The 144179-nt window shown below is 38.7% G+C and overlaps 1 protein-coding gene across 9 annotated transcripts; it reads right to left on the reverse strand.

Annotated features, from left to right (window-relative positions):
- Positions 1-6082: 6082 nt before the first annotated feature.
- On the reverse strand, positions 6083-119705 carry adgrb3 (adhesion G protein-coupled receptor B3). 9 transcript variants are annotated; one of them, XM_072436232.1, is made up of 31 exons: positions 119649-119705; positions 117360-118128; positions 67533-67643; positions 65243-65404; positions 62079-62243; positions 60595-60759; positions 57433-57597; positions 56640-56741; positions 50926-51032; positions 49053-49247; positions 46232-46300; positions 43039-43147; positions 36599-36745; positions 34943-35018; positions 32549-32651; positions 32073-32116; positions 24777-24903; positions 23312-23415; positions 22963-23065; positions 16551-16701; positions 14689-14758; positions 14258-14324; positions 12873-12958; positions 12412-12510; positions 11761-11932; positions 10928-11023; positions 10295-10334; positions 8510-9183; positions 8386-8421; positions 7433-7534; positions 6083-6476 (listed from the first exon to the last, which is right to left on the reverse strand). In XM_072436232.1, the coding sequence occupies exons 2-31, from the start codon at positions 118111-118113 to the stop codon at positions 6288-6290; spliced, it is 4590 nt and encodes a 1529-aa protein (XP_072292333.1). In that variant the 5' UTR covers positions 118114-118128; positions 119649-119705; the 3' UTR covers positions 6083-6287. The 9 variants fall into 9 exon arrangements, with proteins under 9 accessions (XP_072292333.1, XP_072292326.1, XP_072292325.1 ...); XM_072436225.1 differs by lacking the exon at positions 7433-7534; XM_072436224.1 differs by lacking the exon at positions 7433-7534 and having other exon boundaries at positions 12855-12958.
- Between the last annotated feature and the right edge of the window lie 24474 nt (positions 119706-144179).

Raw genomic sequence — 144179 nt, forward strand, 5'->3', positions numbered from 1 at the left:
TATTACATTTGCGGGACAATCTGGTGCAATACGTGTCCCACAAATGTAATTCTGTAACTTCCAAATAGGTATAATTTTTACATTTGTTGGTTTGTAACTTGTATTACATTTGCAGCGATTGTTACATTTGTAGCTCAATTTATCCTGGCATGGGACTGGCATGAGTAAAGCCCAAGCTAGTGAATCAGAGTATATCCCATTGTATTTTATTAACTAAAACAGTCTTATTTAATTTACCTTATTTACATGCAAAATCATGTTTCAAAAGATTAGCCAGATTTTTTCCCCTCATCTCATTATCTTTAAATGATTAAATTATTGTAACTACATGAGAGACAAACCTCTCATATTATTCAGAGTCGAGTAGTTTACAGGAGTTTCACAGTAAAACATCTTGTGGAGCGTATGTATCAAATGAAGCCGACACTAAAGCGTGGATTAGCATGGAAGCTCTGACTGCTCGGTGTGGATGGATTTACATAAAACTCTGCGCTTGTCCAATTAAGAGCCTGTAGCGTGCATACCTTGTCATAACTATTCTGCAGACCTGTTCTGAGTTATGCCATTATGTGATATGCCACCCCCACAAGTACTAATAAACCAAATTAACTTAAGCCAGAGAGACGCACGTGGCAAGAGCTGGAGGCAGGATCGTGTTACATCACAGCAGTAAAGCTACAGTATGCGGCACATATACTAGACAGGTTCCAGTTGTGAACAAGCCAAATACATACATACAAATACAATCTTTCTTATGGTTTAGCATCTTTTTAGGCTGACGTGTAGCTTAAAATTCTGGGCCCATGCTAAACTACCGTGGCTGGCTGGCACTACATTTCCTTTACTCTATATGAAAATACACATTACAGACTTTGTGAAGGCGCCTCCCGATGCCCCTGGATTTAGGATTGGTTTAGTTCTAGTCCATAGACCTGGTTTTGCCCAGATAACATGCCCATAAATGTCTACCCTGTCAACTACATTCCGCTTTGTCCCTTTCTTCCTATATCAATGGATTATTGGTTCCTCTAACAAATACATTTTGAAACAAAGGAAGGATTATCCTGCATAAATGACTGTATTAGCACAATACAACACATTGTCTCATAGTGGATCCCCCCTGCATGACTCCTACAATCTTAGTTTAGTTCAATGGATCAGGGAAGACGTCCTCAAAGGAGACGTATGCTTTTGATGTAAAATAGCTTAGTAACAGAAATGGGTCCATTGACTTCCTGAATTAAATAAGCCCCGCCTCTTCATAATGACATTTCACCTTAAGAAGCAGCAGATTGTCATTTACATATTAAATTATCTTTGAAAAGTGGCAATGTGAGATTTTAGAACCATATGTGTCCCTCTGAGTCTTAACTAAGTACAGGGATGTGGGCGGGCATAAGGGGTAGGTGAAATGAATAAATAAAATAAAAAAGCCTCAAATGCAGAACAATACAGGATTACTCTAAATACAACGTTGAGTAAACTAATGATGAGGAAACACCTTTGTAACAAGGCTAAAAGTTCATTAAAATATAACATGTCCCCTTTAATACCCAACAGAATTATTGTGTTTGAATACTTGTGTATTAATATACAGTCATACATTTCCCTGTGGGTATTCCTGATATGGCTTTCATTAAAGCAGTCATGAAAAATAATGATTATTTCCACTTTCACAATAACAATGAGGTTACTTATAAGGAACTCCTCAAATATCTAAGTAAATGTTAGATAAGCAGTGATGGGAGTGATAGGAAGAATACTTTAAAAATGTATTTAGTTACAGAACTCTGAATACTTGCATTAACAAGTATTTTGTATTCTGAATACTTTCACATTGAGCTGCATTATACTATAGTGTGTTCTGTATTTCATTTCACTGTTTGCTATGCATATCTTTATAACAATCTCACTTTAAGAGCTGCATTTTCTATTTTTCTAACTAATTCAGTAAATTTGAAGCTTAAATTGCATGATTAAATAGCGTGATGCATGTATTCTGAATACCACCAAATGAAAGAGTAGCTACCAGAATACAATTACTCAAAATTAGCATGTGAATATGTGTTTTCGGTACTTGTACCATATTCAGTTACTTTCCAACACTGTATGTGGCCAGAACACAACATTGCATTTGTTCTTTGAGGCCTAACATTACACAAAGTGGTTGAAAGATTTATTAAAGGAACACTATTCCGTTGAAAATGAAAGAGCTGGAGCCTGAAGCTGTGATTGCGTGGCACACTGTGGTCACACCAGGTCTCCCACTGGTGCAGGCTTGTGGTGGTCTCTCTTCTGACTGAAGACTCCTGCTCCCCACCGAGGTAAGAAACAGCTGCCTGTTGGTCTCCTCTCAAGTCTTCTCTCTTTTCCAGAGCAGCAGCCCTTTAAAGTAGTGCAACACCTTCACTACTGGGGACTCTGCACCGACGGCTATAAATATCTCCGCATGTATTTGGACGCCTGGACTGTGGGTCTATTATTATGAGCAGCTTCATCTGTCCCCAACATTTTTCTTTTCTTTTTGTATTTTTCAAAAATTTTAAAACACTTGACAAATACAAGAACACACCACAGGACCAGAGAGAAAAAAGATCAAAGAAAAACATATCAAGACAACAAAATAGAAGTAAGGCACACCAACACATTGGTCCAGTCCTTGGTTGTCAGTTTGGCCTTCCTTCCTGCAGCCAGGAGTGTGCTCCATAGATCAATCCATATTCTGTAGCTGTTTGATGATTTCAGTCTAATACTTCAGAGCAACGGGACAGTCCCACAACATGTGATAGTGGTTTGCCTCCTGGTGCCACGTTTCCAACAGTTTGCATTTCCTTGTGAATAATGGGCAGTTTGGGGTTATGAAAAATGATGTGGCACTTTTCAGTGGTTCTCCACAGGGATGTACACCCCTACATTATTTTTCATTGTTTTTGTGAATTTCGGGTAGAGCCTCTCGCAGGCTTCACAACTCTTGACAGGAAGAAGTGTGATGGCAAGCGTTTTTGCCTTACTCCGTGGCGTGGCCTCAGGAGGGTAAAGTGATGAATGATCACTGGTATTATGTTGATTTTTGGAGTGGAGCCTTCAGCACGTTCACTTCTTTGCTCTTTATCTTAATTCTCGCAAAATAAAATATCTGTCCTGAATCAGATTTAGTCTAACAAATGTTGTGGGCATGGACGTTTGTGGTAATTGTGGCAACCTCGAAACAACTCGTATTTTATTATAAAGTAGAAGATGGGTGTATTATATTTGACAAACATGGCACTTAGTCTCTTGATAATAAAGGTTTCGAAACAACTACTTAATAATCCACTAAAACTATAGTATTTTTTCAGCCAATACTAATATTCAATATTTGTCTTGGCGTGGACAATAACTGTGTAAATATATCAATATTAAGATTTTTAAAAACAATTACGTTGTAACTATGAAATGCATTTATGTGAACTATAATATCATGTATTGATAGTGAACAGAGACAGCCACATAATTGCTCTTCTAAATACAGTTGATGTACAAACTGGGAATGACACATGAGACTACTGAGGCTGCAATTACATTTTTTAAATATAGGATATACCAATATATGAAAGAAATCCCCCAATATCAGTAATGGCTATTTATATACATATTGATACTTAGAAGTAAAACTAGACTGTAGGCTTAAATTATTTTCATAATTGATCTTTGTTGTATTTTTCAAGTTATCTATCTTATAGTACTAACGTAAGTTATTGTTTAGCTTAGTTATTGAAGGTACTGTCAAAATATACACTTTATTCCAACTTAAACTTTATTTAAGTCTCAAGGCCTTTTGGTTTTGTCTGTTTGTCATGCTCCATCAAAAGTGAGTCCCCAGACAGTGACTTCATTCAGACACAGCACTGTGATAATAACATAGGCTGAGAGGCTCATTTAAATACCGTAAGGTCGCATAGGTCAATGATGTCTGCTGCTGGAGGGATCTGTCTGTCTAAATCTCACTCCAAATACATTTAATATGCATGAAAAATAAAACAAGTCATGAATTTAATGAACCAGTTCTTTTTGGTTTAGAGAAATGTTCAAGGGCAATGTCAAGGATGACATCAAATATCATGTCAAACTTCCAGCACAAATGTCTATTAGTTTTGATGATATAATGTTCCATGAGCAAATAATAGTCATTTTGTTCACTTAGCATAAGAAGTGGTAATCATTTCTTCAAATGGCATTTCATGTTTTTGTCACAAACATCAGGATAACTCCAAAGAACCAAACATTTAAAAGCAGTCTTTGTGGGAGAGTGCTTAAAAATGGCAAAAACCCAGCGGTGTATTATTATTATTATAATGAAGTCTAATGCTAAATTAACATGGACACAATAAGAATATAATATCAATAGTAGGTCCATCCACAACCAAGGACTAAACCAGGTTTAAACTGGTCAGAATCAACCCTAAGCCAGGTCACATGACTGGATTAAAAAAATAAATATGGGACTAAAATTGGCCTAATATATTTCTTACCAAGAGGTCACAAATAGCACACTATGAGATCATTCACATCATCATATCATTCAGCACATTTTGCCTAATGGTTGTTTTTGACATGATGTCTCAATTTTGGTTGCATCTCATTTCTGTTTCCTTGCCTTCTTGTCTCCATCCCCTCTTCCTAGAGATCTCAGCTGCCATTCTCATTACTAGGAGCCAATTGGAAACAACCTGCCTTCTCAGCAGTGGATGGGAGACAACAGGGGAATCGACAAGTCAAGAAAACAGCAATGAGACGCAGCCCATGTCTTCATTCCTCCTTCTGTGTTGTCCTTCTCTCTTATTGTCACTCTTCACTGGTCTCAGTCACACAGTCTCCTCCTGAACACAGGGGACACAGTTGGGTGCTCTTGTAGCCCCAGTGCCAGCAGTACCACAGACAGGAAACACACAAACAGCAGCAGCAGCAGCAGCAGCAGCAGCATCACGTCTTAGATCTTCACTTAAAGCCTCTTCGTCTTCAAAAACTTGATTTGTAAATGTAAAGGACACACATCATAGAGATATAGCACTATTATGAAGCAGGAATCTTTAGAAAGCATATTGAAACAGACCTGAGATATTTATCATTCAGCATTAACTTTGAAAATGTTCAAATAAAAAACATAAATAATACTTCTTATACAAAACTGTGCAAAAGTGTCACTCAGAAGAACTACATAAATACAAAGAAGTAGTTTGGATTCAAGAGTTAATTTCTGACTCAGTTGAAACCTTATTTTGCATAGGGCTGTGTTTAATAAGTCTTAATAAGCTTCAAACATTTGGAATAAGGATTTAGCTTTTAACAGTAAAAAGCTCTTACATTGTCTATCAATATGCTTTCTTTATCAGATAAAAAAACATCTCCACCTCCTCCACCAGATTAACTGACACGACCTCTGGAGCTGTACGAACATATTTCCTCTTTTATTTACAATCCTTTTCAAACGTTAACATTTTCGCTATAACTTTTGATCAAGGTTGGCATTTTTTCATTAAAATAAATTGGCACAAGTAAAACATATGTAGACAAAAGTTTATTTACACCATACAACATTTTGTTTTTAAATATTTTATACAGAGCTGCAGATGAGAGAGCTTGCTGGGATCCTTCAAGCAGATTCTGCAGTATTAAACTTGTGAAATATATTATTTATATAAAAGTGAGTATTATCTTTATTGCATTTAAAGCAATGAAGAATGTAGCTTGACAAACATTCATTTTAATATGACAGAAAAATTATCTTTGCCTTCCATGTTTTCTATTATAAAGTAAAAAGTGTAGTAATGGCCAAACTGACTGTTATAAACGTTTTTAAAAACCTGCATAAATATGTACATTGTGCTGCGTGGGTCCAGTTTTCTCAAATCAAAACTAGGCCCGACGAAGCTGGGACCGCATGGCATGTCGTTTGCTTTGTGAGGTGTCTTCTGGAGATTTTGGGCCAATTCCTCCACGGATCATTTGAAACACAGGATGGTAGATATAGTACACCAGGCTGTCCACCAGTACACTAGTGAGAATACAAAGTAACACGGATGTTTTTTTTCCCTTTTTCTTCTCTCTTTCGCTCTCTTTCTCTCTCTCGTCAGTCAGTCCGTATATTGGATTGGCACATAATGTCCCTGTCATACGCATGATGTCATACGATATGTATGCCAAGGCTGTTTTTAAAAAAGTCTGTCGCTTTGTTCAGTGCAAAATACATCTGTTATCCAACTTTTCCACAACAATTGCATTTTCTATAGGCCTCTTTCCTCCTCTCCTCACACCTCGGTCTGGAAGTCACCCTCCTGGACATCCAAGGGTAAGTTGACACACTTTTCCCACTCGGCTGCCGTCATCTCCAGAGAGTCCTTGGTGTTAGGTTCTAGTACATTCATAGTGGCGTAATTCTGATACTCGCAGGCTGGATTGTAGCTCTCCCATGGATTCTTGTTTGGCATTCCCTTGTCCTGTGGATGTGTCCAACGGGAAGATGAGATTAGTAACCTTATCCACTGAGCTGTTTGCAACACGTTTAAGGGAGTATCATATACAGCTACGCTATGCTAAAATAATGAATACATGTTGTGGAAAGCATTAAATAACAAAAAATATGGTTTAAATATGGGCATGCTCATAGAAGGCCATTATCATGGAGTTGTTTAGGGCTATTCGTCTGACTGCACTCTGACTGATTATCCCAGAGAAACGAATGCAAATAAGCAGGAATCTGCTTTGTGTAATGTAGAATGAATACCAACATCTGCAGCAAATTCATTAGAGGGAAACGGGAAGAAAATATCTACAGTAGTTGTCATCTTTCTCTACAAAAACACTTTCAGTGGTAACTAAGCAACTGGCCCAATACTGTGTAGTCGAAGTGATTGAACTGTGAGCATTATATGCAGCCAGAGACTCCTGTGACAGTGACAGTCTCTGAGGCTACATTTGGTCACCAATGCCATTTCTCTTTTGGATTCAGAACTGGAAACAACGCTCTTGTAAGAGAGGTTGACTCATAAAACCAAAGGGATAGTCAGGTGTGCTTACAGAATGCAGAGCGTGTGATTCGAAGGTGTGCATCAATGGTGACAAAGTGCGCTCAAAGTCTAAACTTATTTTGATAGTTTAAATCATTTTGCCATGCATTAATGGAAAACAATGGGGTTGCTAAGTAGATAAATGCATGTAAAGAAAAGTGCATTTATGACCTTGCATTGAAATGGATGCACATAAGTCTTTATTTCCTCAGACTGGCCTTGTGCTTTTAAAGGGGCGGACCCCCTGCAGCTGCTACAGGAAGTCACATGAACTCTAGCTACGTAACTGCTCATTTGCACGATCACACATTATGTGTCCAGCACATATTTAAATAGAGTACTCTCTGACTGGCTCACAGACTCCCCCCTGGTTTCCTGTTACTCACCATGCCCATATTTGGTATGTCTCGAAATCGGTCCAGGGTTTGAAATTTCTGATTCAGTTCCTGGAACAGCTCCATGTGTCTTTTCCTGGTGTGCATGACTTTCTGCAATGGCAAGGGGTTTTCTTTGGTATTGACAGCCAATAATGGAAATGCATCTCCCTCTCCACCCCCGTCAACTCTGATCAATTTCTCAGTGTCATAGTAGTTTACATAAAGGCCAGATTTCAAACAAATTTGCATAACTCTGCATATATATTATTTAGCTTTCAGGATAAAGGAACTCTATTCATAATTTAGGTCAAAATTACAGACCTAAGAAAATCTAAGCCTAATCTACCCAAATTTCCATTAAATGGAATACTTGGAATAAACAGCTTACTAGCTCATTTAGTGCTTTGTTGACATATGGGAAATCCTTATAATTAGACTTTGGCAGAATTTCCCCATCTAAAGAGGTGGTGTGTGTCTAAGCTAAAACAAAACGCTCCCAATGCAGTGCCAAACTAGTCAAATGCCAAGCTCCTTCTTTGCCATTCCTTTACTTTGAAGGCCTGTACAATATATATGCAGTACATTCTGATATTGAAATGCAAAAGAAACACTGCTACATGTCAATAATACTGCAGTTGAGACCAGGTGATTAAATCAGATGTGAAATGCGCAATGACTTTAAAAGCATTCATTTTGATCATCAGCGTACAGCTAATGAATGTAGGAGATGAAGGAGGATAAAATGTTGATGAGTAGTGTTGCCCTGTTTGTCAGTTGACTGCCTCGCTTTTACCTTAACTACACAGCGTGTCAATAAATCTTCAGTCAAAGCTGTGTAACTCCAATAAGCTTAAGAGGCAAGTACTAATAAATCAAATGACAAACAAAACTACAAAAATGGCTTTCCTCTGCATAACAAAGCTAAGTGCATGTACTTAAAAGGAAACAAGTATGCGACGTACCTCAAAGTCTAGATCTGAATATCTTGATTTTCGTCTCTGTTAAAAAGAAATTATTACAAATATTAAACTATTTACTTACTGTTAATTATTGCATTGGTTCTCTACTGTGCTATACTGTAAATACCTCTAGTGAGCTCATAGATATTGTGGATCCTGTTTCACTGCGCGACAGCCCGGCAGACTCCTCCATCTCGGCGAGGAAGTTTTTCACTGCAGTGCGCGGTTCAAAGGGCAGGTTCTGCATCTGATCCGAAGCCCTGGGGTACTGCTGCTCCAGGTTCACATTCATGTGGTCCATTCCCTGCGAGCTGATGTTGAAGTCTGGGTTCATCTTGTAATGCATCAGCCTCTCGTGGGACATCTTATCCATGGGGATGTTCATCTTGGTGTCGTCTTTGACCAGAGTTGGCACGTTGGAGCCAGACATTCCTGCAGAGGCTGAGGCACGGGGCATGACGATGTAGTCGGTCTCCATCATCTGTCCCACGGCGTGTGCCTCGAGCTCATGAGACATGTCCTGCTCACTCTGCCGCAGGGCGTCATCGGTGCACAAGTAAACAGTGCGCCGCATGTCTGTGTTACTGTCGCCCATGCACTGCTCCTTCATATCTCCCATTCCCATTGACATGTGCAGCGCGGACGGCTGCTGGATTAACACTTTAGAGATGATGTTGCCAGGCAACGTGGAGTAGTTGAGGCCTTCGGGAGCCTTCTCATCCTCTTCATCATTGAGGGAGATGCGGGAGAGGGTGCCTGTGATTGTGGCTGCACGACAAGAGCCCATGTCTTTGTGGAGAGCTGTGGGGCAGAGATTTACAAGGATTAGCTGAGAATCTGAGTGACTAAAGTAGTGTTCCTGGTTGTGTCAGATTCCTCTGCAAAGGACCAAAAGAGACCGCTTATTCAAACCAACGAAGGCTATTCACTGAGGATCTACAGCAATGAGAAACTCTAATCTTAGGACAAATATGTGGAAATGTAGTGCTTCAGACAAAACACTGAAAAGAAAAGAGACATAAAGCTGCCACTGAATCTCAGGAGGATGTGGAATCGAATGACGAGTCTGCTTTCATTTATCCCACGGCAGAACATCGCACCCTGATCCAAACTTTATGATTGGTGATAACCTTGCAAACCCGTAAACCAGGCAGACTACAGGTAGCTTCTCGAAATACTCTCTGATTTAAGAACATATTGTGTCCTCCTGTCCGAGTGTTCTAATCTCATCATGAATCAAGTGGAATTACGTTGTCTGATTAGAAACTTTACAAATACATTTCAAGGACATCTCAAAACGTGATGTGCAGCAATGAGTTGTGTTTTTGTTTATGCAACCCATGATGTAACAGAAGAGGTTACAACCTCCCCGTCCATAATCCCTGTTTGTGACATGTGACTTCCTGAATGTAGGGAATAATCTGTAAAGTGCATGTTGTGTGACTGCTGCTCTCCTTCAGCTGAGATCATGATTTATGAATGACACCTGTCTCTGCCTCTTATCGAGGATGACCACTTTACAAGACAACACTGCCACTAACATGAGCTACAAGAGCTAGACTACAAGCTCTTATCAAGGAGTGCCTTGAATAATGACCGGACAAAAAACTGTAATGGTGACATGTAACCACAGCTGTGTGAGGAGGATATTACTAAACTACAATTATTTATCCAGACCGTTAGCTCTTGAATGTTCAACCATTTTAGGAAAACGAGCACCTCCAAATGTTGCACCCACACAGACATTTTTGATTGCATCATCACATTCATGAATTTCTTAGTGCAAATTGCCAGCTGTATTCTCCTCAAGTAAAATCCCTGTAAATGTCAGGATTGTTTTGCAACCTAAATTTAAATGTACTACATTTTTCTTGCATGTGTCGACAGAAACAAGAAAATTGTGGCTTCTTACCTGATCTGCAAGCAATGTCCACATCTTTCTCGAAGTCCGTCTGCAGATGAAAATATTTTGGTCAGTCTGACTTAAAATTGCTTGATATTAAACTCTTGTTGTTTGTAGGGTAAAATAATTGACTTTATCCTCACAGCATATCAATAAAACATATATGATACACTGGTAGGACTTCTGTAATGAACTATATAGAACCCAGACAGTGTTCTGCAAAAACATTTTGGTGAGAAGGATATTAGAATACTAATAGCAGTGATGTGCCACTGGCATTGCACTAGATGAATATACTGGTGTCCTTTTGAGAGGTCAGCCTCAGGTTACTCTCATCAATTCCCTACCAGAGGAAATGAGATGGATGCACAGCAAACATGGACTGTAAGTTCAATCAAACAGAACTAAAGGGATGCTGCCGAGGCCGCCAAGAAACCAAAGGGACCAACTGGCATTAATCACAGGCCACTACTGTGAACAACGTGTAATTGCAACTTTGCCCATTGCCTTGTTTTTCTGAATGGGGATATTAAAGAACAAATACCTCCACTGTGAACAGAAGTGGAATTAAGGGCAAAGGAGAGCGGAGTGGTGAATGTGCATAATAAATAACACCACACAGGCGAGGGCTGCTGTTCCTACCATTATCTGAGCGTGCCCATTAGGGAAGGTTCCTGTTGCATCCCCACTGATTGGATCTTGGCAGTTTCTCAACCGACATCTAAATGCATCTTGGACCTATGGGAACAAACAGGTTTGTTTCAACACTGTAACAACGTTTCATGTTTATATGCTGCATTCACATCACATAATTCTATAACTCCTACAGTTTAAAAATGAGCTGGAGGTCAAGTCAGAAATCTATGGTAGAATTTTGTGTTTGACCTAGTTTTTAGTTCATATCTCTGTAATTACTGACACTAGTCACATGAAACAAAAATGGCACGTTCAAAGTTCAACATCTTCTCTGTCAGTATAAATAAACAAAAGTAAAATCATTTGTTCAAAATAGCCTCAGAAAGTGTTTAGTAATTTAACTCCAACGTGAATAAGATTTATATTGCAAGTTTGTGGTGCATATCTCTAACTAATAATCATAAGGTTTAATTAGTGTATTTCTATTTTGGGTATCTCTTTCAAAAACAGTGAATCTTCCATAATCCTCTGTTTGCTTGATAACCTGTCCATAGATCAGGGTTCATCATGAAAAAAAAGAATTCATGTCTTTAAGTGGTGGTATATTAAGGAACATTGTCCCTGTAGCAAAATGTGTCCTCTACATTTAACCACAGTCAATGCCGCTGGGGCGACCTGTCCACCACAGAGGACCCATCCCCAGATCTTGAGCCTGGCTTGGTCAGGACTACATTAGCTGACAGATTTTACCTTACAATGAGAGAAACATATCAACTCTGCACAGAAAGCCCGGGCAATAAAGTCGATGTGGAAAAAACGCCTTAAGAAAACAAACGTACCTCTCTTCTCAGAATACAGTGCACCATGACGATGACAAAGCCCTGCAGCGAGTCAAAGACAGCGAAGAGGATCTGAAAGAGGATGGAGCGTTTGTCCGTCATAGCGAGCACAGCGGACATCCAGGTCAGTGCCAGCAGAGGCAGGACCACACAAGAGCTCCACAGAGACGCCCTGAGAGAGGAAATAAATGCATTACAGGAAGGACGCACCGCAAGGAGTGGAGGAGACATAACATTAAAAACTGTCAAAAAAAATATATAGTAGCAGGTAAGAAACAAGTGAGCTGCCATTCTCTTGTGGTATGTATTGTATTCTCAATAAATGGATTTCAGATGCAAATACAATAAGTAATATGTTTTTTTTACTCTAGAATAAGCAAACAAAACACAAGGTCAGGACAGCAGTAAATCTCCAAAGGGTAATTTCTTTTTTTTTTTTGTTCAAATGAATCTGAACCTGCAACATTAATATCACTAGAATTGTGTGGATATGCTGTGTATTGAGACTAAATGCACTGAAACGAACTAGTAGTAGCCTTATGCTGTAGTGGACCGCAGCCTGGACCAAAGCGATTGAGTGGACACGGCGTACATGCAGAGACTCCCTGTAGCATGGTTCTTATTGATTGCGAGACACTGACAGGCACTTACATTGCGTTGCTCGCTGTAGTTGCTGATAAAGCAGTTGTTGATACCACACCGCACTTGGCACACTTGAGAGTTAATCCTGTATGCGGCTCACTCATCTGTCTGCAGGACGTAAAAGAGACAAGAGGATGACAAAGACAGCCAACAGCCACTGCCCCGCCACCACCCAGACAAAAACCCCTCCGAGCATTTCAGAGAGAGCCAACGTGTGGGCAATTTAATGATTTTCAACGTGGACTGATTCTGCCAAAGAAGTATGAAGCAATGCGGCTCCCAGGAGAGATCTGACCCCTTTATGTTTATACATTTAATTTCAGTTCTACGGAAAAGGAGGTCTGAATCTCCATATGTAAAATACAAAATAAAAAAAAATCATGTACAAGTTTGCAAAGACAAGGACAATTACACAGAAGGAAATGTTGAGAAGAAAGTAAAGAGGTACTAACAAGGATGTGCTGTCATACCCTGCACGGTGCTTCAGCTTCTTGTCCAGAATGCCATCTCTGGACACAAGCTTGTTAAAAACCAGGATACCAATCACCATGTTTACCTTTGAACAGAAGCAGAGCAGAAAATGAGATTCGCGTTTGCCTTTGCTATACAACTGCAGCTGACTGATATCTTGGCCAAGTGAGGGTTTTATTTTTTTTTCCAAATGTCTGATGCTTTGACCTCAGGCGTCTGTATGACATGAGCCGATAGATGAGGCCAGCCCTGCACACTCAACACAACAGCCTGAAGGAAAGACTGGGACGACAAGGAACACTGGGCTACTCAAAGGCACCTTCTGCTATTAATAACACTCAAGGAGACTACGCTGTGCTGTACATATATACACTTGGATTAATTAAGTATTTATGGGCTATATATTTTCTGTATTTTACTTAACAAGGGAAGAGATAAAGTATCAATATGGCTTATGTAATGTGATGATAATCTTGATATATGCAAAAAGGTCTTTCCTGTTCCAACAAATTGTTTTGTACGTTGCCTAAGATCAGAACCACAAGGTCAGTGCAGAATCAAACCCAAAATGTCCTGTAACACTATTTATTTTTTCTCACATTCAAATGTTTAGTAAACTATGCATAATCAAATTATTGGTAATGCTATACCACAGACAGTAATGGGCAAAACAAGCATTAACCAAATCAGTCTGTATGTGTTGTCTTTGCATAATGAGGTAGTTTGTGAATTTGCTCACAATATAAAATTGAAGATGATTAACCAGCTCAGTTATTAGATTTTGAACACATCTAATGCATAAATACTTAATAAGCTGCTAACCACATGGTGCCTCCCATTACAGTGAATGAAAAGGCTCCAGCAGCAGCAGCAGCCCGATGGGACTGAAACTGTGATTTTTATTCATAGTGAGTGTAGAAATGCATTGTCTAAATGGCTGGATTCTCAATTCTCTTCCCAATCTACTGTTTAAAACACATTTTTATGCAGTATAAAAGATTAATGTTGTGTTGGGTCTGCCTGCACATTCCAAGATCTCTTACTATTTTTCAGTTGTATAATCGACCCAGTGTTTTCATGATACATAATTTAAAGTCAACATAAAGCATCTATAATATATAGTGTTTTGGAAAAACAACATTATTTGACACAATTCGTTCACAAACAATAGTAAAATACACAGCAGTGCTGGAATGTATTGGAAATATATGCATGAATATCAATAAACAGTATCATAATTACACATTTTAATACTCTATCGAGGTGCAATAGTGGGGAGATATTGAAAAGAAAATATTTGATAACGTTTTTAAGTTAAATGGTGTTGATAGTTACATAAGTGAAGATTTAAAGTTTAAACAGTACATTTGAAATTGATACGCACCAAAACAACAGCAGCTGCGGGACCAACAAAGGCATACAAGAGGCCACCCTCCAAAGACAACCAACAGCTGTGAGGAGAAAAACACACTTTACTCCCGTGAAGACATTAACGGTGCAGTTAACAGTGCACTCCAGCATACAATAGTGCTCTGCCTAACTGTCAGGGGACATGCCATATGCTCTAAGTCTATTTCCAAAGTTTCATAGGGCAATAAAATGCTAAAGAGGTTTTAAGCAGTGTTTATGCATTTGGGATCCTGCAGGGATACAACTCAAGAGAAATTGGCCTCTTGCTGTGCTATTCTGAAATTTGATTGGGTTCTTGGGACAGTGTTTATAGCATTGTTTGGATTTAGTAAGTCAACCAAATTGAATTACTTAAGCACTATTCGTTCAGTGTTAAAATGAACCCGTGTAAAAGCAGAAACTTACTATAATGGTGTCCCGTAGCCCTTTGTTTTAGTGAACCCCATGGAGACTGCAACCACTAAAGCTGGCAATCCTTCAAAAGAGAAAACGATCGATAGTTAGTCAGGCCGCTCGGATTCGGGCCACTTCAATACAGTCAGAAAGTCAGCGCCTCTGCCTCCCAGTCATTAGACAGAGTGCTGCACTTTATTAACACTCTTTTTTATTAAGAGATACTACCAACAACATTCACAAATGCAATATGTAGCTTTCAATCAACTAGAATATAGCAAAAGAAACTACAGTATAGGCACACTGACCACATTTGTCAACTCCTATGTTATTTCAAGTTACTTGAGTCTGTACACTCTCCAACTACCTTTCCACACCATTTTCTTTTTCAATCCATATCTGTAGCCTACTTTATATATTAGGTTTATTCTTTGTATACCTTATAATTATGAGCGGAAGAAAAAAGGTATGTCAACAGTTCCTAAAGACATATTATTGATGTCATGGCAATTTCTGAATAGATAACTCTTGCAAGTACATACAGTACTTAATAAAACGGCCAGTGGGTTTTTCATTAATAACATCTTGTTTGTTGTTGATTGAAATAATAGATTCTAGCCTTTCTAGTGTGTGCCTAGAATACTGATCTTTTTCTCTTCTCGGTAGCACTGAAGGCAGATACTATTCATGTAATCCCTTTCTGGGAGGCACAAGGCAAGACTCTACAGTCCTGCTGTAGAGGTTAGTGTACATACAGGATGGCCATAAATCATATTGTGACCAACACAGTGCCAAAATAAGGTGCCAGAAGACCATGGACAATTTATCTTCAAAATGCACCCTTTTGATTGACAGAGCGTATGTTCTAATGGGGCCCAGACCAGGAAATGTTCTTCTATGGCATTTACCTCCACATGCATATGATTGTAGCTATGATTGTAGCAGTGGCTTTGTCCATTTCTTTAGCAGCCTGCAGTGTACTGCAATGACTAAGAGAGACTTGTTTGTTGCTAGGTAACAGGAAGAATGAGTGTGGGCTCTTTCATAATCAAATTGATTTTAAAAGATAGATTTCTGGCCATCTGAGAGATAAAAAAGACGAGATGGTCAGGGTTTAGTCTATTATTTATCAAGCAAAATCTAATTTCATTCTAATTGTTGGTTTCTGAGTACAGACATAATTTTTGGTGGGTATATGTTTCCACCTGCTGCATGTCAAGTTTTCGGGTGCTATTCAAATGTAGCTTGTGAAATAAAATGTGTGCTAAAAGTTTAGACATATGCCTATTAAAAAGTGCCACAGCAGGAATATCTGCATTGTTTTTGTGTTGGTAGATTTAGTTTACACCGGCTGTATGAGTGGGAGGGTAGAAAAACTTAACAGAGTCACAGGCCTATTAAAATGTGTTACAACAGCAGGTGAGAAAACATGTTTTGTCTCTCCATTCTACTTGACAGAATTCACCATTATCTATTCCCCCCTGTTTTTTCCCAAACCCAACATGGACTTCTCAAATAAAAAAATATGAATATCACATGACCCAGTACATGTAGCTTCAAAGCCTAACGCACTTCACACAAAACATGGGGTCACGCTACCTTCTAAAAAGACTCTCTGTCCGTCTCGTCTTTGCTCACTGCATTTAAAAGGCTGCACCAAGAGCCAGACAGGATCACAAAAGGCTTGAGTGAAAGGGTAGAAAGGATGAAGATCTCGCAGCACCAGCGAATGAAGCGAATGAGAAGAACAGACTGAATAGACTACTTGGAAAGATACCTTTGGCCTGAAATCTACAGAGGTGAGAAAGAAAATGGCTGCTTCTAAGGCATAGTGGTAGTTAATGGAGAAGTTTTTGGGTGAAGGAGCCACTTACCCCAGCCAAGACACAGAAAGCGTTTGCGGATCAACCTTGTTCGAACCTTCCCAGTCACTGCCATGTACGACTGCCAGGCCTCTGTGAGCACCCAGCAGAAAGAGGCCAGGAAGAAAAAGTGCAGGAGAGCTGTTGTCATGATGCAAACACCCTGTAGAATACAAACAAGAGACACAAAGAACAGTACTATTATTACAACGAATGGAATGAAGAATTATTTATACAGGAACAAAAAAACATAAGACATTTTGATTTGGATAAGAACCAGTGGCTTATTGTGAGCAGGAGTGTACACATTTTAGCATGGGAGAGCTCTTATTTAAAGTTGCATTATGTACGCTTTTTATTGGAGGATCTGTCACCTGCTTGTCTCATAAAATGTTATTGCTTTGCCTGGAATAAAGTTACTGTATCTTATAGATTTGTCCATCTCTCATTCATTCAATTAAACAGACAGTCCACCTAAAAGCGTACAAAATGCTCCTTTAATTATAAACAAGGCATTAGGTAGAATTGCAAAACCAAAGCCAAACTCGATTGTACAAGCAGTGATTTCTGTAGACAGAGATCTCCTGCAGATGCACATCCATTTTATTGACATTTCTTTTATTTGCTTGAACTAGTCTTGCGGCACCAATCGCATACGCCCGTCTAGCCTGCCCACTGAAGCAGCCACTGAAACAGAGCATTGGAGTTTGAAGTGCAGCTAAGACGGTGGCGTTAGCTGTTCAGATCAGAGGAAGCGCTGGATGCCTCACAAATCCATGGAGTAGCGTTCCTCTGCACTAGAACTGATTAGTATGCTGGGGATCCTACCTCAAGACAGAGAACCAAGGTCAATGACTTTACACAGACAGGAAGAGCTACAATTAAAACGGAAAACACCTCTCAGTTTTGTTAGCCTGTCCATATTCAGTAGGCATCAATGGTTAAATTGAGGATTAGTCATCATTTTTAAACAACAAAAATGTTTTGTTGCAAGTGTAAAGTGGGGGATGAAGTACTGCATTTTGCAAGTAAAAGTGCACATACAAGAGCAGATACACAATAAAAAAGTCTATTTACCAGTAAGTTGAAGTATTGAAATGCTTTAAAATGTACTTTAAAAGTGATTATTGTTTGATTATGAGAACTATTAAAGCATCACATTGTAATCTTGCTTTTTGGTCATTATAGGCAACGTTCCAACTAAAGCCTACTTTTGTTTGCTCAAAGGGAACTCTAAAAATGCAGGCAAGGTCTCCAACAACGTGCCAACAATAAAACACTAATTTCAGTAGTATTGAAGTAAAATTGAATCTACTTTAAAACATACTTAAGTAAACAATAGATATCTAAATACAGTTCTTTCACTTTTGTACTTTGTTACTTTGTTCTACTGCAAGTGTGCAAAACCTCCATAGAGATACATCAGCCAAAACAATGAGAACAAAAGGACACAAAAGAGCTCAATAAACTGCAGGGTCACAACTGGTAAAATATATGCATCACTGTAGAACTCAGAACACTTTGAATGAACACCAATGATGTGTTTAGCATCTTAAACTCTCCACTGATGGGTTATTGCAATACTGCTCTAGGGTGGTTCATTATGATGATTGTGAGGTAAGGCTTTGTGGCTTAGTCAGATTAATTCGGTCCAGAAATGACGCTCTCGATTGCTAGCGGATTCAGTCCAAAAAATGAATGTGTAGGTTTATGAGGTTCAGGTTTTCTTATTGTTTGCCGGGCGAAGTGCTTGTAATCTCGGTGGCACAAAGCCTGGTGAGGTGCAGATACTGGAGTGCATCATCTTGTCCCAGGGCATCCACGGCACACTGTGAAATCTCCCATACACTTGAACCTCCCCACAGAGAGTATGACAGAAAACCCATCCATCTCCTGGAGCGCCGCCGGGGTTCACAGTAGACAGTAATCCTGCAGCACCTCACCTCAACTCACCACTGACACGGAGAATATTCACAAAGAAAGGAGAATAAAGGTGTGGATTGTGGAAGCTATTGTCGTTTATACTCACAGAGCCAGACTTGTGTTGTTCATTTAGGTCAAATTATACATGTTTTGATGCAACTATATTCACACTGGGAATTTGCCGGACATCTAATGGTTGGTTTAAAAAGAAACACAAAAAAAACACAAATAGGCGAACTACATTAATAAGGCCTGTCCTGATAACTCATTTCAAAGTGCGATATATTGCTACAGAAAGATATCACGATAAATGATATTATTGAAACAACATTATGCCACTGACACTGGAAATAAAGCAGGATTAATATCAGCTGCAGTAAATAAATAGTAGAATGAAACACTTTAGTACTTTAGTACTTGATAATGAGGCATAGATAGTATAGTTATTTAATTGATCCTAGATATTTAATTGATCCTCTACAACCCAAATTTAAAATGTATATCTATATACAAGTGCAAATAAAATGTACACAAGATACAGATTAGGTCGCTTTAGTATTTATTGTGCCTAACATTAATTTAATTTTTGAGTGTATGTTATAAAATGTATGCTATGTTCTATATGGTGGCAATTGTTAGTAGCTGTACAGTTGCTGTCCATTGTGCTGAAAATAGAAACAGGTCGGTTTCAACCGTTATAGCTCACAGAAGAGAGGCCGTTACTAAACCTGCAGCCTCATTCGCAGAATGAAGAAAGGTGTGCATTGCAAAGCAGGACAAGTACACAGTCATGGCACGAGTTGGACTCAGAGCGCTCGGAAAAACAGGGGTGAAACCTGGAGTTTATGCTGCCCTTTAAAAGGCAAATGCCGGTGATGTCGTGCGTTCTATGTCCGTCTCCATGGAAACAGGAGCCAAGGCAGGGAGCACATTAAAACAAAGCCGAGCTAATAGACATGAAGGTACATGGCGCTGATACTTGAAGCCAGTTCATAATGAAAGTTAAGGACAGCACATCACATTTTAGAGTTTTCTGTCATGAGCTGAGCTTTGACTAAAATGTCTGGAGCAGCCCCAGAGCTTTCTCAAAGCTTAAATGCAAGAGGCAGAAATATGTAACGCACATGTGCTCCTTGTTGCAATGATGGACAAGACAAGTGGAGTGACACTGACATCAAATGAAACCCCAAAAACGCCTGGCTTATTATAAATCTCTTCTTCTCAAGGATTACTAATTGAATTAAAATCATGTTACAGCCAATCTTCTCACAAGGATTTCCCAAGATTACACATTTGCCAATCAGTGCTTATGTTTCCCGTTTTTATACTTACAGCTTGTGTGAATAATAACTTTCACTTGTATTACAGTTTGAGGACCTGGGGGAAGGAGGCTGATTGTCTTTGTTTTATTGACTTTACATGGATAGAAAACAGAAGTCCTTGTAATTTTATATTGTAATGTTTGTTCTGCTTTAGATCTTGTTGCTGTGATACAAGCTCCATCTAAAACATCTACAGCGACACAATAAACACAAGAGGAATTTATGAACTTTTCCTACAGTAAAGATGATCAAATAATATGTTTGCAATCAGTCATATCTATCAGTCTGATACCCATTCTAAAACTTGATTGAATACTTTTTTTGTTATCTGCTCTCGATATGAATGTTTTTATCCAGCCTGCTCGAAAGCATTTTCTATATTGTTAAAAAATATAGAATTCAACAAAGTGAATAGTAAAGGTTTAGCAGCACTTAAAGCTATTACATTTTTTCATACTTTACTATCGACAACATACACAATATTATAATCTTACATAGCTTCAAAGCAACTATTTCTATGTTATAACCTCTATATTTTTTTTATAGATTTTTTGTGTTCTGTCAAGAGTGGATCCAGACCTCTGCTTCCCATATGTTAAAATATTCAAACTCAAATCTCAGTTTGTGCATTTGTTTTTCTTTGTCATCTCTCCTGCATTATAGCAACAAACACTGACAACAAGGACACAGGAAGCACACGGACATCCTGCTCCCTAAGGACCTCACAGCAAAGAGATGATTTCTATTACTCTATGAGCAATTTCACACGAAAGCCAATTACATGCTTTCTATTTTTTTTTTCTTCTTCTGCTTCTTGGTTTTATGGCTCTAAAAATGGAAGGGGGACACGTGTGAAGCAATGTCAGAGACTGGCAATTAAACCTACACAAACTATATTTTCTCCCGGTGTTGTCCTGGCACGATCAAACGCTGCTTTCTACGGCAAGTCGGATCAAACAAGAAGAATATTCTTATCACAACAGGAAAGACGGAGCACAAGAAAATACCAATATATATCTCATCAATTGTGGAAATGATATCAAAGCCATGCAAATGGTTTACTAACATTGTTCTGTATTTTTTTTGTTGATTTGTTAGTTAGCAGGATAAAATATAAGAAAAAGAACAATTGGATGTATAAATGATAACAAAAGGAACAATTAGATATATAATAATCATAGATAGATATATTGAGTTGAATTTTGAGTGCAATATCATTAGCTCAGAAAATCAGCATTAATTCAAGTATATTGAAGCATATATACAACTGTTTAATCATCATTTCCACCAGTAAAGATCTTGTATCATAGTTTTCATTAAGATTATTTCAGTAGTCTTTCGGTTTTCATTCTGGAATAAATAATAAATGAAAAGAAGAGGAATTTTGATTCAAACTGAAAATAATGGTTGTTCACAAAGCAAAATGGATTTTGTGACTGAAGCCTTGATCAAATCTGACACATTTAAACTAAGTTCAAAATGCCCTTGGTGCATACACTATATTTAATATGCTACAACTATGAGCCATCACAGAGGCCAAACACATCAACCAATCAACTTTAGTGTGTTCTGATATTTACTGGATTAGCAATGTACATAACGTAATCACAATGTTTTCTTTGTTATGCTTTGGAGGACTGGAGAGAAGACTAGATTCGTGCATTCATTATTTATGATCTAATTTTCATTGAACGCAAGGAAATTAATAGGCAGAAGCATTTTGATTTATGAGCATAGTCCGGTTAAATGTAAGCTCTCTCGCTGCTGCTGAAGCCATCTGCTCCCAGAGTAAGTCATACCTATAAACACAGAGTACTAGCCATGCAGCCTCTCATCAGTAAGTGCAGAAGACACACATAATTCCTGGTAATGTGTGGTAGATTTTTGGCTTGGTATCACATTTCCTTTTACATACAGGACTATTAAAATTGAACATTCAAGTAACATGGCCAAATGCTAACGCGCTAGGGTAATGGGCCAACCAGCCAGAGAGGATTTAAAGTGTTCATGTAATGACTCTAAGCTGTGTGTTGTTGTGAAAAAGGTAAAGGTGTAATGAGAATAGGGTTATATAATGTCTGTGCAATTGGACAATGTGTCATGCTGTAGTGCTGCCAAATTACTGAAAGGGCATCTGTGTGGGCAGCCTGTAAATCCTAACTATGGTTTGCCAAACAATCTTTTACATTAGCAACTTGTTTACTGGACAGCTACAAAAGCCAAGAATGGGGAAGAGGATACATTAAGCAGGCATAATATATTGCAAAGATATATATTATGGTCAATATAGCACACAGTTTAGCAAGAACCCTAACCCTGGCCATTTTAGTAAGCGCCGCACATTCAATCATGAGACATTTTAACATTCAAACAACTTTTTAGAGCTTCTAACAACATTAGTGTTCTTTCAGTATGTAGTGCATCTTGGTGATTTCATTATGGCCTGATTGACCTGTGCATCCTGTCTCCTGCCGTGCATCAAGCCTGCCTTTATACTCCTACTCTTGCATTTGTCAAGCCTTCTTAATTGCTAAGTCGTTCTGACAAGGCAACTAGAAAACACAGCTTTGAAACTGCAGCTCAAAGTAAGGGTATTCCTTTTGGAGGTTTGCTTTATGCTCCCGTTTCATTGAAAATGAAAGTTGTCAATGTCCCAGCTCAATACATTATAATGTTCTTTAAAATACACTAAATGGAATTTAAAATTAAGTTTTTGTGAAATATGTATAGCATTTATTGATTTTCAATTAATGATTTACTTCAAGCAGTTCCTGCATTTTCACAAACTGCTTAGAAAGGAGACCCTTATCTAACCCTGGTATTAAGACACAAAGACACACTACTTGCACAGCCCATCACATTCAGCATATATTCTGGAGTGTATTCCAAAAGTACCTTATTGAACAAGAAGAGTGCAAACCAGCATGCCTGTGTACACTCCAAAGTTTTACTTTTCCAACAGACAAAGGCATTTTACTTGTTGGTAAATCTCAAAAGCTCAAAGATCAATGCAAAACCATCTTGAGTGAGAGTGAAATACATCCAAGGCCAAAATAGATTTTTTTCCCTTATGTTTTTCAGCACAAATTTCTTTGCAGTTGAAACTGAAGTGTAATACTCTTGCCCAGTACATACAGCAGTGTAAATGGTCACATTTTTATATAGTGTATGACACTTACCACATTATGTGTCTGAGTTTGTCCAATCAGGATCAGTATGTTGGAGCAAACTATAGAGAGGCAGAAGTTAAGCAGGATGATAGATCGCTCTGAACGAATGTATCTGTGAAAGAAAAGTGAAAGTTTTCATTACCACATGACACAACACATTTGTATTTTGTTTATTAGTAATTACATGAGCACAACAAAAATAGTTTATGTCACTTCTAAACCCACTGCTAATGCCAATTAGTGGTCCTGATATCTGAAGCTATCATTTCCTCATTTCCAATATCAAACATTAACCTTGAGTAAAAGCATTAGATGCTTTCCACTTTAGCTAATATAATGCTGTATTTTGGACTATTACCTCCATAGCACAGCATAGATTACTGCCAAGGTGATCAAGGCGAGACAGGACAGACCGCAGCCAACTATCAATGTCACAGATGGGACCCCTGAGTACTCCATGGTCTGTGAAGGAAGAGCAGAGACAGACCAGTCAGTGGGAGGCTGCTCACCCAGGACAGTAAATCTTTATTGGAGTCCAGAGAGAGAGAGGGAGAAAGATAAAGCACCAATAACAACAAGTGCATGCATCTCAATAGCCCACAGTGGCTCCTTTAATGCGGTAAGAGGTTTGAAGTGCATGCGTGGGCTTGAAAGTTGTTTAGATTCACGCTTAAACTTTCCACCCATGCAATACAAATGCACAGGGTTCACAGAGAATGAGATGTTTAAATAACAGTCCAGGGATGTATACCTAATGCTATATACAGAGTCTGATCTGTGATATAATGACACTGCATCACCTGTTTAATATCACAAACATTAAAGGATGCATGCACTTAGCATAACATAGAGATGACTTAAGTATTGATAGAAGAGCACCATGAGCCAAAACATAAACATTTGCTTTATAGATACAATGTACATCTAAACATATGTACACTAAACAAATTACCAGTAAATGGGGATGTATATTTGGATTTAAGAAACAATAAGGAGGTTAATGCTAGCTGTTCTGACCTTTCACAGGTTAAATTAGTTATGGATAACATTTACAGGATTAAGGCTATGATATTAGACTTTGTGCAATGGAATGACAGGTGTTTTACTGCAAAAACAACAAAACCACACACAAGGAGATCAATTGCAATGAATCAATACAAAAAAATCCAATGCACAACTTTTGGCCTTTCCTGTCAAACTTTAACAGACCGACATGTGCAGGACAATACTGTTAATGTTCAGGTTGAAATATCTATTCTGCATGTTATGCTTTCATTTCATTGTGGCTCCAAGATGGTTCCAGTAGCATGACAGTTGCAACCTGTAGCCCTTTTCCATGAGGTTTGTCAATTAAACTCCATGCACAGGCCCCAATGTGATGCTAACAATAACAGCAGCTGTCAATTACAAAACTAACTATATTTGACCAATGCTGCAGTTTGGCCTTTATAAACCACAGCCTAAACTCCATCAGAAACACAAATGCCACGCGTGATGACAATCTCCTGTCTGAGCATAATGTGACTGATGTGGAGCCACTAATGAAAGAGCGCGCACACGCCCTGCCTCACGCACACGCGCACGCACGCACACGCAACGAGTCCGATCTTAATCTTTGAGCAAACTCGAATATATCCCCCCAATTTCTCGTTGCAGGCGAATTACAATCTAACTGGATTAGCGCTGCAAAGATTCAATTTCCATCCTCGCACCGTCTTCCACACACTTGTCACACGCGCGCGCACCATACGGCGTCCTCGCGCTTACATTGGCCAATAAAGCCCACACACAGAATAACAAATCAATAGAGAGCGCCTACTTACTATTTCTCTTGGTTGCTGAGCCAAAATGGCGAAGGTAGATACGCGATCACATAAGCATTTTGTATGGGATGCATCTGTGAGCACGGTTTTACATCCTTTAGAGGACCAGGCGCCCCAAGAGTCGTTCCTGCAGAAAAGGGAGAGAAGATCGAGAGGTATTTTAAAATCCGGGCTGCGATTGAGACACCACTCCTCCGGACTTTTCGACAACGCTTTCATTTGATCATTTATCTGTATCGAGAGCGGCTGTAGCTGTAGCGCGCTGCGTAAACCAGGGGAAAATGCACGGCAAAGGCGAATTGACAGATCGGCGCGGCTGTGGATGGAGCGGAGAGAGACACGGAGGAGGGGAGAAGCCATACGAACCCCACATATCACAACACCATGGCTCCCACATGATGATTATAGTTCGCGTTTACCTGCGCGTCTTCCAGCGTCCCCGCTCCACGCACGACAGTATCCTTTCCCCCCTGCGCTCTGTAAGACCTTTTCTATCCTCAGTCGCGTGTTTATCCGTTTTAATTAGTCGCGTTAGATCGCTTCCTTAAGGGTATTTTCAGCCTGAAAACGGTGGACAGCATCAGATTGATACTGTTCCTTTCTGCTGGCGTGAGAGAGGAGGAGGAGGGAAGGGGAAGGGAGGGGTGGCTGATACGATGGAGGAATAAAACGCAGCCCCGGCGCAGGACGTGTTTATCAGCCGCACAGACTAAGCTGGCGGCGGTGGGACATGTTGCATGGGATTTGACACACACGCGCGCGTTTGGCATGTTCCTCTTTCACCAAAGTCCTGCCAGAGCAGAGCCACCCCTCAGAAGGAGCACGAATGGTTGCAGCCAGCTTCACATCACTAGGTGAAATCAAACAGGCGCTTCTTATTCTGAACTTGCATCTTCAACATTAGACATCCAATTTAACAAGCGTTAATTATGCAAATGGACTCATCTGATTCACTTTGATGGAAAAGACCACTTTAATATCTGTGTCACAACTGATTATGCCAAACACCTGTTGTTCTGAGGCATCCTCCCCGCAAAGCTTCTTTATCCTGTAGCTCGGTTACAGCATCATCTAAGCTAGTAAAGATTCATACCTGATTAACGGGAATACAGGGCATACTAGAGTCTGATTTGTGTGCCAAGCTGTGTCTGCTGCGTGAGCCAATCCTGCTTTGTCATTTGATCAATATGGCAGCAATATTTATGATTCCTGGAAGGGACTGTGGAGCCTTGCAAATTCACCCTTGGAGCTTACTGTAGTGCAACAATATAAGCTTCCGCCTTCAATGTCTTAAGTCTTAGTCTACTTAAATCTTCTCCAAGACACAGAATGAATAAATGACAACATGATTTTACTCGTTCATGACCTGTACTCATTTCAACTCACAAAAAAGGTCTCACTTCATAAAATGATTCAAAATCGAATGATCTAAAATATGAATTTCTCTTATCTTATCTCTGACACATACATTTCAGCCATGCATGCGGACAATTCATCTGGTTTTAGTGTTGTTCTTTGTGCTGGTTTCAAGCCTGACCAATTTAAAATAAATACTGTGTTTAAAAACGTATTTAAAAAGTGCACATGCAGAATCCGCAGGCAAAAGCTATAGCCCAATAGCACGATCCAAGTTATCACATTTTCATAAACAATCCCAAAATAAATAGCAGTGTAAAAAAAAAAAAAAAAGATTGACACTATATTCAAATGTGGCCCCTGACTACTCTGAGTACTCCAAATAGTTTCCCCACTGAGCTGCAAGCTTTCTTCTCTAAGCCCATTTTGATGTATTCCTCTGTTCGGGGCTATTCCTACAGGACCCAGAAACCATCTATGATAAGCTATAGCCGCACGCTTCACAATCTCCATACTTGCCACCTGAGATTACTACGACTCCCAACATGTCTGTAAATGGAAATGTACACTGTAATATTCAAAGTTTGGTGATGGATAGATAGCGTGCTTGTGAGGGCATTTGCAGAGAACGTCAGACACTTGCAGCGCTTGAGTTTTTTAACGTGGAATGGTATTGGACGGGGCGAAGCTGACGGGAGAACTTTTTCAATGCCAGGGATTTCGGGACACCTTTGATGCATTGCCTGACTTCATCTGAGCCTGGTGAATCATGGTGCAATATCAGATGTTCCCAAGAAAGTGTCACTGTTATCATTAACCAGACCAGCACACGTATTGCACTGCCAAGCGTTTGGGCCGCAAAATTGGCAAAACTTGACAAAGTTAGAAAGACGCAAACCTATTCGCTCTAAAAACGTTGTCCAGCTAACAGAGTCTCACCTTCTTTTATGGAACCTACCTGGAATATGGAAAATGGCCAAAACTAATCTCGAACAATAGCAATTCTGAGGGAGAAATCTTTTTGCCAATCCATGAATTATATAGACATCAAACGACTTATTCATCAAATATGACTAATAGGATTCTGCTCGAGGATTCAATCTCTCTGGGTCTAGTCTGCCTGACCTCACAGATTTGAGATTTTATGGAGGGACATGTGTTAAGATCATTTGTGATGCCAAACCAGTCCCGGTAGAAAACAACAGAATAGAACTGTTAAACTCAACTGCTCAGTGTGTCACAACCTGGGCCCGTAGCTCTGCAGACAAGACCACCTACCAAGAGACATGTCAACCTTTTAAATTGGCCATGTTAGCTTTCCCAGATATTATGGGCCAAATTATTATGGGCTTAGTTCCATGTCCTTTCCATGTCTAGGTTTCTTGTTTAGTTCTTTTGTTGTGATGTATAATCAGATTCCTTTCTTACAAAATGATCACCCTGTATATTAGTTTAGAGCAAATGTCATTCAGGTTTTTTCAATTTACAGTATTTTTCTCAATTGTCAAACTAATTTAGAAGGCATATCTATTCTTAAGTATCTTGAAGTACACTACACTACAGTAAATGTAAAGCCTAGACGAAAGAGACTACTAAAAATAAGCATGGCAGTGCGCACAACGTTATCAACTCTCCATCTGGTGGGTAGACACTTATTTAAACTTGCAAAGGGAACAACAGAAACCCTTCCCACGTGGCTCTGCTTTCAAAGGCTATATCTGATCAGAGCTAGTCGGCAGAAAGAAGCATGACCGAGAAATGTTTGACATGTCAGATACAAAAATGTCGAAGAAGACTTTGTCAAGAGAGACGGCACCGGGAAAGGCTTAAGTAAAACAAAAAGAAGCAAAAGCCAGAATAACTTTTACTGAAATATAGAAATGCATTTGCATCTTCTGAACATCTGCTTGTCTGCTCTGTCTTTTATGCCATTCTAGCTGGATTGATTACCCCATTTTATTACCACAGAGAATATGAAAGAGGTCTTTGTCTGACTTGTATACTAAGAAATCTTTCAACTTTGCAATATTTAGTTGCATTAGTTACAGCCTATTTGGCTCAGTGCCTAAATCTCCAGATGTTTGCGAAACCTGGCGCTATGAAAGCTGCTTTGAAAAGGCAATGTGTAAATCATTAATTAGATTTAACTCTTTCAGGAATTGCAGTGTTCCAAACACAGTCCAAGAACATCTCAAATCGATAGATGGTTTGCAAATCTTTCAGATACATGGTCGAGTTTCATGGTCAGAATTAATTAAAATAACTCATTGGAACCTATTGAGATGGACAGATTTTTCCCAGAAATGTCAGTTTTGCATGCTGGGTAAAATAAGCACCACTTGACTAGATTCTGCCCGCAGTGAAAACCTTTGGTTAAGAAGGTGAATATTGCAGTGCTTGTTCAAGGCCAAGTTTATTTAAACATGATATTTTCGGAGCGTCAGGTGCAGACATACTTGGATTAAAGATAAAAAAACATTAACATATCAAAAAGGCAATATGTATTGGCATCAGACCCGGTACTCCTGGTGCAGTGGAGCCACAGACTTGATGAGTAAATAAAACTATGAAAATATTGGGTCTAACTGGGGTTCCAAGACAGCAGGAGGGATTATCTACATAAAGATTGATAAACCAATCATGAAACTTTTTTTTAGCCCTGTAGAATTTATTGGGCAGGACAGTGTAGTGTGTAATGAGAGCCTGGTATTTGTGCCATCCACATGGCCATCGAGTGGCACAACATTTGAACATTTTAAAGTTGGAGTGCAAGTCTGGGGAAATTATTTTGAGGTGACCAATGCCTTGGCTTAATCAATTCACCAATTATTATTTTGCAATGTTGTGCTTCTTCACTGCATGTCAACACTATTTGAACATGGACAGGTGCATTACATCAAGTATATCAAGTATAGTTCATTGATACCTGTTTAAGAATGTCCTTGTCTTTAGTATGGACAAATCTAAAAATATGATGGACAGATATATTGGTCAGTGGCTGCCAGACTGTGTCTCATAGTGCTATAATAGCTTGATCTGTTTGTTACTCCATTTGGTGCTGTAAGTACATGTTGTATTGCCCAAACAGTTTCATCACATTAACTGCTAAACACTGTGAAAAAAGATCTTGTCACGCTGTTTCTCCTCCGTTTTAATTCATGCAGCCTCTGTCTCCCAGCACCACATTCTACACGCTATAAAGAATAAACACTGAAAATGAAAGTGGTATTTTTATGTACAAACAGAACATGCACAGAACAAATGGCTATTATAATATTAATCTACAGATTGGTGGCTGTGCATGATCTTATTTTAGCTCGAGTTGCTTACACACAGAGAAATCCTTCCTTTCGCGCCTTCTGTTAGCACGCGGGGATATTTGTGCCTCGGGTTCCCAGTCTCATGGTGGGAGCTGCACAGCACAGGCTCAGGTGTGGCATCTGTTCTGCCTCCCAGACTATTGTGCGCATTTCAAAAAGGCTTGGGATGCAGAGCGAAAATGAAAATGGAACAGAATGCAATGATCTGTGTAAGTGTGTGCGTCAGTGAGGGTACAGAGGTCCTGAGCTCAACATGAGTTTGCTCATTGTTGACTAAGAACCCATCATGCAGGGAAGTCTATGCAGTCTTAAAGGAACTAGGACGAATACGAAACAAAAACATGCATAAAACAAGATTACCCAGGATTACACTAAATGTGAATAGACCGCATTTTACCATTCATTGCTAAATTAATTACACTATATATTTATAGATTTGTTTTGCTTCAAAGTGATGGCCGCACCTTAAAATAGCTATGATGGAGCTGATAAACATCTTTATCATCACTAAAATCAAAAAAAACGTCTGACTATTGTATATTAGTGTTTCTCAAACTGTGTTACAAGTACCACTGGTGGTAAGTGAGCAGCTTAGGGTTGTATGCAATATATATCCTCAGACGTTATTTAGAGGTGTTCAAGACCTAGTTTGGAACTGGCATTAAAGCTGGTTTCAATCTGGTGGTACTCGGAGAGCAAAATTGTTTTCTACTACTTGGTTTAAAAGTTTAAGAACTACTTGCCATTAGTAGTAGTTATAAATGTATTGGATGTTTATGATTGGAAGGTCTTTAAGAAATTCTACATGCAAAACATATGTCATAGTCTTGTACAATAAGCACTCACTACTAAGAAGAAGAAATTATACTACTATAACACGGTGTCCCAGCTTTTTATTCTATTGGCCTTGAGTTTATATTCTGTTCCAAGGAATACGACTTGCAATCACAACCCTGTTCCTTCACTTTCTGATTCTGATTACATGACATGGGTGACAGATGTGGCTTTAAAGTGGATGCCATTGTCCCACACTCAAAATGGAAATCAGTACACCAAGTCAATCCATAGTCTATTGATTAAAAGAAAATGTTAAAATTGTTTGGTGTGTGAAAGTCAGGGGAAGAGAAGGGAGCACAGTTGTCCCAGTTGTATCTTCAAAAATAGTTGCCCTCAAATACCATGATAGAGGACATGCACAATTCACAAGTAAAAATAACATACATGCTGCAGTGATTTGCACACAGCTGCAGTTAAACCAACATAGCAAAGGGACAATATTTCCAAAGGCCATTGCTATATATGGTCCGTAACATTACATCTCAATTCAATTATCTCAATCACATAGAACGGCAGTCAGCCCCATCTTTAGGGCAGGGGGCCGCACTCATCAAATCAGCCAATGGTTTGATACAAATGAGATGAATCATACACTTTGTCTTTAACTGTCACTGGAAGCATTGAGCAACCGGTTTAAAGGAAGCTGTAAAAATAGATCTTGGTAAAATAGGAATGCAAATTTTGGCAAAATGAAAACCGTTTGCACAATTTCCTTTGTCAAAGACCATATTTCACTCAAGGTTTTTGGAGAGCAGGTATCAACACAATTTAAAAAAAGAAAGAAAATATAAAATCCCATTCATTCCTTGTTATGCACCGATTTATCACCACATGTTTGCCTCAAGTGGCTGGAAGGAACCCGTAAGAAAACATTAGGATTCTACTAAAGAAGCTAATTAGAAAATGTATTTACAGTACTCTTTTGTCAAGCTGACATAATTCAACCTTTTTTTGCTAAACTTAAACAAAAAACGCTAACCATTCACAGAGAACAATTTCAATTCAATAATTCCCTTGTACTTCTTTACCAACTTAAACTTAAACTTCATACAGTATATAATTTCCCCCCAATAATTATTCTTCTGAAACACTCCTATATTTTACCCCAGTACTCAGCAAGGATCATTATAGCAGCAATTCTGAGTGACTCACAAGTGACTCATTCAGGCTCCTCCAAAGGTTTGATAAAAAGCGGCTGGCATATGCTTAACATGCAGGCCACAATAACACTAAATGAAGAGTACTTAACATGCTGCCTTATTGTTAAGGAGCAGCTTCCTCTGGAGTGCAACTTGTCTCATTAAATCGCCCGAGGAAGTCTGAGGCTTTTATCGTTTGGTATAGGTGGAAAAACTTCACAAAAGGTCTTGGCTTCTTCAGCACTTACTATAACTGCATCTTATATTTCCTGTACATCAAGCGTCCATTTTCTTTCCATCACAGCTAATTACATCTTATGTGACTGATATCATGTAACAGATGCGTCATTCACATTTGTACATTGTTGATTGTCATCTTCTCTTATACTCTGCATATTCTCCAACTGACGTCTTGTCCTCTTTCACGACAGTCAAAATCTTGTTTGTTTTTACAACTGATATTCTCGCAAACCAGTCAAATTGATCTTTCCAAATGTATTTCCACATCTCTTATGATGTTGTTCTACCAAATCCTCCTAGCTCCTCTACCTCACGACCCAATTCATTCAAATTACACACACTCTTATTTTTCTTTTGCACAAAACAGCGAAGTGAGTCTGTGAGCCAAAAAAACAGTTGCTTACATGATGTTGCCGTCCCACAGCGCACAGTATGGGTTCATTGTTCCCTGCCAAGCAAAAGGACACAACAATTAGCAGGTACATTTTGATAACAAGAGATCAGCATCAGTGTCATCATCATTATAAATCAATGGCATATTTGCCCTTGGTTTGAATATAAATGGAAGCATGGGTCACAAGCTGAGAACTAAAAGTGGCTCATGTTTCCAGCAGGCAGACTTTATCTTTGAGCAGAATAAAAAGGCCTGGATCATGAAAACTGTTGCACTTGTAATTATCCGACTGCAGTGCGCTCTCCTGACACCAAGTGCTTGTAAATTAATTATCGAGCCAATTAAGAGCCATTGTGGGCAATCTGCTGCTGGTCATTGTGGAACACTCAGTCAACACAATACTTTTAACTCAAGATGACCATTTGAAAGTTTTTAGTTGTTTTCTTTAATTGAATATTAGAATAGGCATGTCAGACAGACACTTACGTTTGCCAAGTGAGCCAGTTCAATCTCCATATGGGACTCTGTAACTCTAGGCTCGGGGCGCACTGTCACAGCGATGACTTTGGAGTTCACAACAGTGTAGTTCCTGTGCAAAAAGCAAGAAAAGAACACAAGTTTTAGCAAAGGAGAAGTGTAACATTATTATCATATGTGACGCCAGACATTTTAGTCTTGTATTAGGGGATAAGAAGGAGCTCAGATGACATGTGCATACTCCACCCACTTCCATGTTTGCCTCATTGTTCCTGACTAGTTTAAATGTACTTAGCCCCCTGCCGTGAGTTAAAAACATTGATGCAGAATTACTTGTTTTATTGTAGCCTCATTGTGAATTGGATGTCCCCCCCAAGGGTTGTCAAAAGTATTGAAAATAAGATACTGATTAAAACTAGTATCAAAACTAGATACTCATGGAGTATGGTTACTAAAAAAGAAATTCACATTAACAGGACAAGCCACCAATCAGCCAGCGTGCCAAATAACTGTAATGACTCAAGTTAAACTCTTACTTACTAGAACTGAAATGCAGAGAATGTATGTGCTTCTTCTGCAATATTAAAGTAAAATCCCTAGCTGCATATGAAAACATCTAAAGGATTTCTTGAGAAAACCCAAATGGCCTGTATGTCATTATGCGCATGTGATACAAGTGATGAATGTCATGGTTTTCTGTGTTCAAAAGCATCAACCCTGCTTTGCTTTCAACCACCCAGTTCTTAAAGCTCATTAGACTATAAACATAAGGATTAGAATCAGTGGGAGTTTGGCTGAATCTTTAGGGAAGCCGGTATTAAACTTAATTTGGCCCCGGACTGACATTTCTGAGCTTATATTTTGTGGATTTGGAGCGTGCCGGTGTCTCTTGCGGCGTTATCTTAAATATGAAGTGCAAGTTAATTGAATATATTAAACCTTTCAGACTGAGGTTATCTTTTTCACTGGGGCTTCTTTTGAGTGCTCACCTCAGACAATCTCAAACATAAAAGAAGTAGAGAGGTAAAAGCTGCACATTAGGGCGCTATGTATGTTATGTTTGACAGACGCTGAAAACATATAAACAGTGTGATCAAAAGCATCTGTGGACGGAAGAAGGATTATAGAGACGTCTCCTGCTTTTGTATAGTTGACGAAATATTCTTTTTATTACAAGCTGAAGCACTTCCCACTAGGAGGAAAGCTGTCATGTTCACAAAAGGGGCGCAGAAGTGAGACTGCAGCAGCCCCAGTCCAACCAGCTCCACTCAGGCACTCTATATTTTCTTCTGAATCTCACATACTTTTCAAGGCCGCTCCCTTGTCTTAGTTGAAATTCAAGAATAAGAACATTGAGGTCTTCACAAAGGAAGGAAGGAAGTAAAGAAGGAAGGAAAAGTTACTTAATATTGTTTTATAAATCCCCACTGTACACATTCAACTGTTCAATTATTGGCACAATCATTTTAATGTTTTTTTTTTCTTTGAATAACAACTGTTTACACAAAATCCTTTCTATTCAACAATACATTTTAGATCCAGCATCCCCAATACAACGATTCCTGTTACAATGCTTGTGTAAATAACTTCAGCATTACAACTTTCTCTGCCTCTTCTGTTAATATTTATTCTATTCATAATAATAAAATACTAGCCTGTGTTGATTATGGTCATGAGTGTACTGCTGAGTCTCTGTTAACTATTTTTTGGGCAAAATATGTTGAACAAAATGATCATTTACATAGTGATTGTGATTTGTTTTAAGGGACATTTTCCTTTTTCAACTACCCACTTTTATGCATTCTATCAACCTCACCAGCCATACACAATCATTTTAAACTTTTGTGGCTAGATTTTTCCATTTCCCTCTATATAATGCCCCAGGTCACCCTTGAAAAAGAGGTCTCGATCTCAGTGGGTGTTTTACCTAGTTAAATAAAGGTGAATAAATCAAATAAATAATGTCCATTCTGCCCCAGTGGCCACATGTGCAGAGGCAGGACAGCTGGACAGGACGGTCCTGGGCTGACCGCTGTGTCCTTGGGGCGGAGGGTGCCAGGGACACGTGGACGGGGCAGTGACACCAGATGTTTGTGTGACTCATCCCACCGCTTCACCCCCGCAATTATGTCAACCTTAATTAGGCCCATTCTTCATGCTGCAAGAAGTACGTCCACTGACCAAATAATACGGTGCAGACTTGAAATGACCGTCCAAGTTTGACGGCGGGGATTTGATTTAATGTGAAAAATTTAGCCTGAAATGTTTTGGGTTGAGAATGTCAGACACAACCTGTTTTGGATACTGCAGTGAATAATATGCAAACATCTGCGTCTCCGAAGGATCAAATCTGTCTCATTTTTCCCTTTGCCAGCAGACAGACAAGAAATATGCTGCACTTACTGTGGTGACGGTAACATTAGTCCCAGCGTCTTGTAGAGGACTGTTCCCAGAATGAAGACAGGGGAGCCTTCCATATCTGCCAAGAGAAGAAGACAGTTAGTACAAAAAGTTCAAAGGTAGAAATCCACAAAAATGCCTATAAAAGTATGTTGACTATTGGATATATATATATATTGGATATATAATACTAGAACTTCTTTGCTGCTTTGACATGAACTATTCCTGTAAATCAAGTTTAAAATGTTTTACTATTACCACAAGTAAGAGCAAGAGTAAGAAATTGGATTTAATTATTCAAATGTGTGTTATGTATATTTTCTAGTGGAGGGTCGCCACCTGCTTATCTCCAGAAATATGTTATTGTTATTGTTAAATATGCTACACTATGGCATTAAACCCATCTAGCTTGCATTTATTCAATTACAGGTGTTTTTTTGCCCAAAAAATACCTATAAGAAATATTGTTTTGCCTTTTCAACTGAACGTCTTAATGAAGATAGGTAAAAAAAGGGATGAGCTAAGACAATATATTTTATGACTCAGATAGAGCAGTAATTACATAAACATTACAGTGGAAACATGCACATTTTGTGTTTTGTATGAAAACATACTCCACCAGGATGTGGTCAAGAGGCTTCACCTCAAATTGTTTAAAGATCTCATACTGACAGGCCTTTTGTGTTCCAAACAATTACTTGACGAATTGAAAGAATAATTGCCAGATGAATCAATTAACAAAATGCCCTAACAGAACATTCCAGGTAGAACAATAACATTACCCTAGTGACAAGTAGGTGGTTTATGCTCCACCAGGACAGTTACAAAGTGTACCTTTCTTTATACACACTGAAGACTAAATAACTGTAAGTGCTACTGGACTTATGTAAAACAGCGGAGCCCATTCCCTATGCAGACTTCACTCCTCATTAGAGTCAGCTCTTTGGTGTCTGTGTTCAGGCACGTGCCACAGATTTATAATCAATCCAGTGTTTTGTTTTCTGAGGTATATCCCACAAAAGACTGATTACACCAATTAGCCAGATTGTCTGTGTGTGTGGCCGTGGGCACACAGGAGAAGGGCTGCTGGAAGCTGCTGAGTCAGTCCAAACTGGGAGAGCACAGGCACTTGTGCAGTTCAAAGACTTGTGTGTTCATTTACTTTCAACACGCCAAATGTAGAGGAGAATATCAAAGCTACCTTTTCATATAAAGCACGTGTCGATGGTTAATATAGCTGATTTAGATTTGTGAATACAGTGTGTAGAGTTTCACATTGTTGTTTATTTAGGCAGACAAGCCTTGGATGAGAGTATTTCCCTAGTGCCATATTTAGTGCAAATTTTTCATGACAGGAAGGCTTTCCAGGGTTGAGACCTGCACAATCAGTACACTCGCTTGTGCCCTCTTGAGGCAGGATAAATTGAACTGAAATGTATTGACGTTTACACAATTTCTACTTTATTGATGTGCTCCTGATACATTCCACATTTTAATGCATCAATGGATCACTTCGGTTTTTGGTTTTTAGATAGATTAGCCCAGAATTATGAACCAAAACACTACTGTAGCTCATATTGTAATAGTGTTTTGAGAGCAGGAGAAGGATGTGTTTCTCCCACTGTTATACAGCACAGTGAGATATGTGCGCTGACAAACCTGCTGACTGTGAAACAAAGAGGCCCTTGGGGATGACCACTTTATCTTCGGAGTTCCTGGCCCAGTCGACCATGCCTTTACGACCCTTCATGGGGAAGTTGATGTCAGTCATCACCGATACGGCCGGCAGTCTCTGGATGCTGGCCACTGCGGGATAGGAACAAACGGAGCCGTGAAGAAATACTGATGATCAATAGACTTCAGACTTTAGAGCTGGCGGTTGGAGGATTCAGAGAGAGGGGAATTATGGGGAAGCGATTTGTGTGAGCAGACTAATAAAATATGATCAATTATGCAGATAGCAGGTTTGGGAATATGGGGGGGATGAGTGCAATGATGCTGCAGGGTGCAGAATACCAATAGGATTAGAGGTTTAACTGGAAGTACTGTAATGTTCTCAATCAGATTGAGAATGACTCTTGGATGAGACTCAAAGCATCTTGTTTTTCTAAAAATAGTTTACTGATGACCACAACTGAACACTTGTGGATGAATGAGGGATTACACCAACTGTAATGTTACTTTAGTAAAAATAAAGCAATCCAACATTATATAAACTTTATATTTTTGAGGTTACAAAAATAACAGCATTTATGGTTTTACTACTTAAGATAAGATAAGATAAGATATTCCTTTATTGTCCCACATGGGGAAATTTCATTGATGCAACGCAGGAAGATACAGAGGTAGATACAGAAGAAAATAACAGATCACTTATAGGAAGTTTGAAAAACACTCTCAGTAGAAGATCTATAAACAAAAACTCCCATAGACAAAACCTCCCATTTCCCAACAAGGCATGGAGGGTAAAAATAATAAAGACAAAAATAAATAAATACATTAATAAATAAATACCATTGCATGTGATCGCGACAGTAATAATTAACTACCACAACTTGTTTTTTGGAGCATTTAAGCAATAAATTGAGAAAAAAATAAGACTGCATACATTGCTCTAAATTTCCTTCTAAATGACAGCACCTCAACAGTCTACCCAAGATCTTAAAATATATAAAACACAATAGGAGTCTGTTCACCTCAAGTGCACCTGGAAATGATTCTGGCACTATAAAACCACAGTTGTAAACACAGTTCGATAAAACTTTAAGCAGCCGTCGCCACAGCAAAATGCCTCTTGGCTTATTTCTTACTCATTGTTACTGACTTAGTCCGTGCTCTGACAGGACTGCCACTCAGCAGCAGTTGGAAGCATCGAGTCGAGTATAGACTGGTGTTAGAGGGATGTCAGCAAAACCCCTCCAGGAGCTGTTAATGCATTCATTACACAGTGCCATAAAAGGACATCACAGGCACAACTGGCATCTGCCAAAGCGTGGACAGGTAATCTCCTTAATCACAGCTCCTGTGCTTGCTTCCCTTTTGGAGCTGAATGAAAGAGAGGCCAGTCTGAGAGTCACTGACAGGAACTGGAGAAGACCAGGACATGACTGGGCAAAGAAGAGCGAATACTATGTCTTACCTGCTATCAGAGTGAGGCTCAAATATAGATGAAACTCATGTGTGGACAAAATCAGGGTTGGTACACTTTATTGGTACTTATTTATTTCATTTTGGAGCGGCTGAAGTAAAATCCAGAGCTCATTTTAACATTTATAATATTGGCACATCTTATTACTCTATTATTAATAATGATTGAGGTTTTACCATTACTTATGTTAGTGCAACTGTTCATTAATATTTGAGTAAAAGACACACATAAAAATTAAGTACTCTATGAATAAAATATTTCATCTCCGTTTTGATTCAGGTTAAATCTTGCGGTGCTTGTGTGCTAGCCCAGTTTGAAAAGGCCTGTCCTCTCTTAGACAGCCCTGGTCAGGTTGTGGCTTGTTTTCACACTTAGAGAATTATCTGGTTAATCCAAGCAGTGATGTCAAAGCCTTATTGCCCCCCTGTTCTTTTGAATAATAATAATACAATTTAGAGCCGAGTGTGAAAATGGAGTGAAATGCGTTGTCTGTGGTTTGGGAATGGACTTTCACAAGCCCTGGCATTTGTGAAGACATTTTCCCGAGGAACAGATGCTCAGAGGAGTAGAGGTATAAATGTTTTTGTTTGTGGGTTTTAGTCAAAGGGAAGAGGAGATACACAACAGGGTGCTAGAGAAACTGTCGCTAAGAATTGTGGGTAATTCACTGAGTAAATGGGGCTTAGACAGGACAATAAAGTCTTCATTTAGCCTTGTGTTGTGCTTAAGTGTACTCCTTATGCCTGGGAAATTACAGCATTACTCATAGTGGAAGTATCAACAGAACAACAGAAAACTGCACCAAAAATGTGGGAATACTTGAATTAATGTGCAATTGCAGCAGTCATATATTTGGGTAACTGTATTTTGCGATAATTAGTATCGAAGCATCAACACGAACATAAAGTAAGGAGAGCCAGGACTAAAATGTCAAACGTGCATGATGAATTAACTGAGCAGACAGGATTCTTATTTTTAGAGTCCTGGGGTGGCTCTCCCAGTTTAGGTTTGTGTTAGCGTTTAAAGTCATACGGTATTTATTTATTTTCAGAGATTATTGGGCCAATAACAAATTACTATTATTGTTGAGTGGATGTTGTTATTTTTGCTAAACCAACTATTCACGCCACACATGCTAAAGTTTTAAAGTTCATATGTCAAGTAAGACTAAACATTTTGGTGAAATGTAGTAAACATGGTTATATTTAAGATTTTACTAACGATTTAGCATATTTTCCCCCAGTTTGACAATTTCATCATGTTTATAATGTTACTTCCTGGTTGGAAACAAGCAGCCAATGTGACATACATAGAGGTAATTCCACAACTGTTACCTAGCAACCCTACTGTAAACAAGGGCCAACATTCATATAAATTAGTAAACAGATATGATTTGACAAATAATAACCACCTTTATTTTAAAACATGCCATATGAATTTTAAGCAACACAGCAGTATTAGTTGTTAAAGGTGCATTATGTAACTTTGCTGGTGAAGGGTGCTACCTACTTGATTTTAATACTTTGCCTGACATGTATATATATTAAACTCATTTATTTGCATGTTCATAAGTTAACGGTCAGATCTGTGGTGAGGCCACATGCTCACAGTCAGGATGTATCTTTTTAGGAACTTTTAAAGCAATAACACACCTGTAGTTCAATACATAAACTCAATTAAATAAATAAAAAAACTGAGGTAAATTGGAAGCTTGGTTGAGCACTCCATGGTAATTGTGAGTGTAGCACTTGGTGTGAATGTTTTAATCTTGCATTATGTCCCAGCACTGTCCTCCAAGTGTTTGTGTGCGAGTAGGCAGAACACGTCCTGAGCATTTTGCAATCAAGGTTATTTGACTAAAAGTGGTAGGACACAGAACGATGCAGTGGTGACAGCCAATATTTATCTAGGTGTCAGGAGGCTGCCATAAATTAGTGACGAAATGATGCTGCAATATCTTACTCAGCCAGATGCTCTCCACTTGGCCACTACCTTTGTCTCCCACAAAACTTTCCATTCCTTTAATCAAAATGGCCGCTGGGCTATGAGTGCTGAAAGCTGGAGGATGATGCCAAGATAACGTAAAAAAAAGCAGTGAATTACCAATGGGCTTTTATGTAACGGAGCACTGCCACCATTACATGTGATTAAAATAAGGCTGCTTTTATACTATGCAACTATAATTTTAACACAACTCTTAAAGTGAATTAGCATCAACGCTAATTACTCTTGCAATATACTTTCATTTTTACTTGAGATGTACAATATGGGTCAGTAGCAAATATAAGAGTAAAGGGGTGTTAAATGTAATCCAACTAAAAGAAAATGGGGCTTCATGACCCCAAATGCAAGATGAAATAATGCTCGGATGTATAGAAAAAGTAATTTAACAAATCTTTCTGTTCACTAATTTATTTCATCTAAAGAGTTTCCTGATCATAGGGTTCACACAAATTGTTTTCAGTCTGAATGTATAATATAAGTAACAGCAGCATGTCTGGCTTACACTGTGTAAAAGGATTAGCTGTCAATTTGGAGCCAAAATGGTTTTCTTATTGTGCATAAAGTGCTGGTCATGTGTTAATGTTTTTTGGAGAATAAAGAAGAGGAGGCGGTGGCAATGAGATTGGATGACTTCCATTAAGCCAAATTGTAATCAGTATGGTTTCAAATAGGACAGCGTTACAGAAGTACTCTCACATCAATGAAAGAAGTCATTAATGCTCCGCTCATGAGAGGCATTCGACCTTATTTCCCAACATCCGTTACTTAATTACAACTTGCAAAGTGTTGTATAATGGGATTCTGATATTCATTGTGTTTGCTCTGCGGGGGTGATTCATCCTCCCTATGCATATATATTGTACAATGCTATGGACCAGTTCTAAATGTGTCCAATGTTAAGCTATAGAAAAGAATGGTAGAAATAAACCTCGCTTTACGTGCTCACATTCGCTCGCATGAATAAATCAAAAGCTCACTTCTATTATTCCATCCCAGTAAGATAGCATTTATGGCTGAGTAGGAAATGCAATCCCGCAGAGACCAGCCCGGAGCCTGCTCGTGTATGCGACAGAAGCTAAAAAAGCCAACAGGAGCATTGAGGACGAGAACTATCCCCTGCACCCCGAGATACTTTTTAAGCAAGTAAAGCCAAATTGAGACTCCATAATCACTGATGCATAGCAACAAAATGTCCCCAAACTCATTACTGTTCAAAAGAACAGGCTATACAGTTTACAAATGCTGAATAGGATTTAACTTAAGATGTTCCCTAGTCGCAAAAGGGATACCACCTGAAGTAGTGTGTTAGATTAATACAAACAAAAAGTACTGTGTGCATTCTGTTTATAGCTTGATCTCTGTTTAGATAAGATATTCAAGTTTACAGACAGTATCTTCATGGCCTACTTGCAGTTACTTAAATTTTTATAGGTCTCTGACTTTTATATTTGTAGGAGATCTATGCATTTGTAAAGGATTTTGTTTAAAATTAAAACATGTTTTTTACCGATCATAATTGGGTCTTTAAAGATCCTATATTATGCCCAGTCCATAGTCTACCCTAAGGTCATAGTTGAGCATAGTTGTGCAACACACATAACATAATAGTTATAAAATATCACCTATATCTTGGACCCCGCTCACAAACCCGGAAATGCAGACGGCTTAGTTTGAGATTTGCCCCCACCCTTGCGAAGAGCGATCTGCCTCCCCCGCCCAACCCGTGACGTAGTCTCAGCGTGAGCGTGCGTCCCCCGCCCACCCTGTGACGTAGTCTCAGCGTGAGCGTGCGTCCCCCGCCCACCCTGTGACGTAGTCTCAGAGTGAGCGTGCGTCCCCCGCCCAACCCGTGACGTGGTCTCAGCGTGAGCGTGCGTCCCCCGCCCACCCCGTGACGTAGCCTCGAGTGGAGATGGTGGTGCTTCCTGGAGGAGGGGCTGAAACAGGGAAGCATGTCGCATCATCCTGGTGAGTGCCCATGGCTCTGTGTGAGTGCCCTGTCATCCTGGTGAGTAGCCCCCGTCCGTCTGCTCATCCGAGGTGAAGGATAGAGACTGTTCTCTAGCTAAAGTTGCAGGAATCAATCTAAAAAACACTATGGGCACATAAACCAGGTTAAGGTTAAAATCTCTGAAAAGTCGATTTTGCATGATATAGGCCCTGTAATGAGACTGTACCAGATTTTTTCATGTAATAAAGTCAAATCTGTTTTGCCCCGTGATATATTGAAAAGCAGTCTGTATCTCCACGAAGCAGGAATGGCACCATTAACGTGCTAATGTTTGTTCGCTTTACCTTCTCAGGCTTCTGGAACGTATAAAAAGTGCTTATAAACTAATTGCGGTGAATAATTAAGATAAGTGAGAATTTAGAATTAACTAGTCCTGTTTTTCACATTTTTAAGTCAGTACAGCTACACCTAGTACAATTATCATTATTGCTTGTGCTACTTCTACTATTGCTAATCCCACTACTGCATAAGTGCTACTACATCTGTGAATACAACTATTACTACTTTTATTACTTACCATGAATACAAATAGTTCTGAAGCCACTATCATAAAGATACAAAAGTATATCAAAGATAATGGTCAAAAAACAAATCTGTAAAAATATCCCTGTAAAAAAGTATGTTTCAGAAAATCTACTCAGAAGGTGCTTATTTGTCAGATTGAATGACGTTTCTTGATTAAAGTTAATAGTAAGAAGTTAGACTCCACATTCATTTGAGCATTGATATTTAATTAACCTTATGAAGAGCCCATGTTACCCTTTTAAATTAACTTTATTGATTAGCTGTAATTCTACCCAATTTTTCCCACTACAACGCATTTATCTTTATCTAATGATAGACAGCAAATGAATATGGTGGATCAAATGTCCAGATTGTGCAGGAATGCATAGTCAAATGTTTTGTGCTGTTGAGGGCTGAAGAGAGGCTTCTTACCTAAGTTACCAGTCATGAGATAGGCATTGTGGAAATCCTTCATCCCCAGTCCAACGATGTGGATGAATTCTTCTATGACCTGCATGAGCTCTACTGCACCCGGGTAGATCTGTGACACACAAGAAAAAGACTGACTGAAAAGATGACACTTTAAATTTTGAACACTGCGGCAGGGATTTGAGAGGGTTGACAAGAACTGGAATGAAATGAAATTATAGATATGCTATACTTCAGTTGAGATATAAAGTTTTATGGTAAAAAGGTTACAAAAAAGTTGTATTACTTAAGAACGGGAAACAAAAATAAATGAATTAAAACAGATTGTCAATTGTTGTGAGATGTATTATTCGTGATGTTAACTGCCTCTGTTCCTAAACAAAAAGCTTTTTATGATTTTTGTTTTGTGAAATCTAATGTGTCACGATAAACAAAAGTTGAAAAACCCATTGTAATGTTGCATTTTACTGTATTTCTGCAGTTATACAATAGTTTCTTGAAATTTGCAGGCTTTGAGGTCAGGATTCATTGTGAGATTCCTGTGCAGCCATTGTAGTCTGCAGTGTGTGAGGATTTCAGCACCATGGACAGTGCAGCTGGCTGAACAATAGCAGCACAGCTCAGGTCAGCGCGCCTCTGCGTCTCAGAGTCAATAAATCAAAGTCCGCCTCATTCAATAAGTGATCCGGCACAAATTGCGGCGTTATCCTTGCTGCTCATTTCGACGTGATGGGTCAGATCTAATAAGAGGTTTTGATTCACCTGACTTTTTTGACTCCAATAATCCTGATTGTTTGATTATGTTCTGTGTTTAAAAAATAAAGGACAACCCTGTAAAGAAATCAAACAAGTGGTTATATCACACATGACATTATTGGACATCATGTGACCGTGCCTGGATGATGTCAGGCAGATAAAAAAGTCCTTGAGTGCGGCCACAGTGTTGTGAGTTCAAATCCCGACAATTTACTGCATGTCCTCCCTTCTCTCTCATCCCCCATTTCACTCTGTCCTTTCCTGTCTAATAAAGCCTACAGGCAACAATATCTTTGGTTGTCTGCAGTTTCAAATTACAGAGCAAAACAGATTATTTCACAATTTTTGCTTGAAAGTAGAGATAAAAATAATATCTCAATATTTTTTGGAGTATGTTTTGGATAACGATATTCAGACGAAATGTGTTGAAACTTGTCTTTAATTAGTTGAGGTTTAATTATCAGAGAAATGTGAATTGTCCGTAAAATGAATCACAAACGTGCAGAAATATCACCTTATTTAAATATTTGATATTTTAAACATACATTGTTTTTAATAAGCTCTTTTTGTTGCATTTTTTACTACTGAAGGTATAGACAATAATTAAACTTCACATACCCTCAAAATAACAGTCACAATATTTTCAAAGCAAAAGGCGTATGGAAAATGTTATGTTATCTTACATAAATCACATTATTGTATAGGAATGAAAGAGCATGTGATTCTTCAGCATTGAAGTCAGATGAATGATAAATGCCTTTGAATGACATTTAGCAATTAGCGCCTCCCTGAATGCTGAATGCTGCGCTCCCCCACAGGCAGGTATTTCCCCCCCAGTGAGTAGCATTGTTTACCACATGCCTTGACATGTGCTAAACCTATCGAGCATCACTAAAGCAGAAGTTGAGAGTCCGTGACATAGCAGAGTGAAAGCACATCACTTCTCCCCTTCCGGCATGTCTGACGCACAGTGCAGTCATGCTCGTTCGCTCGGCTCGTCTCCATGGCAACGGCGGGATGTGAAAATGGTTGCGGTGTATTCGGCGTAGTGCAGGCTGCTTCTGTAGACAGAGCCTCTTCCTCTCCTCGCCATGGTAACAGTGACAGGAGGTGAATATATAGTGATCTGTGCGCGGCGAGTAAAAAGCTCATAGTGAGGCGTTTCATGTGAGCGTTTTCAATGTTCACACAGCTCTCGCAGTGTGTGGGGCTGCTACGGAGGCTCGGCTCAGGACACTCATTAATTCAAGGGAAAAAGAAGAAGTGAGAGAAATGTATTAGTGTGAATTTCAGGCGTCATCTGTCCAAACCACACGACAGTCCTAAGCCCGTGTCCACAAGTGGAAGAATGGAAAATTAATAATGGCAGAAATAATTAACCCCTCACAGAACTCCTCTTGGTGCTCAGTCACAGAGGTTTTTTTTTGGTCTCCTGTTCTTGTCTGTGAAATGTCTGCGCTCCGATGCCTTCCTGAAGACACAAGTGCTTACTTGAGGGGTCTGCTGAGCGACACCCTCTGTTTGGACCTGCCAAACTAAAGCTGTAGTGAGTAAACACCTAATTACTGCCTGTAGAGACAGCCAGGACTGGCACAGTTGGCACACTTTGAACTGCTTGACATCCCACCAGCTTTACCCTAAGATACAGGGACAAAATGTGTGGAATATGGGAGATTTAAGGACATCCCCTCGGTCCTGTGTCAAAACAGGCGAGACTTAATTTAAGTCAATTTAGGAGCGAAGGTGACAAGCGAGCAGCTGCCCTCCGCAGACTCCATCATCACAGATGCTCTCCCTGTCAGTGCCGGGTGTGTGTGATTCAGGGTTCAGGGAGCGCAGACACCAGTGGCAGTTTGGAAAACAAGAGTTGCCACCTCTCGAGCTGAGAGATGTGTCCAACAGAGGACGTAGCCAGGAGCCAATCTCTGTGGATAAACAGGCTGTCAGAAATCTGTTCCCCTGTAAATTACTGCAGAGCTGCCACAACATTTGCCCTGATAATGAAATCATGTTCTTTATATTTGTTATATAAGGGATTACAACTAAAATGCATAGTTTTATTTTATGATAATAGAAAAACAATTTATACTTGTAATTGAAACAGAATCATTTGTTTTAAAATTACCAATATGTATTTGTATTCTAACGTTCAAGCCGTGCTTGCGCCTAAGGAATAGATCCTGCAGTGTTAATGGCTGTTTGTGGCTGTGCTGCTGCCCCCAAGTGGTAGTATGGAGTAGTGTCAGTCTAAATGAGGCCAGATGTCGCACCTGCATAATGACCACTACCAACAGTTCAGGGGAGTGTGACACACATCTCATCACCTCATTACACACTATTTACCTCAGTCTGCGTCACTGTGGACCTGTTATAGGCTATGACATGATAACACTGTGTATGCACATTAAATTATTTACCAAGCTTATAAGAACATGCTTACCTTTTGTGCATCTTCCCATTTGTCCTTATTTTCCTCCTCTAAAAGGTTGCTGATGATTTGAAAGAAGTTCTGTGGAGGGAATAAAAGAGCAAATCTTTATCCTTTATCACGTCCTCCCACACACAAGGATTACAGCTACTGCAGCAAGACCCGTTTGAATTATGACACATAAACACTATGTAGTTAAGGGCTGTTATAGATAATGCTCTGACTGCAGGGAATCAGAAATTTCTATAAGAGAATAATGAAGAGCCCTGTGGTGCAGCACAGTACCAGGAAATATGCCATAGAAACTATGATGACACCGATCAGGAGAAAAGATGGGGCGGTGAGAATCAGGGCTGACAAAAACACACCTCACACCCCCCGCAACGAGCAGCCGACACTTTGTGCTTTAAGAGAAACACTCCAGCTGTAATCAGGGACGAGCTGAAAGGGAATGTTTGAGGACACGTGGATTGTCTTTGGTGGAAGCGAATAAGGGGCTGCTTGGGGTGCAAGCCTCCAGTGGTAATAGGACCCCTGTCTGATCTTTAGCCTTGTTATTTTGTCTGGTCTACAGTGTGCCTAAGGGAGTGGCTCTCTCTCTTGACACAGGCTATCTTGTTTTCTACTTGAATGCTTATGCTCCCTCTGGTGGTAATGTGCCCACTTTAACACTGCATTAGTGCAGAGACACACAGAGGGGGTGGGCTGGATCAGTACTCTCCTGTCTGCCCACACACACCATATCGAGCTCATAATAACCCCAGACAGGATGCTGCTGTGCTCATATCTCTGATTTTGTATAGCGACAAAATGGCTGAACGACTCTGTGGTGTTTTATTTTAAGCTGCTGCAAAATACCTTGCTACTCACATCCTATGGGGATATATATGATTGTCTATAGTGTACATAGCAAGCTGCAAGGAAAATCCTTCGTAACAGTTTGTGGTCCAAATACAACTGCACAATGACAGCCCATAATTAACTGAGGTGGATGTTGTGGCTGTTTAATTACGTACGTCTTAAAGTGAAGAGCAAGCAGCGTGCCAATTTCTTCCATGTACATACAACAACTCATAGACAGCAAAGTTGCTCATCGACCCAAGTGGTGAGGCAAAGTATGTCCTTGAGATTTCCTTAAATATATCTTTGCAAAGACTAAGACGGTAAGTTGTAAATACGGGCACAAGTGGCTTAAACACAATGGTCGCTCTATAATTAGACGGTTGTTGGTTTGAATTCTGCTGTGGCTGGTTTGTATTGTAAATGCCTGTGTGAATTTAAACGTTTAAGCTAGTCATTGGTGCTGGTTAGAGGCGTCAATAAAGGTGGTTGTGGTTCCATCATTCTACCACCTCTGGGTGTGCTGAGAGATTGAAAAATGACAACAGACTTTTGCAGCGTTTTGAGAGGCTTGTCAAGCTTGTCGAGCACAATAAAGTAAGGCATTCTTTTATTTTTTAGCACTTTGTCTCTTTTTTTTTATAAGGATTTTTTGGCCCGTAGACTTTATTAGGCAAGACACTTCCAGCGTGAAATGGGGATTAAAGAGGGGAGGATATGCAGCAAATTGTCAGAATTGCCTTAACCACACAACCACCAGGAATAACTCTTTTAGAACTTTGTTAAACTACCATAAAAAGTCTATTCAAACATTCAGGTTATGTAGAACTATATTTTTTATTTTTCAGAACAAGACACAGAAAGTGATGATGCAAAAAAGAAAAAGAGTCTGGTATTTGTCCTCTTTTGTATCTGTCCATTTTATACATATCTGATTCATGAAATATAACTCGTCAGCATCACAGAAAACATTTTCGTTTTTATATCAAAACCCCTATTATGAAGCGAGCACATTCGCCATGTCTCTTTTACTATTCAAGCTGTTTGGTCATGTAGAAACTGGCTGATAGTCTGGTCTCATATTGTTCTAATTTTATAGCTCTGTCATAAAGCCCCATTCCAGTTTATTTCACTCTAAAATCAGCATGTACCAAACACATGCCCAGACTAACTCGCTCAGAGCACCATAACGACAGAAGGGCAAATGGCGGCACAAAGAATCAGAGACACTAAAGGGATATTTGGAAAGCCCATGAATTATCGTATTGGAGACGGAGGTGGGGCTTTGGCTTCATAATCTCTATCATCCTATTGACACAAAGAGGATCAAGAACTCGATGAGAGATGACTCGGTCTCAGACGGGGAGGATATCCATCGACAAAGCAGATATTGGCCTTAGTGCCAGTTCAAATGATATGATTTTAAGCTAGACAATGAGATATTACTACTGCTGTCCAGGGTGCTGATAAAATGAGAGCTGGAAAGCAGTATAAACCACTCTGCTGACCAACAACAGTGTGGCTACTGCAGTGCACTCTCGCCTCATGGCAAAGAGGTTTGATTTGCATACCATGAGGGGAGTTCTTCCTGTGTCTAGCTGGGTTATGCTCAAAATACTTATAGTTTATTATCAACCTAAAGTATATACAGTAAGGTAATCTTACAGGTAAAACTGGCAATGATCCTCAAATGATGAATTGAGGATGAATCAGATGCAGAGGACAAATATTAACACATCAACCATGTCACTTCAGCAGCTGTTATTTTATTATTATTATTATTTATTTATATTTTTTATATACAAAAATGTTTTATACTGGAGTACCAAATCTAGAGTACCAAGAAAACCTTCAGCTTAGGTAAATAAAGGTAAATAAACTTCTCCTACATAAGACATCCAGAGTATCAAACTCTCTGGCTACTTGAATTAATTCCGACCTACAATATTTATATACAGTAGTTCTATTCAAACCTTTATATAGTATCATTTACCTGTACATCATCAGAAGAAGGCTCATAGCTGGCTCTCTTGAATGTTTCTGTCACATTGCGAAGAATCTCCACAGACGACAGCAGATCTCCAGCATAAAAGTTTCTCCTTTGGGTGAGGTCAAGCAGATTTTTGGTCACTTGTGACATCCCATCTCCCGCCAGCATCCTTTGCCCCTTCGCAAGGTGGCCCTGAACCTCCAAAAACAGGAGAAAACAAACAACTTGGGGCATTGGTGTCCTCTAAACATTTAGTTATAGACACACAGCACACAACACTGGAACACACAATGGAACCAATGGGGTGAGAAAATGAGGAAGAAAGCATCTAGTCTCTGTGGCCATTTAGGTGACACTTATGTCTAAGCCAGGCCCGACCGCATTGTGCCTCGCGGATGTTTTTGAAATGAGCCAATATGAATAAAAGAGGTAACTGGAGCAGAAGACATGCATTTAGGCCCAAATTGCACAGTAGAATGACATTTCACATCACTGCGCAGAGGTTTATAAGTCCATAAATACACGTTCACACATGCAGGACTCAATGTGCTATCTCAGCTTTTTGGAATTATTTTATTTCTAACTATGGAAAGAGAACCAAAAATCACCTGCCTATCAGGCTACGATGTGTTTTGGGACTACGTGCTACAATTATGTGATTTAATTCAATCTTTTTACCAGTATTTTGTAAGTATCATTTTTAAAGCGTTATTGGTGAAAGATTTGTATTGAAAGGGATATTTTAAGAGGCTAAATGCACTTTTTTTAAGAAGAAGTTAATGTGGTCAGATAACATTTTGACTACATATTGTGCACATTCTGTATGTAAGTTTGTAACTAAATAACATTGGTTATTTACTCTTTCAACAGTTGAGTCTATATCCGGTCTGTTGGATTGGACTACACTAGGGATGTCACAATATCAAATTTTATTGTTACAACTGTTGTGAGAAAAAACATCACAATTTAACAATTAGTCACAATTACAGTGACTGTGATCAAATAGTGAAATCTTACATTTTCTTTCAATACCATTGGTATTGTCACGCTATTGTTCCTCAAATGTGTGACTTTCTGAATGACAAAATAAAGTAATTTAGGTCTACTTTTTGGACTATATATTGAAATACAGTACAACATACTAATCTTGACATCGCTAGAGCACACAAACCTGTCTCCTCTCACCACAAGTGATCACTATTTATAATTTTTGATGGATGGAGACGCTAACCACTGCAAGCTGGAAGCGCCAATCAAGAGCAGCAGTTTTGGAGCTCATGGAGTCATCTCCTCATAACAATTTGCAAATTTAAATCTTTCCATTTTTCAAAATGATGAGAACACAATTTTCACTTGCTGGTCAGCCACTTGAAAGTGCCATGAAGAGTTAATTTGTGTCGCCATAATTTAAAACCAGACTGGTGTAAATCATCCCATATTCCTCTACATTCTAGCTGCAGTAGAAGCAAAGTTACCGGACATTGAAGTAAGAATGGTACATGACAATAGCACATGTTGTATGGCTCTGTATGTCAACAGTATTGTTCATAAATAATTGTGTTTCTCAATTGTTTGTTTTATCTTCTTAATGTGTTTTATCTCCCTTTAACATCATGGCCAGAGTTTAGCTTTTGTACAGATGTTCATATTCATGTGTCTTATGAAATTGACATTGTCCCCTTTCGAATAAACAAATCTACAGTAATGTAATCTGACCTGAAGTAGAAATTAGTGTTTTCATTAACTCGCCTATTGAAAGTGGTTAATCTTTGGCTACAGTGCGGTGATAATGGGGGGAACGGGGAAACACACGGGGGAGGTAATTTATGATGCATTGGAAACAGAGGCGGTGGAAGGGAGCTGACTTTGCACCTACTGATTGCTGCAAGTATCTGAATTCATTTGTTATGCATCGAGCATAGCTGGGCTGCTCCCAGAAGGCCATACCGCGGTGATCCAAAGAGCAGCGGCGACTAGTGGTGCCTGCAGAGGGGACAGAGAAAGGAGAGAGGAGAAGAAAGAGGAGAGGGAAGACGAGAGGAGAGACGAGAGAGGGAGGAACGGGATTAGGCCACAGTGTTGAAAAGGGAAGGACATATGGTTGTGGTTTGGGAGTTAAATATAGGCATAGCAGAAGGGACACAAACGAGGATACAGCAAGAAAAATATACATGTGCATATTGTACGTTTTCGGTATTTCAGTCATATCTTTCTCAAAAAAATGCTTGCGCGCACATAGTGGACATAATATAATTTGTATATATAGATTTTATGTAATGGAAGAATGCAAATTGATGACAACAAAAGGACATCTTTTAAAATGTTTTTTTTTTCTTGTTTTAAAGGTGCACTGTGTTCCTTTTTGTTCTTGTTCCTCTCTATAGAGATGTTATCCCTTTGTGTTTCTATCTCCATAGAGACGAGCAGATAATGGCAACAGGCCAAGTTAAGATTTGTGGTATATTGTTTAAGGATTTTCTGCGACAAAATAGGATATTTATAGACAAGTTTAATGCCATACTGTAGAACATTCCATGCAATGCAATAACATCTCCATAGAGACAAGCATACACAGTGCACCTTTAAATTTGAACATGAAACAGTTTGTTCTCTCATGGTTTGCCTGTTTGTGAACGCTCCTTTCTGGCACGTGCATCTTGTAATCCCCATTGTACAGACTATATAGAAACTTAGGTTCTGTAAATCACAGACCAAGAAAACGATGAAATGCAGAGAGATTGTTTCGCACCCCTTTGAGTCTCTGTGTTACCATACAGCGCCCTACATACTGAGCCCTGCACTAGCTGGGGCTGTGATAGCTGTCAGGCATTTAAGCAACGCTCCAAATATAGTCCAAACCACCCAACCAACAACATCTTCCACCCACGGCCCACACACACACACAAACATACATCCACGCTAACATTGTGCCCTGCCAGCTGTCCACCTGCATACAAGGTACATCACACACGAGGGCTCCAAGAAAAACCTGTACTATACAAAACATTTCTCTGTAGCATCTCATGTAGAGAAATGTGTATGGAATATTGTCACTCCAAAAAAGTATGAACGAAATGAAAATAGTAAAAGATTAAAAAAACCAAAAACAAACAAACATGTGACTAGATATATAGAAGATAAAAATGAGGATTGGATAAAATAACTGTATTTTATTCTGTTATTCAAGTAAAAAACATAACTTACTACTGCCTATGCATTGCCCTGCTATTTATCTTCACACATTTATACAAAGCCCATGACTTTTGTTTCCAAACGCACCTCTCAATGGCCACTTTCTCAGAACCTTTTGACCCATCAAAGGCATAAAATCTCCCTCTGCCATCACCCAAAAAAAAAGGGAGACATTCCCAGAGGCGGGAGGAGGCTGTGCTTCACACAAGACTGAGCATCCGTCTGCCTCCAAAGCCTCTCCGCCTGGTCGCTTTTATTTACCTCCATAATCCAACAGCCATATTGCACTCAAAAGAATATGTGTAAAGATTCCAACTCAAAAACTGAAAAAAGCTGCAGAGATCTTGACGTTATGAATAAATAGCAAGCAATATTCTAGCCCTGTCATTCCTAAAGGTTACTAAACTTTGAGAAATTGCAGTGAGGAGAAAAAACAAGGCAATAAACAATTATTCAATTTGAATTGTCATGAAGTTTAAGAAATGCTCGATTGTAGATTTGATGCAGAACCACATCTTTTCATATATCTGTGATTTGTTTGAGACCCATAGGGCTAATTTCATTTTATGACTGTGTGCATTCAGCAGAACAGAGCCGCATCGAAGATGTAAAACGCCCAAGGCCAATTGCACAAAATTGACATGATCTAGGTTTGATTCTTTTTTTGTTTATTAAGCTGTTTTCTGGATTCTAAAAACCTCAGCTATTCACACTAAAGACAGTACTAAAAAAGAAGTGGTAAACGAGACCTGTAAAAAGTATATCTCTTTTTTGATCACTTTGTTTTGCAACTTCAGAAAAATCCACTGATATTACAGCCGATATATGTCAGATCTAAGGTGTACAGAGCTCTCAATTAATCTATGTTCAATCAATCTCAATACATGTTTCAAGCAATTAGTAGAAAATTAGATATAACAATTGCTTTTAAAGTTAAATGTGCACTACATGTGCCTGTCTCCATGGAGTCACTGCTTGTTTTGTATACTAAAAATATGCATTCTCACAGTGAGCGGGTTTGTCTACAGTGTAGACTCTACACAGATCTGACCTGTGACCTTCTTTTACAGATCTGGGGTCTCATTTATAAAGCATGCTCCACACAAAGATTTATAAATGAGCCTGGCCTTGTGGTGTCATTTGCTTGTCTCAAAGGAAATAGATATGTTTAACGCTATATTATGGAACATTCTAGGCAAACAGATAACCTCGGAGACAAGCGTACTTTCCACCAGAACAGTTGCATAGCGCACCTTTAACTTAAGTCTGTTATTTTGAACATCTACACAACTGTACGAACATAGATGCTTTAAAATGTGCCCCGATGTGCATCTTTGATCTCATCTTCTCGGTTGCTCTGTGTGAAGGTTAAGGTCACGAGGGGATAGAGTTGTCAAAATCCCCCTTCAAACGTGATTCTACACCAATCTGTCGGCTGTCCTTACACCACCAGTCATCAGCGCACAGTACTCTCCAATATAGGTCAGGAAAAGTGACTGAGATTATGTAAAAACACTGTTGCCGGACATTTTTACAGCAGCCTCCGAGGAACATGGAGAGGAGTTTTCATTCAGACTGGACAAAGCATGACACAAGGACACTGGTGCTCCTAAATACATACGATGCAAAGATGTGTCTAGCTGCTTTCAAAATCAGCTACAATGAGTCATAAAGTCATTCTACTCTTTTGTGACAGCTCCAAGGCTGGATAAACAGAGGATCTCGCATAAAACATAATGTGTCGAATGAGTATTTGTTTATCTGTTTAGTCTCTACAGCAGAACATAACTTTTAAGTTCAATCATAACGCGTAATGGCAAAACAAAAATGAATTACTGTAGTTGGATTGCATCAAACATTTAACATAAACAATGATTTATTTAACTTTATTTTAAAAACATCATGAGTTTTTATCAGCAGACTTTTATTTTGCGGAGGCACATTCCAGTGAGAAATGGCTCTTTAGAAATGATTTTTCTTCTTTAGTATATGTTTTATAGTATTGCATGATAGTTGGATGTATTTCAGTCATTAATAAAAGTTTAAATCAAAGAAAAAAGTATGAAAGCAAAAGTGTATTAAAGCAAAAGTATAGCAAAGTAATAATGTTAATAATTAATGCAATGATTAAAGCGCTTTCCGGTTCTTATTTCCAGTTCATTACATTCATTATGTAATTCAGTTTGCATTGGTTTAATGCCAGATGCCCGTCCACACAACTTTATAAATCCGTGCTTGTAACTGCCATAAAAATGACACGTTAGCTCATTCCGTATTGTTTCTTACAAAGCACAAATCTTCTCATACCCAAATAACAGTAGCTTTCACCCAGGGCTTTATTTACAGAGCTAAACCTCAAGTATAAATCCTTGCTCCTTCATCTGCTCTGACAATATGTTTCCCCTCTTCTGATATAAGCCTCAGAGTGTCCCTTATATTTTCCATGTGTCTGCTGGAGCCGCTGGTGCCACTCGTCATCTGCGTGACCATGGCGACACCCACCGCTCGACAATGACCTTGATGACGACTATGACTAAAGCTGAGCAAGCACCCGCAACCTAACGCGTTCCGACACTTCCCCTGAGCGCCTCTGCCATCTTGTCTTCATGCAAAACTAATCAATATTTCATCTGTTCTACTTGTGCTAATGGGCAAATAGTTGTGACTTATACTTTGCGACAATGTTCAATGAGATTTTTCAAAAGTAACCGGATTAGTGTAGAATTTGAAAATGTACGTCTCTTCTAATAAAAAAATACCAAGAGATGATTTAACATTTAATCATTTTGGAGAACGGCACACATGTGGAATCAGAAGGACCGGAGTTTGAACAATGCACTTCAGTAAACTTAACGTTGAATAGCTACTCTATGTTTGACCTTTTGTGTTTTTGTTAAGCGCTTCATAGAAACCTCATTTACATCAGTGCCTAGAAATAAGAGGGTAGAAACAAGCACCTACTCAATCATATTTGTGGTAACGTTTCTTCTTTACCGTGGTTGTACTTGAGCACAAATGCGGGATGCTTCTTGCCCCTCCCACAATAACAGGTCAAAGGTTATAGGTCGTCCGCACTGGGCGTAGTTTTATTCAGTGCAATCCCCACAGAGACTCGATCAATGATTAATGGCTTGACAAATAAACTTGAACTATTGTCCATCAGGGCCTTTTACCTGTGGTCATCTGACAGTGGGACAATGTTCTGTGCTTAAAATAAAACGCGTCTGGCATTCAGTATTGTACTTTTATCACACATGTTATCCACAACACTACATGTCAAAGTTCACCCATACAAAGCACTAAACTAAACTTGGATACAGGACAAACGGTTCTTAACCCAGCTGTTCTTTTGATGCCCAATTTAACAATGTTTATAGCCTTTTAATCTACACATGAAGCATTGCTCAGCTAACAGCACTAATAAGGTTAACTCTCTCTGTAAAGTGGCCAAGAATCTGACCTTTTGGTCTGACCTGAGCACAGAAATGTGCATTTCACTGTAAATTACGTGCTTAATGAGTAAAGGTGATAAATCGTCCTCGTCTTATGGAAAAGGATACAAAAGCCCTGTGTGCTTGGAGGAAATTACTTCATAATGCCAGACCATTATTAGCTATAAAAACTAATGTCACGCAAGTAAATCTGAAATCTGCCTCAGGTGAGCCATCTGTGGATGACAGCATGTGCAGTCACTTCTAGTTGAACTGTTATTTTATGTTTGGAAAGATATTCCCAAAAATCACATTTTTTTCGACAAAAGTTTAGTCCCGAGAGTCCTTTCTAACTCAGTTCATTATGAAACTGTGAATCATATTATTATGTTGCTGATGTCCACTTTAGTTCTCACAGTCTTTATAGATGGCTCTATAACCGCGATTTATTAGTTCAATGTCGAACCAGCTAATATGAGTGAGGCGCACAAGAGATTTTACTGCACAACAAAATTATGATTAAAATGCCCAGCAAATTATCACAGAGCCACACTGCAGGCACATATCGATAAATTAGAAAGTTATGAAAAGAGGAAATTCTATTCATATTCAACGACTGATATGGACTTATGCATGAATTACATATACAATTATGTAGACTCAGGAAACCACTCACGTCACAGCAGCAGTTATGGTTATTAGGACAATTTTCTGATGAAAGACAAAAATAATTAACTTAATGAAGTTTTATGCTATACATTTTGAATAATCTATTGAGTATACTTATTTTACTACAGCCTAATTTGTAATTTGCTTTGAATAAGATCTTAAAATGACTGGTCTTTGCCCTTGTAGTTTTGTTCCACATCTACGAGACAGTCTGGTTGAAGCCTCCTGACCAAAAGGCACAGATGTCATTGAAAAGTACAGATAAACCCTCGATGAGCAGCGTCGCCCGGGCTCTCACCTGTGGCGTTGGGAGGGCATCTGTTGAAGGCCAGCTCCCCTGAAGGAGTCCGTCTCCACACCATGGACACTGCATAGTCCTCGGGGCAGATCTCGTAAGGAGCTGAAAGCACATCAAAAGTCACAGCACTGCGCCATGGACATTTTCAAGCCTTTCTGACATGATGCAAACCTTTCTCCATGTTACACACGTATGGGAATATAAGAGATCAACTGCTTCCTCATTTTCTCATTGGCTGTTTTTTTTTTTTTTTTTTAATGAAGACAATGATCACAGAAGAAGTATAAATTGATTGGTTGAGTTTATAATTAATTACTTTAAAGTTTAGAATTTAGAGAAGTGTGAAATGTTGTGTTTGAATAATGCTGTACTTTTAAGGAAGTCAATGGACCGTCAAGACATTTCATTTTGTCTTCTATTTGTACTGCAACGTTGGTTCTTTTAAATAATAATCTTTAAAAAGAACCAAAGTTGATGTCAGTTGACAAAAAATTCTGGTTTACAATAAACAAAATGTAAAATATGATCTATGTATGTTATAGTTTAATGCTAAATACCTGAGAGTCTTTTTAAATGTTTAGCATGTGTTTTTTTGTTCCTTTCATCGTGACAATGAATCTTCTGCCTTAGATTACATTATATATTACATTATTTTAAAGTTGCATTTTGGTATAACTTAAAAAAGAATACAAATAGAACATATTTGATCTAAATATATCTGGAGTAGCACAATTAAAAGAGTCATTTTCACATCTGCTGGTGTATAACATAGACATTAGTAGCTGGTACAGACCGGGGCAGCGCTGGTCACTGCACTTGCGGACCTCCTCTCCGTTGCCGTCACACTGTTGCCCCGTTACCGCGGCGCCCTGACACACTCGGACACGCCTCTGCCAGCCGCCATCACACGACTTCGAACAACCGCTCCACGGCCCCCACGGGTTCCACTGGCCATTTGCTGGAAACACACAACATTCCCTTATGATACAAACTGTCAATATTTACAATAACTGCATAATACATTTAAATTTGGCAGTGATTAAGATATTTGCAGTTTGGGTGCATAATTTGGTTGCGCAGATTTGGTTCACAAGTACCAGCAGATTAAAGAGTTTAGTGAGGTGTGAAAATGATGTTATGTAAGAATCAACAAGAGTTTTTTTCAACACAAAATTGGACAAAATACAAATAACTGTTCCAACAGATTAATGGGTTATTTTCTGTCGCACCAAACTAAGGTTCATGCGGTTTGTAGCATAATAAACGGAACAACATTTAACTGTAGTTTGGGCTTTATATACTAAGGTAGTATCATTGCCTTAACAGAGGTCTACACTTGAATTTGAATATACGCAAATAAATGTGTCTTTTTGTAACTTTATAAACCTAAAAGTACTGTCAGCAGCTTATGGCTACTGCAACCACTAGAAGCTGCCCTTTCAGCTGTAATTATTCGCTAATATTTATAGAAATTATGCAAAAGTTTCCAAAATTAACAATGTGTTTTATGTCCTTGAAAAGAGCACTATTAAAATTTGCAATAGGAAAAAAAAAGGAAAGAAAAGGCCAACACAGATGCTTCCCTTCAGCGATGTAGTAAATCACGTGCCCTTGTCCGATTGGAAAGGTACAATAGCCTGTGAGCAGAAACACGCTGCTTCCTGGTTTTAACCTACACTTGCCCCTCCTTCACACAGACAGGGCTGCGCGGTGTCCTACAACTAACCTCTGTCAGCTGGGCCTTGGCGAGAACGAAACAAACCGAAAGAGCCGCGACCTGTTGGGCAGAAACTATCGGCGAGGCATTGATCAAATCCCAGTGGATATGAGAGAGGAGCATATGTCGGGTACAGCCTCATGTGTGTCACAAACAGGCTCACTGTGCAGCCGAGGCACGGGAAACTGCTGCAGCTGCTTTTGATATGCATGCTCATTTCATCTGGATATTTGATAGGCTCGTATTCCGTTTTAGTTCCAATAAGTGAAAGAAATCCGCTCTTGTACAATTGTCATCACAGAATTAATTTACTCTTGAAACATTATTTGGCCACAATTTATTATCCAGCTATGTTGATGGTGTATTAACATGAATAATCCAACTGAGAGAGAATACATTACATTTTGCTGTTAAAAATACCTCATTTTGACACTGTGTGTTGATGCATTTTCAAAATCAACAAACCGAATCAGGTACATATTTTTGTCTACTTTTAATTTTGTTTTCAGCATGATGGACCATTTTGAGCTCTATCTTTGAGTTGTTATTTATTGGCACAAACCAAAATTGAGCGTCTGGGTTGCACTGTAAAAAATGCATCAGGAGATTATGGTCCTGTTGGTGATCAAACAATTCAAATCCTGATGCAGACATCTTAGCCTCTCGTACGCCGTGCTGTTGACAGACGCTTTAGACAGCTAACCCCGAATTATGTGAAAAGCATGGTGTTTTTCTAACCGGATTTCACAAATCCTCCTCATCGTCTATGGCCTTAAATATCAATCTTGAATCTTGTGTCTATGACATCTCTTGGTTGGATGCATAAACATCTTATGCATCCAAAATCTTACGAGACAAAAGCAAAGTCTACTTGAAAGGAGTTGTGGTGGACTCTGTATTATTTTAAATGTATTTATTGTGAGGGTACTGAGGCAGGATGTGGACATTGATGTTATGTTAACTGGAGTTGTGGATTAATTGCGGTTGGAAGTTGATCAAAGCGGAGACGGAAGCTCTCATCTCATCGCTTTTTCTTCTTTACTTCCACAGTATATTAAATTTGTGTAATATTGTTGATATTATTTAATTGTATGATGGCAATAGGCCTGAATTAATATCTTGTAAATGATGGTTAGGTTTAGGTTTTTCTGTGTTTAATTTGTTATTATATTTTTGATTATCTTCATTAGTCTCCATAAGAGCAAAGTCTTCCTGGGGTTCATTCTAAACATGATATTAATATTCATAATGACTTTTATTTTTCTACTGTAGTTTCCAAGTTGATAACAGAAAAGACATTCACTATTTAAGCCAGGGGTGGGGAAACTACGGCCCGTGGGCCACATCCGGCCCGCAGGGCCTTTCAATCCGGCCCGCCAAGCTTGTCCAAATGATACTAAAAAAAAATATATATATATATATATATATATATATATATATATATATTATTATTTCATTTATTTTTTTCCTTTTTTGCCCTCAAGCATCTGTCTGCACTTGTATCCTTAATAAATATGAATTTATATGAAATGAATTTATATGAAATGAATTAAATAATAGATTCAATGGCCTACATTTGACAGAAAAGTGATATTTTATTTGATATTTAATTTTTGGGCTTTTTTTTTTTCACACCAATGATCGCGGGCCGGCCCTCCACTACCTGCATGGATTCGAATATGGCCCTCGGAGGAAAATAATTGCCCACCCCTGATTTAAGTTAATAGTGGTATTAATGCTCCTATACAGTGTGTGCAATAGTGCAATTAGTTACATATCATGTCAACAACACCTTTTTGCGCTGCCAGTTTTGCACTGTTGTTCTGATCTTGCTGTATATATTTTGTTTATTTAGCATGCCCTTATTTTAGTATAGCCTATATTTGTTACTATTATTATTATTATTCAATGTTTTATGTGGCACCTTACCGCTGAAGCAAATTCCTTGTTTGTGACTTTTGTTCACTGACAATGGACATAAAACTTTTCAGATTCTGATTCTGATATTTTATATTGGACTCTAGAAGTGATTTCAGTCATAGCATAAAACACTGACCTTAAATTATACTGTAATTACGCTGTACTGTAACTGAGTAATCTTGTTGAAGCTTTCCTCACTTTTTTAAGTATTTATCCTAATTTCAAAAGGTAAAAACACTATGGGAATGCATTATCTTCCCTCCAAATGTAGCTGTTGAATTGAATATTAAATCCGTGCCCGAGTGAGGCAGATGTTACCTGTGCAGTCTGGATTATGGCACTCCCTGCTCTCAGCCCAGTGGCCTCGACACTCTGATCCACCGTGGGCCGCTGCCGAGCACTGCCTGGTCCTCTGCTGGGTCCCGTTGGCACAGGTGACTGAACAATCGCTCCATGCGCTCCATTCCTGCCACTGCCCATCCACTGAAGCGCCAGAACGTACCGGCACACATGTCCCAAGTGAAGGGGAGAGAGAGGGCACAGAAGGGCATATGTTCAGGTGACTAGCTCACAACGAAGAAGACATGAGACTAAATCTCAACACAAGAGTGTGTTATGTTACATTTATTCATATTTGAGAGAACTTCAAAAAATATATGGAAACTCTTGTTTTATTAAGCACTTTGTAATTCCACTTGACTTGTCTGTAAATAAAACATGTTTTATCCATTTTCTATTGGACATTTGAGGCACATGTTTTGAAATATTTACTTTTTTATTAACGTCTTATGGTAACACATAATCCGTTAAAAAAAAGTTGCTATGCTTTTCATTGGCGTATCAGGGTCAAGGAAAGCCTCTGGGGCCGAGTGAAGCTTTCATTTAGAGAGGAGAAACTCATCATCACTAATCTGCTTAGTATTCACAGGCAATTGCAATCACCAAGTCATTTATTCATTAGCATATGTACTAATAAGATTAACTGAGTGGCATGTTTATATTTAGAAACTATTTACCTGTGTTACATGTCAGTGATTCCCAAATTTTTAACACAAGAACCATCCATCCATCCATTTTCTACCGCTTGATCCCTTTTGGGGTCGCGGGTGACTGGAGCCTATCCCAGTGACTTCGGGCCTTAGGCGGGGTACACCCTGGACAGTGGCCAACTTGTCGCAGGGCTAACACAAGAACCATACAAAGCTAAATCAATGCTAAATAGGGACAGTCAACTAATTAGTCAACTAATCAATTGTTAGTTGACTATTAGTAGTCAACTAATCAATGATTATTTTTTCAATTAGTAGATTGATACTATTTATATATACTATTAATCAGATTGATTGAAATATGGTGAATGAAGGCTTCTAGATTGAGAATATTATATTATGCTATTGATGAACATCAACATTTTTTAACATTTTGATGTAATAGTGCACCGTGTTTTAGATTGTGTATAGTCCATATAATGATAAGGATTATCCATCTTTTTTTTGTTGCCATTTTCAATACTCGACTAGTCACAATTAGTCGATTAATCGTTGCAGCCCTAACCTAACATAACCTAAAAAAGAACAAGATTTGAAAAAGTATCGAGGACAATGTAAATCCTCCGGCAAAGGCACCCTTGACCAAGGTCCTGGGTCCTGGCCGAGACCCCAGTACTCATAACAGATTAAGGCTGTAGAAGTCGGGTCAAATGCAGATCACTAATGGCACTTGCACCAACATTTGAGAACCACTGACCTAAGTCTTACATGGTGTATTTCCTGCTGTGATATAAATATGTGTTAATAAAGTACCTGGACAAAGAGCTATGTTGCAAAGCTTAGTCTGAGTCTCGGGTCCGTCACAGGCCCGGCCCCCATGCTGCGGAGGGGCACACATCCTAGTCCTAGTGCGGTGACCTCGGCCACACGTGAACGAGCACAGACTCCACGGCGACCACTCCTCCCACACACCGTGCACTGCAGACACACGCACAGTTACAATCACAGGGGTCCCTAAGTGGATCTATGGCACAAATGAACTGCTCAGAGCCAGAAATGGAATGAAATTAAACCAATGGGCATAATTAGGCAACAGAACTAATGCAAATGAAACACTGAGCACACAGACAGCTTTTCTGACACAAGCTTGAGTCCATCATTTGGGGTTGTTACGATGTAGTATTAGGAAAGGTTCCATGTTTGAAGGTTGTAGAAGAACTCAGCATAAGGACTGGTATGCAAAAGAGCAATGATCTGCTCAACTAGCTTCAAATACTGCCTTTACTGAATTAACATCACCAAAAGCTTCTTAAACAATGTGTTCCCAATTCACACAAATAAATGCCAGCTGAAATACTCTATCGTCTATAAGAAATTTTCAACCCTATCCCATGTGGCACCGATTGTTATTACTTTTCCTCTTTCTATTTTCCATCACAGCAGATTAAATTTCCTGTCTATTTGTCACTGTAGTATAACACTATTGATAACCACTCCAAAGTGCAGTGAGCCTTCAGTACTCCTGCACCACAATATAACAGGTTTTGGGCTGTAGAATTACTGTATTTTTGTAAAAAGTGCAGAAAGTTTTTGATACCCGACCTGAGCTTTAACTATTGAAATGCAAATGTCAATAAAAAAGTCACCTCCAGCCTTGTCTTTGTGCTCAATGTATTTCTTAACAGTGCAAAGTAGAGAGGTCTTTGTCATACGCCTGCATTTTGAGATAGACTGAAAACTCCCACACCTAAATCATACTTTTTAAGGTGACGACTTTGCCTTATTCAATATGCACACGACATAGCACTGTTAAGAGCGAGCTTCATAAAATGGAGCATGGCATAATCTTTCACACATTAACCACCACCTTTTCTATTCTTTAAGTGGTCCCACTCAGGATCAGAGTCATTCTATTAAGGCAACTTTTGAAAATCTGTTCAATAGATACATGTGAAAATAATAGTTCCTATTTGAAATTGAAGCTAGTTGGTTCACGTTGCCTCTCTTAGTAAAATATCTGAGTTTGGAAGAAGGTGGAGGAGATCCAGTTGCTGCTCTGCCATAAGGGGTGACAGTGTCTGCCCCATCCCCTGCCTCTCGGCTCCACTTTGATGCTCTTAAGTGTCCCATGGTAGTGGTAGCATTTACTTTGACATTTTTAAGTTCAAAGCAGGCCCAGTATGGCTGGCGGAACAGAATTCAACTTTTTTCAGGTTGTTTGTCTCTTAACCAAGAACTCACAACCATAAGTAGCCCCACTCTGGAAAACGCTGGCCAAATGTGTTGTCACTAATTGTTAGTGAAGTGGGTTGGACACTGTCTCATACAGCATCACTCTGCTTTAGCCAGTCTCTGAACAGTGATTTGCCGGAGACAGAAATCCATACTTTGCCAGGAGCTATTGCTGTAAAGTCTCTAAAATAACGTTGGTGTTACAATGGTATGTCATTCCCCGTCTGCTGCTGCCGGAGGCATCAAACTCGGAAGATTTATTAAATTACAGAATAATAAGTCTTCAGGCGCTGACGGTATCTTGATTGTCCAGACCATACGAGTCTTTTACCTAAATTAAAGCTCCTTCTTCAGTGTACTATATTAATCACAACATGCACCATTTCTCATCTTAAAATAGGCTCTGAGACTTTTCCAAAGGTATTGTTAGAGCCAAAGACCAGAGCTGATAAATGCACACTTATCCAATGCCTTGGGCCATTGAGCTGTTGTTCACATTCAATAGAATAAATAAGAATCATGCTGCACCTCGCAATCACAGACGAGAAAAAGTCCATGCCCTTCTCAGAGCGTTTGTTACAGATTTTCGTTTTGTGTGGGGCGCAGTTGGGATGTTTTATCCCTATGTGCCACAGAACTGTAACTAAGTAAGCTTAGTGACAGCCCGCTGCGTGCATTTTCAAACACGTTTTGGAAAAAGCAAACAGCACCACGGTTGTGGAGTTACGTTTTATACACAGAGTCCTTTGTTTTTGTCAGAGATTACAGGGAAAGAAATAAGAAATTTCATTTGAACTCACCTGACCATGGAGAATTACGCTGTGGAAAATAAGCAGTATTTCCTGTTTTGGTTAAGCATTTTAATCTTATATTCTGACATAAGGAGTCTGACATCCAGGAGTTATGATTATTATTTTTTCTATTTTTTTCAGTGGTAACGTTTGGGATTTTTTAACTAAATTTGTTAGGTTCAATTTTAATACCAAATAACATGCATTTTGAAAGAAGCCCATCTGTGTCAGTGTAACTACCAGACTTTGTGTTTTCATGGTTTATGAAGACAGCTTCAGGCCTAATTTAAGTTGGCATTTAGGTGACTGTGCTTAGAAGTGACTCATGTCTCTAGTCTCTACATACACATACAAAGATCCTTCTACAATGCACCCTCAATCACTACTACTGAGTAATACGATAGTTTTGACCGAACATGCACTTCACACCTGTAGGAATGTTTCAAGGCAACTTAAACTGGCATATAGCAAAAAGAATTCCTCCCCCACCAGTGCCTCCCACTCTCAGAGCACCCTAATCACAACCATGGTCTAGTCAGAGCACCCTGTGATCCTGATACCTGCCTGTGACTCATCTGCTGTGCCATCATGGGTTGAGGAAGAAATGCCTCACAGCGTCTTTGAAGAAACGCTGCCAAGCTATTTTAAAATGCACGGCTGACCTTCAAGGAAATGAATTGGACGACTACATCCCTACAGGCTGCTCCCTGGGCTCTTTGTACAGAGACATATCTGTAAAGCCTCTCAATGCTGATGGATTGCTTTGTAGTTATGTGGGATGGAGAACAGAAAGATGATTATGAAATACAAATATTCACAAAAGAACATCAGATGCAAGCGACAAATAATAATTATGGCTCCGAGATAAATACAGTCATTGCACATCATCAAACATTTCCATTAACAATCAAATAGCATCAACATGAATATTCAAGAATCTGCGGCTAACACTACCTGGACAAGGGGCAGTGTTATTGCAAACCCTTGATTCTCTTAAAGGGCCACCGCAGTGCGATCCATATGGTGACGCGCATGTTCTTGTTCGCACCTGCGACCCTTGACCGCAAGTTACAGAGCATGAGCTCCACTGGGACCACTCCTCTGCACTTGATTCACCTGTGTGGGAGAAGTGACACTAGTTAAATGCAGCAATATGCTCCAGAAGGGGCGGGGCTAAAGAGGGCAAGGTTCACAGGACAAGTGGGCCAGATTTGGGAAGGTCAAGGTTACAAAGTAAGGACCAGATGGACTGCTGTGATTGGCTGTTAAAAACAAGGGTTGTTTGGGTGCCAGAATTAAAAAAATAAAATACAATTTAAAATAAGTAAGTACTTCTTTATCTTTAGCATTCACTTGAATATCATTATCCAAACAGATCAGTTAAGTTAGCTCCTCCCTCTTAATTGAAACAACCAATCACTGCTGAACGTCTCTCCGGTCCATATATATCTAGCGTCAATATTTTGGGGAATCATTTTGTGGTGAGTATAGGACTGGAACACTGCTTCAGACTCTTAATTGTCCTCTCTATGATCTTTCATAAAATCAGTATTAGAAATGTTTAGCTGTAGATACTAAATTATTTAGAACTACACAGAAAATTCAAGGCAATAATCACAGTTTTACAAAGATAAATCAACAATGTCCTCTCAAAAAATTAAAGACTCAATTATGCAAAGATCATAGAGAAAACATTAATAATAAAGGACCACTCTGGGTTATCTAACTGTTTTGTTAAAAATCATGCATTTTTAGAGAGCCCAACAAAAGGGAATTACCATAAGCAAACAAGAGGAAATGAAGACATGCAGAAAGAATGTGGCTTTTAATGGGTATTAGTAGAAAAGTGGGAACGGGATGGATTCAAATGCACCGCATGTGGTTGCCTTGACAACTGCACAGTATATTTATGTGTTTTTTTTTCTTTTTCTAAAAAATTCCAGAACCATTCTAACCCTGAGAGGGAAATGGGAGTTACTTGATATTAATCATTAGTTTGCAGCCATTTTGCGTGACTCTAAGCTGCTGTTTTTAATGGTTAGTTTTTTTAAAAAGAAAAGAAGAAAAAATACACTAGACCTTAGTGAAGAATAACTGTCTTTACTGATCTGCAAATGCTAAATATAAAAAAGCCATGAAATGTCAAATTAGGTGAGTTATAAGCAGAAGCAGTCGATGATTTTCAATACTGAATGAAAAAACATAATTTTGATGAAAGATATTTCCAAATTTCCACATGAATACATAGCTGTTTGATTTTGCCAAGTGTTCTGTGGTTTTTGAACATAGAGTGGTAATTTCACATCATAGTAATGGTAAGTATAATTTATACTGCAGCTCTGAATACATTTGAAATCATCTGATTATATTCAAATGGAGTGCCGTGTCGTTTATATGGACGGACACATACTGTTCTGTATCTTCCGGCCAAATGGGGATCTAAGCCCTGCTCTTTTAATTCTGCACATCATAAACTAGACCAAACGGTGGATCAATTTGTTAAATGAGGCAGCACAAGAGAGGGTAAATCGTGTGAGAATGAAGGGGGGGAGCATTGCGACTCGGATGAGGGGAAAAACATAGAGAAATTGCATCAAAATGGAGTGATGGTGTTAGTAATAGTAGTGTATGGCATGTATTGCAATTAAAATGACAACGGATGGAGCTTTCAAACAATTAATTATTTGGCACACATGAAATGATTCCCAAAAGCAAAAAAAAAAAACAAAAAAAACAAAAAAAAACACACACATTCACACATTATCTTAATCCCAGAAATAATAAGGCAAAAGATAATACATTTAGTTTAATTTACTGGATTTGACACTTACTTAAGCCACACTTCCATGACTATTATTCCTTAAGGGAAGCAGCTATCAATCTGACATTTGCTATCAAGTGCATATTCTGTATTTGGCTAGAGGGGATGAGGTTTTTCATCATATTTAATTTATCACGCCTTGGAGCGAATAATTAAATACATCTGGACCTAAGTTTGAAGCTAGCCTTGTTAATTAATGCTTTATGGATGTATAAAATAGTGTCCACTTGCCAAATCTCTAAGCAAGAGTAAAACAAACACCAAAAATACAATAGTCAGAAAGGGAAATTTATCTTGTCGTAGGTGGCAGAAGAGTGCAAAACATTTCCACTTAAAAAGGTGCAAGTACAAGAAGAGAGAGCATGCATGGTGAAGAAAATTAAGTTTAGATAACATAATAAAGAAAGATAACTATAGTATTACCAGTTTGTGCCATAAATTTAGCAGAATCAGCCTTCTCCTGCAGTGCCTTTGTGTCATGTACTGATCTTGGTCGCTGACTTTTTACTGTATGCTCTCCGATCATTCCATATTCTACGGGACAAAATACAGGATATAAATGCTAAGACTTAAACATAATCCAAAATTATTATTATTACATAGGAGGATTTTGCTTGGTATTTGAGGCAATGGCTACTGAAACAAAGAACACACATTTACTGTCTAATAGAACAATGCAACGGGTTTATAAAGGGTGAGCTGGAAGTATTATTCGTCCTTTGAAATCACATTGTAGAAAACACATTAGCAAAAACATGCAGGTAGAAACTATTTTTGTTTTTTTATGTATAGTTGCTGGAACAGAGTAGCAGCACCGCCCCTCCCCTCCCACCTGCATGCCCGAGGGAAAAAAATAGAAATAAAATAAAAGTAAAATGTGTGTAAGCCATCAGAAAGCCACAGAGGAAGGGGTCATGGACAGAACATGCTATTGATCCACAAAACCTGCCGTCCTTCTGAGGTTTTTGAATAGTTGTATCTTCAAAGTTGGCCAGACCAGACAAATGTATTCTGAGCTGTATTTGTTTATTTATTTATTTGTTTTATTGCACAGTGCATGCCCTCTTTGCTTCCCAAACAGGGTCAAAGAGACAATGATGTTCTGATGCCACACTGGAGAAAGTGATGCAAGCAGAGGTTTTTTGAATTTCTTTGCGTATCAAGTATTTATTTGGTGTAAAGTCACTAATGCTGAACTGGTTTGCAATAGTATAGCAAGCATTACTTTTGGCAGTGTGGTCCAAATGAGGTGGTTTTTGTTCAAATAGGCAATGTGGGTGATGCACCAACAGAGTCACACAAAGCTTATGTTAGTACATAGGACAATACATCAGCCATTGACAAGGAGTTCTTTCATGAGGATTAGAGCCTGTAGTCTGTATGCAAAACCTCAAATTTACTGTTTGTACACTGTATTTGTGTAAACATCTACAACACTACAGCTAAAAAAATAAAGGAAGAAAAATAAAATGGCTTGAAATTGCTTTAAAACAACAACAATAATGTTACGATTTATGTATGTATGTATTTATTGTGTTGTGATTAAAGTTATGCACTTGATTAACGCCTATAGATACAGTCATTGCATAACCATTCAAGAACATAAAACTAGGGAAGGGTTTACAGGACTAAACTAAGACCAAACCAGAACTAAACGTGGACTAAATCAGACAAAAATCCTACAGGTCAAAATCCGTTAAAGAAGAATCACGGCTTTCAGATGGATGGTACCGTTCACGATATTGCAACGTTTAAATGTGACCTTGTTTTGTTTTTTTCCAGAGTTGTAAACAATGTAATATAAAAAAATATCGAAATAAATACAAATCCTGTCAAGGCTAATTAAAAGAGAAACATGTCACGGCCACTGATGTACAAAGGGCAGCAGGTAAGAACAAAGTCTTGTCCATCTGACGCCTGTTGGGATGATCAGAGTCACAACTAACAAGCCTGTGCTACACGAGGAAAGGTCACATGTTACATCAGTTTTGTTCACTTAAAGAGAAAGGGGCGTGGGGGTCCGCTGATGGCCCCAGACACACAGCAGGAGTCTTTTCTCACATCCAGTCATGAAAAGGCTAACTACATCTGCAGCTCTCACCTTCCGTTTTCTGACAATATATCATGTACGTCATAAGGCGCTGGTACAGCTGGCAGCCCGGTGTAAACGCTCTCTCTTCTTTCTCACACTTATTGTGCTTTATCTCCTATATTTTGTAAATATAGTTAGTATATTTTTCTATTTTACTGTACGATAGGGACACGCGCTGGAATAGTTTTTTAATTCAACTGTTTTTGACTTTTTTCGGCTGGATTTGAGCGTATTTCGTTGCGTTCGTTGTGTTGTTGTGACGTGAGCTAGCTCCGAGCGAGCCCACCAGCCCCCCCCCCCCCCCCCCCCCCCCCGCGCCCTCCGGCCGCGCTAAAGTACGGCGTGTCGTCGGTACACGTTTATATACACGTTTATATGAAAGAGGAACTTCATGAACGATCGGGACACGCACTGGAATCGCTTTAAATTAACTTGTTTTGACTTTATTCGGCTGGATTGAGTGTTTTCGTCGTGTCGTGGCTATGTGTCTTGGCTCTGAGTCCCCCGGCTCCGGCCCCGCCCCCCGGCTCCGGCCCCGCCCCCCGGCCGGCGCCGTACCGCGTTTACACCAAGGAGAAACTCATGAAACTGCGGAGAACAGTCGTCTTACCCGGAGATCGTCACGTTATCCCGTCTGACCTAACCTAATACTGATGTGCAATTCTGTCGTATGTGCAATTGCTGTTGGAATTCATGTGCAATTCATGTGCAATTACTATGAAATTCATGTGCAATCTATGTGCTGTCGTGACACATATTCATGTGCAATTACTGTCGGGATCACATGCAATGGTATTTATTTATTTATTTGTCTATGGGAGTTTTTATTTATTTATAGGAGATCTTCTACTGAAAGTGTTTTTCAGACTTCCTATAAGTGATCTGTTCTGTTCTTCTGTATCTACCTCTGTATCTACCTGCGTTGCACCAATGAAATTTCCCCATGTGGGACAATAAAGGAATATCTTATGTACACTCGCATGTGGTGTATTTAAAAGAACAAAGAACCCATGGTGGGAGAGATGAAATGGTTGATCTGACAAATTATACAATAGTATTTTACAGTCAGAGATATGTAAGATAACTTGATGAACTGAGCACCAAATATCAATGACCTAGTATTAGTATGTAATGTGAAAAGCTGTAGAACTGAATGATGTTGACGTATGGGTTTAGAATAAATGGTACAAAAAAGTGTTCAAAATCAAAAATCAACTACTTTCCATGACATAACAAGTACCTTCAGAAAGGGCTGTGCAATTAATACAATTTTAATCGTTAATTGTTAGCCTTGGTCTTTTGAAAATGAGACGTCTATAGCCCATCTTTGTAATAGTAATTATTAAAAAGTCTGTCATGTTTACGTTCAGGAAATCTATTAATATTATTTATTTCTTAAGACCAAATACAATTGAAAATCGTGATCGATCAACATGAGGGAAATAAAAAATCGCCCAGCCTAACCTTACTCTACATGTTCTAATAGTCCTCCTTTCTTCAACGTGTGCTTTAGGAATTGGTATTTTACCTTCTCAGATCAAACTGTGATTTCGCATTTCCCGTAAAGTTAGAAGACTAGAACATACGGTATGCCCATTAGATCCCCCTCAAAATGATCTTTGAAATGTCTAGTCAGCCTCTTCTGTTGTGATCTCAGCCCTGCAGTCAGCCACACATGATCATGCGTCAGCCACAGAAGTGTTTTAATCATGCCGTATTCATCAGACTCGCAATGCCGTCGGAGGAGGAAATAGCTCTGGAGCAGATCTCAAGCAAACACATGGCAGCCTAAAGGTAGATAGTGCAAACGAGATGCCCTGACAACAAGCCTGACTCTTTAACTACTTGGATGCTATTCAAGCCTTTGGCCACAGTATATCACAGTAAACATGAGAGACAAAGCAGAGTTTCAATAACTGAGGCGGGCGGTGAGAGTAATTTGTTAGCAGCAGCCCAAAACAATGTGTCTTCACTGTATTACATGGCAGGAAGCAGAAAGGAAGCTTGTTGCTTGTCATCATTTAAAACCATTTGAGTTTTGTTGGATTTTCTGGCCAAGTTTGTGTGTTTCTGTTCAAAAAGGTGTCTTTTCTTTTTTCCCAGTTGGCTGCGTTTATGTACTGGTTCTATTCTCTCTAACCAACCTCTAATCAGCTAATGTCGTCAAAAAGCCATATATAGAACAGAATTATTTGATAAAAGTACTAAACATGTAATAGTCCATCAGAGAAAATACTGCAGCTTATTTTGCAATAGAATCTGATGACACATATTGTTGTTTTGTTGCTTATTGAGCTGCATGTGATGTTGTACCTTGTAGGGATGTAGCGATGCATCTAAACACATTGATAAATCGATGTAAAGCTCTGTGATATATCAACATCACCGTAAAATATTGTGATGTGTTGCATTTGTCTATTCTTAAAGCGGTTTGTCAGTGAAGTCTCTCTGGGGAAGCGTGTGTGATGAAATATAAGCAGTGCTGTGGTTAGGAAGCTATGCACCAACATCATTTCCTGTGTTTTTTCAGATTGAAAGTTGTTAAATCAGCTGATATTGTTTGATATTGATTGCAAACCTCTGTATTGTGCTGCATATGTTCTAATATCTGCTACATCTGTTCAAATGTATCATGGAAAAAGCTGTGATTTATAACACTAATAGCCTACCTTTAGGGTCGTCAAAAAATCAAACCCAGACATAACTCAATAGTAAAACTAGAATCAAAACTACCTTTTGTGCATGTGACAATCCTGAAAAACTAACATAAACGGGAAAAATTAGACCTTTCCTTGTAAGTCCTTGTAAGAAGGGTCTTGGTCCTTAATATACTGTATATTACTAAAGAAACTACATTACTTAAGAAACCATTAATTGTGTTGAAAATGACATTATATGGTACTGTGGTATCAAAATTGGTACAATTTATTTTCCTTATTATTGAAACCGACTTTGAAGTATTAAAAAAAAAAAAACGTTTTTAAAAACAACAAATGGTTGTGGTTATAATTAGGGCTGCAACTAATAATTATTTTTTGTAACAATTAATATACCAAATAGTTTTTCAATTAATCGACTGTTGTTTACTGTTGCTCCTGTGTGGATTTGAGATTTTGTACTAAATTTGACCTGGATTAAGCTAAAGTGAATCTGCTTGAGGCCATTCTGATCACCAAAACAGATTTTTCATCAAAAACACAAAATTTACATGTTTCCTGTGTCATTTTGATGTTTTTTTTTTACTGCTCTTTCTGCGTCATAAAAGCTCTTTTCTCAGCACATGGCATGTTTTGAATCTGTGCATGACTGCTAAATTCGTTGATTACTTGTGATTAATCCATTGACTTGTTTCAGCCCTGGTCACAAAGCACTGGCTGATCTGTATGTCCCCTGTCCTTCCTCACATGATACCATTCGCTGGCTCGTTAGTTATATCACCGCTCTGTGCTTTGTCTTTTCCTTCCTTTCCTTCTTTCAACCATGAAAAACAAGCCTGTGAAAGAAATAGTAATTCAACAGACTTTCATGCACCAGTTCTAACCTTCACGTGCATATTTAAAGCAACATGTATCGGCAATATAGGATCTTAATAATACAGGGAACACAGGGAGTAGCAAGTCTGGTTGAAAAGTTTACCTATTTGCAACATTTAATGGCTATACATGTAGAAGTCCATGTATTACATTAACTGAGTATTCATTATTCATTTATGGAGGAACATAGGTCATAAAAAATGTAGATAGAGGAGTATCTTTCTGCCAGTCCATGCAGAACTTACAGGGTCACTATATGCTGTATAAATTATGTTTTACTGGCTGCCTAGAATAGCCTTAAATTCTCAAAAATACATGCAAAAAGTGAGTTTATAGGGTAAGGTGTAAAGTAAAAACAAATGCAAAAGATAAAATTAGTATGCAAAAGGACCACTGATTTGGCAGAAGTCTACACTGTTCTTCTTGTTTTCTGTCTTTGATTCATCTTCGAAGTGTTGTTCATTGTAAGTTTTCTTTGTTCACCAGTTTTCAGAAAGTTGTGAAATTATGTGTGAGAATGACTGAGCATGGTGACATTTTCAGTTCTAATTTACAGCATTTGGTTTAGACAAGAATTACCTGACCAACATGTCCCTGTATGACTCACACTACCGTTCTCCTCCATTTTAGACCTAATCCTGTGGACATTGTAGATTGGAGGGGATAATTCACTTGTTTCAATCAGCTCTCAAAAGTGGATCTGGGGACAGGCTGGGTGGCTGCTGTGAGGTAAGGTAATATTTGGCCAACAAAATGTGGGCTCTCATAACAGGGCTGTGGGCTGTGACCTGCAGGTGACAATCAATGAGAGTTGGACAGAGAAGCTGATTGTCCCAGACACACAGTCAGCAGTGTCAGAGCTAAGCTAACACGGAGTGCCACTGCTCACCACCAAGCAGTTCACAGAAAGTCTATCAAAAACATTTATCGTGCATTTATAAATACTGAAAAAAGGTCAGGATGGGGTCAAGGAAAACATTTTGAAGCATTGTTGAAGATGAATATTACAGTTTATATTCCGAAGATTTTGATGATTTCTGAGGATATTGAGTTCAAAATGCAACCATGACCCCTGAGCTCCAAGATTGCTGAAGAATAGAAAATATCTGCACAAGTAAGAAAAGACCGGTGCATTGGCAGAGGCTAAAATAAATTCTATAGTTGTTTGATTCATTCATTGCTTGGTACTACACTGGTGGATAGCTGAGGCCACAGCTGCCCTGGAGCAGAGTGAGATCTGACAAACACCTCTCAAATATCTGTGCCACTGACAGTTGCACTCAATCTTCCAGTTAGTGGGCAATCTCTCTACCCTGTGAGATTGTGACTTCCCTCCAGACTCAAAGCTTTTCTGAGCCATCACTGCTCGGCGAGCTTAATTAGAGGCCACATTTACAAAGAGATCCTTGGATTAATTACTGTCCCACATCTGACTCGTGCAGTACACTCGGCACACAAATATAGACAGTGTGCACAATCAAAGTCTGCCGAAGTTCCCTGGGTGCGTGACCTTTGTCGTCAGGCCCCTTTGATCCATGCATGCAGGGAATTTAAAAGCTTAAGCACTGGCGTCGATCACAGCTGTGGAAAGCCCACTGGAAGACATTTCATTTCCAGGTCTATCCGTAGCCACACCGACACGTTCCATGTGTAATTTTATTGAAAGGTAGTAAAAGCCGGCCCCATGTCCAATGACTGATGTGTCTAACCTTGCATGAAATGAGCCTTTACTGGGAGGCCCCAGTGAGCCCCTCCTATCAGGGGTGCAGAGCTGTGCTCGCTGGCTTCCTCCTGCTCCTGCTCCTGCCTGACTGTCACAAATGTAGCCCTTAACGAGAGGCACTTCATTATTACTGCACTTTGAAGAAGAGAGCAAGTTCCCAAAATAGAGACAGCTTATAGTTCACGCCAGCCATAGGCCGAGGGATATACTTCACACTGGAGGTTGATCAATTTCTTCACAGTTCAGCTCCTGAGACAAAACCAGAGGCAGAGGGATTTTAATGGTCAAGCTACACTGGAATACGAGGTTCAGTAAAGCTTTAAAATAAGGTTCCTTAATAAACCATATATAAGAGATAATAAGTACTAATTGTCACTTATTATCTCTTATACAATATTTTTTGTCACTTGGTTAATTAAAAAAAGATGTATAAACAGCTTATTAAGGTTTTGTAGTTTGGTTTATTAACGGGGTTCATAATTGGCGTCATAACATTTATAAGGTATTATCAGCCATCTATAAATGCTATAAATGCTTTATAATGTATAAACAACAGCACATATGCATACCTTATAAAGATTTTACGAAGGAACGTCATTAAAAAGCCTTACCAAAGGTCAAAGAAATTAAAGGTGTTTCAGTTTTTTTCAGGGTTAATAATTAATTTTTCCTAGGCTCACTGTTCTTCACCTGACCTTTTCCAAAACTCTAATTTAAAGAAATCATCACTTCCTTTAGAAAAACAGTAAAGACAATGTAGATTAACCATGTAGCCATAAAAAAAAGTTGTTGAATATAAGAAAAATATTAAATAATAAAAACCTTTAAACACAAATTCAGTTTTTTCAAACTGAAATAAGTGGTGCAATGTAATGTAGTAAAAGCACATTAACATAGAAGTGATACTAAACATTGACAAAAAAGAATGTATTGCAATGATTGTGCACAGTAACATTACATTTATTTTCAAACCCTATGTGTATCTCCTTACAAACATTAGACAAACCCTTGACTATTAGTGGGACCATATGCCCGTCCAGTCAAAAAAACTCAATTAGAGCTTCATTAGGAAAATGAGGGGGTCGCACTGAATCAGATACGAATTATGAATTTTCCTCAGAGACGCACAATTATCCGTCACATTCCCGCCGCCATCTGCTTACTTCCTGTTCACTTTTCCTAATGAATCTGAGTCCGTCCACATTAGGATTCTGTGCATCCACCATTAGCGCACCTCACGGAGAATCCAGTCAAGTCCTATCTACAGTTTAAAAATAGAAACTGGACCTTTGAGAGTGTTTTGTAACAAGTGATGAGTGGGAAGGGGGTAGAGAGTTCCTTTTGCATTGATAATTTACAGTGCCAATGCCAAATCACACAGGGCCATCTATCGAGCAGTACCTCCCAAAGCAACCTAGATGGAGCTGTGATGTTATCAAAGGACTGCATAGAAGGGCACTGTTGCTATGTGTGCTGCAAGCTGATCCTCTCCTTTTTCCCTCCTCTCTTTGCTCGCCCGCTCACATCAGGGAATATGATTGCTTTTGACTGATTACAGTATGAATCTGATCTATATTCTCTCATAAGGGAAATACCCAATGCATTTCTGTTCAAAACGTAGGTCATAACATTGATAAATAAAGGTGAATTAATTTCTAAAAAATACAAAGAACTAGCTCAGGAATGAAAAATGACATTGAAACTGTGTGTACGTTTGCTATTAATAGTAAATCAACCAGCATAAATAAGTAGTTCTTTGTTATCTCGCATCGCCATGTGAATGCTGCATGATGCTATCAGAAAATGAATCTCCCCCCGGGCCAAAAAAAAAAACTAAAGCAATGCCAGCAATGCAGCTTTAAAACTCACAAAAATCACCCAGCTTTTTATGAGAGGGGAAGATGTGGCAGTCCGAGGCACCCGTGACTAAAAGTGTGCTGGAGGAGTGAAAAGGGCTACTGTGCGCCGTCAGAAACACGGCTGGGGCTGGATTACTAATGAAAGCAATTCACACGGCTAGGCTAAGTCTGCTTACATCCCATAGAAAGACTCCAAAAAACCTTCAAAAAATCTGGGGCACAACTATTATTCTTAATGTTTGATATGAAATATTCTCTTTTAAGTCGTAGCCAATAACCTCAAAACACCCCCCTCCCAGAAGGATCCTAATCTTGATTTACAACAGCGGCTTTGGGCTTATTATGCTTAGAGCTGTGCTTTCAGTAACATAGCCAACATACCGAAAACATTTTTTTTCTGAAATCTGAGACTACATTTTCTATCAATCTAATATCATACATATTTGTGTAATGTATTACGTTTTTGAAATGTGTGGAAGCTGTTGCTGCGTGCAGGAATTTAAAGATATTTTATGTTGCTGAATTGCATCAATAAAAATTGCAATTAAATTATATGTTATACTTAGTGATTAATATAGTATTATTAATTTATTAAGTTACACATTTAAAATGTTATTTGGTTAACTGTAAGCTTGTGACAAATTAGCAAATCTCATGGTACAATATTGATTGCAAAATTGTGTAAATAGACTTTTTTATGCCTTTTGGTGCAAATACCAATATGGTATGCTATGCTATAGTTTGGATGACCCAAAGGCGTAGGTAGAACACCTCCCACCTCCATCCAGAACACAACTTTTTATTTTTATTTTGTGTGTGTTTGTTTGTTTGCTTGTTTTATGTGTGTTTGTGTTGTTTTATGTGTAAAAAATAAATAGTAAAAGAAAAAAAGAAAAAAATTCACCCGCGTACTATCTTTGAGGGTAGCAGTGCTTAATAATTATGTAAATTATGTTTTAATTTCATTTGTACTGAAATGGGGAAAATTATTTGTTTTTTTAGCTGTTCATCCATTCATCAAAAGAATGTATTTCAGCTAGAGAACTTGTGATTCCATATAAAGTGACAGCCCACGATTATCAATAAGATATCACAATATTTTGATTATTGCTTCATCTGTGTTGCAGAAATATCTATTTATGCATTTATTACTGAGAACTGTGTCTTATTACTCTTAAGATCTGCCGTGCTATAGAATACCTTTAGCAGAGGGATATTGGGGAACTACAGAGGCAGCTCCTGGCAGAGCTACACACACACAGAAGCCCGGTAGATGACCTGGCAGTCACGCACACAGCCTCCATGCCAACCAATGCATCTGTCAAGTGAGAAACATGACACATTTTTCAGCACCTTTGCATGCGTCCACGGCCAATTTTCAAAGAGCATACCTTGTCCTTTTTCAGGAGCCATTTTGCTTGGCATACCAACGCAGTGACCTTCGATTTAATAGAGTCATGCTTTGACGTCCGCGGATATCCCTCACTAAAACTGAATATATTTTCATGACATTCTGAAAAGTGTGCCTCTGAAATGTGCAAAATATCACAGGAAACATATCACTAAAAATAATTAAAAACCATGTTTACATTTCCCGCCAATAACAAAAGTTGTGCCATCAGTGAAATATGGTTAAAAATATATATATATACATTTGCAGGGTTTAAAATTTTAAAAAGTTTCCTCAAAATATATGATTTGAAAGGACTAGAAAGTTAATGGTGCATTGCTCTGCATAAAGTATAATAAAGAAAAAAAGGTATAATTAGAAATTATTTTAGACATCCACAAGCATGCTTTAAAACTAAACAAAAATAAAGCGGTGTAAACACATTTTGTGCAGTGCACCATTTGCACTAAAGCTTTAAACGGTTAGTCAGCTCAAAGTAAATTTAAGGCCAATGGCCAGTACGCAAAAAAATAAAATAAGACAAGACAAAGAAATATGCACAACAAATACAAAACTGGCACTACATATTGCCCAATTCTTAAAAATACAGCTTGTACTCTGTAACTAAGACTTAAGATTTTGTGGAGATGGCCACGATTTGCACGCAGATAAATCATGGGCAGCAGCCCCTAATGAGACTTTCATAATTCATGTTGTCAGCTCTTGCACAGCACCAATCAGATATGATCCTGAGCAGAGCCGGGCCCCGCTGCCTCCGACTGCCACCCCGCATCTATCAGCACAGGGAATATAGTGTCACATGCAAGTTAGTCATGAGGAAGATGCCTGCAACATGCCCTGTCTTGGCTCATTGGCTAGGCTCATGTTAAAGCAAATATGCTCTCCAAAATAATTACAAGGACACGGTGACCATGATGAAATGTCCCCTGACAAGAGCAACAACAGCCGCAGCAGCAACGCGAGAGGCTTTTCATTTAATTCATTCTGATGCCAAGTTTGGGCCATTGCAGTGTGAGCTGAAGGAATATGGAATTATGTGTGGTGAAGTTTTGATGTTTTAGGTATAAAAAGCTAAAGTGGCCTGAAACTTTGAAATCAGTATTATTTTATGTTGTCTAGTTAAATCTTTTGAATGTAATAAGATGCAACTAAACGAAAAAAGAAACTCAAGAATAACATCTACCATGTGTACTAATCATGGTGTTCTATCTCATACTGACAAATGAACACTAACACTATTATTGAATTGGTCACTGTGGCCTTTACTATATAATTGCTAAATCTTGGGATACTGAGACTTTAAAAACGAAAATTATTAGCCTACATCTACCACTTAGACAATGATACTAAAAAAGGTTTCTAAAGAATATCAGGGTATTGTGTCCAGCTGTGGGTGGGTGACGTGTTTTCTTACTTAAAGTTGCTGTCCTGTGCTTGTCAAAAAGAGCGCGTTAGAGTATTCATGCATTATCATTTATTATTTATAGCCCAGTTATTTGCAATGCTGAAGGCTAACGATACATTACTCATTACTGCAAAAAAGCACATTGAGTACTCTAACGGCTTATCAACCAACGCGTTACTCCTGGTGTTCAGCTTTTAGTATTAAACTATAACATACATGGATCATTATTTTACTTTTTGTCCATTGTAAACTGCATAAAAGATCTAAAGCTAGAAAAAGAACCATTGACTTTCTGTTCAAAACTGCAGTGGCATTGCAACGTGACAAACAGCATATCTTTAATGTTTAAAAATCACTATATCCGATTTTTATATAATATAACTCTGAGACTGGATTTTATGAATAATTGTTAGTAAGTACAGAGCAGTGGGCAGAAATAGGGGGTGCATTTTCTGAGCATTCAAGCCTCAATTGTAGGACTATGATTACTCAAACATGCAGAATTCAATCAAAATACAATAGCTTAAGCTTATGATGAAAGAACACATTATGAACATAGTAAGTCGACTTTATACAGTATGTACTCTTTACTTGACTAAACTACTGGCAGTGCAATTCTGTTTTCAGTAGTGTCAATCGCATCAGTAGCACTTTGTCGCCATTAAAAACAAGATGCTGCATTTCATTTACTGTTCACCATTCACTTGAATGTGAACCGAACCATTGATTAGAAATGTTATATTTGGAATTTAATTTTTGTTTTCTATTTTTATTTTTTACAACTGTATCAAGGAATCAGGCAGCAAAAATACTATGCAATTTATATATGAATAGCCCATTCCCATACAAGCCAGAACACATTTCGAAAGAGTTTTTAGGAGCTTTCACATCACCAGGGGAAGGGAACAGCTCTGGAGAGCAGACTCAGTGGGAGTCTGGGGCTGTAGTCAAGAGGCTTGGGACTTAACCACTTCATGGTCCCTGAATACACTCGGAACAGCTCATTGTTGAGTACCACTGAAAATACATGTGGGCATGTTTGAACATGGCCTTCTTTCAAATGTCACCTGAACCCTTTCTCCAACTGAAAAGTAATATGATTCAGAAAATAAAGTAAAGGCCACAATACATTCATCAAAATTGAGAAGGTTTGAGATATTTCAAAAGATTAATTCATTTTTAACACATGGATCACACATGGGTGTTTTCCCATTTATATAGTAGTTTACTATATTCTCTGTGTTAATTCTGATTCATTAGTTCACCTCATTTGTGTAAGCCTCTGTGAGGATTCAAAGAACAATTTCACTTCTAAGGCAAAAACACATTTTCCTTTTTAATAGCAGTAATGGATAGGGCAAACTCAGGCTAACTAATTGTCTTAAATTATAATGATCCTATAGCTGTTATTAAGGCGCCATTATTACAGTTCACATCGACTTGAAAGAAAACAACTCCTGCGTTCTGCTTTCAATAACTCATTTTCGAGGGCGTTCGTGTCAACCAGATGCAAAATGGTGTGGTCTGTACAAACAGCTGTACAGAGTTGCTTGGCAGGAACAAAGCCACCAAAATAACACAGTTTTGAGTAAAAACGAGCATTCATTCATCATCAGAGAAAAGAAATCCCTCACGCTAATGACGCTGCTCCCATTTCCACTTCTGTGTGACACCCGCGAACATGGCTGCTGCAGTCGAGCACACATCTTTACTGATCTTGCTAGTTGTAAAGGAAACTGGGTTAATGACACAACTCCTTAAAGTGACTATGTACTTTGGAGTTGCATGGCATAGGAGGGAATAATATAGCTTACAGATAGAGAATATTCCAAATATAATAGTGAGCATATGGTAGTTGCAAATAATAGTATTAGAGGTACTTTGCTAGCCAACAATAAAATAAAATTGGAGATGGCAGCTGTATAATGCATCGCTCCAAGTAAGGTTAATTATATACATTGCACTGCCTCTGTCTCAAAAAAAAATAAAAAAAATACTTAAATTAATTCCCTATTAAAACTAAGCATTTCCAGCTACAACTTTGTTTAAGACAAGAGCAAGAGACACTTTTATCTGTCAGTCATGGAGTCAAGAGCTGCCACACACAAAAGATACAGTTGAATGCCTAAAAGATACAGTAAGAAAAGTAGCAGCACTCTGAAGATTTATTAGCATAACGCTTCAACCATGACCTTGTATTCTGCAGTGAGGCATCTTGTTATATTCAAAGGATGTATGCAAAGTTTGTCTATAAGTTTGCTGGATGAGATTATTTAAGTAGCATTAAATTACTTATCAATGATGACTCCTTGTTATACACAGCGGCCGACGCAGTCAAGTGTGACATTAGTATAGAAAATTAATTGGATTAAATGCGCATGTCTCCATTGTCTCGCGCCGCATAGCCATGCACCATTGCTGTGGTCAATTAGCCATTCAACATCTCACCGTTGGCTAATGTATGGAATTGATTAGCACACCACAAGCTCGCTCTGCAGGTCTAACATGTTCAGAATATCAAGTGATTAAAAACAAAAAGCTTCTACAAAGAAAATGTAATGGTTTAACTAAAAAGACTGCAGAATAATTTCTTCGTGCCTGCAGGTGTCGGCTTAATGCGCAACAAAACAGATAGAGATTGTCCTTGCATCGTACAAAGGCTTGGCTTATAACAACTGTAAAACAAGCACTCTAGTTAATAATATTAAAACCTCTTTTTAGCTGCCATATATGTGTGGAAATAAAGTGCTGTCAAGCTGGCTCCTTAGCCTTTTGGGCTGCGGTGGCATTAAGGATGATTGAAGTGCATTATCCGGGCACACAATGGCGGCCGTCCATTGAGCGCTGCTGCAGAGCTGAGCAGAGGAGCACTAAGAGCAGAGGAGCAGGCTGCTGTAAAGGCCCCTGACACAGCGGCCCCCCGGCCCATAGCTGCGCCTCAATGGGCCGTCTGACCTATTGTGGCCGGTTCAGTTATTGTCGATGTACCTGTCAGATACACACTAAGAGATCAGGCTGCCCTGCACAAGAGCTCAAGGGTTTTAACAAGAGAAAGAAGAAAGTTATTATTATGTGGGAGTGATGCATCTTCAGCTGTAAAAACAATGCATCTGAGCAGATTTATGGAATGTATTAAAATGCCAGTTGTACTAGCGAAAAACAATAACCACAGAATTACTATATACAAGAGTACAAAAAAACTGTACTATAAATTTCAAGAAAACTACTCTCATCGGTGCCATTGCTACGGAAAAAAAAACACGTATAAAATAAACACACACAAAAACGTTAATAACAAAATACCAACTGCTAAGAGACAAATAGACAGGTGTTTATGCTTTTTTCACAAAGATGATTAGTTATGAAGAAACCACAAGCTATATTTGAATCCTTTCATCTCCATGTGGCATTTAGGGTTAAAAATACACACTGTAGTAGTAGTTGCCACTGATTTTCAACTAGCTCTCAACCAGCATACAATGGTCACATAAATCAAGTATATTCAGCCAGTAATTGCACCTCCATGGACATATGATGACATAGAAATACAGGGTAATCAGAGTGCATAATGTACAAGCCGTATATTAACAAAGAAAGTGCAAGTGTGGAATAATGAGGCTCCACTGGAGGCAGGATATTTCACTACCAGTATATCCGTTGGTAAATAGGACAATTGTGCTTTTTCCGGGTATTTAACATTTAACTATACCCTGGGTTTATAATAATTTTACATGTTGTTCAATGTAAACCCACATTTGATCTTAGATGACTTAGTAATAGAAATGGGTCCACTGACTGCCTGTTATTTCACAGCAGCAAAGAGTAGATTTTAATTTACTCCCATTTTCTAGTATGTACAGAGCAGTGGATGGGGATGGGGGGTCGGTGAAAACAAACTTTCTTCAAGCACTCAAGCCTCAAATGTAAATTTTACATAAATGTAATGTTTACAAGAACTGGAATATATGCTTAAGGAGACCTACATTTATGTGTGAATACTATGTGAGTTCTAAAAGAGGTGTACATATGCACGACTATGCATGACACCAGGAGCCACAAACACAATGTGAGGGTTAAAGGTGAAAGGTCATTCATTCAGACATCATCTTTCACTCTTGTTATTGATCCTGGCTACATTTAGATCTTATGGAGGGAGGAAGACAGAGTGAGCCCTAGTAATACAGGTATTCTAACAAGCTATTTCCAAAGATAAACATTTTTCTAAGCAAAATGAAAAACATTAAAGTGTCTGGAAGCAGGATTTGATAAGACATAATTTGGACATAAACACAAACAGGTATTGTGTTAAAACCAAATTGGCAGCAAATCTTTTTGTCCTATTTGCTTTCAACTGTGTATTTAAAGTAATTATGGAACATGTTTCAGTGGGTGTTCTTGGACAAAAGAATAAATAAACAATGAAATATCAGAGTATGACAGAAAATCACTTCAATCTACAATGGACCAATTATTGTCAAAAACATTTAATTTTTTTTTAACAGCAACATCTTTGAGATTTCAAAATGACTAATTGACTGCATCTTTGTGTTTGCTTGTGTTAGTGGCTGTTATCTCATTACGCACAAACATTGTGGACAATTTGTGCAAATCACTCAGATAAACGATGTATACTTTTGTATGTGACTCACAGGCAAGCAAGTCATCTATTTGTTCATGTTGTAAATGCTATGTTAAAAGAGTAATTGAAGCCACCATAATTGATAATTAATAAACAACTAAATCTAGCATTAATTTTAACAGAACAATATGGACTCTCACTCATTAAAAGGGATTGTGAGTTGAGGTTATGCAATGTGCGGCTGATTGATCATGTGTCAGACTGATCAATGTTTTCATCACTTTCATTGGTTTCTGAAATGTCAAAACTTTCAATGAACCAGCTTTCTGTGCAGACAGAAACAGCTCAGCTGCATTGATGGTCTTTAAATCAAAAATCAGATTGACAGGGCTGTAAAAGATATGGCTTCAAGGGCGATCACTCCCCCTCTGCCAGCTCAGCCCCCTCTGTGCTACAAAGAACTGTTACATTTTCAGAAGCTGCTAGGGTTTTAGAGGACACGTCTTGTATAGTCCAGGGTCACTAAAATAGTCTGAAGTCTTGCCAAGCCACGAACGACTACCACTTTTACAGAGAGGTTCAGGTATGGATGGTTAACTGGTTTTATGTCAACAAGTGTGAATCTGAAATGATTTGTATGACCGAGAAATAAAGCCAATTAATCTTACTGTAAGCTACTAATTTAATATGACCTGCTTAAAGTTACAATAGTTTGTAGCTCACCCAAAAACAGAACAAGTTTTTCTTTTTTTTAAAGGTTTTTTTCTGGCTCGAAGGCTTTATTCGACAGGACAACTGCAACGTGTAGAGAGAGGGCACAAACATTCAGCAAAGGGCAGAGTGGCCAGAGGGGCAAAGCACAAATATGTAAAAAATACATATATATTGTTTTTTTTTTTTAAATATCAATGTTTATTAAATTAATGTGTTTGAATAAGAAGATGTCTAAAAAAGTTACTATTACCACTACCACTGCTTATTGGCTTAACCCAGAACATTCCTCCACCACAGGCCAAATCATCAACAGTCCCTTGGCATTTCACATGACTGACAGATGTAATCCCAATGCACTGTTCACCTATTACAGCATCTTATGGAGCCTGTGCATTTTAAAAGCCGGCGTCAACAATTTCACACAGGAACATTTTATAATTTACACACTTATGCTTATTTATAGGGAAACCATGTCCAATATGGAAAGGTCAAATCATTGCCGATATTGGACACATGATTGACAGCTCACTTCTGGTGATAAAGTAACAAAACAACCGAGTTAGATATAAATCCACCGTTCTCTTGCTACTTAAATTATACCATTTACTATAGTAAATCTCTGTACTAATGTGACATTTTATAAGCTTTTGACTCACCAATGTGTTGTTTATCTATAATTTATAATGTTGGCTAATTTTGTCCTATTGACTATAAAAGGGACATTATGAAAAGTTGTCAGTATTCCTGGCTCTTCTGCACTTCTAGTGGTACTCTGACTCTGACACACACATACTGTATTTTTCTAGCTGGTACATGTTGTGAAAAGAGCCACTGGTATTCATGGCTTTCAGCTTCTTTTTCCTCATTGAAAAAGACATAACAATATTTATTAATATATAATAATATAATATAATAATATTTGTTATGAATTGTTAACTGCTATGGCAACGATAAAAGATTTTCATGACTCGGAAATCCACGGATAGGTGAATTAATGTCCTTGAGTTAATCAATGTAACTTGTCTGTATATATGAGTACCCATAGTCTATAGCTGCTGACAGACTCTGGGCAGGAAGCTTGTTTTAGTTATTATTAACGTGTTATGTTTTCAATACATCCGGCACTATAATGTCATTTTTAGAGTAAATTGTATTGAAATATGGGTAATATGACAAGCCAATTATATTTGCACACAGTTGTGTTGCGGGAGGCAATATAAAGCAGTATTCATTGTTGTTATGGCTTTCAGAGCGGAGGACAATCATTTGCCCATATACCTTATAGTACATGTGACTATAGCTCGACGCAGTGCCATGTAAATATATAAAAGTAATGAGGCCCGACATTTTCTCCATGACTATATTTATAAGTTCATGTAAAATGCAATACGTTCATTTGAAGTTAGAGCAATGAGCATTTCCACTGTCTCTGGGCTCCCCGCGGAGACAGGAGACAGGAGACAGGATTCATTATATGGCACTCTTAATAATTCATTCCAAACGGGCCCTTCCTGTGTCTCAGTAGTTTTTAAAGTCTTGGACAACTGCAGCCTGCACTGACCGACCTCCTTCAGCATGGGCTTATAATTATAGTGGTCTTTCAGGAAACATGTTCACAGCACCTGTCCAGCTCCTCTCACATCTCTGGCCCGTGACAAGCGCTACACTAGGAACTTCCAAAGGGAGATCTCAGCAGAGCAAGAATCAGTCGTAGATTTGAGCTCATTATCTGTCTCTCCCCGATGCTCTGCGCCACTTTTATTCATGGCAACACTTTGGCCATACATCCGCCTTTTGGGTCAGATAGAGATTTTCAAATGTTATCAAATTAAAACCTCAAAACTAACAGTGCACTTGTACTGTATTTGTATGGAAGGATTATTGCACTACTGAAATATATTACTTTGGTTGCATAATTATAGTGAATCCTCATTTCAGTAACAGTTAACTACACCTTAATCAGCCTTAATTAGCTTGAACAAAGACTTCATTCATAATTAACAAATAGTTTATTGAGAATGATTAGTAACTTCCTTGATTAAGGGGTTAGAATATGGTTAATTTAAATAGTTACTAAGCCTGAAAAGACTCTACTTGTTTATAATTAATTTAGCCTTTGTTCATGCTTTATTAAGGTTATCAAAAGTGTATTAAGTGTCCCAAACATTTTGGGAATAACTCTTTATTTATTCTAGTTCTGTATCTTTTATATCCTAACTGATTTGAATAAACATTCCCTTTGTCTGTGAATAATATACAGTGGAACATTGAACATTGAAAATAAAAACTGTATCGACCCTTGAATAAAATACCTTGTAGGGAGAATAATAAAAAAGAAGGGCTGCTGAACCAAGGCCTGGAGTGGGCGCTAGACTGTAAGCTTCTGGTGGCCGGGTCTTTCCCCACGGGGCCCGACCGGGCACAGCCCAAAGGAGCAACGTGATGCCGTCCTCCCATGGACCCACCACCTGCGGGAGGATACGTAAGGGGCTGGTGCAGAGAGCTCTGGGCTGCAGTCAACTGTGGGGCCCTCGACAATAAGATCTCCGGACACAGACTAAGGACATGGAACGTCACCTCGCTGGGGAGAAAAGAGCCTGAGTTTGTGCGGGAGGTCAAGCGTTACTGACTAGATATAGTTGGCTTCGCCTCCACGCACAGTTTGGGCTCTGGAACCCATCTCCTCGAGAGGGGCCAGTCGCGACACTTCCCCTGCGTTGCCCATGAGGAGAGGCGGCAGGCTGGTGTGGGCTTATTTATAGCCCCACAGCTCAGCCACCACATGTTCGAGAGGGTTGCATCCCTATGCCTTTGGGTTGGGGACAGGTCTCTCACTGTACTCAGCAGTGCAGAGTACCTGGCTTTCTTGGCGTCCCTGAGAGGGCAACTGGACAGTGCACGGTCTAGGGACTCAGATGTTCTACTGCGGGACTTCAAAACCTATGTGGGCAATGGTAGTGACACCTGGGAAGTTGTGATCGGGAAGAACGGCCTTCCTGATCTGAACCCCAGCGGTGTTCAGTTATTGGACTTCTGTGCTAGCCACAGATTGTCCATAACGAACACCATGTTCAAGCACAAGGGTGTACAACAGTGCACGTGGCACCAGAACACCCAAGGCCGAAGGTCAATGATCGACTTTGTTTTCATGTCTTCAGTGTGTCTTATACACTCAGCCTCCGAGGCCATGGTTCTCGACCAGAAAAAATGTGTCTTTTATTATTATTACAGTGTTTTTTATATACAGCTTTTCCATTTTCAAAGCACTCAAAGCACTTTACCAGGTACACCTGGTATTTCGGCGTTCTCCCTTATCTTATCTTAAGTACTAACCAGGCCCTGCCCTGCTAAGCTCCCGAGAGCTGATGACATTGGCAAGCAGGTAAGGTATAGCTTGCCCACTTCAGGTGGAAGTCGAAAGGCAAACCTCTCGATTTACGATCTAAGTTTCTACTTTCACCCATGGTCATAAGCTTTGGGTAATTACCGAAAGGACAAGTGGTTGAAGACAGCGGATACAAGCGGTTGAAATGAGTGAGGAGTGTCATTGGAGGAGCTTGAGGTAGAGCCGCTGCTCATAAGCGGAAGAAGATGGATGGATGGATGGATGGATGTATGGATAAAATAGAAGAGAGTCTTAATGATGGTAAACATACAGTCAATGGCTCTGGTTCTTATGATAACACTGACAAATTGTGTTGTGCAGTAAATAAAGTAAATAAGCTTCCTTCCATTAAAACACCTAATGACCTTCCTGTCAACAACAGTATTTCCATGGAGTGCACTACATCACAATAGACTCAAGTCAAGTAAACAGAATTTCAATTATCTTTCAGTGAAAAGGCTCATTTCCAATTGCCATTAACATCACATTTGTCCCATTAGATACACTATATTTCTATATACAAGTAGCTTTCAGTTGAAATTATTTGAACTTGCGAGGTCTTGGTCTTGTCAGTGCACTTTGGGTACAAATACATAATCAAATCATGGACACACTTTATAGGTTTGAGAGCTTTTGCCAGTGCCACTTCATGCCCCTTTTAGTCGACTAATCAATGCAAAGAGCATGTCTTTATTCGACCAAGAACATCTGATTATAATAATGAACAAGGGCCTTCAAAGTGACAACACTGCTTTTTCACTTTGTTAAGAAACACTAGAGGCAACTAAAGGGTTTATTCCACAATTTGAACAGGGGGGCTTTTGTTTAATATGTAATTCTTGTGAAGCAACGTGATGTTTTCAAGCTACTATATCTCCTATACTATGTCCTCTCCAGTGGCAATTGGTAATTTGTTCATAATTATAATGTTATATCATTATTATTTTAAATATTTGTGGTCTGCTGGTGCTTTTCAACGTACGTATTGGGGCTGCTTGAAAATTGCCCATGAGCCTGGGAGAAAAGCTATGGGAATCTTTAGCCCATGAAAAAGCACTATGAGAAAAGCCATTGTAAAACTTTCTCAAATGGGCAATTTCCTTCATTGCTCATTTAAGCGTAGCGTTTACGCCATGGAGCTACGCTGTTTACGCTGGAGACACAGCGTTGCAGGTGCGAGCATAGGGAAAGTGACGAAAGTGTTCAAAGGTATGTGCAAAACGTCTCAGAATGACTATTTGCTGGCTGTGAATAAAAACTATATTTGTGATAAAGGGAAAGCTACTGATTTCATTATCAGTGAGACATCTGATGTGTCAAACCAGTGTAGCACTTGTGCTCCGTTACCTTGACTGCAAACACACAAAAGAGTGTTTTTTTGAGTTTATTACGCTGGACAATGCTAACGCTGAACGCATCGCTGTAATTCATCGCTGAAATTGAATTCATAAATAGATAGATATAAATAGATGTCTGAGATGATTCAATATAAAAATGTAAATGTCACACATGTAGTTCAGGTTAATTGATACCACTTAGAAGCTGATCTTTTTGTTTTGTTTTCTGCACTGTTTTATGAAACAGTCACCAACAATTGTTTGGTAGCAGTAATGTAGTAATTGCTACTATGGACTATAAGGTACATCATCATTGAGTTTGTTTTGCTCTTTACAATCGGATATTTTATAAAGGACATTTAAAAAAACAAAAAAACATGGTAATGACAGTAAATAGCCCCCTATATTTTGCATCACCAGCCGCAACTGGTCCTCGCAAAGGTTTGATTTCATAAAGTAATATCAAAAATGTTTGAAATTGTTCTTGGGCATTTTCCAGTTTGGTGCAGCCCTTTGTTACGATGAATGTTTTTTTCTTGGGGTTACATTTCTTCAGATGTGTTGTCAATAAGACAAATAAACTCTAAACCAGACGAGAAAGAAATCACATGCCTAGTGCTCTGTTACCAAGCAACCAAGCAAACCAATCAGCATGCTCGATCCTGTCCATTTCAAAGACAGGCTTTCATTTGGTTTGTTTATCCCTCTTTCCTCCCATTAAGGGAACAAACAGTATGGACATGGACAAGACATCAGGTCTAAAGTGAGCCATTTGAAATTCCTCTAATGAGAACGTGTCTCGTTTTGTTGCATTGTTGCAGTTGCCGAGTTAAAGCGGGCTAGGCCGGTGCGTTTGTCCAGCGTTAGTGGTTGCAGTAAATTTGCTTTAAAACAAGAGAAAAGAGGACAGGACAGAAAGGCAAACAAAGGGAAAGGGATTGGGAGCTGTTTGTGTGTGCGAAGAATACTAGACCGCAGTGAAAGCAGAAATCAGGGATTGCCTCGGGTGGTTTTGTGTCTTATTTGGAGACTTTCAGAGATCTGTCAGACTAGAGGAGTATGAGAATGGATTTCAGATAAATGCACATATAAAGGGTGTAATAGAAATAATGTATGTGTGTGTATTTCTGTCAATCAAACTACATGCAAAACAATCAGTTACAATAATCTGGATGAAATATTTACGAGCTTTCCTTCAATTCAAACTCCAAATTGTACAAAGATAGAGGCTATATATTATGATATTGTGTTTGGTTCCACTGTGATCAATTATGAAAATAACCCAACTACAAATTCCAGTTACCTCATTTACACTATTCAAAAATCACAGATAAAAAACTATGTCAGGGATGGCATCTGACATAAAAGCTTTGAGGTTGTGATAAGTTTCTCCGTTATGATAAAAAAAAAAAAAAGCCTGGACAAATGAACAGAAGGGAGGCCATCTGATATTGAAGCTTTTTGAGGATTCTATAAATTAGATTTTTTTCTTATCTTCGTTAGTTAATTTTATAATGATTTGTCTTTTTATCTATTTGTATTGAGATTTGAATGTGTATTTTCCTCTTTGAATTACTTTGGGTACAAGTTCTGCTCTACAAATAAACTTGTCTCCATTGTCTTGATAAATCCTCTAAGACGGTATGTTTGCACTCGAATGAGAGTGTTGTGAGAGTGAATGCGGGAAAACAGATGGAAATTAACCCATGGCTACAATCTGGCGTGTTTATAGCATCATGTGTGTTCAGTAACATGCTTTGTCCTGAACAAAATAAATAAACAAAGCATGCGCCAGGGAGAGCAATATTTGTTAGTGGATCATTGGGATCATTCAAAGGTCCATCATCTTCCAATATTTTAAATGGATAAAATACAGGTAAGCATTTAATATTGTTTTTGTGATTTTCAGTGTTATCTATAAAGTTGTGTTTTTTCACTTTGTATACTAATGTGAAGCCAGCTAACCACTGTTTGTTCTGAGTGAACTACCTCTGCACAAAAATACATTTGTGTGTTAACTTGAAATGTTGCACTTTAAATTGCACTGTTAAAATACATGTTCGAGTAATGTTCTATTCATATTTCAATTGAGCTTTGATTATTTAATAATTCAAAACTTGCATTACTGCTATGTTTTGTATTCATTTGGTCGTTTGGTCAGCCGATTTAAAAAATCGCCGTCGGCCACAGAAAATAACTATTTATCTATTGTTGTGACCCCTGAGTCCTATTTTTATGATCTAATGATTTGAGTGCGATTTGCCTTTGTCTGTGGATATTATACAACCTTAATCGTTCAAATTATACTTACTGACATGCACATTGAAAATAAAAACGGTATCAATAAAAGACCCTTTGACACACCTTGTATAGAGAAGAATAAAAACTCTTGACCATGGTAAACAACAGTCCATACTCTTGGCTCTGGCTCTGGCTAATAGTTCTATAATAACATTGAAAGACTACATTGTGCCGTAAATAAAGTAGAAAGCTATTCCCTTCCATTAAAACACCATTACTGACCTTCCTGTCAACAACTGTATTTCCATGGAGTGCATTACATCACAATGGACTCAAGTCGAGCAAAGAAAATTTCAATTATCTTTCAGTGAAAATGCTCATCTCCAACCGCCATTAACACCCCATTTGTCAGACTGGGTCAATCAATCAATTTTAGCAGTTTATTTGTATAGCACTTTCCAACAGAAAGTGCTTCACAGAGTCAAAATGACATGCGTTAAAGAACTTAGATGATATCTGAAAAGTGACAGGTCAGTTAGAGACCGCAGTTTAGGAGGTTTTAAAGAAACACTTTAAACTCTACTCTGAACTGCACACATTTATACATAGAAGTATAAAGAAATATAGTTTATATGTGCAGAATTCAGAGTTTAGTGGGCATATTTCATGATATATATTTCATATTATAGAGAATAAATAATACAATAAAAACAGTGCATTAGGACTGTAGACTTTTCATTGTTTGGACAATTAATTGTTAGTTGATGGTGCCTTGGTCAACCACATTTTTACAATTCGTCTTATTCTTTTGGGGGAATTGTTCACAACAACAGAACAGTGAAGTGATTAAGCGCATTGAGTTTACCGGTAATCTGTTTTTTTTTTTTACAGATACGCTGTTCACAAGCAGCTGTAGTCATAACTTTTTTTACATTTTTATTCGTAATTAGCGCTTTTTGTAGTATATCGTTAGCAATCACTATTCATGCTAAAGATTCAAATTTGGCATATCTAAAAAAAAAACAATCACGGTATTTTCAAGATTTTGATATAGACCCAACCCATGACAAGTATGTGCAAAAGAAATGTCAAATATCAACTAAAGCATTTGTGATTTTTTTATATTTCCATACAATCCCTCCACAAATTTCCGACAGGTAATAAAAACTCCTTTCTACGTTGGTGTTGTGAACACAATGTAAATTTGCATTGGAGCGTGGAATACGGAGACTGTAAATAATTCCCACTTGTTTTCTGTTTACTGTTTCTGTGCAAGAGCCAGTATGTCAAGTTCATTTGGGTTCAGATGCACATGACGGCACCACCCACCTCTTTATGCCACTCGACAGGCCCAGTATATGACAGATAACTGACACAAAATACATCTGAATAATGCAGGAGCTGGAAATGTGCTGCAACACCAGAGCCAAGGCAACGGACACAAGCTGCAGCAGCTCTGTAACAACAACCATATGTTGCACTTGTGTGGTAACTAGACACTTGTGAGGCCAAAGTGAGAAGTTGTTTTTCAGACTTGGTTGGATTTGTATGCGTCTACTGAATTCCTGACCAATTGTTTTATAATTTCCTGTTTTTCAAATGTCATTTCTCAATGTTATTTCTGCCCAGTCCTTAACTAATGGTGCCATAAATGGTGGTGGGCTAAAGTACAAAAATACCGTATTTGTTGAAAAATAATATGGCCATCTCCTTTAGCTGGAAAATCTTTCATCAAGATTTCGGGGCCCTTTAAAACATGAATTATGTGCTGCTCAGTGGTGGAGTGGATTGCACACGTGCACATGTGAGCAGCCTGCAGCGTTGTGAGTTTGAATCTGGCTCTTGACGTTTTGCTGCTATGTGCCTCCCCAGTCTCATCCCCATTTCATGCTGCACAGTCTTTTCTATTAAAGAAAATACAAAGAAAATGTGAATACAAGACCTTGTGTTATTGTGAAAAACTTGGATAGACTTGGACAAAAATGTGTGGTTTGAGTCCGCAAGGGTAACTTATTTCAGATTTAGTTGAGTTGAGCAGTTTAGAGGAGATGGTTTGCCGTGTTGAAGGTTGAATAAGCAGGAGATCATTAGCGTTTCTTTCATGTGAACAACCTATACACTCCAATATTACTTTAAAAATATATTTTTAAAGATTTTTGGTCCCGAAGACTTTTATTGACAAGACAGTTTGACAGTTGAAATGGTCAAGGCCGGGAGTCCAACCCATAATGCCGCGGTGGTAGCAACCAAACACGTGCAACGCCTTGAATCCTTGCACTACTGACAAGCACTAAACTCTAAATATAAACACAACTATTGCTGAAAACCTTGAGTTTGATACATAAAGGAATAAATCATTCGGCTTTGACTATGAATTATATGATGTTTGTGTTGTATCCATTATCTTCAACCTGTTTGTGGTAAATAAACAATGAATTCTTAGTTCAATTGGTGGTCAATGAAATTCAAAAACATTTAAACCTTGCCTGTTCCATCTTGATCTATTTTAGTATTTTAATCATAACTTTGATAACCACAGCCGAGGTCAATGAAGCCGTTTCTAATTCATTTCCACTGTATCTTCGCACACTTACAATTGTTTATTTTTAGCCCCTGCACCTGCCTCCTTTTAATTCCCCACGCAGACCCAATCGAGTGGATGGCACAATTACCACCTCTCGCATATTAAACTGTCCTTTAAAAACACAGCATATACCTAAAAGATGTCTTACTTGCAGCTGTTCCTTTACTGTAGTGATCATTAAAGCCATCGGACTCTAAAGGGATGAGCTGTCAAGGCCTCCCCACACCATTAATCTAAATTATGCTCCGACAAATATGTCATAATATTGGGAGTGAAATTTGATAAATGAGAGCTTTGGTCCAACTATAATTAATTCTCTTTAGCCAAATGGCAAAGTTTCACACTAGAGAGCCACTGTGGCCCGGAAACAGCAAAGGTGACCTTATGTTTTTGCAGCAAACAAGCCACTAATAACACAGACTGCCCTTTAACAGACTTGACAGGTGAAATGACTGTGTGAGCCAAGGAATACACTGCTAAAATGCTGTTTCTTCACCATTGTAAGGTATGAGGCGCGTGTCGTTTACACTGAGAAAGCAGCACTGGAGGCTTTGTGCACGCTTTGACATATTTTGTTTGTTTGGGGTCTTAGATAGCACAATTAAGGCATAAATACAAGGATGTTAGGGTGTTGAGTTAAAGTGAAGTCAAATGGTTAGTTAGGAGTTGCCTTTTATAAGACAAAACAATTAAAATCTTAGGTATTCTGGTGCTGAACCCAATCTGAGCCAAAGATAAAGCCTTTACTCATTAATAATTTCACATCTTCTGTTGGTTCAGAGACTAAAATAAACACAGTTAATTGCGTTTTGTCAGCAAGCATGACTCCCAAATTTTTACACATTACTTTTAGCTTTGAACGCAGCCAGCTGGATCCACACTGTCCTTAACAAGAGGCGCTGAAGCATAACAAAGTCCAAATTGGTCCCGAAGTCTTAGGGTGAAAGTGTTGTGCATATGCATCCGACATTACACCAAATCACTGGTCTGAAAAATATAGGAAACTATACGGGGATTGCTGCTGTCGAGAATCCCGGATCATAGAAAATTATCAATGACATCCAAGCAGAAATCGCAGTAATGATAGAATTATTGTGAAAAAGAAGTAGTAGAAGCAGTGGTTGTTTTTATATAGAAATAATCTTGCTGTTTTTGCTTTGGGCACAGTACACCAAATCCGCACTCTCTGTTCTTGAGAAGGCAGCATAGCAAAACCTCAAATGGTTCTTATGCCTACGGGATCAAAATTGATTTAATATTTTTTCACTGTATTCTTCGTAAAGCATCCAAAATCTTCTCAAATCTCTGGTCCAGAGTTTTTGCAGGTAAATAGCAGGCGGTATTGTGCAAGCCCCAGGTGCCGGAGCCCCTATAAATCGACTGAAAGGCACAGATTGTGGTGGGTTCGCGGGGCGGCTGTCTGTAATGAGGTGGAAGAGAGTGTCCGCCTATAGCCAGCTGGGAGGCAGGATTCACGCATGAGTCACAGGACAACATGAAGAGAGGCGCGATAACGTCGGCCTCAACAGATATGAATAGGACTTAAGTGTTGGGAGTATACATATGTATCAAGCCACATGGTGTTCTCCTAGTGAACCAGAGAGGGCTTATGTGCAGTGCAATATAGTGAGATTGTAAATGGAGTTGGAATGAGTTTAAGTAAAGTTTAGGTTACGTATAAGAATTTGATGCTGTGAACATTTCGGAGAGCAAACAGGGGCCTACATGGTGATTAACTGTTTTTGAAGAATGTTGAAAATTATCATTATTTGTTAAAAAAAAATATGCGCTAAAAATTTACCATTCTAATCTTATGGCTTAAGGATACATATTATGCAAAATCGACCTCAATGAGCTTTTGACCTTATTACAACAGAGTTTCCTCATCATTAGTTTCCTCAAAGTTGTATTTTGATTTGTTTCCTGGATGCTTGAATTGTCCTTGATTCAAGGCTCAAGTGCTCAGAAAGCCCCTACCGCCTATCTCCGCCCACATTCCTGTACTTAGTTGCGACTCTGAGTAATGGGTTCTAAGATGACTGAATCCACTACTTGTTATGACAGTCACTGAAGAGGCGGGCTTATGTCACTGAAGAGGCGGGCTTATCAGTTCTATCATTGGACCCGTTTCTATTAGCAAGCCATTTTAGATGCCATTTACAATAAACAAAATGTAAAATGATGTTCAACTTATGCAATCGTTCGATACTAAGTACTAAATATAATGTCTCCATTAAAGCACTTTCAACTGTCAACAAGTCTTTGTGGTTTCTATATCTTCTATTGCAAATTAATAATTTTGTGTCTTCATGTAGATAGGCCGTTATTACACAGAAACGAACTATAAACCAGATCAACAAATCTGCAATCCGGCAGTTAAACTGCAAATTTCCCCATAAAAATCTGGCCTATCGTCCAGCTCAATTTTACTTAAACTATAGCCATTCTAGATAGTAATAGTCACATGAGCGAAACTTAAGTTCTCTTAAGTAACCACTAGAAACGATCCCACAATTGAGCTCTTCTGTGACAACCATATGCAGGATTTATACATTAACTAAAACAGTAGAATAGACAATTTACTGCTGTTACAATACTGCTAATAGTGTAATGATCAAATGTGTATTTTTTGGTATTTTTTCTTTACCAAAGTATATAAACAAAGAAAGTAAATTACACAATGAAGCAAAATCCTAATTACTCTATGGTTTGCTTTCCCATATAAAATGAAGTGATTGTGTGGATGCACAAGGTACTATGCAAAAGCGATGTGATTAAATGTGGTCATTTAAAGCTTAATTCATGCCTCTGTCCTTGTAATATTCCCTAAAATCATAGCGTGAAATGCAAAGTCAAATCCACTCCACTCTAGTGTTTGTTTTTACAATTATGGGACAATTAATCATCACAAATCTCACCATGATGAGTCAGTTATCTGTGTGCCCACCAATGATATGCACAATAGATTGAAAAGAAAATTGCGTTTGACTGTGCAGCAGTGTCTCGGTGGCTTTATTGGTGCAGTGGTTTAGCAATACAAGGCTCTGCAGAATCATATCTTTGTTTAAAAGGCACTCATCATGTTTCATCTCTAATCTTCTTTGAGGATTGGTGTTGAAATACGTGGATTCAGAAGGAGGATGTGTGATCTGATTTTCCCCGTGTTGTTTGGACTTAAACAGACGAGCTCTTGTGCTGCAGAGCTGGTTAGCCGCTTCAGATATGAACAATATGAATATTTACCTTTGTAGAACATTTTCATATTTGGTAGAAAAATAAACTAGAACTGTAAGAGTTGAATTGGTGAAGCTCTGATAAACACCATGACATATGAAACATTATTTCCATGATTTTACCAATGAAAGGAAGACAAAAAAAAAGGAAATATGAACATACTGTAAATGTGTACTTAATACTTTGTAAGATTGTGACCAGTTTTAGGACGGTTCTTTAATTTTGGAATACATTTAAATTAAAAGACAGTGCTACCCGGTCGTCGAGTGGTTAAGGCACAGCGCACATATGCCAGGCTCCAAGTGCAGCCGGCGTGAGTTTGAATCCCGACAATTTACTGCATGCCGTCCCTTCTCTCTCATCCCCCATTTCTCCTGTCTAATAAAGCCTGCGGGCCAAAAATCTTGAAAAATAAGTCAGTATAAAACTAGGCTTTTTATCTTCATGGGATAAGAGAGACGAATATGAATTTGTGTTATTGTGCCCTTTCACAGAGCAAAAGCACCTTTAAGGATAGAGGATTACACCAAAACGAAGATTTCTGATTTGAGTCTATTTTGATTGACTGCTGCAAAACAAATTGAGGTTGTGGAGATGTGCCCTTTTCATATTACAAAGCTCTTTTTGTGCACACTAACATACATGTTTGCTCAGATTTTGCTCCATGAATCAAGTCTATATTGGTTCAATAATAAAGAGCAAGAGTTAAAAAAAGAAAATGAACAAAGGGAAATAAACCATATTTATAGGGTTTGCAACTCACATCCAGAGTGACAAATTTGTGTGGGCAATTTCTTTTATTTTTCAGATGATGTGATCAGATTTTTTTCTCTGGTTTATGTGCCTTCCAAAATGTAATAAAATTGGCAATCCTATTTGGTAATTCAAGCACACTGGAGAAGACGACTTGTGGGAATGGACTCCAACAAACTCTCTCTCAAATTTGTTATTTCACTTTTAATGTCCAAAAACAAGGTGAACTCCATTCATCTGTGTGTTTTTGTAACTCTTTACCACACACAAAAATTGATAGCGGGCATCAGGAGGACAGAAGCAACTACTGTAGACGTCTCTCTCTCTCTGGGAGAATGAATATCACACCAGTGATAATGTTTCATTATCACGACACCTTGAGGCAAAACCATTTTCTCACAAAGACACAAGAAAACATTAAAAAAAACTCCAAAATAGGGCAAACATTTACTTTTAACAGTGCAAAATGAAGTAATAATTATTTATGGGATACAATTAATATTGAGATTTTCCAAGAGCCTAGGTCACAATTTTGTTGTTGTTGTTGTTGTTGTTGTTGTTGTTGTATTGAAACTCATTAAGCAAAAAAAATGTATTGAATTCTTACCCTTTCTTCTTGCAATCAAGAAATAAACCAACTAGGCAAAAATGGTCAAAAGCAAACACTTTTGTCACCAAATATACAAAAGAATATGATTTGTGTGGTATTTGTATCGATTCCTCTGCCTTCTCCAGCTCTTGTCTCACTTCACCGCCACCATGGGTATGATGCAATGTTTTTCCATGGTGCCCGATTGTATTATGTTGTCGCTTGACTTGGCCCGAGTGTCTCTTGACATTCGGCTCGTGTTTGTGCGTGTTCCTTTTTGATAATGATCCATTTGGTAACATCCATGCTCTGACTTACACCACGTTGTAAAAATAACTCTTAACTCGATATCTGAATTGTCAAATGCGTTGGAGAATGCTTAACTCGGCGTGGTGCAAAAGAGGAGAGCCTAAGGAAAATGTGTGATGTAATTTAATCACAGTGTTACCTCGAGAGTGAGTGGGACAGAAGTTACTGTAGGGGGGAGTGCACCCGGGGTGTAGCCTGTTTCCTGCTGTGGACTTAATACACTAGTGTATGTGCAGCTCCGCTCCAATTAATGTGCACTTGAGCTAATTCTGCCTTGACAAAGCATTCTGATCACAAACCCACCAGAGTGTTAAATGACAGATCTGCACCGACACATCAACGTCTATTTAAGTACTCCTTTGTGGTGAAGATGAGGGCTTCTCAAATAGCACACCTCAACCAGTCAGAAAACCACTTGTTATTAAATGTGCCCCAGATCTAGATGAAAAACTCAATTGAGAACTTTTCTCAAATTTCTTTGCTTAGGATTTTAACCCAAGTTAAACTGTACTTACATTCAGAACGCTGCTGCTCGGGTCCTGACCAGAACCAGGAAGTATGAGCACATTAGTCCTGTTCTCAGGTCTCTGCACTGGCTCCTGTGGCTCAGAGAATAGACTTTAAAGCAGCTCTGCTTGTGTACAAGTCTCTCCATGGCCTAGCACCAAAGTACATCTTGGATATGTTAGTGCCATATGAACCATCTCGGACTCTCAGGACCTCAGGGACCGGCCTCCTGCTGGTGCCCAGAGTCAGGACAAAACATGGACCGGCCTCCTGCTGGTGCCAGAGTCAGGACTAAACATGGACCGGCCTCCTGCTGGTGCCAGAGTCAGGACTAAACATGGACCGGCCTCCTGCTGGTGCCAGAGTCAGGACTAAACATGGACCGGCCTCCTGCTGGTGCCAGAGTCAGAACTAAACATGGACCGGCCTCCTGCTGGTGCCAGAGTCAGGACTAAACATGGACCGGCCTCCTGCTGGTGCCAGAGTCAGGACTAAACATGGGGAATCTGCGTTTCAGTTTTATGCAGCTAAAATCTTGAACAGTCTTCCTGAAGATGTGAGACAGGCTTCTACTCTGACCATGTTCAAATCTAAGCTAAAAACAGTTTTGTTTAGCTGCGCATATGACTGAAAGGATTTTTTCTTTGCACTCTTCTCTTTTGTTTGTGATTTTATTAGTTTAGAAAATCAGTTGGATTGATAATTTTTAATTTAGTTAATTTTATTGATTTCAATGCATTTTTTCCTGCTGTGTGAAGCACTTTGAATTGCCTTGTGTATGAAATGTGCTCTACAAATAAACTTGCCTTGCCTTGCCTACTTTTATCTATTATGTTAGTTTTTATATGTGTACTTATCGTATGCTCTTGCACTGTATTAGTATAATTTTTTACCATTCATATTGTGAAGCACTTTGGGCAGCTGGTGTTGTCAACTACAGAAATAAAATCATATTTGTTTTTAAACAAAAATGATATATAAACCAAAATAAATATATGAAATATTACACTTCTTTTTTTTTCTTTGCAACTTGAGCTAGATTGAAGCAAATTTTAAGTTACACGTCAAGGTGATTACAAATGTATCATGTAAAAATCTCAATATAATAACCATGTTCAAATTGTATCCCACAATCTAGTTGAAAATAAACTGCCTAAAAGAAGTTTGAATTGTCCCTTTTTCCCTGGTCATATTGATCCAGAGCTGTACAGTGCTTTACAGATTATCTGTGACTCATTAACGTACCTTTTCTGTGCTGGAGGAAACATGTCAGTGGCTCACGGCATCCTCTATGATGATCTCATTTTACATAGTGGCACATATGCGACACTAAAAGGGAATGGGGAATATTTCCTTGGACTATATTAGGATGAAGATGTATATTAATAAGGTCACACAGGTGTAGTGTGATAAGTGCTGACATTAGAGAGAGTACACTGACCTTGCCTCACCTGTATTGTGATACTGAGTCTGCTCACAGGACAGATAACAAAATCACCTGCCCCTGCACCACTCTGCATTTGTCAGTGTCTGCAGGTCAGAGATATGAGGTAATATAGTGACCTTAAAGGGATGATTACGCTAGACTGAGGTGGCTCAGATGAACAGTGTTATAGAAGGGCAACAGTGGAGGATAAAGGACAGTATAGGCAGAGCATTAACCTCCCATGTATGGAAATACATGCAGGACTGATCACTTCAAGTCTCCATAAAAAGACCTCATGATTACATCTCTTGACACCAACAAAGAACAATCCTTACGAAATCCTTTGATTTTTTTTTTAACTGTTAAAGATGTGTGAATTCTTTCTGCCAATTGGCAAACCATTCTCTCACTAATCTCTTCCAGTCGCCCCCTCTTTCTAATTGTCACCTCACATCAGAAAAGCTGCAATTATTGCACTTTGCAAACTGTTAGACAACAACAACAGAGTCTGTCCGAACACCGCTGAGCTGCAGAGAAGGCAGGGAGGCCCGAGCAGGGGAGATCTTACACTGAGAATCTAGATCCAGAAGATGACTAGATCCAGAAGATGACTAGAGCCAGAAGATGACCAGTAAAGTTTGATAACCACTAAGCTAGAATATTGTTAATAAAGAAGTTAGCTATTATCAACGGCATGTGGACTACAGGGGCAACTCAAATGATGTGTAAGTGTAAAGTATAACTAACACTTTACGCACAAACTAATGTTAACACACACAAATGTTCTGTAAGTTTATTTGTGTGTAGATAAACGTTTTAAGTCTACTATGTCTAAATATTGCACAGGTCTTATTTTTCTTACAAAATATCCTCCTGATAGAAAATGAAGCCAAGGTCACCCTTAGAATGTATTAAAAACACTGGTATCGAGAATGGAGAGGTTTTCTTTTAAGTGATGACCAAAATGATTGCACTGTGTAGCTATGCAATGGGTACCCATCAGCAACAGCGTTTCCATAGAGACCACTGTACCAGGTCTTGCAGCTACGCACTTGTATTTACAGTATACAGTGTATACAAATCTGTGGTTGCATAAATGCTGACCTGTTGCTAAGTAATAAGTCATCAGCATCCTTGTTTCTCCCCGGAAGTCTATGAGCGTCACAAACCTGGAGCGCATGTTTCTGTGCGTGGTTGAAGTGTCCATATGAACACTCCATACAAGAGCATCTCCAGCTCTCATCCTGGCTCTCATACTGTGGACACAGAAATTGACCTTGAAACTGGAAAACTGATATGGTGAATTGCAGTGTTAACACCGGCTTTTGGTTGTAGATACAAGATGCACCAAGGACCATCAAAGATCAAAAGGATGACACATAAAGAAGTATTAGAAATAAACGCCTATCAAAATATCACTGACTGGATAAATCAGGCATATTTCTGTTATTGTACAACCCTAACATAGAGTAATAGGAGCTAGATCACATTATGGCATCCACATAGGATCCAGTCCATAAGAAGCACTTATAAAAAGGGACAAATGTGTTAATTTTTCAATGCTCTGAAGAAAAAAATAATTTGAGCTGCTAATCAATAATGACAGAAAGCAAATGAAGCTTGGAGGCAAGCCACAAATCACAGGCTGATTATTTTCATCAATTTTCTCTGTATTCATGAGTTGATATGATACACAAAGACACTCTCTAACACCGCAGCTGTGTGTCACATGACCTCACTTCATAGATGCATGTTTCAAAGAGGCCAAATCAAAGCCTTGTAGAACTGCTTCACACATAGAAAAGGTCTATTACTGTTTCCTTTGGAAAACAAAGGTGTCTTTGAATGCCCACAATCAAAGAGCCAGACGATCACAGAAAGAAACACCGTTTGCAAGGCAGCCATCTTTCATTTACACCATCACACAACGCACAATATGAAGAGATTTGTTCTGATTAAAGTCATGTGCAAACTTGAATAGTTTCAAACAATATAGATTAATTACAGACAGATAAATTGTTTGATCAGTAAGTGAAGATCAGAGCATTTATGTTAGGCTACTGCGGCTACTTTCTGATTCGAAATAAATGTTCAGGCATAATAATTTACATACAGACACATTTTCTCTAAATCTGGAAAATAGAATATGTGTTTAAACTTAAATCATATGCAGACTGAGGCAAGACTATGCTATCGTAGTCCTGAACAAGCATAGCACAAAGATCTGGAGATCTGTCCCCGGGCGCTTCACTGTGATGCCCACTGCTCCTGAGGAGATGCCCCAGTGGTATTCAGGCGTGGGACAAAATGCAGAGGACAAATTTCCCTACGGGCACAATTAAGTGTAGCTTAACCTTCACCTAACCATATTTCCCCATTTGTACACCTATGTCATTTGTCTGCAGTATGGTCACAGTCTGTAGATGCTTTTCCTTCACCACCAGATGTTTTCCAACCGACATGGGTTGGAGTTAGTGTGTTTGGTTATGCCCTTTTATCTAACTAACTACACACTCGTAATAGCGTGACTTTGCGTCGCCCTCTGAGGTGATCAGCTCCGCGCCTGTCCTGTCCCTTACGATAACATCACCTGGTGCCGTGACCTTGTATTCGGACACTTACATCACAAGGTGCACCTTTATCAAGTCACCCACAATGAGAGTCGGACACGCACGTCCTGTCTGAGTGCATTTGTGCATTTATCTCGGAGCAGCACCATCGAGCTCCTTCCACAAAATTAACTGAACTTGGATGACTCCATGGGACATCTGGCATTTCATTTTTTTACATCCACTGCACTACTTCTCCTTTTTTAGGATTCAGGTACCCTGGCTGAATAATGAAACCGAGATGTGCTCCGATAAAAATGTCAAACCCGTGGCTGTACTTAAGCAGAGGGGTAGACAGGGGAGAGAGACCATTTTGGAAAGTGCATGGTGCTGTATTGATCCAGTAATCTCAAGTCATATCCTGGGACCTCCTGATTTATCTGTCATATTTCATTATGACTCTTGTCCTCTGAAGCCTTACTCCTCCTGAGTACAATGCAGCAGAGAATATCCAGCCATCTGACATGCAGTTTATCAGCCGAAGGAATTTGGCTTCCGACAGTTGTATTTAGTTCATCATTTATGAAATATTGACTAAGGGTGTAAAATAAACAAATCAGAATCAAATTGTAAAAATTACAAAAATATGGACAATTAACTCTTGTTAAAATGTAAAACTTAGGGTGGGTGATATTTTCAAAAAATCATATCTTGAATTGTTTTGTTATTATCTCAATAACAAAACATTGTGAATCAGGAATGTGCTCAAATGTGCCTGTAAATGTATTGGTTGACATTTTACAAAACATGAGACTATCATAAAATTACCACGAAAAGCACAGAAATGTCACTATACTCTTTTTTACATTACATTACATTGATTACATTAGATGTTTCTGTCTCTTTCTGAGCACATTTTTGGCCGTTTTATACAATATATACGACAATATACTTTATGTATAACATTAAATCCGCTCACATTTTAAATATATCTTTTATGAGATATTGAATACTTAATGCTCATTGCTGATTGAGTTTTGTGGTCGTATTGTACATGGGATGTCGTGTGCCAGTGTGTTTGGGTCAGAGAGTGGAGATTGTGAAATATTCTTGTTTTTGACTATGTAATTTAGTCCTGCAAATCAAGGAGTGTAGATGGGAACTACCTACCGGTATTTAGCTAGTATTTAGTCTCTGTGCATTGTCCCTTCAAACTAAGACTAAACTGAACTGCATTTAAAATTCAATGCATTTTTGGTAGGCTGAAAATTAAGCTATGGAAAAACTAACAAGCAAATTATGGAAGATCTAATAGACTAAAGGACAGCATTGAAAAAATAAGCAGCAGAATTGACAGCTTAGTCATTTGATGTGTTATTTAAGGTCATAAAGACAAGTGTTAATACAGTCACGCCCTCACTGGCCACATTAATTATACTGTCTTCTCCTGTCAGTCAAATCAAACCTTAACAAACTATTACCTACTTAATACACTTCAACAGTTCAAGTCCCTGCCCTGTAACTTTGACCCCAAAACATCTCAGGAAAAGTGTGCCTAATAAAAGGGCCAATGCATCGAATGTCGCTGTTAAAATCTAATTCTTGACATCACAGTCTCAGAGCAGCCTGTGTTGGATGCTAGCGCTCCAAGATAAAGTCAAGTTATAATTTATTTAGACACAGCTTGCTATTGCTATCTTGAGAAAATGAAAATCTAAATCCCAAACAAAGGAACATGATATTAGAGCGAGGGATGTGTTCAGTATAACAGCTTATCCTGCTCAGGGTCAAAAGGTCACAAAAGCCAAAAATATCATGTGACTCAGCTGTTACGCACATACTTTGTAAAATCTGAAAGAATAATACCATTCCACTGAAACCTGGATAGCTACACGCATTGTCAAATCATTTTTATGTTGACTATAAAATGTTAAAAAATGTAATCACAGTGCCATTCCATAAATAGACTTTTATTTAAGCAACACAATAGTTCATCCATCCATCCATCGTCCGCTTATGAGATAAGATAAGATATTCCTTTATTGTCCACACATGGGGAAATTTCATTGTTGCAACACAGGTAGATATATAGTCGAAAAGGACAGATAATTTATAGGAAGTTTAAAAAACACTCTCAATAGAAGAACTCTTATAAACAAAACTCTTGTAAAGACACTCTTAATAGAAGAACAAAAACTCCTATAGACAAAACCTCTCATCTCCTAATAAGGAATGTAGGGGAAAAATAAAGATAAAATAAAATAAAATACTTTTATTTATCCGGGGCCGGGTCACAGGGCAGCAGTCTAAGCAGGGACTACCAGACTTCCCACACCCCAGACACTTCCTCCAGGGGATCCCGAGGCGGTCCCAGTTTACTAAAGTTTATTTTGTTTGTTTTTTTGAACAACACATTTAAAACAATTGTGCATGTCCATTTAAACTCCCAAAAAGTTTAGAATTTGTTTTTGTACCGTACAAATAAGCTTTAAAAAGGTTGGGTAATATGGGAAGACAAAAAGATGTTTTAAAGATATCAGAATTATATTTATGTTATATTAGATTCCAAAATAAAAAACGATAAGAGAACAGTAAGGCGAGAGTTTTTTAATAAGTTGTTTTGAAAGCCCGCCGACGTCAAAAACGGAGATTCAAAAAAAAAATATATATATATATATATATATATATATATATATATATATATTTTATTATTATTATTCCCCCCCCCCCCCTGTTTTCACGGATTTTTCGCAGTTTTTTTGGCCAAAACCTCAATAGAAATAAAAATGTATTCTGCACCAGCATCTCCGACCTCCGACCATTTCTGCACCCCGAGGTCGTCAGAACGTCAGAGCTTTAAAACTCTCGCAACTCACGGCTTCATAGATCCATGAGATCGACCGGTAGATGAACATGAAGGATGCGGGGTGGGCGTGGCTTTGGCTCGCGCTCGCATTCATTGAACTCGTGTTCGAACGAGGAAATGAAGAATACGCGTCTTGACCGATTATATCAGAATCATTTTGTCGACATGTCCAGCTCGTGTGGAGTCACGCGTTCTCTTCTGATCGCATTGTAAGGACGCTACTTGTCCCGATGATCTGAGCTGCGCGTCTCGAGCGTGGGAAAAATTACTGCGCCGTTGGATCAAATCACTGTGGCCAAATTTAAGCTCAATAAGACATTTTCATTCATTGCACACTTTGTGTTCCTTCAAGACACAATAAAGTTTATTAAACCGACTTGTTTGGTCACGGGATGATTCATTTTCTGAGAAGCTGTCAGTCTGGGACTACTTTCTGTTTGATCACTGTGAGCTTCACCTTCCATTAAACAGTTAGTTTATGAAATTGAAGGTATTTTTGTACACCGCAGTATAATAAGAGGTATTTTCAATGTCTTGCATTGATAACTATAATTATGTAGATAATGTAGAGAGGTGGGAGTCGGGCCTATATTGATTTGATAATGAGAAAATAACATTTTATTTTTATTCCGTCCTCCCCTTTTAAAAATTCCAAGGAAAACAACAAATTAAATAACTCTTGCCTAAAATGGCTTTTTATATCATATTATTGCTGAAAGTTCTAAGGTAGCGCTTGTATATAATTGTGATGTTTCAAATAAAAAAGAGAAAGAAAAAAGAGAACAATGTTGCATAATATTTCTGAAATATTGTCCCTCACAAGAGCTCTATATGCTTTCTTTAAAAAAGTGATGTTGACATTTCATTTTCTTTCTTTTTTTTTAACTTTTGACAAACCATTTAGGAAATAATCGTATTACTTTCCTTTTTGTGACAAACAGCAGATTTGAGTGACAGACTCATTTGCCATATTTGGATAGTTTGGATAGTGAATATTTATCCAAATGCTTCTCGACTGTGGGCTGAAATGTCCAATGACATCTCCCCCAAAAAAGAACCATGCAGCTTTGAAATACAGACTTAAAAGTGAAACAATTTGCATTGAAATAACAGTAAACACCCTCTGAACAATGGGGGGTCTGACAGAGCATACAACAGCCTACACAAAGACTTTAAATGTGTTTTAGTTTAGTGTATAAAACGTATTACATGAGCAGTGGAAGACATCTGACAGCGTTATCTGTGTATGTGCTTCAAAGCACCGCCTCGCTCACCACTGTAGGGCAAACTGCAACAGCCCCATGTGTTTTCTGAGAAGGACAAATAAGACCATTTTACTGGCCCACGCATTCCGGATCTGTCACACGAGAAGCACAATAGTTGTTTTGTTTCCAATTTACTTTTGTTTGCAAAGGAGATTCATTTATTAAACACCTGAAATGTAATACAGTCTTTCTGTCAAAAAAATGCTGCAGGACTTTGAAGTGTTTGATGGCAAAATGAAAAGTAAAATATCAAGCATTTGTGTGTGGCAAACATCAATGTCCGTAATACGTTTTCAATAGTGTACACATACAATGTGTAATGTGTGTTTTGTTGTTTCTTCTATATCAGACAATAGATAAGATGATGATGTAATTACTTTGACAACATGTTTCGATGGAAACTCCCGCCTTCATCATTCATCAGAGGCTGGTGGGTGTGAGGGTGTGATGTGTTATAAGAACTGTTGTAACTAGGTCAACCTGATATCTTATCTATTGTCCGATATATATATATATATATATATATATATATATATATATATATATATATATATATATATATATATATATATATATATATATATATAGATAGATAGATAGATAGATAGATATAATCTTGATTCTTAAGATGAATATTCTTAACTCTTCTTAAAAGACTTTGTTATTTGGTCATTACTTATACATTCTATTTTTAAAAACCTTTTCTTCCAAAGTCCATTATAAAACCTTTGCATGTTGTAGAATTAGCTAAATAGAAGTAAAATGGAAGGCATGTTGGGATTGGAAATCAAAGATCAAACGTGTGTATAATATGGTTTAACCAAATTAGAGATCAAGACATGGTTCCACGCCAAACACAAGTTCTCATCTAGATCTAATATAGAAACCTTTTTGAAGTTGGAAGAACAAGAGACCCGTACATATTGCTTTGATTTATAAAACACACTCATCTTTACCTCATAAATAAAGTGCTGTGATGTCGGAGCAAGACAAGCAATTAAGAATGCAAATGTTTGGGGTTGTGTGCAGGGCTCCTCGGTTACTGCTGCTGTTGTGATGAAGCAGCAGAGTTGTATAGTGCATCTAGAGGCCCCCGCAAAGCCCAGCGTCAGCACATGCCCCACACACTGCACTGTACAGCCAACTGAGGCCAGCAGTGACACAGCGAGTGAGGGAGGAAGAGCATGAAAGAGAGAGTTCTTTTACAACGTTTCTGCTGCATTTTGTTAATTATATTTTTTAAATGGTTGGTTAGGTAGCGCAGATGGTTAAAAGGGCCTGTATACAATTTTAATTTCTTCTTCTTCTGTATATTATGAAGTGTATAGTAAACGCAAATGACGCAGAAACAAATGTAGACTAAAATGTCTGCATTTTGCAAAGAATTTGTAGGGTAATAACTAATAAGAGAAGCTATTGACGGGGGCACCTGTTTTTGTCCAATCAGGCACATTGCTTGCAAAGAATCATGGGAAAACACCTGCCCGACACTATTCCAGACAATTGATTCCCTGTTATGGTGCATTATAAAAAATAAATGGGCGTGGATTGATGAGGACAATACAGAAACAATTACAGGACACTAATACACAGAACACACTTGTTTGTGTGTCATGGTGCAATCATATCAGAGTGGCAGAAAACACGAAGAGCTTGTGGGTAAAGCTAAGATTCCATGAAAATATGTGACAATACTATCAAGAACACTTCCTGTCAGTTTTAGTTACTTTTTTCTACCTCTCAAGTAGAAACGTTCCTTTTACATTTCCAGCCTCTATGAATACAAATGGAGCAAATAAGAATTGGTTGAAGGGATTTGTTACAATGCACATTTTAAAAAGTCTGTATGCAAGTTTTGATATTTCAAAATAAAAGCTTGAATCCCACATAACGCTAATGCTACTTCACCTCCTCAAACCAAATATTAAACATTCAAAGTGTGCATGAACCAAATGCAATTCAACATTGTCAGCAGCACTGAAAAGATGGCGGCTCAGATTTACAGCCAAGTGTTATTTTTATTTAATAGGCAGAGCTCAAAGAGTTGAATAAGAGCTGAATGTCACACAGGTCCATACTGTATGTGGTATTTCCAGCACAATTTATGAGCACTTGAGGAAAACGCAATGCTTTGTGGGTATGGGCTCACATATCTAACAATATTTAGGATTTATATGAGTGAACATGCTCTCAGCACAGGCGGGGACAGCAGAGCCTATATATAAATACATGCTGATGTTTTTCTTACACGCAGGAGTTTTACTGGTGTGGTGGTGCAGTTGGGAAGATGTGAAGTCCAGCTAAACCACAGCCACCGCACTGAAAGCTGCACTGAAAGCCATTACTGTGATTGCCATACTAGCCATAATATGACATAGTTATGGGAAACAGGGCCTGAATGACATGTGACTTTACTGTGTGTTGTAAAGTTAAAACGGAGCGCCTGTCACTCTGATGGGGATGCAGAACAGGTCAGATCTGTGCTCCATTTGAATACATGGAGAATGGCTTCATTAGCAAAGCACCATCAGGCAAATGAATGAGCCAATCATCACAGGACAATGACTGCGGCCATTTTGAATGATTGCATCATGATGGTATTACGGTTATGAATGTCATTTATCTGAGCAAACAGAGGCTAGAATCTTATCTTACTTTGAACTGGGCTGAACTGAGTGTGTTAAATATGTAGTTTTACTCATTTTAAATAGGAAATAACGATATATATTTTAAATCCAAATTAATTAATTGCACTATAGTATGTAAATAATAAATAATCATGCTACACTCCGATTGAGTGAATGTGATCTGATTAGATCTAAATTGAAAAGGCTACTAGTTTTTATTACCTTGTGAATCGATACATTTTTTAATAGAAATGTTTTGTGGGTCCAGGGCGGCCATTTGACATAATGGCATATAGGGAAACTGTAAAAGTTTGGATAGTTTTTATTACTCTAGTGAATGACTAAGGAGTCACATCTAAGCACCATTAATTTTTAGATGATCAGTTTTATTTCAAGTATTATCTATTATCGTCAGGTTATTTTTATATTTTAATGCGAATATCCAAGATCAATGCACTTATAATTCTTCAATAGGTTTATACAGCATAATTTAAAAATGGTTTATATTCTAAACCATTTTTACTCTAAACTTTAGAGTAACAGTTGGCTGGAGAAAATACAGAATTTTCTGGACAACAGGTAGTGTCACACAAAGCTGGTCACTATATACTAATACCATTAGAAGAGCTTTAAGTCTGAATCAGGAACATTTTGAAGACTGAAGTTTGCCCGTCAGTCCAATTCTCCAAGCTTGCAGTGAATGTTGTGGCATTACATTGACCTGGTTCACGGAGATGTTCACCGTCACTTTGAAGATCACGCAATGAAACAAGTAGCACAGTCATATTTACTGTAAATTGCATTTTGCCTTAACATATGCATTACCAAAAGATAAAGATATATGACTAAATAAACGAATGCCCATGGGGGCAAAATCCAGAGTTGGTGTTGTTGATCTGGGTGTGCTCCTCCACTGAGTTGGAACTAAAATGGCCTCCGAGTGTACATAACAATGGGGATGAGCATAATGCAGTGTGACTACTGAGTGACTTGACTGAGATCCAAAGTGAATAAAGGGCTCTCTATGAGAACGCAGCAGCAGCAGAGAGGAGCGGAGATGCTGCAGTGCTCGGACCTACTCCATTCCACACATTTAATTTGCCAATAAAACACGATTGCCATCTTGCACATGGAGCTACTGTGGAGTCAGACAGGCATCAGTAAATGCACAAATCAGCATCTGCACCAAGTGACAGGTGACGAGAGGAGATGCAATGTTCAATGGTTGTGGCATCAAACTTCTGCTACGGTTTCAGTGATATGTTGTGTTAGGCGCATAGATAGGTAGATGAAACATTTTGACAAACAATTTGATTCTAGTTTACATAAGAATCAAAATGTCAAAACATGTATTTCCATTCAGTGTTGCATTATTTTTCACCAATTGATCTTGTTTTGTTGATGGTAGAGTGACCACTGCACAAAGCCTTCTGCAGCTCATACCAAAGACTATCACTGGGGTTCAGATCTGCAGTAGATTAGTTTCTGCTTCTACTTTGACGTTTTCTGAACTTGGTGCCAATGATTTGAGCATTCTCAAACATACTGACATGGTTGTTTCAGAAACGAGAAGCCGCTCACTGCATCTCTTGGGTTTAAATATCGTGTTGCAGCTGAAAGATCATCATCAGTGTATTTAAACGCGTCTGTAATTAGAACTGGGGAGGGCAATTAATACAATTTTATTAGAGATCAACCGTCAGTCATCATTTAATTGAAAAAAATGAGTAGGTGTTTTCAATTGACAGGTCGAATGTATGCGTGGGGAAATTCAAAATATTTTTGTGTTAAATGGCACAGATTTTATTTTTATTTTTTTGTGGGACAGTGCAAGTAAATGAACATACAAAATAAACATGCTGTGAACACGCTGGATTGTAGCCATGGGCTAATTTCCCTCTGTTCCATCCATCCATCCATCCATTCACTCTCACAAACACACTCTTTCAAACACCAGCCTACCGTACCCGGACACTGGAGGCCAGGTGTCTATACTACTGCACCTATGGCACCTAGCAGTCCTGTTCAATTCAATTACATTTTTGTAACACCCAAGATCACAACCGCATTTGCCACAAACTCCTACTAACCAGGCATATCCCTGCTTAACTTCGAGGTATGATGGGATCGGGCATTGACAAGTTTGTCAAATATGCTTAAATCAACACTGAAAACCATTTTTGAAAAGAAAAATATGAATAGATTGTTGTAATAGTACTTGCCATGACATCCAAAGATTATCAGCTGATTGGTAGTGTATTTTTATAATAAAGACAAAATTATTTTTATTATAATTTGTCCGTTTGTTTTCTCTCTCAACATTTAATCTTTTGGATGGAAATAAAAACATTGTCCAAACTAAACTGAAGGATGTTTTTTTATTTCATTTCTCAGAATGCATTTTCATCCCACAGAGACATAAAGATCACTCATTAAAGTTGCATCTACTGTACACACAGCAAAATTTAAACCAGCCTCATCCATTTTTTAGATTTGGATGTCCCAAATATGTTAAGTTTTGTACATTTCTACACCTAAAATGCCTTAATTATGTATTAAAACAGTATATGATGAAATACTTTTCAGATTTATGTAAGTAAGCTACAGAAGCAGTTTCAAATACTGGTATATCTATCTAAATGCAAGATTTTTTCCTATTCACGTGCAGTGTCTTGCCTTAAATTTATAACTAATACTTTTTATACATATTAAACTCATAATATGAATTTAACCTACAATTTGTGTGTCTCTAAACGGCAGATCAAGTCTCAAACTTGCGCTGTCAAAGTCATTTCCAGCCCACTTCTTGTACTAACAATGAATATGGGGCCCTACTTTGGAGACTCATCAAATATTGATGGAAATATTTTACATACTTATGAGCTGCAGTCCTTCGGAGCATTAGCAAAGTTTGAAGTAAATTATAATGCCTGTCTTTATGAATGATCTCTCTGCTGCTGCCTTACTGTCTCCATATTCCCCTGTGCTCCTTTATCCGCTGAAGCTAATTGCATTGATTTGTCAGGCTGCTCAAACTTTGTCTTAGTACCATGAGTATATTTTTGTAAGATTGTGTGTATTTCGGGTACATTTTTAGTTTTGCATGTCAAAAAAAAGAGAAAGATATTGAAATAGTGGAAGCAATAATCATGTTATTTGTACTGTGTTGGTAGTCATGGCATAGTATTCATAGTTGTAGATAACTGTGGACTATTATGGAATATGAAGTCCACTTTGTTCTTGCAAAAGTATGTTTGGTATAACTGGCACTTTAAGATATTTTAGACAATGGTGTATTTTCCGTTTGGGTCTGACATGGATGACACTATCTGCACTCTCTGGGAGAAGAGTGAATCGACAGATATTCTCCTCAACTGTCAAGACACTTTGACCCCATCTCTACAAAACTTTGTCAGGTTTCAACCAAAATATCTTCCACACACATAACTAGGGCTGCTTTGTTTTTCCACAGTAAAGAGAACTAAATGCTCTGCAGTGATGCCATGGAAATGGTAAAAGAAACCGTAAATTTGTGCTTGGCAGGTCATTCAATAACAGACAGAGAAAGAGATAAAAATCCAAAACACACATTTGAAAGAGATGGGTTAAAAATGTTCAGGATTTGAAGTGTCACATTATGAGTACCACTGCACCACTGAGCAGCTTCCTCTACAACTTTTATTCATGAAATGTGAGTGGGACTGAAATAAAACTGCATAAATGAGTCATGCGCCACCTGAATATCATTGTGCCAGGTCACACACAAAATGTCAAGAATTAGCAACAATAATTATGACGAGATATGACCAAAACAATGTGCCATGTATAAATACTGCAGAACTAAACAAAAGACTGGCATAGCAGCTTACAGCAACCCCAGGGTCGGAGGTTTGATTCCAGTTTGGACCAAGTTCTGTTGTTGTGTCCTTAGGCAAGACTCGCTTGTCATCCATCAGTTAGCCCCAGGGCAGCTGTGGCTACAATAATAGCTTACCATCACATAGGATGGTGTGTTTGGGGGGCTTTGACAAGCCTGTAAAGCACATTACTTATTAAAGGTGCACTATGTAACTTTCTGGTGAGAGGGTCCACCATCTGCTTGTCTCCATAGAGCTGTTATTGCTTTGGCTTTAATGTTCTACGCAGTATGGTAAACTTATCCATCTCCGTGGAGACAAGCAGATCAAAGCCAACTTATAGATCCTAACTGTGGAAAGCCAAGCCAGCCGACAGTAAGTGTGCATGTTTTGCAAGGTTTTTTGGGGCAATAGAATACCTGTAATTTAATACATTCGAGATGTATATGATAACGTCTGAACTGAAACATTCAGATCACGCAATAGCATTTCTACGGAGACAAGTGGGTGGCGGGTCCTCCCCAGAAAAGAACAATAGTGCATCAGCAATTTATTATTATTTTTTATTTTTTCTAATGATGCTTGATACTGCCAGCATACACTTATACACATAAATTCTGGCACTAGGGGGAAGGTAAAATTTGGAATTAAATTCTTTATAATATATGTTTGTTTTATCATACTGATATGTACACAGTCATCCATAGATCTGTAATGGCATTATTGTTCTGTGTCAAGCTCTGCAGCAAAACCCTCTTTGAGCATGTAAGCTCGTATTGTATCTAACAGCCCCCTTGACAACAGTTTACATCGCTTTGTATTCTTTGCATGTCGGCCGACTGCCACAGGAGAGGAGGCACCGTGCTCTTTTTAACCTAGCAGTGATCTCAGCGTTATCCAGATGAAAACGGATTTATTCAAACCACCCATCAACCGGCCCTATAAATAGAGCCAGTAGCAAATCTTTACAGAGAGGGGGGGCAATAAGCTGTGCTCTTAAGCTGATATTAACATGCTGATATAAAAAATTCTGAAGCAGCAAGCACAACATTTTCTTACTGTTTATCATACTATGTAAGAATGGATCACACTAAGCTATTTGTATTGGCCCCAAGCCTGGATAAAAACTCAGAAAGGGCACCTTAGTTTAAAGTAGCACTACCCTCTCTGGAGAGTCCACCACCAGTTTGTTCCCATGGAGATGTTATAGCCGTGCCTGTAATGTTCCACAGTATAAAACTCATCTGGAGACAACATGCCGTTACAGATTATACAGTTACAGATTAGATTTGTGGAGCGGCGAGCCTACGCAATGCCTGTTTTTCAAGGTATTTCATATATTTTTACCATTAAACACAGGCAAGATAGTTCCGTTCAAAGCCATACTGTGGAGCATTCTGGGCGAAGCAAGAACATCAAGAATATGCAATTGAAGACAAGTTACATATGCAAATACCCAGATGCATCATTTAAAATGTTATGGATTGTAAAGTTTGTGTCGTTTTTGTGCTGTAAAGAATTCATGTTGTCTCGGAGAGGGCATCTGGTACAAAAATCAAAACTCTAAATGTTGCACTTATGTTATGACTTCTGCCAGTCTCAAGCATGGATACATTCATCATTATGAAGGGCATCTAAAATAAAAGACATTATATATTGACATTGGGTTTCATCTAAGAACTGTAGCCACAAAGGGTTCATAAGCAAACGTACAGATTGTGTTATAAACCTCGAGCTTAAAATTGCATATGATGTTGAATGCACGATCAGTTGTAATGATCACTTGCACCATAACTGTGGAGCACTAGCTGGAGGCATCTTCTAGCCCGAGGAGAAGGTGTTCAAAAATAATCAGAAAATCAGAACAAGTACCGCATTTCTCTTAAAACAAGTGCATCCAGCCTCTGCGTCTCCTTGTCAAATGGGTCGCAGCAATAACCCACCTAAATATACTCCCATTCATTTGATTAAAACACTGCCACCTGCTTTCTACGCTATTATTATTATTCAGGTAAAAAGCCACAAGGGAGACGGCGCAGTAACAGTCTGTGCTACCACCGCTTCTACCCCAAAAATATATATAAAGGTTGACTCATTATTTTTGGTTCAGCGTGCCGCGATGAATGCCCCTCCTTTATGTCTCACGGTATTTCACCCTGTATGAAGTACGCAAGCATAATTCCTCTGGGCTTTTCCCCTCTTTCTATCTGCGCTGTGTATTAAGCAGCCGTGTGTCAAGGAGGGCTGCCTTTGTAATTCCAGCTGCCGTAAGAATGTGAGGTCTACCTAGTGGCACTAATGATCACAATCATTACAGCGTTACATTATATTTATCATTGCCGTTCACAATTAAAGGATCATAGAGCTGCCAGGGTGCGAACTACAGAGGGAGATAAAGGGGCGTATGTGAGAGGAATATGTGTTTTTCATGTGCGACAATTACCCACGCAGTCACCGATCCAGTCCCATTGTCGACCATAAAGCCGTTACCTCGGTGTGTTCATTAATGCTCACTTCCAACCACAGTCAAATACGTTGCATTGCTCTATTGCAACACTAAGAAACATCTGTGTCATTTTAAACGTGGTGTTTCTCTGTCATATTGAAAGGGATAGTTCACAAATATATTCAGCACTTTTTTACACAAAGGGACTTGATTGCAGTATGTAATGATGTGATATGTACGAGTGTGCTATACGCTATTTTTCTTATGCACCAATTTGTTTTACCATTATATAAAATGTATGCATAAAAAAGATAAGGCCAAACAATGTACTGTATGAAGTAGACTATTATAAGAGGCTCCTTTGTTATGTTTGTTGGAAATACCTGGATGTTTTATGCATTATCTCTTATTTTAAAATTACGTCATTGGTTTAAAAAAAATGAAGCCTCCCTGGCTCAACTGTATTTGGCTTATCTGTTGGTACAGGCATTACATCTTGATTGAAAAAAATGACAATCTACTAATGTAATAGCAATTTTATATTTTCCATGTGCCAGATCATATCAAAATAGATAAAATACCAGAATGTCAACCATGAACTATCCCTTTAATATGAAGATCACATCAAATTTTAAAACTTGCAGATTTAAACTCACCATTAAAAAAAAAGTTGTTTGATCCCAAAAAACATGAATTGTAAAATGACCATTTCTGAATAAGAGTTAATACCTTTTATAGTTTTGTGCTGGTGTGGTCTTTAGTGCACTCAAAGCCACCCTATGTCTCTATATATGTGTGCTCTTTGTTTCATGGGCCATCACGCCTCAAACATGCAGTAACAGGGTCAAGAGGGGAGTGACTATAGCGTGCACAGTTCAATTTAACATGACTATTTCAGGATTATCTATTCATACTCATTATTTTAACTTATCCAATAAAAAGATGACCCGAATACTCACCTTCTTTAGTCGGACGCTTCACTTCCGCACTCAGATTGCACACCTGTCCAGCCTGGAGCTGCGGTGCCAGGCAGCCCTCTGTCTGAGCATTTAAAGGTAAAACCACGTTGTTCAGCATTAGCATACTCTCAGACTCTCCATCGCCTAAATGTTGAGGACAAGTGCATTTTGTATACACGATCCCGCATGTCTCCACTGTCCCTTTCTCCAATTTGAGGCAGTTTTCCAGCCATGTACAAAGCACTTGACACCCAAACTGGCTTGGACTGGCCTTATTGAACACAAGAAACTCCACAATGGACTTCTCCTCCTCCTCCAGCTTTTGTAGCGTCAATCCGTTGTAATCATAAGGAAATACTCTCCGCAGCTGAACGAAATTCTTGTCGTATAGTAGGAATACATAAATATTCTTTGTATCACATAAGTAAACTATAGACTCGTTGACTTTGAGCAGCTCGTTGATCTTCTCTTGTGAGTAGTGGTCGAACTGATACGAAAGTAAAGAGTATTCGGAGCAGCCCAGGTCTTGCTTGTATAATTTCAGGTAGATACTGTATTTGGTTGGGTCTGGATTTTCCAACGTCCATGTACAGTTTGTGTAGTTCTTAGGAAACATCTCAGTCACTGAATATGATCCATAAATGACCCCCTTCACCAGAGTGGAACACCAGTAATCTTGGGCACCAGTTAATCCGAACATAACCAGAAGATAGGTGGAAAATATATAAATCAACAGGTTTCGAACAGCCTTCATCCTATGTCATTTGGCCTGTAAGGAAAGACAAAGATGACAGTGTGTGAGGCTGATGGGAGAACACTATACTTGAAATATTTCTGATCACATGTGTGGATGGAAATGAAGAAAGGACACATTAACCCCAGCAACATGTCTTTTCCATCACGAGCCTCCTTCCTTACTTTGTGCAAACATTGCCACCTTGTGGTCGCTTTTGCGGTTATTTATATATTTATTTGAGATTTTTAGGTGGTGGGAGCAATTATGTAAGTAATTTAAACTGTATCCATCGACTTATATTAATGTAATGTAATGCTGCACATAGTTGTGCCGTGTTGATGGATGCGTAATGCAAAAGACGATATGACGCAGGGAAGTTTAGTAATCCGGGCTGCTCATTTTACGCAGTAAATGACTGTGTTTGAATCAAGCAGCTGTCTGGGAGATTTAGCCAGTTTCCTTCGACGACACTTAAAGCGAATCGCAGACTGAAAAAATGTCTTTCTGTGTCCGCCTGGTCACTTTGCCTGTCTGTCTCTTGCGCGCCTCTGCGTGCCATTCTCTCACTGTCCACGACCTGCACGTCTCTGAAATTCGGGGCTTGACATATTTGACAATGCAATTTGATAAAGAGCCAGCGTGTGCGCGTGGATACTGCGTGGATGCCGCGCGCTCCCGCACACACGGCGGAGGAGGACTGGAGCTGGAGCGAAGGGAAGAATGCAATGCGATGTCCTGATTGCTTTAATCCTACAGGCAATGCAGCTGTGAGCGGTGTCACAGCAGTGCGTGTGTGTGTGTGTGTGTGTGTGTGTGTGTGTGCGTGTGTGTGTGTGTGTGTGTGTGTGCGTGTGTGTGTGTGTGTGTGTGTGTGCGTGCGTGCGTGTGTGTGTGTGTGCGTGCATGTGTGTGTGTGCGTGCGTGTGCGTGTGTGTGTGCGTGTGTGTGCGTGTGTGCGTGTGTGTGCGTGTGTGTGTGTGCGTGTGTGTGCGTGTGTGTGCGTGTGTGCGCGTGTGTGCGCGTGTGTGTAGGCGGTGAAGTCCAAGCCAGAGTCCAGACAATAGACATACACTTGATTCGCACTTGCATTTCCAACTTCTTTCCTTTTTCCCTGTCGCGTCGCGGTGACATTACGCGCGTTACATAAGGAGCAGCTTTAGTCGTGATAAAAGCTCATAATAATTCCACCCCTCCGCAAGATCCACGGCCAAGGCTACGCGGAAAATCAGTATTCAGCGAAGGACAGGGCAGGGTTTTATCGCAGGGCATCTGTAAGAGCACTGAGGGAAACGCACGAGACACTGACTTTGCCTTTCATCCAATGCCACTTTGACGCACGCCGCTCCAAAGTGATTATAGCCTCTGCGAGACCGGGCAACTCGGGATATTTAGCGCGATGATCATAAAACGGGGCAGAATAGTGTCTTATAGCGCAGAGGACTGGACGAGGCAGTGCTGGAGAGGGATGGTGAAACTTTAACAGACAAGATGGCACGAGAAATGAGCCTCCTTAACACCACCGTTAGAAAAAAGCATGCAGAAAATATCCTTACCTTACACTGCGGAAGCTATGGCTATTTTTCCAGCATACTTGACCACATCCTTTTCTTTTTCTTGTTTTTTCTTTCTTTTTGTTATAAATAAATCGCACAGCCCTCCAGTGAATGAATAGTCTCCATCCCCAACGGTGTCAGAAGTCCGGGCGCAACAAGATGCTTCAGTAGGCGAGCATTTGGAGGGGGTAAAACAGCCTAAATGTTCCTTACAATCCTCCAGTCCGACCGTTCATATCTTCTTCTGGGTTTTTCCCATCAACAGAAACGCGGAGCGCAACAAACACACGGCTGGAGAGAGAGGGAGAGAGTAGAGGAAAGAGGGGAGAGATAGAGACAGCCAGGGAGAGACAGAAAATTCATAGAGTGGCAAAGAAAGACGCCAAGACGAAAAACCAAAATTCTTACACCATCAAATCAATCGGCAGCCTCCAGTGTCTCTATTCCCAATGAAAATGTTTTCCTCGGCAACTTGCCCGCTCTCTCTCTCTCTCTCTCTCTCACACACGCACACACCGGTGATGTGTTATTTTTGTTGTTGGGATGTGAAAATGAGAAAACGGAACGCGCCCGCACACACACACGCACGCACGCACAAAAAACGGGGGTAAAAAGCAGATCCGTGCGTAGTGGGTGGATGTAAAAAGATGTTGGGGGGTCTACCCGTGAGTTCAGAACACAGAGAAAGAAATGAGACGCGCTTTTTCCGCCGTGCTGCTTGCAGAGCTCGGGCTGCAATATCACGTCACACTCTCTCCCAGCCGCGAAGATAAAGCACGTACGTACGCGCTCCTCGCTGCGTCTGGCACCGGCAGCGCTCCCGTCCCCCCGGTTGCCCTCCCCTCTCCCCTCTTTTTTTTTTATTTTTTTTTTTCCAGATCCCCTTTTCTTCAGAGAGTGTCTGTTCACTTGTCAAAGGTGTGCCCAAGTCGAGTCATCTGGATCACGTTTGTACGGCGTTTAAAAAATAAAATAAAAAATAAAAAAATAAAAAAAAGCTGTTATATCTTGTGGCATTCATTTCACCCCAAATTCAAGCGCCTGATGGACCTTTTCCAAGACAGACTACCTGACAATGGAACTATTTTTGGTCTTGCGTGTTCGCCAGTGGAATAAATGCTTAATGAGGCAATGGAAAAGTCCTTCCCGCACACACACACTCCCAACTCCACCATTGTTCATGTTCCCAGGGGATTATTTATGGCGTAATTGCTATCATAAAGGTAAGGCTAATGCATTTAACCCAAGAAGTGATTATATTTAAAAAAAAGCTAAAGAAATGCAGAGCAACTTGGGATATCTTCTCCATTACTATGACATGAAAGGCATTCAAGTCTGCAATCAACTGTCAATTAGCTCTCTTTGGTGCAATACAAGCCAAAGACCACTAGGAATGAATGAATGAATGAATGAAAGGAATAGTAATAGAGGAGAAGACGTATTATAGCGATTTCAATGTGTTCAAAACGCTTCCTCAATTTAAAGCAGCTTTTTTTTTCTTGCTGATTGGCAGAAAGTTTTCATCAGGTGGTGAGAGATTTATAATTATGGGACTACTCTCGGCATATGCATTAGGAAAAGTTAATGAATGAGAAATTAGAGTACATGACCTTCACACATGTTGAGTTTGGCCAATTTGCATATTAAAATGTATTTGCATATCGAGATTCAGACTGTGCCCTTATCAAGACCACTGGAATGGACTTACAGACACACTTTATTATATTTTCCTTGTTTTGGAGGATGGGTCAGTAGCCCTAATCACTTTGCTGTGCACAGTTAACTCCCATTAGCCTGGCCCTCTCGTTCAGGCCGCGTCTGAAAGCGTTCCATGTGAGCAGATGCTGCAGCAAGAGCCCATTTGTTTATTTATTTTCGAGGAAGTTTTGGTGTGAAGTGGGGGCAAGAAAAGGATCTTTCCAAAAACGGTGCCAAAACTCGGCTCTGATTATAAGATTTGCGGAAAATGGTGTTTATGGGCAGTTATTACAACATGTGAATGTGTTGCCAGACTTCGGAACGAGATTGGAAATGCCAGCCCCAGTAAGTTGCCATGAACTGTGAATATATTTCTAATTCTGTCTTCATCAGGGGTGACCTCATGCCAGTCCATTTTCCAAAGGGTAGGAGCTTACTGGTGTTTGTTCAGAGACTCTGGATGTGGGTAAATAATAGACTTTTGTGAAGAGCTGTTCCCAACATCACATTTATTTCTCATCTGTTAGCGGTTGGTTGTTCCAATAGCTAAGGGCATTATGCTGGGGAACTTCATCTGATTATGCAAAATAATAGATTGGGCTAGTGTGAAAACTGATTGTATAACTAAGAGTTTAAATTAAAGTGTTTCTGTGCGCAATTAAAAGAGCTTTACAATCTTTTGAGTAGACAAGCTTCAACAGTGAGGCAACAGTTGGGTGGGAAGAAACCAAATATAAGGAAATAAATGACTAAAAGTACTATTTCCTATATCTGATTAGGTACAAAAAATATGGAACTCCTTTTTATGTACCTCTAATCACGCACATTTTACTAATATCACTCAAATGTTCTTTTTAAATCCCTTGATAAAAGTAAAACCCCCTCGGCATTCATGTTTAAAAAAATAAGCTCACCTCCTGAATAATGAGCACAGAGGTCAAACATTAGTTCACTCCTAATGTATCTTATATGAATGTGTTGATATTATGCAAAGCGTTTTGCATTTTCAGCCATGCCCTGCTCTTGAATTCAGTGAAAGATTCGGAAAGATTACAAGTCGCACATTCGCTGCATCAGTTTCCGTCGCCTGAATCCCTAAAACAATTGTGATATTTCTCATCTAATAGCCATTGCAGAAGCTGTCATGTTATTCCATCAACTCAAGAATCCGTTTGAGTACATGGTTTGGTGAATTATTCATGATTTCACATAAAGAATAGCCCCATTATCACCTGCTCCTGCCTGGGCGTGTGCGGCCCCGCTCCCATATGTTTGTGTGTCAGGCTGCCAAACACAATCCCTGTTGGAGGTTATGGCTGTTTTACCGCATTTGTGTCCATTACAAAACTAACCTGTGATAAACACACACTATTGACCACACAACAAACAAACAATTGACCTAAGCCAGCCACTTTAATTCATTTATCTATCAAATGTACCCATTCGAGCACAAATACCATGAGCAGGGTTCAAACGCAACAATGGTCAATTTGCACAACGGCATGTCCCTGTGGATTGCCTGGTGGGAGAGTTGTTAGCTTTCTAACCTCTCAGCAAGAAGGATGTGGATTTGACCAAGAGACTGATTGTTAAGACCTGACACCGAAAGATGTGTACAACCACAAACATCATATCAATTCAGATTTTGAGCTGACTGTTTCAATTCCTCATGCACATTTTAAAATAGCGGTATAATGTCAGCATGGGCCATGAGTTTTTCTTGAAATATGGATGTGGGGCAATTTGCTTAATGTCCCTCCAACATGTACCGTGAGGCAATGTATAGAATAACTTTAGAATAAAGTTTGATCCTAAGGTCATACTTATCTTCCACCAAAAAATAGACATGGAAGATACAACTGATGCAACTTGTCCCTGAATGATTTTTTTTTTTAATGAATTGCTTTGACACGCTTGACAAAAATGGATAAATCTTCCCCCAAAATGTTATCATGAAAAAGCTCCAGCATTTGTCAGGTGTTTCTTTATGCTCTCTCCTTCTCTTGATGCTGCAGCTCAGAAGTTTTAGTCCTGATAGTGACACTGGTTAAGTCCAGGCTGCAATTGGGTTCAGACTTTACAAATATGACTTTGCAGGTGTTTTTCCCTAGACCTGTTGATGTATTCAAAAATGTGTGTAATGAATAGAAGTTAAATGAATGCATGCATTAATTTAACAAGATGTTTATGCTGGACAAAATTGAGAGATTTCAGAAAAGCAAATACATTTGCATTTACACTACATTTACAATATGTAATGAGTATGTTTCTCAATGAGATCTGTGTGTTCTGTTCTGAGAAAGAGCCCGAGAACTGCATGAACTGATGAGTAATGTTCTATGATTTGACCAAGTAAGCCCCTGTGCAGATAAAAGCTAGAATCAAGTGATCAAACTAAAACAAGTTTCAAAATAATGTTTTAAAAGAAACAAAAAACTGTAACGTGTAATGTCATGTTTTGAGCTGGGATTAACTGACCCTTGTCCAGGTTGTTCCCCATTTAAGGCCCACAGTACTGGTACTTGCTTATGGATCCTTCAGTTGTTTGTCAAAAGGAGACAAAGTCCAAGGTCTAGTCCTTGGTCCCTGTAAAATGTATTCATATTTGGAGCTCAAGTCGGGCACAAACAAGACGCCCATATGTTGCATTTGTTTAGCTCAGTGATTATTGCTCCTTCTCAGCAGGACGCTCAGCTGGATGACTTATTGATAAACAAATTAACTTAATTCCTCTGGTGAGTTAATTATACCATACATTTTTGCATAATTTGTTAGACACAGGAATTTTCAAGGTCAAAAAGTAACATTCTGTTTTCTTATGTTTGTAAAGTACTAAGTCCTAAATGAATTATTTTTGCAAAACATCCCACATAGATTAATAATAACCACTATTTGGTCTAACTGAGGTACTAAACTCTATTCTTGCAACTTATTATAATGTGTTTTCGCCAAATAGAGTATATTGTAAAAGCAGCACTTTGTGACAAACTCAGACTGCTGCACGCACGTGCTTCATTAAACTTAGTCTTTTTACTTGCACAAACCCAGAAGTAAGAGTATCGTAGTCAGTGCTAGGATTGACTACGTTTTTGTGGTCCACACAAATTTCTCTTCATCGTATGAAAAAGCAGCACGCACCTAAAATGTAATGCATATGAACATTAACAATGTGCCAAAGGGTTTGTAAAAGACAGGTGGGTGGGATTGACATATATAGACAATATCTAGATGATGATATTCATCAGGAATGTGCCTGTAAATGTCTTGGTTGAGGTGCAAGTATTGTATTATATAAAATATATTGTACAAAATATGACTGGACCATAAAATTAACCACAAAGGAAATATCAATTTATACCCTTGTTTGGGAGACATTTTGGTCTATTTTTGACACATTTTTGATAGACAATATACATCTCGAATATACTATTCCCAAAACAGCATTTATTTTTTATCACCTACCACAGTTAAATTAAGTATTTTCTCCTTTTGCTTTTTGAAAATTTGGTATCCTAGTTTTAATTTGAGCTTCTAACGTTTTATGTCTGTACATTTTGTTGGATTTGCACCCACTTAAGCTTCTTCCAACACATTTTGCAGTTATTTGTGTGGATTTGGCAATAGCTGAAACTCAAGAGATGGTTGCATGCCCAGTACATAGGAAATCTGCTAAGTGAAATACAAAATGCTTTTAAAGGAAGAGCAGAGTATCTCTACATAGCAATGCATCATACTTTTTTACTTAACTCAATTAGTTATAATGTCTATTACTTCAGTTTTTACCTCTGTCATTATGTATAGTGCCATAATCCTATTTTCTTTACATATTCAAATTCTGATTTAAAATATGTTATTTCTCAGACTGACCCAACCCTGTGGAAAGCCGGAAAGAATGACCATTACTTCAAGAATACTCATAATTTCAACATAACATAGTAATGACAGCATATTATTAAAATTGTCTTAAATTGCTCCTATTCAAAATATTACACTATTGTTCCAAGTACAGTAGTATTATGTGGCAAAAGAACAGGCAAGAACTAACCAAATTTACCCATTGTACCATTGATAGTTAATCTAATCAACAATAATCTCCACATCGCATTAAGATGTTGATTTAAATGCACCAGAATTGCGTTGCCAGATTTGTGTTTACCCAAAGCAAATGTCTAATGTGAAACCTATGCACAAACATATTCCTAAAAGAAAAAAAAGATAATCACTGTTAAAGCGTCTGTTAGCACTATTAACATTTCACACACGCCATCTGGCAACACTGCTTTTTTATTGACAATGGAGTTGCATCATATTTCAGCCTAGCAGTAACAATCTCTGACCAATTTTTAGTTAACTGTAACAATCACTCCTTGTTTAAGAATGGTCTTGACCTAGTATAAGAGCACAAGTACATGAAATAAATGTAAGAATTTATTATGAATTAAATGGCTTTTACTATTGTTGTGACAACCCCAGTCATTGGCTTATTGTGAAAATATAAAAGCAGGGTTTTTAATCCTATGAGGATCATGTTTTAAATGTTAGTATCATGATGACACCATTCGTCACAGTGGTATTTTTGTTTGTTTTCGAGAGAGTACCAATTACGTGCATAATTACACACGGCACGTCACTGTGAAGTGTGAATATAAAGATGGAGCCGAGGAGGATTCTCTGCTGTTTGTCTGCTGTATACATTGTAAAGCAAAGACAACATGAGGCACTGGTCAAGCATCAGCACCAAACATTTGCCCATGTGGTACAAGGACAGAGCCACGCCATAGTCAGCCAGTGCAAGAGACAAAGCAATGATTCCCACAATGCACTTCTCGCTAAACTCGGATGCTTATTCACTTCCTCCTCGCCCCCACTGAAGACAGGAGCAGCTGCGATGCACAAGTCAATTTCCTCATAAACACGTGAATGCAGTAAACTAAGTATCCACACAAATCCCATGGATGATGGTATGCAAAGTGTCTTAATATGTTGCTCAATGTCCGTCAGCTTGAGATATTAGCCCAGTGGAAGCGCTCTCTCTCCAGCCCGCATCACACCCGGAGCCTGCACCGCTCCTCGGCTCTGCCTCTGCTCTGCCTCTGCTCTGCACGCTGCTTTGGTCATGTTTGTGCTGTTCTGACACCGGGAGGTGATGGGCTGGGCACGTGCCACGGAGCTTTAGGATCGTCCACCAACACTCAAAAGGGCATTTTTATCAAAACAATAGTGATTTCCACAGTTTTTTCTGCTAATCTAAGCAACATCACAGTAATAGCAGTGGCCCCTCTGTAATGAAACTGACTCGAACAGTCCCTCTGAGTATGACGAATGAGTCTCATTTTAATGTTTGTACCAGCACCATGAAATTGTGAATTAATTAATTGTGCATTAAATTCCTTTTTCGTACTTTAAATTAATTAATTGCACATGTAATTCATTGTACAATTTCAATGAATTAAGGAAATATATAATTCATTCATAGATTGTGCATTTAAGCTTTTCATTTTGTCACACAAAATCCTCCAGAGAGAACTGCATATTTATTTTTTAAAAGACAAAGGTCAAAGTTTGTCTTGGAAATGTCTAGTGTCAACAGTGCTGGCATTAGCGTGGGCTGTGCCTGCTGCTTCACCACACATTATTTACATTATAAAGATCTTACAGTAATGCTCCCCATGTATCCCCACTCATCCACGTCACTAACATACAAGCTCGTCTCGCGGCTCAATGCCATCATTACGCTAACGATGTTGCGCTCTTTTAAGAAATTAAAGTCTATAGGCACCTTGGAGGAGTGTTTTCACATTTTTCCTCATGTTTAATTAAAACTGCTGGAGATATAGCGGAGGGCTGCAGTGCTGGAGGAGGTTAAGTGCATGGGGGCAGTAGCACGTCTTCTTGTATAGCAATCATAAACACCTCAGCAGTGCAAAGGAAATGTATGTTAACCGTATGAGATAATCAATGGCTGTCAAAAAGATGCATAGTGAGGGCGTTTTGCACGATGGGCGACCCATGCAGAGTATGAAAATGGCACAATCCAAGTAGGCCAATAGTAAACAATGTCACCAACACAATAGGTCGGTTTAATCCCTCATTTGTCCAGGAGTGTTCCATTGTAGAAAAAATTCAGTTGTATCGTCTGAACTGTGATTTGACTCTGAGTCCAGACGATACAACTGCATTTTTTTCTACAACCAACACAATAGCTTAATTGCATTTACCGTATTAAAAGAGACCTGTATAAAAAATAGCAAAATAAACTAGGAAATAAACAAGAGAGCAGCAAATTAAAGGACAAAGATTTAGGCATGGATCCAGATAGAAAATACAGATATAAAGTAGATTCTGTACCTTAGTATCAGCTGTATTCACATTTGTGGACATTGCCAAGTCCCTATGAAAAAAATGTAATCTGTTTTTCACTGTCGCCCCACAAAAATAAATTGAATTGAATTTGTTTATCATAAAAACCTAGGAAAATGAGCTACTTGTAGACTCTAAACCCCACACTCGAAGTATTCTTGGAGTAACCTTGTTTGATTAATGAGGGGAAATAAATAGTGCACCAGTACTTTGACCTTTGACCCCTCCCTGCTGTGAAAACACATTGAATTGGACACCAGACCAGGCCCTATCTGCAAACAATGCGTGTGCAGTGATCAAAAGCATGTTAATCCTGAGATGTCCATTCTATGGTTCCATACACTATCGTAACAGAGATGTAGTAAAGTATTATTGTAACGTGCAATAGTCTGGAAACAGCTTTATTACAACCATTAATGCTGACCAAAACCAAGCTTGGGAGGGGCTGACACAAATCCAAAAGTTGTATTCTCCTGTCCCTGTGTATCCAGAGTAGATGTATGTGTTTTTAATAGCTTCCCCTGTGTTTATTGATAACAGCCTGTCAACAGTACACAGTGTAACAGGAACACGATGAGGCTGAAAATGAGTTGGGGTGCTCAGACAGTGTAGGTGCCGTCTTCAATTAATCAATGTTGGACTAACTTCAGTGGTCACAGATTCACACTCACTCAGTGTTTGGACTTTGAATTAACAGCTCTTAGAAAGCCTAAAGATGGTGTTCTGCCTCAGTGCTCTGACAGTCTTTTGGAACAAGCCCGGATGTTAGGATAGACTATCATTACAAAGCCTTGGTAATTAAGGCACTATTTACTCAAGCAGTAAGCAATGCGTTTGTACTGTAACATTTAAAGAGAGGAACAATGCGCCTACTGTTGAGTATAAAAGTAATATCTTACCTTTAATTTGGTATATTTCTTTTACGAATTGATGACAAGTGTGGATATGAGCGCCATGACTTAAAATTGTGATGTTTGTAGTGTTGGGGTCACTATCTGTAACCCCTAACCATGGCTTTAATGAGGAGACAAACATACCCCTGAATATGATCCAGTTTAGATTTAGGTACCTTCAGTGGAGCTCCATATATTCTATAATTCTTTCATCAAAGTCTGGCAAACTGAGCCTATCTGGTGGGGATGGGACAAGACAGAATTTATACAAGACGAGACATGACATGAGATTGAGTCCATGAGACAAGATGAGATTATGTCATAATTTTGGCCTCACAATTTGATTTATTTTCATTTAAGTTAATATTTTTGCCATTATAGAAATATGGCAAGAGATCTTAACGTGGTATAATGCACATGGTGTTGCTGTCAGAGGCTTCAGCTTTAATGCCATGAAAAGAAACAGAATAAAAAAGTGAGTATACAATGGTTGAACATACCCTTTTGGAATCAAAAACATGTTTTGCCTCATCAGCAGCTGTTATCTCAAACAGCCCCCAAAAGCCAATCAAAGTGGAGCACAACATTGCATAATCCCCAGCATCTTTTATTACTCTCTCCTCCTGGGCGCTTTTGATGTTAAATACGACTCTGCTGTCAATTCTGAGAAATATGCTTTTTGGATATCGCCTTTTTAAAAAATCCTGCTGACACACACCAAACCCGACCAAATCTCACTGCCACACACTTGCCAGTTTACCATATGGTGCTGTGTAAATATTAATAGACTCACTTTAATTTTTGATACATGTGTAAGAGAGTGGGGATGTTTTCAATGATTCCCTGGATGCTGAATATGAAAATAGCACTAGACAAATCCAATTATAAATTATAGATGCTTATGCAGCCTAAACAATATTCAAACACCGCCATTCAGACTTTTTGTTGTTTAAATCCAAATATTCCTTAAACTCTCTCCCCCACTTGCTTGATTACAATTTGACTCATAATTGAAATATTTATTAATTAAATATATTTCTTCTGCAGTCCCAATAAACCTGTAGAGAAAGTACACTTACTATATTTAATTTGTCACACTTTTGCTTATAGATTAGAAAAGTGGTTGTGGACCAGTGAGTGAGTTGCAGAGCTAAAGGTAAATAATGTATTTCCGATTACATTTTATCTAAATAACAGTTCTCTCCGGGTTGCTCCCACCGTATAAAGACATGCATGTGTTAGGTCAACTGGCAACTGTAAATTGGCCCTAGAGCATGAATGTGAGAGTGAATAGTAATCTGTGTGTCTCTGTCTCTGTGTAAACCGTGCGAGTAAAGAAAGTAGAAAGAAATATCTTCCTTTAACCAATATTACTTTACCTGGAGAGAAAATAAATCTCCCCGGATGCATAATATGTAAGCAGTATTATTGCAGAAGACACCACTAACTATAATTGTAAAAAGCACATGCTGCTTGTTTGACCGAACAATGCGAGTTACTTATTCCTGCTTTACATTCCCCTCACGATGCTATTTGCCTTTTCTGTGTCTGGGTTTAGAACTGAATTTTAAATCAAGGTGTTTTTCCCAGCAGTTTTTTGTAGGAGACAATGCTACGCTGCATGAATCCTGGGGGCCTTTATCCACTTGCTTTGAATGTGCTCGTAGCCACGGGTTTTATTCTCCCACACAGCCCCATGCGCGCCCCCTCCTCTTTCTGACTATGTAAATATTCCATGAGGCTGTATGCCGCTCTGGGGATTGACAAGCACCTTCCACTTGAAAACTTCATCTTCTTTATCCACAATGTTTCTATTAAAGGTTAAAAAAAAGTGTAGACTTTATCCAAATTTGTGCTATTTCAATGTTAATTGAGATAAATATAATGGTATCCTGTCTTCAGCCAGTGCTGTCTTGCTTTCACTTTCAAATATGCTCCAAAAATTGAAATAGACTGTATAAGGAAATAGTGCTTACCGATTGTATGTGGCATTAACACTCTATTCGTGGATCTATTATGAAATGGTAAAAAGCATTCAGTAGATTCACATCAAGTGAGGGTATCAGTCTCAGGAAACTGCAAACCAGTGTGTTGAATGGTCAATGGGGACAACGCTGGTCAATGTGGTTAAAGAACAACCTGCTAGTCCTGGTAGTGAGAGTTTGATTCCAAGATCTGATAATTTGCTGTTTCGTCCTCACAAAGAAAGACCTTCAAGAAACTAGCTTTTATGATCTGAGTACAGATTCGGTGCAGTTAATCCGTTTGACAAAAGCTGAGTGACAAATCTTCAACTTACTAGTCCTGTTACAAATGTTATATAATTGTGCATTGTCGTTATGGACTATTCATTGAACTTTCACACTTTTAAAGCTTGATCTGATTTTCATTGTCCAAATGAATTAGAAAGACCGCTGTGCTCTTGAAAATCAGAAAGGTCAGAGGTCATCTGAGCCATTATTCACAAACGAGCAAGGAAAGGATGTCATTTATTTTACGGAAAGTGAAGGGGCGGACAAGAGGCACAAGGATGAAATATACGGCTTCTTATTAATAACAGACAAGGATATGAGAACCCTTTAATTTTGTCATTAGTGTTCATATCCTGTTTACTTTATTGTTTCTTGTGGGCTGTGTTCCGATTAATCAATCTTACCAATTCTTTACTGTCGCCTTCACCCCTGCTCTTTTGTTAGACTTTATATCTCGCAGAACAGACCAAATGTAAGCTCTTGAAAAGGATATTGATTAATACGTATACATTTTTTCCTTTTTACAATCTCAACACTACCCACAATTGATCAACTTACTTGACATTGGACTTGCAAGAGGTTGTAATTTTTGTCAATACTCAAACAATAATTCAAACACAGTCCACAGTTACTTCAGAATTTAAGCTCCAAAAGAAAATGTCCCCAATAGCATTATATTATCGTCATTTTCCCATTCATCCTGTACAGTCTTCATTCCCTTTGTAGCCCCTATGTAAAGCCTGTGAAAAACCTGCAGTACACTATTTGCATTATCTTCCGCAGCTTTTGTGGCTTAGCAGACAGCTGTGAGATACTGCTAATTAAAATCCCTATGATAAAATAATTAGCTGCCCAGCACACAATGGAGAGGGAAATTCTTTGGTTATCACTTGTATGAAACGATAACGAAGTTTGTATGGAAGTATGTTGTGACGTATTGTTAGATAGTATAGTTCCTGTCGCTAGTACACCTGTGTTAATGTACTCATACAAGTATTTTCTTGCTGTTTCTAAAGAGTAGACAAGGGCCATACCTTTTGGAACAAGAGGCCTCAAATTAATTGCATTCTGGACAATTGCCAGTTTGGCAGCAAGACTGATGTAGATTACCTATAGTATAGATTCCTTACATGCAATTTATTTTAAGTACTATAGGTAATAATAGAGAGCAAATGTGTAACAGTGAAAAGCCAATTCACATAAAACATGACAGATTTGATAAACCCCCTTGTATCTAGCAGTGAGCGATATTGACTGAAAATAATATCTCTGTATCTTATTGGAGTATTCCAATAATGATAGTCAGACGATATTGTGTCAATCCAAAATACTGTGAAATGTCTATAAAAAGCATTTTTTTCTATAAAAGATATGCTCAATATTACAATCTTCAAAGAAAGATTCACAACATTATGTGAATTTCAATATTTTGCCCAGCTCTACTTTTACCTTGACCAAAAAATATTTATATAAAAAAGCAGCCTGGCAAGAAAGGGGCCATCCAATCAGAGCCAGAACCCAAATATATATGACCAACATGGAGCGCAGAGGTGGAAACTAAAGTCAATACGATGAAAGGGGTCACACAGGGGTCAACCGCGCTTGTGCGCTTTTATGTATCGTTGGAGGACTCTGAGGAGAAACATGAACACAGCAAAGAAACAAGTCGCTGCAGTTCCCTTTTAATATTTAACTACACACAACCATCTACTTTGCAGATCTTAAAGGAACCCATTAAATTAATTACCTTTCAATTAAAGTGCATATCAATCATCCTCTCTTCTGGACATTACATCTCCTATATTATCACCTATTGAATCTGCCCAATCAGTGAATAAGCCAGAGCTGCTGTGTCTGCAACAGTTTAGGGGACTAGATTTTGTACATTGTCTTCACTAAACCACAAAATGACTCTAACTATAGAACAGAAGTAACTGCAGAAAATATGATGTTAAAAGTAGGGTTGTCAAGTATTGATACTAAAACTAGTACCGACACTATACATTGCACACTATTTAGTACAAATCTAGTATTGATTCTGAAAACAAAAAACAGGACAAATTTGTCTTTCCCTGAATAGATTTAGAATGGTCTTAATCTATATCAGAGCTAGTCTAAGACTAAAGGATAATGGTAAAGAAATGTTGTCGAAACAAAAAGAGGTTTTATTATTATCGTGGTATAAATCGTTAATGAGTATCAACCCTTTTCTGTTGTATCGAAATTGAGTTTGAAAATTTAGCACCATGACAACACTAGTTAAAGGTGCACTATGCAACCTTTCTGGTGGGGGGATGTCACCTGTTTGTCTCCATTAAGAAATTGTTAATTTATTAAATGACAGTGTTTTACAAACAGGCATTCTTACTGTAAGTGGGCTTGCATCTCCACAGATCTGACCTGTAACTTGTTGACAAGCAGATGGCGGGCTTAAAATACCATAAAAGTATATTGCACCTTTAAACTTAAAGTATGATATACATGGGAAACATACCAATCGATACCAAATGACACACTGACTGAAAGTGTTCTGTGATTTTGATAATGAAGCATTTTCTCTTTCCCTTTTCCACCGTGACCTTGGATTTATGGTCTCTGATTTGAATGTGTAGTGGCTCTGCAGAATAATAAAGATTAATGCTCAAAGATTATGCCCCTGCCATGGTTAGTGTGACACATGAGAGGATCCTCAATTGGAGAGTGACCAAGCTATAATTGATCCAATGCTTTCTATTAAGTGATAGAGAAGCTTTAAACAATGTGATATAAGAGCTAAGGGTGTTGAACAAAAAAACAATTCTTATAGGATCGCAATTTTTCAATAATCTGGATCAATTCTAAATTCTCCAAACTTTTAAATTACATGAGCACTTCTGCTGCATTAACTGTCTATCACAGTAAAATGCCTCCTTTAAACACACGTTTCACACCGTCAATGAGTAAACGTCTGTATGTAGTATTCAGTGTTTTCAGATGAAGTTGTGTTATGCTTCATCAAAACAACTCAACTTCATCAAAATAACACGCTGAACGTTCTCTCCTACGCTCCGGAGCCGAACGCACCAGCACATACGAGTAGTTGTTGTTGGCAGCAGAGGAAAACATGCAGAGAAAGCCTGAGAGCCCTGTTCTTCTTACATAGGCATTAGAAAATACTGATCATTGTTAACTTTGACAAATAGGCCTACCGTACACAAATTGAATCACTGAAATTCCCATGGAGACAAGCAGGTACCCCTTTGTCTGAAAAGTTATGTGCACCTTTCAAACGATTCATGGATCATAAACATGTTTTCATTAGTGCATGTTGTATGTTATAGTTCTTTATGAATGGTTTGTAATCTTCTAGCTTAATGGCCACAGCTGACATCTCAGTCATCCCTGTATCCGAGGAGCAGTTGCTCTCTCCACCTGTCCGGAGTAGAGCAGCCGTCTGTAAAGTGCCTGCTCCAGTGGTTTGTCCCTGATCTGATCTCCTCTCCTTCTGTGAGTGTGTCACACAGCACTGCAGAAAAACAGACTGAGGTTCACATATTTGCACAAAACTGTTTCAGCAGCGGCACTGGCTTGAGTCAAGTCTGTTTAGTTAGAGGCATGATTAAATCATATACATCATGCATTATTACAATCTTTTAAACATATTTTGGAGGTCTATTTTTCCCATTTGCGTGTAATAATATATTGTGTAGGGAAAACAGGTCATGGTAATTTTGGTTTTAAGTCGGTCTGCGTACAAAACATGATATGTGGCTGGGTGGGTGGCAAGCACTCCGGCCTCACAGCAAGAAAGTTCCGGGTTTGACTCACTTTCTGTGCAAGTCTGTTTGTATGTTTTTCCCCGTGTCAGGGTGGGTTTTTCTCCAGGTGCTCCGGTTTCCTCCATCAGCAGGTCGAAGAGAGCATTTTGAGCTCTCGAGAAAGAATTGGACTGAATGCATAATTACTCATTACACATGCATGGGTAACATGCAACAATAATATATTCCAGTTTAGTCAGATATTTTTGGTCCTCAAACTGACAGAAGAGACGAGTTTTAAAATGTTTTTTCTTCTCTCTGATACCTTCACATTAGAATTGATACAGCAAACATAATATTGAAAATATTAATATTGAAATATTGAAATATTGAAATATATATATATATATATATATATATATATATATATCAGCTCAACCATGTCCATGTCCTATATCAGCTCAAACATGTCCTATTCAGAATGGTGGAAGTCTACAGTTGCCTTAACAACAGAAGAATTTGCGATTCAAAGAAAATTTGATATATTTTGAATGTTCAAAATTCCTCAAAATAAGATAAGCCTTTATTAGTTCACACTGTGGGTAAATTTGAATGTTGCAACGCACAAGTAGGTACAGAAGTGAGAGAATAGATAACTTAAAGAAGACTTAAGAAAATAAGGAAATAGTAAGTAACACTCTTATTAACACACTTATTTACAGCAGTTGTATGGGCAGGGAATATTGCACCAGTATGATTGACATCATGTCAGAGTATTACCCTATTAACAGGATGGAATAGAACCTTTTTTTCATAAAACTATTTAATCTGATTTCATCTCATCTTAAAATTGAGCTCAAGATTAATTAGGAATTTGTCTAATATTATTTATTGTAAATACAGAAAACCAGCCAATACTGCAGTCTGTAAATCAAAGAAAAAACAGGCTGTCTCCGCTCCATTAACACGGAGTAAGAGTGCGTATCCATGGTGATGTGCAGCGAGTGGGTACAATTCCCTAGTCATATTTTTACTATGAAATTAAGCTCATTAAAGTGTGGAGGCTAAACGCACTATCCCCTTGTGTTAACAAAGTCACCTCCAAGCTGCTTTGTCCTGTCATTGCACTGTGACCCTTTCCGAAATAAACGCTCTATATAGAAACGCCCCATTGGCCAAGACCCACACATCTAACAAAGGGAGTTTTGGTGGATTATTACTTAATGATGACCTGTCAACCTCCTTCCTTTGATCAACCCAAGACACTCACAACAGTTGAACTCTGGCTGAGATGAAACATGTTGTTTTGGGTCAGACAGAAAAATAGACTTGGCTGCAGAATATGCTCAAATTGGGACAGTGATGTGACGACTGTTGAAGACAAAGCTGTGGTGGACACAAAGCAACACCGATGGGGCCTTAGCAAACTATCTGGCTATCTTTACTTCATCGTATTCAGGCTTAGATGTTATTGAAGGGATATGAACGAAGCAAAATTGATCAATAGTGTAGTTTGTTGTCAGTAGCGGTCCGATAATATAACAGCAGCAAGTCTATGAACATGACAGATAACCATTACACACTGTATTCAAATAAATGAAGTTGTTAAAATGGGAGCTTATTAAACGTACCGGAATAAACATCACATCCCAGTTGCTGCATATGGCACTGCACATTAGGCTGAAACCACTACAAGACCACCAAGAACAGGCATAACATTAAGATGAAAATAAAATGCACTTGAAAAGAACAGACCTCTGCCAAGAACTGGTCCTACTGTGCGCTGGTTAGAAATAGTGACTCCCACTGAGCTACAAAATACCTCTGAATTGTTCTTTTAGAGAATGGGTTTTTCATAACAGTCTATTGAAAATCTCCCACATCTAAACATTGATCTGAACTTTTTGTGCTTGGTCCATTACTAAGATTTGTCAGAACTTTTAAAACTAGACCATTTCTCGATGAAATGTTGGTTAATTGCTCTGTACTGGATTTTTACAGGTTTGAAGTGTGAAAAACAGATTTTAATAGATCAAACTGCCCAGGGACTAGCGGTGAAAATTAGCATTCAGTAACCAGGCACCAGCATCTCTCCTTTGACTTTGTTAATGTATTGTTGTGCACTGTCCATGTACAAATAAAAGAATGCCATACTATCAGCAGCCACCCAAACTCAATGAGTCTCTTTCATATGTGTCAAGGAAATAAACAAATCTGATTGCACGGTATGTTAGAGTTTGACTCGAGACACGACGGAGGGTGTGGTGACCAGACTCACTCTTCGTAAGGAAAGAATGTGTGTATCTGTATGTGTAATTCTGGATCCCGATCAATAAAAATGGTTTAAAATTAGACGCAGACTTGATTTTGATCCAAACACGTTATTTTACAATACACTGGAACAAAACAATTTTTACAGCAGTTTTCATACCAAAACTTTTGCTCTGCTCTGTTCTTCCCTGTTTGGACTCGCTACTACTCCCGTGCCCCTCTCACTGTGTGAATAGTGGGACATATTAATAGGCTAATCTCCGGTGTACATCTCCCAGGGACCTGCTTTGGAACACCACTAAGGAGTCCCATGCCTTCCCTCTTGGGGCTTGTGCAGGTGTGCTAATCTGATATTGGCGCTGTCTAAAGCACTTATACTCAGGAGCGATGACTTGCGAGATGAATTAGATGCGTTCACCCCTCCTCTTTTTATGACACGGCCTCTATAACAATGCCATTGCTCAGCTCTCCAATCATGCAGACACTGGACACTGCTTTAGAGTCCAGCCAGGACTGTCCCAGCATGAGGTTGACCCATCAGTCTGCCATGTGGTACAGCAGCCAATCTGGGAGCATGATGAATGGTAAAGCAGCGACGTTGGCCCCGTCAGAGGGCATTCGAGATAGGAGATATGATAGGGGCCGCCACACAGCAGCCGACTGCGGTGGGTATTCGCAGCATGTACAGAGCAGAGGATACAGTGGCACCAATTAATGTTTGTCTATGCCAATAAGCAGAAAGCAAGTGGCCTAACAAATAATAGCCAAGCGGATGTCGCAGCAGTACCCCTGGGAACACGAGGGAGGCTGCAAGGTATTAGGAGAGGATGAACCAAATAGTGAGGACAATTAGTCTGTAGGGCCCTTGGGGAATCATCTCCTGGACACACAGAGGAGAGTTTTTGGGTAGAAGAAGTTGGCACTATTCCGCAGAAGCACTAAAGTTTAATTGCCGTTTTTTGGTCCGATTTAAATTAACACTTTAAATTTGTATTGATCGATGTGATTGCAAGTTATTGAATTAGTATTCAATAGAATCATTTGTAAAAAAATATTCAATATAATATCGTGGGCTGTCACAATATATATAAATACTAAAAAAACAGAGGGAAGTACATAGACCACAATGCTTTGCTCCTTTTCAATGAAGACAGGAGTTTATGTAACTAGTTAGTTAAAGTTCTCTCTGTGTACTGTTAGCTCACAGTTCAGACAAGTTCTAGTTGCCACAGCAACAACTACAGCAGCTACTCAGACTTGTCAGTTAAAGGTTAAAGGTGTCTTAAGAGCTGTTTGTAGGTTGCCAACGTGTAGCATATCTAGTGTGTTCATTATCTTACCTCTGTGAGTCAGTGACCATGTAAGTTTTATTTATATGGTATCTGTTGATGTTACCTGTTAATTTACGTTTATTGTAAATCCGACACCCTCAGTTGAAGGCAGGAATTAAAATAAGGTTGTGTATTGAACAATAATTATTATCCAGACTTTGCCTCCTAATAGTATTCAAGCACTTTTATTTTAAATCAATAGATTATGGCAGTGATAATTTGTACCAAAGGCATTTTAAAAAGAAAAAGTATTATTTCACCTCTTCACAATATCACAATAAATATCATACGTAAGATGCATTTCCTTATTGACCAGTGAGTTTGTGGTTTGATTCCCACTCTGACACAGTGTTATTTTGTGTTTTGGGTAGGACACATTGTTTAAATGAATTATGTTAATAGACCTCAGTAAAACAATGATATGTAAATGATAATTAACAGGCTAATTACAAGCCATTATGTTTAATCTTAATACTAATTCTAATGCAATAAAAGAGCAATGTTATTTTGAGACTTCTTGCATAGATTAATTACAGAATGGGTTAAATCTTGCACTCAGTATTCACCATCCTCTCTCCTCTGGCCCAGCTCTGCAGTTCTGTGTAAACTGCTCCATCTGGAGTGCCCAGTTAACAGCAGAGGGTGCCAAAGTCTTTTCACTTTTAGATTTTCCATCCACACTGGTTCAGGCTTTTTTAAATCTTTCTATTTTGCAACAAGATTATATTTCCTTTCCACAATATGGAGTAATAGTCCATCCTCAAAGCAAGCTTGCAACTTAAATGATACTTTATGCTGTTAACTTCACTGGTGCTTTTAATATCACAACTATAGTGTATGATATTACATTGCAAGTATGCATTATTCTTTATTTAAGATTTTTACTCTTGTCTCCGCCCCTGCCTGTGGTAGAAGAGATTTCTTGCTTTTTTGCAGGAACTTAAGGAACCCAATTTGCACCAAATGGAAACACGACACAGATAATTGGGTTAAATGCACCGCTGCCTTCTACTCTTTTCCTGCATATTTCTTCAGTTTCAATGCAAACTAATTTCACAGCAATATTTAAATGAGAGGCGCCTAGGGTTACACAGACAAAAGGCACCTGTAATGCAGACACTATCATACACCATCTATTTCTGATAATTAAAGCTCAGTGCGGGAAAAAGCTACATATTCAGAGGCAACAGAGCCGTGTCGAGTGTTGTGGAGATAACATGCGGTCCCATTAGGTTAACTAATGTTTTTAAATGGGGCTCTTAAGGACATATCCAAGTGCAGGATAAGATATGGGCCTAATACAGAAGGCACAAGGCACAAGGCAGTGAACAAATGGAAGACACGTTGTAAGATTGTCTGTTTACAACACATTTATATGGATCAAAATTAAGGAATAAGTACTGCCACTTTATCTAAGGTGCTAAATTTACTATAAGCATGTGCTGAAGGCCCAACTTCAACTACTGACACCAATACTACTGCAATCAATATACTATTATAAATATTATCAAAACTATCATACATCTGGTAATATTTCTTCTATAATACTACACATTTTATTGCCTTGATCATTTAACCAAAAATGTTACCAAATTTAATTAGATTACATGAGAAAAGTGTGTAGTTTGATCTGGAAATTGTTACCATAGGTCCTATTATGAACATTCTATACAGTGGACTTGTACTATTATATTTGAACAAGTATTGATACGGTACTAAAAAAAACAAAAAAACATAAACAGGACCAAATTTTACCTTTTCTGGACAGTTAAAAAAATATCTTGAGCTTTATCAGAACTAGTACAGCACCACATAGTAGAAATAACTATTATTTTGTGTTATTTCTTAGTATCGAAATAGAGTTGGAAATGTTACTAGTGGCAAACCCCCAGGAGTGAGCTAAAATGTGCTGTAAATTTCTTGGTTGAGGTTCAAGTCCAGCATGTTCTAAAAATGTCCTAACACACATCATCAGCCGTAATAAGGAGAACATTTATAGCAATTTTTTGTGTGAATGTTAAATTAGCAGCAGAATAAGGTTATGCAGAAAAAGACACTTACAAACATCAAATTAACTACATACATGCATGTCAATTAGCAACTAGATGTAAAGAAGTGCACCCAAAAATACACAAAAACTGTGATAGAAAGTGTGCATCTGTCTCATAAAAACTTTCACCTGTTAACATTCAATCCTGCATGATCTGTTAGGTACGAGCTATGCAGCATACAAAAAAACCTGTTTACTAGGCTGTCCCACCTCTGTGCTGCTGCTGCATCTGTTCAGGTGAGCAACATTAGCTCTTGTCATCCTGGGACCCCCGCTCACGAAGCCGACAAGAAGTTCATTCTGTCTCTTACAATGAGCGTCGCACTGACATTTACACTACAGGGAGCGCCTCATACACCGGCAGAGAGGAGAAAGAGCAAGCAACACGGAAACTTCTACAGGATACTAACGCAGCACGATGCCCACAAATCTGTACTTTTTACTGCCAAATGATGTTGCAAAGAGAAACTTGGCCGAGCACACGACTGACAGATGTCTAGTATGCCTGGGAGGAAGGAGCCAAAAGATTATTTCTGCACCTTTTGCTTTCATTCAAAGAAAGAAACATTAATTAATATGACAAGTTTCCAAATTATGGGAAAATGATGAAACAGAAAGGAGGATGGCCAATTTAGGTGTAAACAAGTTTCTTAAAAAAACGTTTCCATCTACCCAATCATAATGTATTTAAGGGGAGCCGGTACGGTAGGTAACTGATTGTGAGGAAAGTATATAAAATACAGGAGCATTAGAACCAGTTATTGCTAATGATGATGATGAACTAAAGATCTACTATGTAACTTATTTAGTGGAGGGTCTGCTCTCCTCTTATTTCAATTGGGGCTGGGAATAACAGGGTCTCTTATGATTCGCGACATATGGCTCATGATATAATAATAATAATAATTGTTTTTAAATGTATTTAGTTATTAAACCACAACCTGTACAAAATTAATATGAAATGCACCTATTAATTATCGAAACACTGAATATGTCAAATATTCTGCAGCAAAATTGCAGCGGTGTCACAAAATAATTTTATAACATATACCAAAAAATAATCGCGATATATCGATACTGCACTGTATCGACAAATTTAGTATAAGATAAGACAAGATAAGATAAGATATTCCTTTATTGTCCCACATGGGGAAATTTAATTGATGCAACGCAGGTAGATACAGAGGTAGATACAGAAGAAAAGAACAGATCGCTTATTGGAAGTTTGAAAAACACTTTCAGTAGAAGATCTATAAACAAAAACTCCTATAGACAAAACCTCCCATTTCCCAACAAGGCATGGAGGGAAAAAAAATAAAGACAATAAATAAATAAATACCTAAATACCATTGCATGTGATCACGACAGTAATTGCACATGAATATGTGTCACGACGGCACATGGATTGCACATGAATTTCACAGTAATTGCACATGAATCACGACAGTAATTGCACATATGATGGTATTGCACATGGTTAGGTCAGTATTGCGAGTGTTCAGGACTAACAGTGTTTGTTATAAAGTCTGACAACAGCAGGAAGGAAAGACCTGCAAAATCTCATCTTCAAACAGCGAGGGTGGATCAGTCTCTCACTGAAGCTACTCTCCAGAGAGGACAGAGTGTCCTGCAGGGGGTGGCACTCATGGTCAAGCATAGATGTGAATCTAGCCAGGAGTCTTCTGTCCCCCACCTCCTGCACCGAGTCCAGAGCGCAGCCCAGGACGGAGCTGGACTTCTTGATGACTTTGTCCAGCTTCCTCCTCTCCCTCTCTGTGATGCTGCTGCTCCAGCAGGCCACACCGTACAGGAGCTGATGCCACCACAGAGTCGTAGAAGGTCTTCAGGAGTGGCCCTGTCACTCCAAAAGACCTGAGTCTCCTCAGGAGGTAGAGCCGACTCTGGCTCTTCCTGTACAGTGCGTCTGTGTTATGAGTCCAGTCCAGTTTGTGGTTCAGATGAACACCCAGGTACTTGTATGAGTCACGATATATCAATCATTTGAGATTTTAGCACAGCCCTAGTTTCCATGGGGACGCTATTTCCCAACAGTATGGCCTTGAATGTATCTATCGCCATGGAGTCAGAACTGTGGCAAAGCAAATGGTTTTCACTGTATTTATTTAGCAAAAACAATATCTGCAATGAATTAAATGCAATATACATTTAAATTATTCTGTGAAACATTCCAGGCAAAGCATCTCTATGGAGACAGCGATCAAGTTGCGGACCCCCCACTAGAAAAGTTATGTAGTGCACCTTTAAACAAAATGGCAAAACATTGTGACATATACAAACCAGGGCAAACCATTGCTACTAAATGACTGTAATGCCTTAGTTCAACTTTCAAACCAGAGAACAAGCTAACGTAGCAGATATTATATTTTGACATACAGGAAATTTCAGCAATAAACTAAAATGTTTACTTGTAAGCCTGAAAATTCTTAGGTGCTCACATGAGTCTCCATTCAAAACGCCTTTCCTCCTCGTGCAGTGTTGAATCCAGCGTGGCCTACAGTGATGGCCAGTCAAATTGGATTAAGCTGAGGTGGCTCGGGGCTTCGCTGCAGCTGCTGCAGTTTGATATGGGGTTTAGGTGCTCTGAAACAGTTAACTTGGACAGACTTAAAAGACGTAGATGGTGCATTAATGTTTGATGTTACAACGGACACTCATCTCTCAAGTTGTTGACCAGACATAAAATCTGTATTATGAAATGATATCTGGAGTCTGCCAACTCAGTACTGTGAGTTTGAGTATTCAGGTAGTAACTGTTCAAAGCAGGTTTATGGTTTAACGCTTTAAAGAAGGATTTGAAACCTGACAGTTAGTCTTTCAAGAGATGCAGAGTGGTGCTTTTCTTGGGTTGTGCGAATGTGACAAAAGACATCCTTGGGCATTGAATTGTGCTGTTGTATAAACATTTTATATATTTATTTAGCTTGAAGAGATGAATAAAAAAATGTTTGTAGTTCATATTTTTATAGCCAACATAAGATGGAGAATAGAAGGCCATGAAGACAACGGTGTAAAGTTTGATTTGCTGTTATTATAGAACAATAAAATGACTAATAGTAACTGATACATTCCTGTCATACTTAAGTCCAGACAGACCTGTCTCCAAATCATCTAAGGAAGAGAGGTAAAGACCCACAGCAGGAGTACCGTGTTGTCATTGCCATGGGAACAGCTGCATCCTCCTTCCCAAAAGTCTCTCTCTGAAAGCAGTGAGGCATACAATCACAGCGATTTTCAAATGCTGTTATGAAGTCGTGACCCAACAACCCCCTGCCTGCACTGCTGCAAATAGAAGAAGAGATGTAGTTTATTCAGGTTGAAATGTAAGTTTAGGTTTGGGAAATGCACCAAGGTCCAGAAAAACACTGCACAAATTGGGTGATGAATATTATCAAACATTATGAGGTTTAGAAATGAAAAATGTCAAGGTTCACTGTTTCTGCAAACTACACTCAGTGTACAATAAGACTAAATAACTTAAAACTGAAACATATAAAAGAACTGACACATATTGGGGGACCTGATATTGCGAATACTAAAACTAATCTGAGAACCAACACACCCTTCAACCAAGTGTTTTGTATTATATTGCCTGCATGTAGACACACATAATGCATGAAGAACAGCAAGCTAAAAGGAGATTGAATATGAGTACACGTCCACTGAGGGCAATTAAATGCATGGAAACTTTGTGATGTTGGATCAAAACACTTCAACCACCATGAATATTACATAATATCTTGTTATTCTGTGCACTTCCATTTGCATATTTCTTGGTCCATTTATGCATCCACACATGAAACTTCAATGAGCACTTTAAGAATCCCAGTCAAATCCCTGCATGCCTGCGATAAGGCTGTGCTGTGATATGGATCAGAAGGTCATTCAAGTCTGCTGGATCAATAAGTGCAGATGTTGTGC

Source organism: Eucyclogobius newberryi, unplaced genomic scaffold, assembly GCF_026437365.1.
Source record: "Eucyclogobius newberryi isolate DKJ021-1_F unplaced genomic scaffold, fEucNew1.0.hap1 SCAF_8, whole genome shotgun sequence".
NCBI lineage: Eukaryota > Metazoa > Chordata > Actinopteri > Gobiiformes > Gobiidae > Eucyclogobius > Eucyclogobius newberryi.

Bases quoted from the DNA above. Each gene is read 5' to 3' on its own strand.
- adgrb3 (XM_072436232.1), bottom strand. From the start codon at position 118,113: ATGAAGGCTGTTCGAAACCTGTTGATTTATATATTTTCCACCTATCTT. The intron at 49,248-50,925 runs GTAGGTGCAAAG...CTGTTTTTGGAG, and splicing joins TCAGATACTTGCAGCAATCA to GTTCAGGGCCACCTTGCGAA. The intron at 14,325-14,688 runs GTAAGTTTCTGC...TTCTCCTCACAG, and splicing joins GGCTACGGGACACCATTATA to CTGTTGGTTGTCTTTGGAGG.